At 32.3% G+C, this 144,179-nt stretch overlaps 6 protein-coding genes and 1 long non-coding RNA gene across 9 annotated transcripts in view; 5 read left to right on the forward strand and 2 right to left on the reverse strand.

Moving 5' to 3' along the window:
- The first annotated feature begins 11,537 nt into the window (after window positions 1–11,537).
- Window positions 11,538–14,683, forward strand: LOC134701797 (uncharacterized). Its single transcript, XR_010104212.1, has 5 exons — window positions 11,538–11,611; window positions 12,037–12,108; window positions 13,524–13,586; window positions 13,946–14,017; window positions 14,614–14,683. It is a non-coding gene; the product is annotated as an uncharacterized LOC134701797 (long non-coding RNA).
- A 482-nt stretch (window positions 14,684–15,165) lies between these two features.
- Window positions 15,166–26,879, forward strand: LOC134701791 (leucine-rich repeat-containing protein 15-like). Its single transcript, XM_063562913.1, has 11 exons — window positions 15,166–15,173; window positions 15,648–15,725; window positions 18,591–18,662; window positions 19,613–19,684; window positions 20,091–20,243; window positions 20,861–20,938; window positions 21,065–21,199; window positions 21,803–21,952; window positions 22,674–22,826; window positions 24,441–24,506; window positions 26,810–26,879. The coding sequence occupies exons 1-11, from the start codon at window positions 15,166–15,168 to the stop codon at window positions 26,877–26,879; spliced, it is 1,035 nt and encodes a 344-aa protein (XP_063418983.1).
- Window positions 26,880–28,896: 2,017 nt separating this feature from the next.
- Window positions 28,897–104,680, forward strand: LOC134701793 (uncharacterized). Its single transcript, XM_063562914.1, has 42 exons — window positions 28,897–29,036; window positions 29,965–30,108; window positions 31,972–32,121; window positions 33,536–33,904; window positions 34,118–34,324; window positions 34,863–34,930; window positions 35,622–35,673; window positions 36,190–36,377; window positions 36,855–36,999; window positions 37,456–37,811; window positions 38,051–38,339; window positions 38,595–38,684; window positions 39,834–40,006; window positions 40,508–40,605; window positions 42,546–42,771; window positions 45,262–45,384; window positions 45,825–46,009; window positions 46,810–46,979; window positions 47,324–47,577; window positions 48,313–48,435; window positions 49,064–49,275; window positions 49,808–49,964; window positions 51,161–51,324; window positions 52,065–52,230; window positions 52,801–53,126; window positions 53,667–53,918; window positions 55,264–55,413; window positions 56,246–56,350; window positions 56,918–57,025; window positions 57,438–57,597; window positions 58,304–58,481; window positions 59,848–59,933; window positions 60,538–60,633; window positions 60,974–61,198; window positions 61,792–61,982; window positions 96,587–96,759; window positions 97,674–97,898; window positions 98,640–98,839; window positions 100,566–100,636; window positions 102,652–102,732; window positions 103,264–103,464; window positions 104,423–104,680. The coding sequence occupies exons 1-42, from the start codon at window positions 28,897–28,899 to the stop codon at window positions 104,468–104,470; spliced, it is 7,125 nt and encodes a 2,374-aa protein (XP_063418984.1). The 3' UTR covers window positions 104,471–104,680.
- On the forward strand, window positions 72,059–79,316 carry LOC134701804 (uncharacterized). 2 transcript variants are annotated; one of them, XM_063562924.1, is made up of 2 exons: window positions 72,059–73,274; window positions 75,593–79,316. In XM_063562924.1, exons 1-2 carry the CDS (start codon window positions 72,449–72,451, stop codon window positions 76,654–76,656), a joined length of 1,890 nt encoding a protein of 629 aa, XP_063418994.1. In that variant the 5' UTR covers window positions 72,059–72,448; the 3' UTR covers window positions 76,657–79,316. The 2 variants fall into 2 exon arrangements, with proteins under 2 accessions (XP_063418994.1, XP_063418995.1); XM_063562925.1 differs by having other exon boundaries at window positions 75,535–75,724.
- LOC134701808 (uncharacterized) lies at window positions 83,576–89,052 on the reverse strand. Of its 2 annotated transcripts, none has more exons than XM_063562928.1 (2): window positions 87,708–89,052; window positions 83,576–85,389 (listed from the first exon to the last, which is right to left on the reverse strand). In XM_063562928.1, the coding sequence occupies exons 1-2, from the start codon at window positions 88,531–88,533 to the stop codon at window positions 84,326–84,328; spliced, it is 1,890 nt and encodes a 629-aa protein (XP_063418998.1). In that variant the 5' UTR covers window positions 88,534–89,052; the 3' UTR covers window positions 83,576–84,325. The 2 variants fall into 2 exon arrangements, with proteins under 2 accessions (XP_063418998.1, XP_063418999.1); XM_063562929.1 differs by having other exon boundaries at window positions 85,255–85,447.
- A 3,422-nt stretch (window positions 104,681–108,102) lies between the features above and the next one.
- Window positions 108,103–109,233, reverse strand: LOC134701794 (uncharacterized). Its single transcript, XM_063562915.1, has one exon. The coding sequence runs from the start codon at window positions 109,231–109,233 to the stop codon at window positions 108,103–108,105; it is 1,131 nt and encodes a 376-aa protein (XP_063418985.1).
- Window positions 109,234–114,113: 4,880 nt separating this feature from the next.
- Window positions 114,114–144,179, forward strand: part of LOC134701795 (protein artichoke-like) — a 45,050-nt gene continuing 14,984 nt past the window's right edge. The window contains exons 1-10 of the mRNA XM_063562916.1: window positions 114,114–114,195; window positions 114,813–114,945; window positions 122,317–122,382; window positions 123,041–123,112; window positions 125,819–125,890; window positions 126,296–126,364; window positions 134,790–134,867; window positions 135,562–135,696; window positions 137,081–137,230; window positions 142,134–142,199. Of these exons, the coding sequence (XP_063418986.1) occupies window positions 114,114–114,195; window positions 114,813–114,945; window positions 122,317–122,382; window positions 123,041–123,112; window positions 125,819–125,890; window positions 126,296–126,364; window positions 134,790–134,867; window positions 135,562–135,696; window positions 137,081–137,230; window positions 142,134–142,199 (923 nt within the window). The remainder of the gene's footprint in view (window positions 114,196–114,812; window positions 114,946–122,316; window positions 122,383–123,040; window positions 123,113–125,818; window positions 125,891–126,295; window positions 126,365–134,789; window positions 134,868–135,561; window positions 135,697–137,080; window positions 137,231–142,133; window positions 142,200–144,179) is intronic.

Raw genomic sequence — 144,179 nt, forward strand, 5'->3', positions numbered from 1 at the left:
GCAATTTATATAGTCAAAAACCTATTCTATATTTCTTAAAAGAAACCTCTATATACATGGTAATTTTTTCAAACAGTTTTGATTTTTGTTTTTTGAAATATTTTTAACAAGGACATTGATTAAGATATAACTGTTCTGGACTAATATGCTTGGCATCTAAATTTTTGTATTAAAATATCATCAAAGATAACAGGCTTAAGAATAGGTGTACCAAATTCGTTGTTTCTACTTAAATAGATCTAGGCTTCAGTGCAAGTATGTTCCCGTTTAGCATAAAGAGAAACCGGACTAAAAAGTAGTGCCAAAAAAGTAAAAATTGTTAAGCTATTTTACACACTACTAGTATACTGTAAACCAACTTATTTTCGCGAGCGATTTATTTTCGCGACTTTCGCGATTAGAAAAATAACGCGAATGTAAATCGTCGCGAATATGTAAAATTTAAATATTTCGTTATTAAACTATATCCAGAAATTAGAAAATCGCGACATTAAATATCCGCGAAATAGACTTAAAAGGGTAAAACGCGAAATAAAGTATCCGCGAAAATAAGTTGGTTTACAGTATAAAAGTTATGTTCAATGAAAAATATTGATTGTTTGTTTTGGTTATCATTGGCATATGTAGTGATTCTAATATAAATTAAAAACCAATTGTTCAGAGAACAATTGAAGGTCTTTCCATCAAAACAATGTATTTTGATATGAAAAGTTATGAAACTAAGTTTAAAATGTCATTTCAATCGTCAAATGATAGCTCCTAGTAAGCTGATTCCAAAAATATATTGTTTCCATACATTTTTTTTAAATAAGGGAGATAATTTGTTACTTCCGGTTTGAAAAATGTTACTTCCGATTATATTTGAATATTTACGTGATACTGATTCCAAAAATATCTGGTTCTATATACTTTTATATTAATAAAGTACAAAAAATAGCTACTTCCGGTTTACAAAAAGTCACTTCCGGTTGGTTTTGTTCAAGGTTAAATGGTTTGAGACCTTTTTCTAAAAGTTGTATATCTTTATCATGTATACATATAGAATAAAAGCAAAGGTCAAAATCTAGAACGTCAAATTAAGCTATAACCTTGAGATCAATTTCAAGGTCATAAACCAAGGACCTCAAATCAAAAGCCCATAGGTCTTAATTATATTTAGTTAATGAGTTATATCACCAAAGGCGTATTTTTAAATACAAGAGGGGAGAAAACTCCCTTTTACATTCAACGTACGCTTGCAATCAAAATTTACATCTTACGACATGTCGCAACTAACAATTTAGTAAAAATAATTTGTTGATATCTTATACAGTCTTTGGATATAAGTGAAAATAAGCCAAATTCAAATATTAGAATATGACCTTGACCTTTGACCTTGACCCAATTTTCATTTTTTGGGACCAAGGACCTCAAATCAAAAGATCCTAGGTCTCTATCACTTATGATTTATAAGATAGAAATTCATATCACTTATATCAGATGCATAAGGGGAAATAACTCTCATATGGAGCAGTCATATCGCTTCGGTCAAAATAGGACAATTCATGCGAAGGATATAACGAGCAATTTTGTAAAATAAATTTGTCATAATCTTTTACGGTTGCGAAGGAGATGTGATAACAAGGAAAACAGTGTTTGGGGAGATAACTCCTACAAAGAAAAGTATTCCTTTATGCAGGGTTAATTTCAAAAGCGCATAAACTGTTCGATATCATATACAAAATATCTAAGCGACATATTGCGAAACAAATGTTTATCGCAAGAACAAAATTAGGTTGGAAGAAAAAAAAAAAATAATCAAGAAAAACAATAGGTCTTTCCACAGAAAAGTGGAAAGACCTAATAAATGCAAATACTGTCCTTCAAATTGTAAATTGCTGATATTCATCAAAATAACAATATCAACATCAATAAAATATGTTTTTAAAAGAGATGAAAAAAACACATCAAAACTACTGAAAAAGAGAAAATGATATTCCTGTTGATTATGCGATTAAGTATTCCAAATTAATGTATTTGGCTGTAACACATGGTCTTCTCAAAATGAAAAACATGATAAAACATAACTTTTTAACTATATAAAAGTTGAAATAGAAATAACAAGATATCAAACACATTTTAACTTATGTTTAATTGGTTGATGACAGATATTGAAATAGTTAGAAAATTATTATTTAGACCAAAAACCGGATGGGTAACAATTTATTAGTGAAAACTTAAAAAAAAATAATATATAAAGATCATGACTAAGAACACTATTTCTTGTATTCAACTGGTTCAAAAGTGAGTGGATTGAGAAACAAGTTATTGCAACTAATTAATCCCTTTCCAATTTGCGGGTGCCAGTGCTGCCTTGTAGCGGCATAAGCCTGCTCTTTTTCGAAAAATACATTGTTTTCAGGGATTGGCTTTATTGCTTCTTATGCATATGCAACAGTGAAACTTCTATAATATTTCAATGGTGGATTTTTTTTTAACTTTTATAAATTTTAAACCATGGATGATTAATTCAAATGTTCAACTGTTTCTGAATCAACCCCTGGAAAGAAGTTCTTATTACATACACGTCTTCATAAAACAATAAGGTAATTGTTATGTAGCGATTACATTTAAATTGATCAGTCCTTCATGTGTGTTTTTTTAATTTTTTAATTTTATAATCGTTAGTGTAATCGGTACTATTATTTTATTTATGTTTAACTGATGATAACAGGTACTTCCTGCTTTGGGTAGCCAGACATTGCCCGATCACAACTGTCATATAAGTGAGAGGTTTATCTAGCTATAAAACCAGGTTTAATCCACCATTTTATACATCAGAAAGCTAGGAATATGACAGTTATTATTCACGTTGATGTGTTTGAGCTTTTGATTTTGTCGTTTGATTAGGGACTTATCGGTTTGAATTTCTCTCTGAGTTTGGTATTTGTTTTAATGTTACTTGTTTCCACATTCATGACTTGTGTGCATAGTTCACCTGACTATTATACACATGATTGGTGCCTATTTTGGATCTTGAAAAACTCGCCCCATCCAAAATAATTTTGTTCTTTTTCATTTTTTAAACTTTTTTTTTATTTTGTTTATAAATATTTTTCGGTGCGTATTTTTTACGATTATCGCTTTGTCTATCCTTTGTTTGTTTACATTTGAGCATGTATTAGACACTTTAAGTCTTATGAAATTGCGAAACGGATGCAGGAATGTGATTGCATATTTGTTTTATTCCTCTTATTGTTGTAAATACCGAAGAATCTGCATAATTATTTTTCTCTTTTCAATTACTTTTTGAAAACTTTCATTTGTGAATTGAATGTTAAGATACCGTTTACTAGATTATAAACTGTATGTATTGGTCCCCTTGAGCTTGTTTTTTTTGGGGTAAACAAATATTGATTAAAGGTGTAATTTATCAATTCGTGCAGTTACTTTAAATCATAAGAAACCTCAAATTAAAAAAAATAATGCATATGTTTTTTTTATTACTTAATGGATTGTTTTTATTATAAAACTTATGCACATCTTCTGAATCAACCCCTGATAAAAAGTTCTTATTACATATACGAGTTTATAAAGGAAATGATATGTAGCGATATTCCTCATAATATGTCTTTCTTCTGCCTTTTATTTCTTTAACTTAATAAAGCGTAATCGGTAATTGGGGTTTATATTTGTGTAACGGGCAATTCCTTTTTGAGGAAAGCAGAATCTCGATCACATTTTTGCGTTTACGACTTACTCGTATATTTCATGTTGTCGAATGGTGGGTGCCCTTTTTAATCAAGACAAGCCTACCTTATGAAGTACCCGACTTCATTACAAGGTTATAAAATATTATTTTTATCGTATTCGGTGTTTTTTCTCCCAATGTTATTTATTCAATTATTTGTTTACAAATATGGCTTTGCCTTTAGAAATGTGTTCATAGTTGATCATGTTAAACTATAAGTCTTATAAAACTGCAAAATGGATGGTGGAGGAATGTGATTGGATATTTGTTTGTTCCTCTTATTGTTGCATAAATTTTCAATTACTTTTTGAAAGTTTTCATTTGTGAATTGAATGTTAAGATACCGTTTAGAAAATTAAAAACTGTATGAATTGACCCCAGAGTTTCTTCAGGTGAACGATCTCTTGATAAAAGGTGTAATTTATCTATTCTTGCAGGTTACTTCAAATATGCGCAGGAATGTATTTGAAATAAGTAAATAAACGTTTATAACATTTACATAGTTACTACTGTTTTATATATCATATTACATTGTTTTATTTATCTGGTCTAACCTTTGCACAAATTAATTAATTATATGACATGATCGAACTATATAAATTTGAAAAGCAAAAAAGAAGGATAGACAAAGCCACGACGGAGAGAAATAATACTGTCTTAATAGGTTTATGACAATACCAACACAGAAATTAAAGCAAATGATTACTAGAACAAACCTGTCTGTGGTATTAAGTGATGCAGGGAACTTCTTTTCAAATAAGAACGCAACTAAATAAATGTATTAATGAATACTTTTATTCAATTGATGCATTTAAGATTTTGATTTTGACATTTGACTTGGGACTTCCCGTTTTGAGTTTTCCAATGGGTTCGGTGTTCTTTTGAATGTAATTTTGTCTATCCTATTAGACTAGAAATTAAGTCTGCTTCATATTTTGACTTACGTCTAGAAGCTAACAACAAGAGTCGGTACAACTTAATTTACAACAATAATAACGATTTCAGCTTTTAAAATTGCGAACATTTAAATTCAACGTAGCAATATCTAGTATCCCCTGCATATTATGAGGATGACATCATGCAGGAACTTCTTAGGAAGAAAGATAAGAAGTTAGCAATATCCTTTAACTCTACTTTCCGCTATATAGAGGATGTTCTTTCACTAAATAATTCAAAATTTGGTGACTATGTGGAACGCATCTATCACATTGAACTAGAGATAAAGGATACTACAGATACAGTTAAGTCGGCTTCATATCTTGACTTACATCTAGAAATGAGGGTCGGTTGAAAACAAATCTCTACGACAAAAGAGATGATTTCAGCTTTCCAATTGTGAACTTTCCATTTCTAAGTAGCAACATTTCAGCAGCATCTGCATACGGGGTATATATCTCCCAATTGATACGATATGCGTGCTGGCATTTCCTATCATGATTTTCTTGATAGAGGGTTGGTGCTCACAAGGAAGCTATTAAACCAAGAGTTTCAAATGGTGAAGTTGAAATCATCCCTTCGTAAATTTTACGGACGCCATCCGGAGTTAGCTGACCGTTATGGAATAACCATTTCACAAATGATATCGGATATGTTCCTTACGTCGTAACTACAATTCCCTTCCCTTTCATTAATGTGACCTACCGAATTATACTATTTACCGGATTTTATATCACATAAGCAACACGACGGGTGCCCCTTGTGGAGCAGGATCTGCTTACCCTTCCGGAGCACCTTGGATCACCCCTAGTTTTTGGTGGGGTTCGTGTTGTTTATTCTTTAGTTTTCTAAGTTGCAAAATTGTGTCATGTGTACTATTGTTTTTCTGTATGTTTTTTTTTTCTTTTTTTTCTTTTTTTTTTTAACCATGGCGTTGTCAGTTTGTTTTAGATTTATGAGTTTGACTGTCCCTTTGGTATCTTTCATCCCTCTTTTACACATAAATCTCCAAATTGATACCATATTACAGAGCTTGCGTTTGACGGAATATGTGATGTTTGGTTTTATCGTCCGGCTATCTTTGTAGATATTACGGATTAGAATGACCTATGCTTGCAGTGTTGTTATATCTGCTGTTATTTTGCCTTTCATCTTGCTCTGACCTGGTGGTTGACGTTCTAGTAAGGCAAAGGCATGTTGACTGATGGCCTCTGGATCTGGCAGGTATATCGGCTAGGTATGAGATGGTTTGCTTAGTCATAGTAGGTCAAGACCATCGATGTCAAATCCCTCTGTGAAGTATATCCTAAACGCTTACTTCAATGCTTAGATGGTGTATAGAGGTAACGGCAGTGGCATGCATTCTGATAGTTGTATGGACTAGTGTCAGTGTCCGTCTTGATATTGACCCCCTCTGGTTCTCCACAATAATTTCTCAGCTTGCATTTTCATCCTCATGTCCTTGATAAAGTTTGGTAAAAAGAAATATAAAACCTAGGGTTCCAAATGAAGAAGGTAACGTCAGGCCTTCGAACGATTTTGCGGACGTATCATACTTCGATAATGGAATATCCAACTACATGCACCAGGATATATTCGTATTTTCGTAGCCACAGATCCTTCCTCTTTTCTTCGACTTTGACATTTCCGGTTACGATCTTCCATCGATTATTTACGTGTCATGAGCAACATGAAGGTTTCAGAAGCAGGAGCATGATCTATGGCTGATCCTACCTGAACACCTGAGATCATCTAGCACCCCCTATCTTTTCCCCCCGATTTTCAATATTGTTTTCTGAAACCGTTTGGTGATATTTTCATTGTCTTTTCGATTCTTTATTTCTCCTTTGATATCGTCTTCCTCTTTTCTACTTGACTTACATCGGTTCACTATCTGACTTTGAAAACATTACAAAATATGAACCTGGTTCAACGTACAAAACGTTTCTATATTGAACAGCATATTTTGACCATTGCAAACGCTAAGTTAAGACTAAATAGATTATGATTGATAACATCATTACAATCTATATTTTTTTTTAATTCAGATGATTCAGAAAATGGAATGTGGTCAGACGATGGTGGAGACCCTTACTTGCCAAACACTTGGAGCAGTTCCTGTTCTGGATGTACATGTCGATATGAACAAGGTTCATTTAAAGAACTCGGAAAATGTACAGATAGCATGTAAGCATATAAAGGAAAGACAAACTGACTTATTTTGAATACATGCACATTTGCATGTCATGAAATCTTGAATTATTAGTTTAAGAAAATATACACGACCACTGTGCACAGTCTGAATGTACACATTATAACTATATCTCCAATTTCAATTTACTCACAATTAGAAATGGCTATTGTTCTTTGGTCGGGTTGTTATCTCTTTGACACATTCCTGATTTCCATTCTCAATTTTATTAACTGTACTATCACTCAAGGAGGTTTTTATTGCTGGACTTCTGTTTTATCGACATTCATTCTCTGAAAACATGATTATAAATCTGCTGCAATCAACTAGCATTTGGTAAATCTGAGAATACTTTCAAGGGCCGGAATAGTTTCAACTTCTGTGTTTATTTTTTTCTTGTTCAAATAAAACCGAAAGCTTCATTCAAAGTTTGTCTACATCTACATCTACATTTACGACATAGCTTACAAAGCCAAGCTTTGTCGTCACTCGAAAAGGGTACTTCGACCATTCACTCAAGTATATAATTTTACTTTGACGCCTTCCAACATGACAAAATCTTTGTAAATAACATTTAATAAAATCAGTTTCAATTTGTGCTCATAATTTATGTACAGGTGCTGGTTAAAAACATCATCTATCTTTTGATTGTGTTGGTTAGCCACTACAGAGGAGCTTATTGAGTTTGATCTTGAATTCCTCACTGCTCTCAATCTCTAATAGCTAGTTATGTAGTTTATTCCAGTCTCTGATGGTCCGAGGAAAAAAGTTGTAAATATTTTTGTTTGACCCGATTTGTACATATATCTTAGTATTCGGTTGATGGAGTCTCGAAATTCTTCTTTGTTTAAAATTGCGATGGAATTGGATTAGCAACCTTTTCATGGATGACTTTATGAAAAAGTGTTATACGTGCTATGTTTCTTCTGGTTTCTAACTTGCTGAAGTGTCAGGTTCAATTTTTCTAGAAGAGCTCTCTTGAGTACTTGCTTTTGATAAAGCGTGCTGCACGGCGCTGGACCATTTAAATCTGGTAGATATGTTTTTGTAGATGAGGGTCCAATGCGCTGCAAGCGTATTCAATGTGAGGTCGAACAAGGGCAAGACAGGCTTGTTTCTTTGTTTCCTCTGGACAGGATTCAACATTTCTTCGTATATAAAGCCTAGTGCTCTGTTTCCTTTAGTGACAACTTTATTAACTAGTTTGTCCCATGACATTGTGTTTGTAAGTTCAGCTCCTAGGTATGGGTTTGATGATACTGATTCTAGGATATGGCCATTGATGTTATAGTTGTGGTTGATGGCTTGTTTCTTTTAAGTTATTGTAAGGACATAACATTTTGACGGATTGAAAATCATTTGCCAAGTTTTGGTCCATTTAACCCTTTTGTCAAGATCTTCTTGCAGATGTTTGCAATCGTCTTGTGTTGATATTTAAAATAGTTAAAGTAAGATATCATCTGCGAACAGGCGAATCTTTGATGTTATGTCGTTTTCTATGTCATTTATGTATAGGAGGAACAGCAATGGTCCTTAAACTGTTCCATGTGGTACGCCGGGTGTTACTTTAGCAGTACTTGAACTTTCTCCTTCCACTGACTTGTTGTTCTCCTTGTGTCAACCATGCTTCTAACCAGGCAGGTATGTTTCCGTCGATACCGTATGCTGCAAGTTTTTTAACAACCGCTGGTGTGGTACCGTGTCGAATGCTTTACTAAAGTATGATATAAGCATGTCGACCTGTTGGTTATTATCCCGATTTCTGGTAATGTCCTCTGCTGTTATGACAAGTTGTGACTCACACGATCTTTTGATTCTGAAGCCACGTTGGAAGTCCACGAGTATATAATGCTTGTCAAGATGGTTCATGATGTGTTTGAATATGATATGTTCCATTATTTTACATGGAACTGATGTCAAGGATACTGGGCGATAGTTGACTGGTTCACTCTTTTCCCCTTTCTTGAATAGTGCGATGACATTTGCAACTAGCCAGTCCTGTGGTACACTTTGATCTCAGTCTACATGTAATGATTTGGTGAAGATTGGCTGTAAATATGGGGATTATGGTTTCGAGGAAACGATGATAGTCCGTCGGAAGGGGACGATAAATGGCTGACCCGTGTAAAGAGAGAGCCATATCTCTTGCACGTTAAAGACACATTGTAGATTTCGAAAAAAGAACAGGCTAATGTTGCTACAAGTCAACACCCGCAGCCACAAAGTGGAAAGGGATTAATATAAGGTGCAAAACTTGTTTCTCAATCCACTGTGAATAAATATGTTTAAACTAATTATGGTGATATTGACTCTGCACACTCTTTCAATATTCTACATGTTGTCTGGACCATTTGCCTTGCTTGGGTTCACTCCCTGTAGTAATTTGATTAAACCCTTTGTTTTGATGAGTAGTTTTGGTATTTCCGGTGTTTCATTTTTATTTATATTGGGGAAGCTAAATGTATCAAACTCTTCAATTTTGAATACTGATTTAAATTGCACATTAAGTGCTTCTGCCTTTCCTTTGCTGCTGTCTATTGTCTCCCCATTAACTTTGAGTGTTGATACTCCCACTGTTGGGGTAGCACCACCATGGGTTTCATTTTAGATTATATATATTTCCAGTACTTTTTTTCCTATCCTGTATTGATCTTGTGTGTTTCAGTGTTGAAGCTTTGGTGTTGATGGGCTAACTTCTAACATATCAAATATATACCTCTGATGCGATAACTCAAGTTCTGTGTTAACTGCTTTTCTATATTGCTTGAATTTATCCGAGCGCTCTTTAGTTTGTTATTTTTTTTGCAACTTTATAGACGTTCTTTTTCCGTATTATTTTCTGTATGTGTTGATTCGCCCAAGGTAAGTTACAAAAACATACCTCTATGAGATTTGATTACCAGTGTTGGTTTGCTTAGCGCTTTGACAATGGTCCACGCTTACTATTTATTTTTAAGAAATTGATATCTGTTACATATTTTAGAATCATTTTACTGAATTGCTGAAGTTTTTAAAAGATGACTTCAGTATGCATATCGCATGGCGACGTTTCCATAGATTTTACCTTTACTAGTGGATACTTCATCTTTGCTATGTACTGTGAATGATTTGTGTAGATTGGAATATATTTCAAAGCTATGTTGAAACTTACTATAAATATAGTAGTGAGCATGTAATTTGTAAAGGTTGAAGGAAATGAAATTTCTTTATTTGCCACATGTATGTATATATGTTCTGTATCTTCCTCCTTTAGTAGGAGCACCACCATGGGTTATGGTGTAAAAAGGAAGACATTTAACACACTGTATCGGTACAGATTTAATTTGAGCATTTGCCTATCCAGTTTCCCAGCCTGGCCGTGACGGGTCTTACTACCAGAAAGTTAACCTTCCCCAAAACAATAAGTACAATGTAATAAAGCATACGAACACACCCACTCACCTGACTCGCTCATCCTAAAAAAAAAATAAAAAATAATAATATAAAAAATCATTATATACAAAATAAAGGATAAGGTCACCCCGGATGCCGCAAAAATGCCTAGAGAACAAACGGGAAACCGGAGAGGAATACTTGGAATCCAAACCGATACCGCTAAATGCCCAGCTGTATTCCTGGTAGAGGAAAGCCGAAAATCCTACGATAAAGGATCTCGGAAAGAAACTACCTATCCATTAGGGGAACAGCTTAAACCCTCAGACATCAAATAGATTGGTCTGATAGTTTCCCATATGGAAACTACTAATGGATCCCATCTGACAACATGTCTCAAACAAACCTGAAAATATCTGCAGAAACCTTTCTCAACAAATAAATATAATCCAAATCATAAAATATACGATGTAAGGATAATAATATTTATCCATGAAATCAATTCAACAAAACAATTTCAATGATGTTGAAGGATTGTCTCTGCAAAAAAATTCACGTCCGCTCTCATCGACATGCTCGACTTGTGTTGCACAATACGATTCGTTTCTTTCCCCTTTCTCGTACATCTCATTTAAATAAACAACATCGGCAGCACTAGTGCACATGGTACAACTCAGAATGAATTCTCAACTGAGCAAAATAGTCTGTCAAATATACTTTGTAGCATGAAAATTTTCTGAGATTTTCGTTGTATTCCAATTTGCTTTATAGAATGGGTCTTTAAGGACCCCCCCCCCCAAAAAAAAAAAAAATAATAGCAAAAAAAAAAAACTTCATTCATGGCAACTTTCGAGTTCGATGCATTTCATAAAAAACTCTGATTTTTTGTAGTGAACATCATTTCGAGTGTTTAGGAGTGTTGTCACTTCCGGAAATGTCAACTTGAAAGTTTAGCTATTTTTGTTTTGTTTCAATGACACCTTAATTACTGCAGGAAGGGATTAATATTAAAAACATCCCATCTTAATTTATTTGAACTTGATGATTATCTTTTTTGGGTTATATCTGCTCAAATAAGACCAAACTAAACAAGACACATGATAGTCCGAGATAACTCTGACGTCCCACGGCTGTTTTGCCACGGACACAGCTTGTCTGGCAAAACAGCCGTCGGACGTCAGAGTAATCTTGAGTAATCTCAGACTAGACACATGATTTAGGATCATTGAAGCCTCTGGGTAGATTTTAAGGACCAGCTTCATAGGATTGTTCATTATATACTTATTCATTCTAAAGTTCAATCTGTATTTCAGGTCTGTGATAGGACTCACTATACCAGATAACATTACAGCTGAAACATTTCCAGTCACAGCTACTTCTATGTGAGTACTCTCTCATAATTGTCAACTTATTTTTTGTTTTTTTCATGGCTTAATGCCACTTTGATTTGCTGGTTATATATTCAATTGAGGTTTAACTCATATAAAATTTAAAATTAAAAAAAAAAAGGGGATGGAACTCAAGAATGTTATGAATGTGATGTTTAAGTTGAATAGTAATATAGATTCTTAAAGAACAAATTTTAAACAAAAATTTATTTAAAAACTGTTATAAATACAATATATTTATGTATAATAAATTTTAAAAACCTGTGTACCATACTTGGTTCAGTATAAATGTATGCATTGGTTCAATAATTCCAATAAACATTAAATATTTCAAGAAACTCAAATCACATAACATTGCACATAAAAAGTTTGAGTAGTAACTTTCCTTTGTTAATTTATGATTCTTTCCTATTTTTCAGAAACTTTTTAGGATGCACTTTTACACATATTTCAGAAGATTCATTTTCCAATATAACTGGTTTAACCACATTGTAAGTACTATATCTCTTTGAGTTTTTTGGTCTGAGAGGCTGTGTGAGCTATTACCTTCACTTAGAATCCGTCTTAAATTGAATTTTGCTGTATTTTTAGATAACAGACTGTTTAATACTTAAGCATAGAAGATAGGGCAAAAATCATCAAAGGAAAGCTAAATATAACAAAGAGAAATTCAAACTCATTAGTTGAAAATAAACTTACAATGCTGTGGTAAAAAACAAAATAATGTAAAGACAATCAACAGAATACGAAACACAACATAGAACTGAAGACTGAGCAACACAAACCCAACCAAAATCTTAGGTGTTCCAGAATTAGGAAGCAGATCCTGCTCCAGATGTGACACCCATGTAAGAACAAATCTGGTAGTTAGTTTAATTTGGTTTCTCTAATTTTTGTACTATTTATACATTTCCTGAGCGGTGTGAGAAAAATATTTCTCCTCACTAGTGAAAAATCTGTTCTCGGCAAATGATTAGTCGAAATTTGATTATGACGTCTAATTGTTTTGTTTTCTTCTGAATTTTCCTATTGTGACGTCATGAAAAAAGGTGACAATGCCTGATGACGTTGCATATAAAGAACTCAAGTTTCTGAAAATGTTTGAAAAAAAAACGATAAAGAGCATTAGAGAAACAGATTCCAACACTATAACTTGTGTATTATGATATTTCTCCACTGGAGACAGTTAAATTTTATTATTTAAAGAGCTCGGCAAGCCTCACGCTTTAAATAATAAAATTTAACTGTCTCGAGTGCAGAAATATCGTAATACACTTGTTGCAGTGTAAGAATCTATATATGTCACATTGGAAAGAAAGGGGACTGGATTGTGGTTATGACACTTGGAACATATCCATCATCATCTATGAAATTAGATATTTCATAATCGTCAAACAACTATCAAATGTGTCTGTAAGGTTTTGAAGGGACAATTATAACATTTCAAACTCTTTGTTCGATAAAGCTTCCTGTAAGCAGCAACTCTTCATGCTGTGGAAATCATGCTAGAAAATGCAAACCCTGGAATATTGTATCAACTGGAAAATATATACTCTATATGAAAGCAGTGCAATAAGGGCGTATCATTGCCCTCTTGGCACAGCTCTTATTGCATGTAATACACACTTACTCAACTGTTTTACGACATGGTTTCCAAATAGGTTCTGTCTTTTTATATGCTATCTTGCACAATTTTGTATATTTAGGTGAACTCTTATAATCAACTTTTTTTTAGTTTTTGACTATTGCATCATGTAACATTAGTCCTTATTTCTTATATAGCCTGGAATTGGTTTGAAAAACTATTATATTTATGAGTTTAAAAATTCCACATATTTTGAAATTATCTAAACACATATTTATTATTATAGTGTCAACATTATATTTTGTATTTTTATATTTACAGAACAATTCGCAAGAGTGGTCTAACTTTTATGCCAGATGTCAGCAAATCACAGATTACCACACTGTGAGTAAAAATGAATTTGTATTGAGTTCCAATCTTATTTTTACCAGACTGATAAATATATATTTTATGCAAACAAGACCGGAAAAGGAAGTAGATATCTGCGCAAATGCGGGGAAAACCGGAACAGGAAGTAGATCTGAAAAAAAAGTTAACAATTTTGAGTTCATTAGTAGACCTGAATTTAAAAATAAAGAAAGTTTTTAATGGTTTTTCTACCATGATTGGGGACTTCGTCCCCATATAAAAGTTCAGAATTTAGCACATATAAGTACCATTTTCATGAAAGACCTTTACTTTCAAAGTACAAATGACTTATTGAAAAACCTTGTTGTTTTAATCATGTCTCATTCAATTTGTAGGAATTTGATAGATAATAGTATAACACTGGATTCTAAATACAAAGGAACCCTTCCTGATACTATAGAATATCTGTAAGTATTTCAAGAGAACACAACCAGTCACAATAAAATATCTGTAAGTTTTACAAGGGAACACTATCAAGAATTCTAGAATGTAGAACATCTGTAAGTTTTACAAGGAAACACTATCAAGCACTCTAGAATGTAGAATGTGTAAGTTTTACAAGGGAACACAACCAGGCACTATAGAATATCAGCAAATTTTACAAGGGAACACTATCAAGCACTCTAAAATGTAGAATATCTGTAAGTTTTACAAGGGAACACTATCAAGCACTCTAGTATGTAGAATATCTGTAAGTTTTACAAGGGAACACTATCAAGCACTCTAAAATGTAGAATATCTGTAAGTTTTACAAGGGAACACTATCAAGCACTCTAAAATGTAGAATATCTGTAAGTTTTACAAGGGAACACTATCAAGCACTCTAGAATGTAGAATGTGTAAGTTTTACAAGGGAACACAACCAGGCACTATAGAATATCAGCAAATTTTACAAGGGAACACTACCAAACTGTATGTGTATAAGTCTTCAGGTTGATCTTATGTTTTTGATTAAGATGTTCAGAACAACCTGGTTGAATTTAAAAATTCTTTTTACTTTCAGAGCTTTGACTAACAATAAGATATATTGGTTACCCCAAGGATTTATCAATGGTTCAAATCTCCGACTGGTGTAAGTTTTATGTAGAATGAGTGAGATACAAAAAAATATGATGACCATATATAAAAAAAATAAAAAAAGTTCGTTTTTATAATACATACTTTGCTGAAAAAGGACATGCTACAGTTACTATGAGATATTTCGGTTAGATTGAACATAACAATGCAAAGTGACAAAAAGAATTACATCACAATATATATACATGGTCTTACACAAAAGATCCGTATTGATATTAATACTGGAATTAGATTCTATATAATTTGTTTCTTTTATAAATGCAGTTTATATTATTTTGAAAGGGGAACAATTTGCATTGACAATTCAAGGATCCTTTATTGTAAGGGTTGTCTCCCTTTGCTAAAATTTATAAAATTGACAAGCAAATTTAAAAATATATACAGTAACCATTAGAATTTGATTTACATTTGTAGGAGCCTGGGAGGCAATGAGTTTGTTAATTTTCCAGCAGCATCTATTGGTGAAATTCCAAATATCATGTATTTGTAAGTATAAAATCAAGTCAGATTTTACTATTGTTTCATATTTCAAGAGGAAGATCAGGGTATCATGCACATTTTTGTATTGAAAAAAGACATCTTATAAATTTAATTTTTACTTCATAATCAGAGTTTAACATTCAATAGATATAAGAAGATGTGGTATGAGCTAATGAGACAATGCTTCATTAGTCACAATTTGTAAAGCTAAACCATTATAGGTCAAAGTACAGTTTTCAACATGTAACCTTGGCTCACATCGAACAGCAAGCTATAAACAACCCCACAAATGACTTGTGTAAAACCATTCAAACAGGAAAACCAACAGTGTAATCTTTATAAAAATAAGAAACAAGAAACACTTATTAACCACATGATCACCAACTGCCAACACTAAACATCAAGTAAGCATAAGTAAATTTGCAATCACTTTAGGTTACACCTCTTTGTTTTAAAGTATTAATCAATTTTGTATTTCAGTGGAATAGAGAATAATCAGCTGATACAGATCTCGTCAAACCATTTATTACCATTAAATACATCAACATTTGTCCATCTGTAAGTTGTCAGTTTGAAATATTATAAGTATTGCTGTTTCAGAATCTAATGCATTCTGGGTAATATTTTCAAAAGTGTACCCCAAAGCGTTGGGATTGATTAATTAAATCTTTTAACAATTCAAATTCAACCAATGGGGTGATGTTATTTTATTTTTTTGGAATGAACAATAAAATTACCAATAGTCCTTCAGATTCTGAAATTCATAATAGTATTGCTGTTTCTTTACTTCTCAGAAATGCATTGATAAAACAAAAATTCAAATCTATCATTTAATAAAATATCAATTCAACTATACTGTGGATTCAATATTATTCGTGGGGTACCAATTTTCGTTGATTTCGTGGGTACAGATGAACCACGAAATTAAATGTTCAACGAATTATTAATTTTCTATAGGCTTATATTCAGACTTCAGCAAAACCACGAAATTAAATATCCACGAATATGCAAGTTTTCCTCAATCCACGAAAATTGGTACCCACGAAAATAAATGATTCCACAGTAGTTGAATTTTTAAAAATCTTTTAACATTTGTATAACTAGATATAAGAAGATTTGGTATGAGTGCCAATGAGACAACACTCCATCCAAGACACCATTTGTAAAGGTAAACCATTATAGGTCAAAGTCTGGTCTTCAAACCAGAGGACTTTTATTTGAGAAATATAAATTTCCAGTTCTTTTCTTTAGTCACAATGTAAAAGATAAAGAAAACTATACAGATATTTGCTGTTATGCACATGAAAGACTTTGAAAATGGAATGCAATATTTGTTCTTGGTGAATGGGGACCTCTATCTAAGGCGTTAAATATTTTCTACAGTATTTTCTTAATTGAGATTATGCTTGTCAACTTGCTTCGTTCTTCTGCAAAACATTAAACTTGCTTAAAAGAATAATCAGAATAAAAAATCGTGTTCAGTCATAGAAAGTAAGATTTAAATTAAATTTTATGAATTTACAAAAGCTTACAAAGTATTCATCCATGGTGATCTTCTATATTTGTATTGATGGAATGCTTTTCAGAAAAACAATAAAAAAAATCCAACATTATTGGCATATACAAAAAAACTTTAATAAAAACATGTCAATTTAAATTGTTAAGATATCCCACATGCATAATTTCAATGGAGATATTGTTTAATAATTTACTTTTAGTACAAGTCATATTCTGTGGTATCTCTTGCAAATCATGTAACATACGTTGCTTCAATATGCTTGAGTTGGAAAGATAATAAAAGTGTAATAAATATATCTCTAGTGAATAAATTTAGGAGTACAAAAGTAAAGGATTGATAATTGAGAACATAAGATAAAATCGGCGTTTTACGTTTCCGCAAATTGGCATTACTTTTCCGCGAAAAAAATATGACGTTTCCGGAAAAAAAAGTTTACGTTTCCGCAAATAAATATCTTACTTTTCCGGAAAAAATAAATTATTACTTTTCCACAAATAATTAAGGAATACCTATTGTTTGAAAGCAAAGCTATAATAAAAAAAGTGAATATGTATTAAGTTAAAGGTCATCGTAACATATAAGTAAAATACATCATTAAAATATATGAAAACGTATGTTAAAAAATATCTTGATATGAGTTCATAAGTCAGTTCTGGCAGAATATTTGTAGCCAACACGTCATACAAAGTCCATAGTAGCACATTCACCGTTTACAAGTTTTGTATTTTGTTCAGTAAGGAAGTCGAATCTTCTCCTTTTCATATTTCCGAACGGGTGCTTTTACAGTAAGAGTTCAGCCAAACCAAAGATTTCTCAATGAAGTTTAACTCAACCCTTACCCGAGTCAACTAGTTATATCTAGTAAATTTTAGCTCTACTGAGATCAGAACATTTTCTTAATTGAAAAAAAAAAAATCATATATGTACATTCAAATCTTTATAATTTACCAGGTAAATTTGCGGAAAAGTGATAAATACAAATTGCGGAAACGTATACTTTAAATTTGCGGAAACGTAGTATTGGGAATTTGAAAAATTAGCGGAAATGCAATACGCCCTTACTATGCAATTGTTAAGTTATGAGCCAAATAAATTTTAACTTTAATTCTATTTTTGTTTTCCACAGTACATGTTCTCTCGTTTTAAAAAGGATTAGTCAATTATCATTTCATAGAAAATACTTTGACAAGTGTAAGCTATTTTTCAATGTCATTCATTGTAATCTTAAAGACTGAACAAATGAAATCTTAGACCTAGAAATGTTTGACCGCCAAAAAAGAAAATTTGATGCCTAGGAGCTGTGTGGAATTTGATTGTGCTTACATTTGTAGGTAATAGAAGTGGGAAGTCTACAAATGTTCCAAACATTATCTTTAAAGTTTTTTTTTACAGAAAATGAGAGTTATGAAATTTAGAAGAAAGTGTTAAAATACTTTATACTTGAAAAATACTTTATACTTGAGAAGCATCATGAAAACTATTGCAGTACTGATAAACAATTTTATAATATTGTTTTACAGCTGATTTCAATGAGTGTGCAGCTAAAAGTGATCAAATGTAATATCTTTGGTTATCTTGCTCACCAGCTGAACCATGAAATCATTGATTGGTAAGGTATACTACCCTCCTTTTGAAATAGGTTAGCCCTACAGACATATATAGATTGGTTATCTGTCAGACTAGTCTACTCTTAAAAGCGGGTAGTAATGAATTCATGATTCAGTTAGTAAGCAACCTAACCAATGATTTACCTTTGCCTACACACTCATTGAATTCGGCTGTAATAATTAACCGCACAAGAATAGGTGGATCTAACTCTTTTTTTTTAAATCTACTAAAAGAATCTGGTAAAACATATTTATGACAAATTATCAATGACTAATCAGGGTAGTTGATTATTTTAGGAATCTCAGTAACAATGCTATCCAGTATGTTCAGAGAGGAGCTTTAAACAAGATGCAAAACCTGAAAATTTTGTAAGTATGACATTATATAAAATTTACAGAGTATATACCAGATTTTCAATTATTGATTTATCAATAATAAATATGAAATCACATCAAAATGCTCTATTGATTTCTACAACTATGTGATATGAGAAGATTTCGATACTTTTAAATTACCAGATTATTACTGCCATTATGTTTCCTGTGCAGTGGAAGATACTTCAATTTTCCATTTGAGAAATATCAGATACATCTTCAAAAAGCTACAGATCTTGTCTTGTTTTATTCATATTTGGTGCCAAAGCCTTTCCAAAAACATTTTACCAAAATTTTGAATTCAATTGTGTAAATAGATTTTTGCGTAAGAACTTGGACAAAGCCAAGATTTACACATAACTATTTGTAAAATGTTCTTTTATAAGTCAATTTCAACATATTTATGATGTCGCAGTGATTTAAAAACTGATATTTGTACTGTAAAGAGTACTGTCCTGTAGAGTCTTCATCAATATATTTAAAATAAGTAATACTTGCTCCAAAGGAGAAATATACTGGATTACCTTTGTCCGTCTTTAGCATTTTCTGTCAGTATCTATTTTTTTTCCACATTTTCTCATCAACTACTAGTCATAGTTTCTTAATTTATTGCCCCAAGCTTCATCTTGTTATCCGATAATGTGTAACATATTTTCATATTTTTTCAATTCAATACTTGATTTAAGGGGAAATTTGCAACTTTAAGATGTAATAAATTATATTTATAATTACATATAATAACAACATCTAGATTTTGCTAGCACATATGACAAGCTGCTGAAAGTGATAATCCTTCAAACAGGCTTATTATATAAATGTGAACAGTTTTAATAATAATGCTTTAATTTTTGAAAAATTATCTATAAAAAAATTTTTCGTTGTTATAAGGTAATGATGGAAATTGTGACCAGCCTATTCTTGTTTTTCATATAATTGTTTTTTAGAGAACTGCATGGTAACAGTATATCACAGATACCCAAAGGTGTATTTGAAGATCTGAAAGAACTGATACATTTGTAAGTTATTGTCTTTATCAGGCACATCTGAATCAAATATTTATGTAAATTTTGTTAAATATTTTGTTAGATATTTTGTCAAATACTATAATTTTTATCTTAAAATATCTCAAATGTTCAGAAGACTATGCAACTTAAGCTGTGTTACTCACAGTGGCATTCAGAAGAAAATTAGGAGAGATATGCCTTAAATTTCAGAAGAATTAAGTTATGTCTCTTAATGACAGTTGTACTAATGTGACTTTTATTGTTTTATGTCGTCAGAAATTTTTCTTTGAATTATTTGTGCATTAAAACACAATAAACTTCATGATTATATTGTAGAACATTTCTGAAAAGGTATGGAAAGTTTCTATAAGATATTTTGAGAGGAAATTTTATGACATTAAAAAAAATATGCTTTTAGGGACCTTCATCACAACAAATTGGAGAAGTTGACCTCTGAATCTTTTATTGACCTTGAAAAATTGATTGAGTTCAGACTCCACAGCCAGAGTCCAGCAATGACCACCATTTTATTTGATTCTATGATCAACATTGGCAAAGCTTTAAAATATCTGTAAGTATTTATAAAGCTGAGTCATGGCAATTAACTTCAGAATTTTTCATTGAAAATATTGACTAGAATTATTTACTAAAAAGGTATGATGTGTTAAGATTGCAAATGAGAGACACCTATAGACAAGAGGAAATATACAGTCATTAGTTTTTCAAAGTGAACATACAAAGAACCATGACACATTGCATGATATAAAAAAATATGTTAGTAGTTTAGATGTGTCTTTTAGTCATCATTGTGATCCAGGTGGCCAAGTTGACTTAGTAAGTCATTACCTGTATCAACAGTCTGTTAATACTAAGGTGGTGAGTTCAAACCATCAATCTCCAACAATCAATCGATCTACATGTTATGAAAACAATATAGTTTAGAGTACTCTGTGAATTTTGAAATCTTCAAAAGTATATTTATCCTTATATGTATAAATACTTTTCTAGGTTGTTGGGTTGCTGTCTTATTGACATATTAAAAAAAGCAACTTTTAGACTTCAAATTTTTTTCTCAGTTTCTTGATAATTTGAAGTAAAAGGATATTGCTTTATTTCAAAATATTTATTTGTTAAAAATGTAATCACATGTATGACTTATTCATATGTAATTAATGAAATATATTGCAGATTTATAAGTCAAAATGGACTAACACATTTACCACACCAAGTTTTTATGGAAGCCAACTTTACAGAACTCATAGAACTGTAAGTTTTTGTTTATACTTTGTAAATTGTTTAGAACATTTTGGAAGTTTTTAACTTAAAACACATTTTTCATGATTTTTTGTACATGTACAATAGAATATCTTTTTTTTTTTCATTATTTTACAGATATGCAGACAATAATTTGATTAAAAATGTAACAGAGCTTGGGGAAAGTGGTTATGGTATCAAACTAAGACCAACTTATCTTAGGAAGAAAAAACAACTGGTAGCCTTTTCCACCACTCCTAATATTGTGAAATTGTAAGTTTTTAGATAATGAGAGATTGTGTAAACTCTTTCAAACTTTCAATATACTATATACCCTAACTTTGAGAATTTTCATTTATTTAGGGTAGATACTTTTAAACTATAGTCGCTGTCAGCTGAAATTCGTAGTGGTTATTGGTATAAATAATCTAAATTATCATTTGTGTTAACTCGGGATATAATTTTTCACGTTCAGTTCATAAATTGCCATAAGAAAAACCGCTACTGACCTACCTTTTACGTGATTGCACTGTAATAATCCTGACCTTCACATTTTCAAAAATGTTTTTCATTGTACTTCCACCATCTTTGTTTCTATGAGGATCCTTTATTTACATATGACATTTGTCACTTTCAGAGTTTCTTGTCATTGATGTGATAAAGTTTCATGCGCTTAATGTAAATTTTCTGAACTTGAATTCCACGGCAACAGTTCGGGTAAATACAATGGCTGATTCCACCATTCTAAATCGTCTCGGAAAATGTGAAGATCAGGATTAAATAGAGATTTTTTTTAAATTAAACTAAATTAGATTTTTTCTTCCTATTTCTTATGTTATCCTATGAAAAATAATTTAAACTATATTTTCCATACAGGTATTTACACAACAATTTGATAGAGATGGTAAACAATACAGATTTCTGTGAACTTCAGGTCTTACAATTGTTAAATCTGAGAGGCAACCGACTGAATGAGACACATATTCAGGAGGATGGATTCAAATGTTTACCTGTATTAAATTATCTGTGAGTTCAAGTTCAAAGTTCAAAAGCTTTTTTTATAGACTAAGTCAGTATATAATAACAGAAACCATATTTTTTTTAAAGCTCTATTGAGCCTTTATATTTTCTTATTACCAAAAAAACGTTTAAAACTTGCACATTTTAAAACAAAGCAAGCATGCTACAAATACAAGAGCTTACACAAAGCATATCATAAAATTAAAACATACATATAAAATATAATTGACAAAAAGTTAAATATGTTATACTTTGCAGAAATATGAAAACTACATTGAGCAAATAATATAGAGAATATAAAGCACTTTAAAAAGTTGTTTACATATTTGAGATGCACATTGGAAAGATATAGATATTCTTTTATCTCATTCATAATTACAAAAGTATGGATTTTAGTACAGAAGGAAGAAGGTTTTAATTGTGGAGAAAAGAAAATAAAACAAAATACATTGGACAATACACAACAGAAACAAATCAGAAGCATTCATAAGGAAAATTTTCAGGTTTTCAGACCATTTTATTGCGCAACCAAATGATTGATTGATTGATTGTTGGTTGCTTTATGTCGCATTAGCACAAGGCAACCAAATGATATCTGTTGGCTAAAATATATTAATGTTTTCATTGAAATCAGTTAGTTTCTATACAAAAACCAGCAGATATAACTGAAACTCCTCTATTAATGCATTTACCTGAGACCTTAAAGAATTATTTCTATATTTTCCAGAAACCTTGGTAGTAACCATAACATGCAGTATGTACCAGTTGCCCTTACAACACATGAGAGATTGCCTTCAATTCAGACTTTGTACTTAGATAGTAACATGATATCTGTCCTACCATCAGAGACTTTTACTAATGTTTCTACACTTGTCAGTTTGTAAGTTTTTAGGTTCAGTGTGTGATATTTTTATGAACAGGAAAAGAAGATTATTAATACACAGCATGTTAACATGCATCATTACACATGCATGACCTTGTATCAACAGCTTTATACTAAGAATTGTCGCTCCTTTATTGTTGATCGATAATACAACTGCATGAAGCAGGCACAAATTAACAAATTTAAAGTATTATCTTAACATTGATAATTTTTATGAGTTTAAATCTTTGGATATGGATATTTATGACAATGTTGTTAAACCTGTGAAAAAATAGATAACTTTTTTTTAATAGCTGAATTCCCTAGGATGATATTTACCCGTGATACACTGCAGAACTTGTGAACATCCCAGTGATAAAATATATAGGGATCAGCTGTAGATGTGTTTAATACTTGCAAACCATGTTTTGGTGATGGTATTTATTGTGATTCCCTGTAGACTTTTGTAGGATTTGTCCAGCACACTCCGTGAAGGAATCATTTGTTTCAGAAATGCGTTGCTTTAAACTTTGTACTTGTTTGTATATTTGTGACTATTGGCAATATGGAAAATGACAGTGAAGGCAAAGAGGATTTTCCACGTAATGTCAAGCTGGTACATCTGATGTGGTTATCCACAATGAATCTAAATCTAAATTCATCTTCAGAATTTATAAGATTTGTTTTGGCCCAAGATTACATTAAGAATGTTTATATCATTGAAAAAGCTCAAAATTATCTCCCTTTGGTTCAAAAATGACATTTTTTGGCATAAAAATTGAAATATCTTTTCTAACACATTGGTGACCTATTTGTTTTATTATTTTTTTCAAATAAGCTGTACATAAAATTAAATAATTGTAAAATTTATGTGATTATTGTAATTAGGTTATTTTTTTATTTCGATCTTGCCTATACTTCTGCTATTAGTTCAACAGAAAAAAAGGACATTAACAAAAATGTATGCTTTTTTCGGAGGCAAATTGTGAGCTTAAATGAATGGTGACCCAATATTTTTATTTTGTTTTTCTATTAGATATAGGATAAAGTTAATTAATAGAAAAAAATTGGCAAAATCCTATATTAGAAAAAAAAGTTGATTTATACCCGCGAACCCCCTTAAGGACGATTGCGCTGAAGCAAGAACTATGGCTGACACACACTCATGTAAAAATAAAAATGAGACGACACAGAGAACTTCAGCTCTGATCCAAAGTACTAGTGGCGCTGGTAACCAAAATGGCAATGTAGATAACCAGGATATTCATTTATGCCTTATAGAGGTTATTAAGATCCAGCAATAATTTCAGCTTGCTACCATTGTAATCCTCTCTTGTGGTACTTTGTGATCTTAAACATGTGCTAGTATGAATTTAATTAAGGTTCATAATAAAAACTGTTCATTTCTAAAAGGAAATGAAATGCTTAGATTATAACTGTCCGCTTGAAAAGCACTTTACATGGGTGCATTATTTTATGATAAACATCTTTATTTTCTTTGCCAAGAGTTTTTTCTTATTGTTAAATTAAAAAAATTAACAACTCCCAAAAATAAAGCTTTGGGATAAAGATATTAAAACCATGTGAACATTTTTAATATGAAAAACAATGACTTCTTTTTTTCTTCATTAGATATCTTCAGAGTAATAGGATCATAGCTGTTGAAAACAACACGTTTCCTGAACAACTGAGAACATTGTAAGATTTATAGCATTCTGCTTTATATATGTATAATAACCATGATAATTACGGTACTTTAGAGCTAGAAAACAGTTTGTTTCTGCCTTCCTTTATTGCTAAGTATCTCCTTTTATCCATGTGCTACGATGTATTTCCTTTGTAAATAGTTGACTTTTGTGCAACAATTGTCATACTTGTTAACTTTCCCTCATTAAGAGGGAACTTGAATTTATTATAACTGACCCAACACATACTTCCATGAGGTCAAAATATTCTTCATCAAACAAAATTTCAATCTAATTTCTTATTTACAAAATGTTTTTTTTTATTGTCAAATCTATGTCCAGTCTCAAATCTGTGTCAATTTTTCATCTCTATTTCCAAATCACTGTTAAGTTTCTCCACTATTCAAACAATATATTTTTTCACTTTTGAAAAATCATTTCATTTCTTGAGTTTTTCAAATTTCTTTTAAGGCAGGAATGGTAAAAATTGTGCAATTTATAAACATTGGTTGATAATGAGAATTGCAGGATATGTATAGGTGGTTAAAAAAGTCATATCATTTGACCATTTTGTGTTTCATTCCCAACACTGGATAGCTATAGAAGTCTGATGGTATGTGACTTTTGTGTGGCAAAACTGATTGTCTTGTATCTGAAGTATTGGGTAAATTTCCTGACTTTAGAAAAGAACATAGATTTGAGACTGTAAATAGATTTGACTTTTACATATATTATATTGCTGTTTATAATGAAAAAGGTCCCTTTTATTTCACACATTTGTTTGTTTTTTCTCAATTATAATAAAAATATGAAAAGTGATAATGAAGAATTTCAAAATAAGATTGTCAGCAAAATTACCCTCTAAAAATGTTTTTTTTGGTAGAGACGAGTAGTTAACAGGTATGAATAATGTGTATTTGATTGTTAGAATATTTCCTGTAGGCTAGAACAGTGTCAAATGAGAGTAAAGCATAATGTTGAGGTGTCTTAGTTTTTAGAATTTAAATTTTCTTGGTTAATGTTTTGCATTGGATGTGTAGTTGCTATCAGATATTTATCAAGTTTTATGATTAGGAGAACCTCATTATTGATAATGAAAAATGTGAAAATAAGGAGTTTCTTCTTTTTATTTTACAAAAAAGAGGTTCTGAATGTGAAACCTGTGATCATGTAGTGTTTTTTAAGGAATTTGTTGTAGTCCATCCTATAACTATACTTAACTTGCAAATACATTATCAGAGAAAATTGTTTTTTCAGGAAAATTCCTCAGTCAAACAAAGAACATGTTTCATATATAAAGAAAAGATGAATATGTGATGGATCACTTGAAAGTTGACCTACTTGATTACCTGAATTACATGCAAGAGACAATGTTGACCCCAGTAATTTTTATAACAAAAACTATAAAGCCTATCTAGATGATAAAATTTTCTTTTTGATCTGTGTACCATGGTTTTAGGCTCTTGACCATTTAGACAATCTTTCTTCTCCCATTCAATAATTGATTTTCTTTGCAGGGGACCTGAGTTTGCTCTTGGCATTTGGTGTTTTTATTTAGTTGCTTAATGTTTAGGATTGTACATTATGTTTTGTTTTATATCCCTTGTCATGCTTGTCTTGTAGAGACTAGTGCATTATGTCAAGTGTTGTCAAACTTTCAATCTCATCGGCAACTATTACAAGTGTGAGCATGTAACCATTTGTATATGTGTTCTTGTGGTTAGTGTGCTTCCTTGAGTGTAGGAGGTCATTAGTTCCTTACCTGGCATGGTCAAATCAAGGACTTGAAAATTGTTTTTTGCTGACTTTCAAAAAGCATGCAATTTATAGAGTTTATAGTTGGCTAGACTAGTTGGATGGTTGCCAGAATAATGTGTCTGGGTATTGTGACATCTTCTGGGGGACGTTGGGAACTGTTAAGTTAAAAATCACCCAATTAATATATAAAAGAAATGATTTGCATCTTTCCAGGTTGTCAAAAGGATTCCTTGTAAACACATAAAAAATAGATTACCCTTTAGTTTAGTTGAAAAGCTGCTAGAGACCTTACTATTTACAATATATCTCATTTCCAAAGCATGTGTTTCAATACTGCATATGTATGTAGAATGGCTAGTGTATGTAAATGTATATTCAAAAGGTGTTATTTTTGTTCAAATATTCAAATATGGCACAAAATTTTATATTTTCATCTAGACTTTTGCGAAAGCAACAAAAATGACACCAACATTGGAATATTCTTGGTTACAGCATACCATGGTGGTAGTAAATGTGCTTCTATTATTTGTATAATATTTGATGATGTTATTTTTTTAGGTACCTTTATAATAATAGAATAGTAGCTGTAGAAGATGGTGCTTTTCCTTATGAAGTAAATACAATGTAAGAGGATAAGAGATAGATCATATATCTCTGTTGAGCTACAACCCTGAAAATCATTTGATGGTAGCAAATGAGAAATATTACATTACTTTGTAATTTGTTTGAACCCTTTGACTTAGCTTACACTGGTCTATTAGTATCTGCTTGCCAATGAACAGCATGTAAAGGAACAGATTGTGAACCATTCTGCACATAGTGTTACAAGCACACCCCACTTGTTTGCTTTTAAAATGAATTGAACTTTTACACTAGCATAGTTCAAGACCAAAGGATTGTGTTGATGATGCTGAATTGACTGTGGTGCTCCAACCCTAATTTGTTCTCTTTAAATGAAGGGAGAGAGCAAAATATTTATGAAAATATACTGTAACCTGCCTTAATCTTACATAACTAATGCTAGCTTTATTTAAATTAATTAATAAAGTAACATGGCATTAATTTTTAATTTACAACCCGTTAGTGTACAAAGGGAAGCAACTTTAGTTGTTCTACGTAGGGGTAAAATTGGCAGGTTGATGGTGCAAAATCAGCAGGTGCCATATCAGCAGATGAGTGATCTAGACCCATCTCGCCTCTTCAGACACCTGAGTATTCCAACATCCTGTTTTAATTGACACATTTTTCTGGTCCCAAAATATACCTATCCTTGCAGAAAAAACCTGAGCATTCCAACACCCTGCCTTATCTGACATTGTTTTCCAGTCCCCCAGTGTGTCAGATAACACAGGTTTACACTAATTCTTATTCATTTAAGGAGGCTCGAGGGTATAAAAATTTCAGAAAAAAATTAAACATTTGTTTTTCAAAACAAATTTTATTTGTTACCTTTTGTAGTTGTTACTTTATCATATGGTACAAAAATCATTCAAAACAATCAATTCGTGTTGGCCCCAGATGACTTTTAAAATGTATACATCATTGAAAAAGTTCCAAATTATCTCCCTTTGGTGAAAAAATGCCATTTTTTGGCTTTAAAATTGAAATATCTTTTTCAACTCATCAGTGACCTATATTTTTTAATACAATTTCCATATCAGCAGTACTTTAACTAAATTATTGTAAAATTTGAGCGATTACTGTAATAAATTTCTTTATTTTATTTCGATATTAACTTTATTTCTCCTATTACTTCATCAGAAAAAACCATTTTTACAAAAATGTATGCTTCTTTTGAAGGCAGATTGTGAGTGCAAATGAACGGTGACCCCACTTTTTTATTTTATTTTTCTATTAACTTTAAGATAAAGTTCATTTATAGAAAAATATAGAGAAATCCCATATAAATGATTTAGACCCGCAAACCCCCTTAATTGATAAATTCCTCAGCAATTTAACCTTCATTAGCAGCTGTTTAGATGAATGATAATCTGTCCTTTCACAGGGTCTAAGAGGGAAAAAAGGGGAAAATTTTTAAAACCAGAAACTATAAATTAACTTTGACATATCATAATTGTTTCAATATTATGATTTTAAAAACAACTTGCTTACACCAACCACACAGCTTTCCCCCTTGGAACTTCACTCTTATGAATAAGTGTGATTTTTAATGTAAAAGGCATATATATCAAATTTTCACACGAACATCATTAAAACGATCTGAATACATAAGGACGTTATGAGCTAAATGGTTTTTTTTATTACAATAATTTGTTTATGACAGAGCTTAATTTTTGGAAAAGTGTATCAATGCAATTTTTGTTTCATGCAGTAATCTATCATACAAGATATTTTGATATATATTGAATAAGTGATATTTCTCAAAACAATTTGGTATTTCAGCATATCTATTTGAATGTGTAATAAATCTTAAGTTTGTAGCAAAGGATTGCCTCAAAATCTAGTTGACCAATTAGTTTCCCTTTATATGTGCAATAGCTAATAATAACTTTATGGTTCACTTAAAAATCTTTGAATATTTAATGCATTAAATACTTATTCAAAAATTAAAGATGCAAAAATTGAAAAAAAATATGACATTACGATAAAACTCATGAAGATTATTTGTTTACCTTTACAGATATATGTCGAATAATGATTTTAGATTCATACATGAGCATCAGTTCTCATACTTGTCTCAACTGAGGTGGTTAGATTTAAGCAACAATGCCATAGACTATATTCCAGATGATGCCTTTATCAATGCTACCAGCTTAGCATATATGTAAGTATAATTATCATACAAAAGTATCTTTCTTGTAGCCACAGTACATTTGATTTAACATGGTTGTCAAATATTCTATGATGTTTTTGAGTACACATGGTAGACTTTATTGATAGAAGAAGACTGTTCTTTCACCTCAATTCATGTTTCAATTTCAGTACCTAAACTAATGTAATTTTTTAAACTCATCTGTTACCTTAGATTAGCCTGGTCTTTTACTATAGATGTTGGGATGCATATCACTAAACATTGAACTTTGACATTATATCTTAACTCCATGTCATATTTAAAAAAAAAATAAAAAAATAAAGTTTTAAAATCTTTCAAATCTATCGATATTTGGCTTGTTGGTATAAGACCTGAAGATGGTGTACGGTATTCTGCAGTTCTCTTAGTCAATTACACCGAAGTACAGATCTAACGATATGGTCTATCATACAGTGTTCAAGTCAATTTGATAGGGCAAACCTCACCATGACTCATTTCTTGCAAAATGTTTTTTTGTTTTTTGGTCCTTCTGCTCTTTAGCTTTCTACTTTATTTGGCCTTTTTAATATCTGTTGGTTCGAGCATCACTGATGAGTCTTTTGTAGATGAAACCTGCTTCTGGCGCAAATATAAAATTTCAATCCTGGTGTTTTTGATGAGTTAATTTCTCAGTTCACTGATCGACATACAGTGTAATCTAAAGAAAGATCATTTTCTAAATTGCTTTAAAATATACATGTATATTTGGTTATTTATATTGTATTATTATCTGCGATGACTCTTTGTATTAAAGTCTGACGTGAAACGTTTTGACTTTCTGCATCAATATTGTATCCAAACCATTTATCCACCTGCATAAGTCATTCTGATGTAAAATACATACATATTTTAAAATATGTGTATTAGATTATTCACATTTTTCTCAAATATTTAATTGCAGACAACTTTCAAGCAACAAAATAACACATATAAAGAAAATACACTTTGAGAGTTGCCCCTTGACATCTGGTTTGTATCTATCTAACAATGAGATCGGATGGATAGAAGATGGATCGTTGAATCATGTCACATCTTCTGGAACATTGTAAGTAGAATTTTAAGTCAAATTTCATTGATCATCATGTCTTTAATTTATGATTCATTGAATGTTAATAAAATTTTGATATACTTCATAGTAGAAATTAAGCATTTGCCATAATGATTTATATCATAGTCGGTTTATATTTTGTGGATAGGATTCCTTGTATTGAATTCAGCTAGACAGAAGGAAGCCATGTACATGTAAAACCTGTATTTTTAGCTCACCTGGCCCGAAGGGCCAAGTGAGCTTATGCCATCACTTGGCGTCCGTCGTCGTCTGTCGTCCGTCGTCTGTCGTCGTCTGTCGTCCGTCGTCCGTCGTCTGTCGTCGTCTGTCGTCCGTCGTCTGTCGTCGTCTGTCGTCGTCGTCTGTCGTCGTAAACTATTTCAAGAATCTTCTCCTCTGAAACTACTGGGCCAAATACTTCCAAACTTTAACTGAATGTTCCTTAGGGTATCTTGTTTATAAATTGTATCCGAAGTTTTGATCTATCAACAAACATGGCCGCCATTGCTAAAAATAGAACATAGGGGTCAAATGCAGTTTTTGGCTTATAACTCAAAAATCAAAGCATTTAGAGCAAATCTGACATGGGGTAATATTGTTTATCAGGTCAAGATCTATCTGCCCTGAAATTTTCAGATGAATCAGACAACCCGTTGTTGGGTTGCTGCCCCTGAATTGGTAATTTTAAGGAAATTTTCCTGTTTTTGGTTATTATCTTGAATATTATTATAGATAGAGATAAACTGTAAACAGCAATAATGTTCAGCAAAGTAGGATTTACAAATAAGTCAATGTGACCGAAATGGTCAGTTGACCCCTTTAGGAGTTATTGCCCTTTATAGTCAATTTTTAACCATTTTTCGTAAATCTTAGTAATCTTTTACAAAAATCTTCTCCTCTGAAACTACTGGGCCAAATACTTCCAAACTTTAACTGAATGTTCCTTAGGGTATCTAGTTTATAAATTGTTTCCGAAGATTTGATCTATCAACAAACATGGTCGCCATTGCTAAAAATAGAACATAGTGGTCAAATGCAGTTTTTTGCTTATAACTCAAAAACCAAAGCATTTAGAGCAAATCTGACAGGGGGTAATATTGTTTATCAGGTCAAGATCCATCTGCCCTGAAATTTTCAGATGAATCAGACATTCTGTTGTTGGGTTGCTGCCCCTGAATTGATAATTTTAAGGAAATTTTGCTGTTTTTGGTTATTATCTTGAATATTATTATAGATAGAGATAAACTGTAAACAGCAATAATGTTCAGCAAAGTAAGATCTACAAATAAGTCAAGTTGACCAAAATTGACAATTGACCCCTTAAGAAGTTATTGCCCTTTAAAAACTTTTTTCACAATTTGTTCATCATGTTGACTTACTTTAAAAAATCTTCTCCTTTGAAACTGCTGTATCAATTTCTGCTTAACTTAGGCTAAATGAGTTTCAGAGTATCTAGTATAAATTTTATTTCCTTGTATGTAAAGAAACATAGCTCCTATTGCTAAAATAGAACATAGGAGAAAATGATTTTTTTTTGCTTTTGAAGAAAATAGGACGATCCAAAGAACATTTAAATAAATTGAAAAGCCAAAATAATCATTGATGAGAGATTTAACCAAAAGAATTAAGGTGAGCGATTCAGGCTCTTGAGAGCCTCTTGTTAAGAAGGTATACACTTTCTTTTGGACTTACCTTTTGTTGGAGTGTTTCAGAAATTGACATTGGATTTTGTTGTTATCTTCAGAAAAATTGATATGGTTAAGTTTGCTATAACCTTAAAGCTTGAGTTTTTGGTCTGAATTAAATCAATTGATTGTAGTTGACTTTTAAGAGGAATTGCTTGTGTTGTTTTTATTTCAGCGATTTCTCCAGCAACAGATTGTACAAGTTGCCAATGAACGGAACCTTCCATGACTTGTCACTGTCAAGTACCAATGGTTTAAGGCTTGAAAACAACAGAATATCTGTCATACGACCAGACACATTTAAGGATGTTAGCTGCTATACACTGTAAGTAGTTTTATGTAATTAAACAGATGTAAAATTGAGAATGGAAATGGGTAATGTATCAAAGAGACAACAACCCGACCATAGAAAAAAATAACAGCAGAAGGTCACCAACAGGTCTTCAATGTAAAGAGAAATTCTCGCACCCGGAGGCGTCCTTCAGCTGGCCCCTAAACAAATAGTTCAGTGATCATGAACGCCATACTAATTTCCAAATTGTACACAAGAAACTAAAATTAAATAATACAAGACTAACAAAGACCAGGCTCCTGACTTATTAAATGAGATAGAGGTTAACAACTATAGGTCACCATATGGTCTTCAACAATGAGCAAAACCAATACCACATAGTCATCTATTAAATGCCTGAAAGTGACAAATGTAAATCAATTCAAACAACTAAAAAAACTGTAGGTGTGCCTGATTTATGTACAGAACAATGAACAAAAAAACAAATATGATATAAAGCAAAAAAACACAATTACTGAATTTCAGGCTCCTGACTTAAGATTGGCTCATACTGAATGAGGCAGGTTCAACATGTTTGCTGGCACCCATCCCCTAACTTGGGAGAATTGTGTAACAGCACAACATAAAAATAACTATAAAAAGCAGTTGAAAAGGGATTAAATTATCATATCATTACAAATCAGAAAAAAACAATTACTAGTAACAAAAATACTTACCAGATATTTATACATCCCACAACAAATAGATATCAAGTACAGATCTGAGAGTACCTACAGTTACTGACAGCTAGATCAAAGCCATTAACAACTAAAACACAATTTAACTTATCTTAGACTTGATAATCAATTAATGCACATCCAACATCTAATGGATTTAATGTAAATACATCATAAACAAAAACATGACCTGGTGCAATGCAAAAGTACAGGTATTGAGGAATTGTAGAACTGTTGCATATTTTTGAAATATATTGATTATAGAAACCAATATGGTTATATTAATTCCTCACTTACAAATTGTCTGTTCCTAACTTTTTAATAAGGTTTCATCCTTTGTCAAGTTATAAAAAAAACATTTTCATAGTAGTTCTGATCTGAAATTGAAACTATATGATGCGAACTGCAATTTTCTACTGCTGCTTGTTCAAAAAGTTCTTTAATTTTTAATCTGAAATGTTGACAACTATTCCAACTAGCTAAGATTCTAAAACTTTGAGTCAAAGTTATCCAATGACAAAGTCAGACCTTCTTATTGGTATTAAATATAAATGATCACCAAGAATTTTAACCTCCTGCATACATTTTTGCTTAGGTATTCCTGAAAAATTAAACTGAAGGCACTCTTAAAATAAAGCTTATCTAACTCCCCTTAATCATTCTACATTTTAAAGTATCAATAAATATACAAAAATATAGCTGTCCCCAAAACTATCTTTTATTTATTTCAGAAATTTGCAAAATAACAGAATCTCCCGTATTGAATCTGGAGCATTCCAAGATGTCACAGCAACTCATTACTTCAATCTTGACAACAACAAAATTAGGGTCATAGAATCAAATGCCTTTAATACTGTGTCAGCTGGAGCTTCTTATTATTATGGTACCTTTTCATTTAATGGAAACCTGTTAGGAGAAATTCAGTCTTATGCCTTTAATGGGACAACCAGTAACGATTTCCAAATGCAGAATTTAAACCTAGGAGTCATACCATCTTATGCCTTCACAGACTTCACTTGCAGAAGAGCTTACTTGCAGTCCAGCTCAATTACTGATATAAAAAAACATGCGTTTTACAACTTCCGAGCCAATGACTACTTGTAAGTAGCCAATTATATTAATCAAATATACAAATTAAATTTGAATAAAAGACTTTGTTTTTGATGAATCAAGGAAATTGCAGATTACTTTTCTAATTACTGGAGACAATAATAAAATATAAGTTTTACATGACAAAATTCAACTGAAAAATAATGAATTATAATAGTATAAGTGCATAAAGAGTATTCCAATTTTTTAAATTTCCATTTCAGCTATCTCAATAATAACCAACTGACAACCATATCATCTTCTATCTTTGGGGGAACATCTTACGTAGAATACCTGCAAATGTACAACAACAGATTAACCAGTATAACGTCTGATGGATTTCGTAATGTTGATGTTGATTACATTTACCTACAGAACAATGAACTAACTGTCTATCCCATAGCATTGAATGAAATTACTCCAATTCAAATGTAAGCACAACCAGAAAAAAGTTTCACAGGAGTGGTTGTTAGAATGTAAAATTGTTAACATCCCAATATTTTATAAAGGTATACATAAACCTTTCTCAATATTATTTGCTCCTATTTTGTCAAGCTGGCTCTCTCTATTTCCTCTGAATTTCAAGAAGGGACATACAATATGAATTGAAGGTAGAGATTGAACAATAGATGTGTTAAGATTTGAATAGTTTAAACTAAACATCATTTTAATCATCTGCCTTAAACTATCTATTATTAGCCCCTAAATAGAAAATAAAGAAACTTGAATTTTTATAGATATTAAAATTCATGGTTTTGACAATGACTTCATACATTTCTTTAGGAAATTTTTAATTTAATGAATTGTGGTTCAATAGCAACCCACAAAATATAGTAAAAATGGTTTTAAACAAACAATGAAAAATCCGCAGTAGACAAAATTTCCTGGATTGTTAAGAAATGTTATTTAAATGTATTTAAAAAAAATCAACATATATTGAAAGTAAAATTGATTTGTTAAATATTGCAGACATTTGTACAGTAATGAGATCAGTATAATACCTAAAGGATCGTTTAACAGTCAGACTAGATTACAGCGTTTGTACATGTACAACAACAATATAACACAAATATCAGCAGGTCTACTCACTCCAGCTACCAGTCTACAAATTATGTAAGTACCAATAGATGGGAATTTTTAAACATGAGGGTGTTTTTAAGTTTTTATTACGACCAAAGGTTTCACTTTTATCTCTGTTACCTTAAAAAGCTCTTGAACAAGGGTAACAAAATTTACTATTAAGATTATTCATCACTAATAGAAGGGAGGTTCTCAAAAGAAGAGAAAGCTGAACATTGATATGCATGAAAAGCAACTTCTGAGGATTGGTAAAAAAAAATGTTACCAATCTGACTTTTTTAACAGTAAAAGGATATTTACGACCATCAAATTAAAAAAAAAAAAGTGTCTGTTAATTTTCAAGCATAGTTCTGTTATATCCATTTGATGCAACTGAAAGGAAACACTGGAAACATAAATTTTTAAATAATTTTCATGACAACTGTCGTGCTGAGCATGCATTCCTTGCACAATTTGAGAACATCAATCCTGTATTTTATACTTTGAAATGCATGAAATTATCTAACCAAATCAAATGACTATGTCACAGAATTGTAATAAGTGTTCTTTTGAAATTATTTATTTGTCAACTAAATTTGCAGTGATTTCCGAGACAACCAGATCCAATATATAGAAGAAGGGTCATTTAATGGACTGTCCTCGCTACAGACATTAGATTTAGGACAAAAGCATTGGGAGGCCTTAATCTAGGAGGAAGTGTGTAAGTATTTTTGTGCGAGTTTTTATGACAAGTGTGTAAGTATAAGTGTGCACACTTGACAAATGTATAAGTATATGTGTGCACACTTGACAAATGTATAAGTATAAGTGTGTACACTTGACAAATGTAAAAGTATGAGTGTGCACACTTCAAGTCACTTGACAAATGTATAAGTATAAGTGATTAAGTGTACACATGGTTTAGTATGTCCCCAAGACTAAAGTATAAATCAGTACACATCTAACAGATTTAGTGTAAAGACATCATAAACAGTTTCAGAAGCATGTGATCTTGTGTATTTTGTCCTCGTTAGGACATGTTTTTATTTTATCTGTGGAAATACCATTATACACTAAGTGTTATAGGTAGACCATAAACTTAAGTCTGTTTGACCAATCTAGTTCTATATTTATAATAACTATTAATGAATTCAGAGGACACTAAAAGAAGCACCTAAACTAAACTTATATTCACTTGTCAAATACCAGTAGTTTATATTAAAAATGTTTCTTACAGGAATTTAGACAATAATTTTCTTGGTTGTGAGTGTTCAACAGTGGAAAGTTTGTACAATGTAAAGGATGGCCTATCTGCCAATACCATGTGTTACAGTCCTACAGCACTACAAGGTGTTCTGTTTGCCTCATCACAATCCAGCAGTCCTGACCACTTCACTAAGAAAGATGTGGCATTGTTCCAGTGTAGTAAGTCAATTCCTTTCATATCAGGTATTTCAGGGAACAAAACGTTTGTGCTTTGTTGTCTCTTTGACATATTCCCCATTTCCATTCTCAATTCAATTTGTGCAGAAAATATTTTGTCATAGAGATAATTTCAAGACAGAATATGAAATCCAAACATTTCTTGTATTCTGGATATCTTTTATTTTCTTATTATACAAATAAACCAAAAATATGTAACACTCACAGCAGAAATGCCTCATGTGCATGTAATGATTTATTTGATATAATTCTGTGAATAAGACAAAGATATGTATTTTTTTCTAGTTTTTCTCAGCTCAAATTGTATTGAAAAAATAATTTAAGATACAGATTATTTTATGCATAAAATTTTGCAAATTACAATTTTCATTTGACAGTTGTGTAAGATTTTCTGAAGTCACATATCTGCTTATGGATAAAATGGTTACACATTAACATAGATATTTTATTAAATTTTAGGTGGTGAGAATATTGTAGGCACAGCTGTATCAAGTACAAACATAACTATAACATGGGATAGACCATCATACATTTATTCTCTTGTTAATGCTAGTAATGATGAAACTGAAACAGCAGAAAAAGTCACAAACACTATTGAAACATGGTAAGTATATTACAGTAGAACATGCATTTGTTTACTTGGTGGAATGTTATGATAGTTTTTAAATTACACATTTTATCAGAAAAGAATAGGATTTGAAACATGAATGAAGATAGATCCAACAAGTCTCAACTTTTATTCAAAGTACAAAATTTTGATTTCGTTTAGATGAATTGTCCAATAAATGCATAAGATACATCCCATTGCATGTTTTAAAAGAAACCACTAGTCAATTATCAAAGAACTTATAAGGAAAGTCATCTTTATCAAAATGTATAAGCTTGCATTCTATTTGCCTATTTTTTTCCCTTTAGACAGTTTCGTTGTAAAAGGATATGAACATTTTTTTTTTGATTCAATATGTTGATTTCTATGCTCATATTTTTTTTCAAATTATGAAGAGTTATTTTGAACGACTTGATTCACTTGTGTATGTTTATTATAACATTTGTATATTAGGGAATATTTAGTGACATGCACAAGTAATACGGCTACAACCCTGACAACAATACAGACAGTTGTATTAGATTTCCCAGAATGCATTATTAATACACCTTGCAACACTACTGCAGACAACACAACAGCCACATCAAGTAACTCAACGGCTGTCAATACCACTGCCACTGACTGTAACACTATTGACTCAAATTGTACCAAATCAACTGATCATACTACATCTGTGTCGTTTAGTGATGTGGATGGGTTACTTCCCCTGACTTTATATGAATGTGTTATTGAGTTGACAGTAGACAACTATACCAGTGCTAAGAGTTTACCTACATTTATATTTACTCCAGCTGTAATCACAGGTACTGGTAAGTAACTCACTCAATTATTGGAAATTTTCGAAAACATTATTTGTGAATTTATCATTGTAATTTTTTCTTAAATGGACAAAAAATTCAAGATCAATTATAACGTTCTCTTGAAAATCTAGGTACAGATACATGTACTATTTTAAATAATGCAAGTTCTTATTGTTTAAAAAGATATATGTATCATTTTCTAGAATGCAAGTTATTATAAAGACTCAGTCACATTACTCTTTTGATAGGAAATGAAACAACAGAAAACAACGTTACAACAAACACCAAGGACATCAACATGGACATGACCTTTTACGATTTTAGTGCAGGTCATGATGATTTCAGCTCTACCAGTGGGATATTGTCCATTAGTCCATTCCATGTGACCAGTCCACTTGGTTCCTGGCTGGCTATTTCCAATGATCCAACTGTCGATACATTCTCTGATTGGTTTAGATCGGCATCATCTAATATTGTAGTTCTAGGGGGAATAACTCTATCTTATGACAACAGTACTACTACTTCTGTTGTTAGAAGGTAAAAAAATATATAGGTCTATAGAATTTTTATCTAGTAGAAAAACAAATGAATGCTATAAAGGCTTAATGGCTTTGAAGATTTTAATAGCTTTAATTATAGGAATATAGATTTTGCAAAGTATGACAAGAGATACTGTAAAATTGGGAATTTTTAAAGGAGCATTGGCTGTCAAATTCTTGTTCACCAAGTTGACTCAAATCTTATATAAACAATTAAAAAGGCATGGGTCTTAATATATTTTTTATTATTTAGATTTTACTCTGGTTCCTTCTTTCCTGTGGATAATTCTGGTTATGGAGCAGAAGGTCAGACAGATTGTGGTGGAACACTTCATAACTTTGCGTAAGTTGTCATGTAACAAAATTTTTTTTTGTATTAAATATGTTATTTCATGGACTTGATTTTAGTGTTTAATTACAGTTCATAATCTTTTTTGCCAAAATTCAAGTTATGTATCAGTCTGCATCTTTTAAAACTTGGTCAATGCAAGTAATTTCAAATGATTTCTGATAAAAAGTAAATGTGTTATATGCTTCCCTGGATCTTTCGAAATTTGAACACATTGCTTGGCTCCATGAGGACATTGTAATTATTTTTTTTATTTATTTTTCTTATGTATGTTCTATGTGCAGGCTGTTTATATCTTTTACTTATAGATTATCCTTGGTTTTCTCAACCAGATTGGTTTTCTTGCTTGAGCCAGTATGGAGAAAGTGAGAAAAGCAATCAAGTTGAGATGACCACTGATAATAAAATTGAGAAAGGAAATGGTGAATGTGTCAAAGTGACAACCACCCGACCATAGAGCAGACAACAGCCGAAGGCAACCAATGGGTCTTCAATATAGCGAGAATTCACTGTTTTAACTATGAAGAAGTTGTTAATTTCTTTGACATCAGTACATGTTTCATTAGTTGCTACCAATAATTTTCATATCACACAACTCTGTTTACATATCACCTGACTCTGTTTTCATATCACCTGACTCCGTTTTCATATCACCGACTCCTTTTCATATCACCGACTCCTTTTCATATCACTCAATCCGTTGTCATATCACTCCACTCAATTTTCATATCACTAGACTCCATTTTCATGTGTCACTCGACTCCGTTTTCATTTCACTCAACTCCATTTTCATATGTCACTGGAATTCATTTTCATGTGTCACTTGACTCCTTTTTCATATGTCACTCGACTCGGTTTTCTATGTCACTAGACTCCATTTTCTATGTCACTCGACTCCATTTTCTATATCACTCAACTCCGTTTTCTATATCACTCGACTCCATTTTCATATCACTTGACTCCATTTTCATATCACTCGACTCCATTTTCTATACCACTCGACTCCATTTTCTATGACACTCGACTCCGCTGAGAATAGAAATAATCAGTCAGCAAGATCAAAGGAAACATTTGTAAAATAGCAATAATGTAACTTACTGTTTTGTCTTATGATTATTTTAAATGATTGATGTTGTGTTGTAGCTTCACATCAGCCATAAGAAGTGGTATAACCTTCAGTGGGTCAGAGGTCATAACCCTGGGTGGTGGAGAAGAATTGTGGTTGTTTATAAACAAAAAACTGGTCATTGAAATTGTAAAAAATAGAACAACATCTGATGTACCTTGTCAGAAAATAGATTTATCAACAGCAAATGGTAAATGCATATTATTGCAATATTTATGATTAGCTTTCATCACCGCCACTTACAGATCATGATATATAAAAATACTTTAAGATAAGTGATGTTTAAAATCAGTTCTTTATTTTTTCTGTTCCAAAAGTTAGTTCTTCAATGAACAAAATGATGCTATTTAATCCTTTGTGATCTTAAGCAAAAGCTTTGAAAATTGATTTAAGAGACAGAGACTAGATAAAAATGCTATCTACAGAAATGATCTCATGTCGAAGTTAACCTTATTATGGACTATTTATTTGTAAGTTGAATACCAAATGAAGATGTTTGTCTTAATTTCTTGATAATACAAAAAAGTTATACTTGAATTTCTTCCTAAGCTACCACTTTATTGTGTTTTTTTCTTATATATTCATACATATAATGTTATACTTATTTTGTAGTCAATATGCATAGCACTTAAATTAAGACCAATAAAACTTTACCATGGTTTAGACTAAAATTAGTTATTGTTTAATTTAGGAGGAGGCTATGTTATTCCAGAAGCAGGTGTTTTAGTAAATGGAGATTGTGTTGGGTTATCTCCCCTCACAAGTGCATCTGTATATGTAGAACTAGAGGTGAGTGATGTATGCAAATATATATTTGAATATTACTCCATCTAGTGAGCTAACACTGTTGTGTTTATTTAAGTTGAAAAATTCTAAAGTGGATACTTTGGTGGTCAATATAAAATCAAAAAAATTACCAATATTCATACACTTCATAAGTCTGCAATTTTATAAGAATGCTTGTCAACATGTCTCACATCCTAGACATGAGTCATCAGGACAATTTACTCATGGAATAAAGTTACCGAAGTTCAAAGCCTGGTCCATTGAGCTGCACATAACAAGATGTGTTGCTCTGTGTGAGACAAATAGGGCAAAGTAAAATATATCTTAATTGCTTTAAGATTTACAAGATTTATGTCACATTTTCCATAATTATGTTATACAGTGAAACTTCTCTAAACCGGTCCCTCTTAATACCGGTTCTCCCTTCATACCGGCCAAACCAACAAGTCCCGGCCGTCGTGTATGTAAATAAACGGTCAGGTAACCTTATAAAACCGGCCACCCCTTTAAACCGGATACCGGCCGTTATTTGTGTATTTGTGTAATCAAAATCAATAAAATATCACCTCATAAAACCGGCCTTCTCATTTGTAATCATTAGTCCATACATAATACTGTTATATAAACAAACAAGTTAATCCGGTCAATTAGACACCTGCATGGTCACTGAGTAGTGTTTACCTGTCAATGTCAAATCAATACCCGAATAAATTATCGGTTGAGAGATTATGATCTTCATCATCAGAGCTTTTAAAGCACGATACCGCAAATTGATGATTTCATCCTTACTTACGAAGATAGACCAGACACAGTCAGCTTCTGAACTCTGAAGAGAGATCAATGTTCTGGACGCCATCTACTGGGTAACAAGAGCATGGAACAACACAAAAGAATCTACAATTCAGAAGTGCTTTCGAGTAGCAGGCTTTCCATCGTCTGACCGTGACACAGTTGATAGCACCGCCGATGATGACGACGACGACGATGATGTACCACTGAGTGAACTTGCTAGACAACTTAATTTGTCACCCAACATAGATCCATGCTTCGACGATTCGCTACCAACAGAAGATGATTCAGACGACTGGGAAAGAGAACTCATCAGCAGCTACCAACAAGAGTCAACACACGAGAGCGACGACGATGACGTATCAAGTCAAAGTGAACAAGAACCAGAACAGAAAATGACACTTGAGCAAACCTTAGCTGAAATCAGAAGAATTCATGCCAGTACATCAGCAACTTCCATCCTATCAACAACACAGGCAATGATCACAGATTTAGAAGCCCTTATAGTGAAAAAGAAGTGCCAAAAGAAGCAATGTGCTATTGACAGTTTTCTTGTGTAATGTTTGTGACTGTAATTGTAATATTTCTTAGTGCTCACACTTATTTGAAAATGTATGGTCTTTGTTTAATTTATTATTCGTAGTGCTTCATATTTAAATCAGTTTTATGTTGTAATGAACATGTGTAGTGCTTTAATGTTTGTAAGATGCTTTTGGACAGAATGAATTATCATCGTATGGTACCGATGATCAGTGCATGATAAATTTTTCAATAACATAATATATTGATATTAAAACTGTTTTGTTATATAGTTGCATTTTATTTGTTATTCCTGCAAAATAAAAAATAATAAAGATATAAATGATGTTTTAATATTTATTTCATAATCAATTTAGAATACAAAGCTAAATTTACACAACAAAACACACTTAAAGATTGAGGTACAATACATGGTAAAAAAACACAAATTCATACATATTAAAGGGAAGTAATTCTTATATTGAAGGGAAGTAACTCTTGCTTATTTCAAATTCAACAAACCGGCCACCCCTGAAAACCGGCCGAATCCCGTGGTCCGACGGGCGGCTGGTTTTGAGAAGTTTCACTGTATTTTTGCTTTAGCCATGTTATAATAACTTGTTATCATATTGTAGGTAGGAGAAACATACCCATTTGAGATTTTCCATGCAGAGAGACATCCTTGTACATCAGAGTTATTTATACAGTTTGAGAATGTAGATCTACCAGAGAATGGATCATTGCCATTTAATTATCATCTTACTCCCAGGGAAGATCTTCATGTCAATGGAATTGTGGGAATTTTTAATATCTGGGATATTTTTGCTACAGGTCCATCATTTCAAGTGGAATTATTATCAGGTAATTTTAGAAGTTTTCCCTGTTACACAATTGCAATTAAATATTCTACATGCAGAAATGTTGATAAATTAATGGATGGTTAATTTTCAACAGTTAAACTTTTAACCATACTACGGAAAATAGAATTTTTATAGATTATCGTTGGCCATCTTAACAAGATTGATTTTCTCGCTTGAGCAGGTGTCATATGGTATTTTGAACCCCCTAAAAAGTGAACCCGGGGTCAAAATACCATTCAGTATAATAACCCCTTGTGGCCTCATGTGCAAGTACGCACAAAGAAGATTAAGTAAGTAAGTAAAATGACCCCAGGGTCATTATACCGCATGGTATTTTGACCCAGGTAATTTTTCCCATATGGTATTTTGAATCCCCTGTTTTTGATAAATAGTATTGCAGATAATCTAATTTACAATTTGTTGGCTATCATTTTTTTTAATTTGAGGTTTTTAGTAGGGGATTCAATACACTGCAGGGGGGTCAAAATACCATGGCTAAGTAAAATTTTCAAAACATCTTTTCCTTCATGTTAAATACATACAAACTACTTTTTTTTCGAGTATTATTACTATACTAAGGAGTTAGAATAGCTAGAATTCTGAAATGAGAGGTCTAAAGTAGGGGGTCCAATTTACCCCAGGGGTGTCAAAATACCATGGTTAAGTAAAATTTTCAAAATATCTTTTCCATCATGTTAAATACATACAAACTACTTATTGGAGTATTATTACTATGTTAAGGAGTTAGAATAGCTAGAATTTTTGAAATTCTAGACCTTTAATTTCCAAAATTCTGGCAATTCTAATTCTTTGATGTAGTTACAATACATCAATAAATAGTTTGTATGTATTAAACTTGCTGGAAAAGATATTTAGAAAATTTTACTTTGCCCTGGTAAGTTTTTGTGTTTTGGTCTGTTTTTCTCATACTTTATGCAATAGATCTACTATATTTGTTGTATGGAATGATTGTAAGGTGTGCATGTCTAGCGGGCAGATGTTATCTGACCTTGACCTCATTTTCATGGTTGAGTGGTCAAAGTTAAGTTTTTGAGTTTTGGTCTTTTTATCTTATTCTATAAGCCATAGGTCAACTATATTTGGTGTATGGAAATATTTTATGATCTATATGTCAGTCGCACAGGTTTTATTTGACCTAGACCTCATTTTCACGTTTCATTGCTCAGAGTTAAGTTTTTGTGTTTTGGTCTATTTTTCTTAAACTATAAGTAATAGGTCAACTATATTTGATGTATGGAATCATTGTTAGCTGTACATGTCTGCCTGGCATGGTTCATCTGACCTTGACCTCATTTTCATGGTTCATTGGTCTTTGTTTAGTTATCTTGGTTAATGTTAAGTTTATGTGACAGTTTTTAATAAAGCTTTATACTTAGGACTATCAACATAATATCAATGATTAGTAAAGAAGGCGAGACATTTCAGCATGTGCACACTTGTTTAATCTATGATAAGCTTTAGAATAATGTATAATGTTCTAATATTCATCTAGGATGAAAAAAAACCAGGGGGGGTTCAATTCACCATAGTGGTATTTTGACTCTGGGGTCAATTTACCATGGGGTTCAAAATACCATATGACAGCAGGACAGGGAAAGCGAGAAAAGCAATCGAGTTGAGATGACCAATGATAATCAATTTATCGCTATTTTACCTATGCTGACGTTGTCAATAGTACATTTGCCAATTACCGATTTGATTCTGTTATTACACACTTTTTAAGCAAATTACTAACATTATGCACAGGTAAATTTGCTCTTTCTGCTGGCTCTCCATGGTAAATAAAAATTAATTTCCCTCATAAGGGAAGGGATCTCTAATTATAGGGTCAATTACGGGAATTGGCAAGTAGCCTATTTCATGTCTTTTTCATTTGCAACGCCACGTGCCTCCTTAGTTTCTAGCGATTATTTTTCATCTCAAGTGAGAAGCATAATATGAAAAATTATCACAAAAAAAGATCAAAGGATAAATGCACAAAATAGCGATAATGTCTATTATCTGTACAACTGGTTTATCTTAATATTTTGTACGTCCTATGTGTGTTTTACATGTTTCAACACTGTATGTGTTGTTATTGTTATTTATGTCTGCAAAAAGCTCTACAGAGCCTATGTTTGTAATGTTTGTGTTAACAGGACTTGAGATGAAATTTTGTATTATGTTCTCTATTCCATCTCATTGTGTTACTGTATGCCATTATTCAAGCGAAGAAAACAGTTTTAAGGGAGCTGTTATTGTGGAGTTATAATTTCAACATATGCATTGACAAGAAACTGCAAATATTAATTTCATAAAGTTTATTACACAATCATCAATGAGAATATATTCTTTATTTTGTAAGCTTCACCAAACATTTACTAAAAAGTAAAAAGATGTATTTAACAAAAATAATCTACAGTTAAAAAAATCTTTACACTAAAAAGAAATCCAAGTGTCATTTCACGATTTAATGATATTTATGTTCTAGGAAATGAAGCAAGACATTTTACTCTAAAGGAAGACACAATAGCCAATAGAAATGCTGCTACTACAGTAACTCCACCTACTTATGAATATGTATTTGTCAAAGGCACAAATGTGTCATACGTTGGTAAGCATTTTACCATCTTAAAAATTAGTTATTCTTTATTTTTAATAGTTTCCTTAGTGAAAGCTGTTAGGAAACATTTCATAATTTTCTCAGTATCCCCTCAAACAAAGCTTTTTTTAGGGTGTCTGTCTGTCTGTCTGTCTTTCTGCCTCTGTCATAAAGTAACAAAAATTATTTAAACACCGTTTTTAAACACTAGATGAGGGTGTGCATACATGAATATACTCCCTGTTTGGCATGTTAAAAGGAAGATAACTGAAATTAATTATTTTAATAGACTAGTAGATTTTGGCCAGCATGGTATTCTTTTTGCGCTAAAAATCTCACAGAACTTTTATAAGCTTTTGTTAGACTATGAATTTGCATTACTTATCCTTGGACCAAGTATATGAAAGTCATTGAATTTTTACTTAAATGATAAGAAAAATAATTTATTTCAGAATGTGCCCCCGAAGTATTGATTCCTGAACCGAATACACCTGGATCAGAAATGTTTACAATAAGTACCAGTCAAGTATTGTTGACCTTGGTAACAGAATTAGACTATGAAGTGGAACAAACTTACACTCTTACTTTGAGAGTAGCAGATACAGGCTCAAGGCTGACTGGTTCCCTTGTCATAAGGGTTAGTTTAATTGAGATTTTAATGCAACAACACTTGTAAAGTTCATTTTGATTGGATAAAGTCACTAATTTTCATGGCATCAATTGACAATTGATGCTAGAGAAAGTACGTGCAAGTGCAGACGAAATATGACAGATTTTAAATACATGTTTTAACGTTGTTTTCTGTCAGTTTCATTAGAATGGAGATAACAATATTGTATTTTAAGCTCCAACGTCATCAATTAGTGATTTGGTGGTCGCAAATACCCGTTTACTGTCTCCCCTTATGCTTCGCCAGTAAATTTAATTTGCGACCATCAAATCACCAATTGATGCTGGCAGCTTAAAATACAATACGATTATCTCCTAGGTCGCAGATACAGGCTCAGCCTTGACAGGTGTCCTTATCATATAGGTGAGTACTTCAGAATTATAAACTAAAATAGACTGCAAAATTGACAACAACACTTAATTTACAACTTTTAGTGGTCAACATGTTTGGCCCATTATGTTTGCATCTTTGGGTCCAGAGACAGTATTTCACAGTCACGTTTAAAAAATGAAACAAGACAAAAGCAATAGATTTATTTACAATATGGATGAGTTTCATTTGTTGACCTATTGATATGAAGCAAATGACATGAGCTTTCTAGTATTTTAAGAGATATATTACCACAAGGGACCCAATTGATAAGTTATTTCTTCTAGGTTCATATACATGTGTATAAGCGGATTATAAAGAAAATATTGTGATAACTTGTAGTCTATTTACTTTGTATTGTCATTATAACTAACATTGAAAGAACCTTATTTATACAGGTCATTGTACAAGATGTGAATGACAACTGTCCAAGTTTAACCAGTATATCGTACATCACACCACGACCTATACTACAGTTAGATCCTTTGTTTAATGTACAGTCACAGGATTCCGACAGTGGGATCAACGCTGAGATACAGATCTACATATCACCTGTAATATATGAAAGGTTAGATCAATTACATGTACTTGAAAAAGACCAACAATATAAGTTGTAGATAGTTGTTTAAAAAGTGTATACCATGATCTCACTAATTTATTACTCTACCAATCTCCATTTAAATAGATTATGGAAGCTAGAGTCCATGTTTTTATGAGACTCCAAATATTAGTTTGAAAAAAAATGAATGATATGACAATGTCATTAGGTACATATTAAGCTTGAAGTTTATTAGAAAACATGCATTACTTGTTAAGTAGGGTGTAGGATACAAGATGACTACAACCTCAATTTATCATTTGCTATTTGATATCCCAATATTATGAGTAACTTTATACAAATTCTGTTTTAAGTCCACCAGTAGATTTTAGCTACATTTCTGATATCAGACGTCAGGTGTACAATGGTAGCACAGAACTTACGTTAGAGATAATTGGGATAGATCAGGGGACACCACCCAGGGGTAGTGCTGTCAACGTTACAGTCAATATCAGTAACACTTGTCTGATAGATGAGTTATTGGACAGAACCAATATGTTATTTACAGTGAACCAATCATCTGGTGATGTCTACCTCAGAATACCAGGGTATTGGGTCATTAATTATAGTAAGTTTTACTCCACAATTTGTATCAATGTTTGTTAAGTACAGCACTGCAAATACATTTTCCTTTTTCCTTTTTAATAAGAATTTGGTTTGAAAAGAGTGTCAGTTACTCATGTTTATCCTTTGGTACACTTATAAAGATGTTTTATTTACTGTAAAGTGAAAAAAGGGAAAAATAGGTTTGAAATCTATTTTCAAAATTTATTACAATGATACTATCAATAGATTTTTCCAAAATGGATATCATTTGCATGTAAGTATTATCTCAATATACATTTTATGGCCTCAGGTTTGTCAGTGGCTTATCAATAATAATAATATAGAAACTTTGAATCTTATAGCTATATAGTCTACCTTTAAACCTTATGAATATATTGTATTTTTATACCCCATTTATGTGCATTATGTTTTCTGGTCTGTGCTTCCTTTCGTCTGTTCGTCTGTCCATCCATTCATTTGTTAGTCCGTCTGTCCTGCTTCAGGTTAAAGTTTTTGGTAGAGGTAGTTTTTGATAAAGTTGAAGTCCAATCAACTTGAAAGTTAATACACATGTTCCCTATGATATTTCTAATTTTAATGCCAAATTAGAGGGTGTTTACCTGATTTTTACGCTCCATTAAACATAGTAAATGATAGTGCGGATGGGGCATCTGTGTACAAGGGACACATTCTTCTTGATTGTGTTCACATGTGTAACAGCGCTCAGTTCAGTTATTTACCATTCATCTATTTTTAGCCTGCATAGATTATATTGGTATATATAATGGTTTAATAAGAGATGACCAGATGACTGCATCGTCATCCAGGAGTAAACTGACGCTACCAGACAGAGCCAGATTGGAAAATAATGCATCTGATCGTAAGTCACATAGAAAACTTTAAAGCCATAATTAGATGTTTAAAATTCTGCTTGGAAAATTGTAGTAAAAGTCTGAATGGAAATCAGTGAAAAAAACATAAATTAAAATAACAAACCAAAACAAAAAAAATTGCAAAAACTACTTGGTATTACTGCACACAACATTAACCGCCAACAAAAAACCCCAGACAAAAAAAGAAAACACCAAACACCAAAAGAATCAAAAGTTTGTATTTTGACATCAAGCTGGTCAGCAAGAGTCAGATTAATATGTCAGTACATGGTGTAAACAGCTGCTACCTTGGTAACTAGCTTCTTAAAAATCTGACTCAGCAGCATGACTTTAATTCATATCCCATTCAACATATCTTTGTCCTAATATACATGTAATATTACCACTGGACATCAATTTATCAATTCATATAATACATATGTTCTTTTACCATCGCCAAATTTCATATTGTCATGAACATGGCAGTTGTTTTGCCTTCGTTTGATGTGTTTGAGCTTTTGACTATGCTATGTGATTAGGGCCTTTTCTGTTTTGAATTTTCCTTGGAGTTCCTTATTTTGTTATTTTACTTTTTTCTTTACAATATCCTCTATTATCAATTGTTCTATATTACAGCTGTGTTTGGTCCTCTTGCTGGAGGATGGGTGGCAGGAACCAACGACCTTGACCAACATATAGAGGTCAACATGGAAGAATTCTATCAGATTAAACAGATACATTTACAAGGTCAGCAAGATGAAGCTAATTGGGTGACAGCTTTCAGAGTTTATTATGTTGATAATACAACAGGAAACTGGACACTTTACAAAAATGATGTAGGGGAATTTGTAAGTAAAATAGGTTTACAATGAAGTTATATATAAATATTGCGACTCTTAATTTAGGTATTGTCAGCTAAACAATGTATATATTTCATGTTTTAATCAGTATACTGTGGATTTATTTTCGTTGGTGTCAATTTTCCTAGATAAACATATGTTCGTGGATATTTGATTTTGTGGTTTTGCCAAAGTTGCATACATTTATCCTTAAGAAAATTTTTCATTCGTTGAACATCCAATTTTGTGGTTAAACTGTACCCATGAAAGCCACGAAAATTGGTACCCAACAAATAATAATGAATTCACAGTAATAACAATTAAAGCCTTCATCAACTGTTTATGAAATATTTTCTGTGTGCTTTGAAAGCTGTGAAGCATTGATAAGCTGTCTTCTCATGTAAAGTGTGCATATTTAAAAACTAATCTCGTACAAAAACAATGTAGTATTTTCATGACAGACATGAAAATAAATTGTAACTCTGCTAGGATCTTATCGCAGTTACATGCATCAGAACAAATAATTTATTTCCAATTTAAGATATTTCTTGGTAACAATGACCAGGACACTATAAGGACTACAGATCTTAACCCACCAATAGTGTCTCAGTATATCAGAATTAACCCCAGGAATTGGACAAACAACATTGGATTAAGGATGGAGTTGTCTGGATGTCCTCTAGCACTACAGTATTATTGTAAGCTGGAATTGTTCACTTTAGAAGTTTCTTACTATGAAATGTGATTATTATTTTTTTTTATTCTAAAGACCAGTTTAAAACTGTATTGCAGCATATTTCTTTCAGGATGAGTAAAAAGTATAAAGATGTGATATACTTGCAAATGAGACAACTATACATAATCAAAGTACTGAAGTACTTAACATCGGATGACCACAAGTTCTTCTGGATGGTCAAAAGCACTTGTCTCAGAAAAAAAAGAACATATCTCTTTACCTGAAACTGAGGTTAATGTACAGAGATATATTTTTTTCTGAGACAAGTTCGTGTGTGGATGATGAATAAATGACAGGAAATTCAACTTCACTTTAATAACTATTATATTGTAGTGATACAAATCAGTATACACTGATTTGTTGTTATAAATTATATTAAAATAGCAGTTACATATATATGATTTCCATCCATTTGTATATCATTCTATTCTACTATTCTAATAATATTGTAATGCAAGTGCATGGTGGACACTTTTCTGTTAAAAATAGATTTTTCTAAAAGATTGGATACGAGTAGACATTCATATTTTCCTGCAAAAACAATTACAGAGTTGCTGGTATTGTCGCAAAACGTTCTTTAGTATTCTTCTGCATGCTTTAACACAATTTTTCGGTACGTGTGCACTGATATTATCAATGATTTTTTGCTTATATATATATATCTAACACAAAACATTTTTATATTATAATTTATGTTGTAAACAAAAATATTTTTATCAGTATTTATTGAAGAGATGTATTTATATCAAACCATAAGGAATGTTATTTTGCACTCGTTTATGTGCGCATATTTATCATGTTTATAGATCCGTTGCAAACTAAAAACTAATTTACATAATGGAAATTTAGGTGATAGCAATACATCGGAATTACCTCAAGGTCATCGCAATGTAAAAATGACTCGACAAAAAATGCGAATGAGAGTTTTTTTTCTTTAAAAATCAAATAGAATTAAAAACCAATAATTTTGAATTTACATGTATCAAGTTTCAGTATGAATTCAGCCAACAATTCATTAAAGAAATGACAAAATCCAACATCAGCCATCTGGTATTTTAGGTTTTAATTTCTTTTAAGAAGCAAAATAATTGTATATTTGATTTTAAAAAACATTTACCAACTTTAATCCTCTCTGATTCCCCCCCCTAATATTTACAGATGATACCAGCTGTGAGAGGTGTTATACCTCCTCTTATTGCCTTGGTGATGGAGAAACACATATGTGTGGACGATGTGAGAATGGCACTGCCCCATGTGATAGAAGTCCTACAGAACATTCATTTGGTGCACAGTCAGAGTGTTCATCTTGTCTGGATGGTTGGGTAGGTGTTGATAATTAAATGAATAAAATGAGGCATGGTGTACCTGTATATAAATATGTCAATGAGACAGCAACAAATGGACACCAAAAACCAAAATACATCTAATTTAGATTGTTGGAAATGTTCAGTCCTATGAAGTGGGTCTCATTGGAGTCTAAGCGTGACATGAGAGTGCCGATTTTTTGTAAGCGTGACACGTGAAAGTCAAATTATTGTGTCGTGAAAACGGGAATTGAGGTCTAGCGGGACCTGGAAAATGACAAAAAAATTAGAATTGCATACATACATAGTGTCAGTGGGATATTGGAATCTGACTAAACAGTAAGTGGGATCTGGGATCAGAACCCCCCAACGAGGCCCCCTATGAACAGGAATCATTTGGTTATATAAGGTTCCAAGCTCATTTGAGAAATTATTAATAATGATAAAGAAAATGTGCTGTCTTTTATTATGACAAAAAATAAACCACTAGATATCAGCATGTGATGTTCAAGGATTGGGATAGGAACTGTGCATACTTTGTATGGAAGGTTATACCTTAACATATGATAATTATACATATGTTCTAGGATTATGTATGTGTTATATTTTGTAGATATATGAGGATAATTAAATTTAACAATGTGATTGTTTTTTATATCCTAGGATTAACAAGTATGTTATATTTTGTTTGATATGGACAAGTATATCTAAGGGATCATTATAATATGTCCTTGTATGTAATGTGTAATATTTTGTAGATATGTAAGGATGGTTATGCCACACCATGTGCTAATTATACATATGTATTGGGATGTAATGATACATACTGCCCTGACACATGTACACTGTGTGAGCCTGGATATGCCTGTAGAGGTGGACAGAGATACATCTGTCTTCCAGGAACTTATTCTAAGGGCTCTGATGGTAAAGGTTTACAATACATGAGATTCAAATTTCGAATTTATGAATGAGCTACCCAATAGTCTGACTAGGCTTATTTTGGGGAAACTTGTCTTAGGACAGTTAACATCAAGTTAAGAAAAATGCTTTTCAGGTCAAATTTTTCAGGGAAAAAACACCATTTAGATTATCATTTATTTAAATCATTTAAAGTAAAATTATAATATATAAATTCACTTTCAGTTGTTCAGTTATACCTCTACTCAATTAGTGAGCAGAGGATGATGTTGTTTCTACCCTAGTACTGTGTTGTTCAGTTTTTTTTGTGTAAAATTTAATCATTGGAAAGATCAATATAATGTTAAAACTACCAATTTGTATGACATCATAAAGAATTTGCTACCTATCTTTGGCCTTGAAATAATCTGTTAATCACACAAGACAACTTAACACTTACCAAATGTCTTCATTTATTAAGTTCACTATGTATCTATATTGTTAGTTTAAAATCCAATCAATGCTGCAAAAAAAATAATCTAAAGGCAATACTCATAAGTTTGATAAAAATAATCTTTTGTTTTATATTTTCATTAGAATTTTGCACCATATGTACAGAAGGATTATATCAGGATGAGGCGGGCCAATCAGCGTGTAAAAAATGTCCGTCTGGTTACTATAGCAGCAAGTCAAAAGACCGCTGTAATGTATGTGATGTTGGATCCTATAGTCTAGGTGACGGGAAAGTAGGATGTATTGCCTGTACTAGTACTACAGAATGTCCTTGTATGGGAAATACAGCCTGTTTTGAAGCTGGGGGTAATAGAGCAGGGTGTATCAACAAAGGAGCAGGGAGTTATGAATGTCTAGACTGTCCAGCAGGATTTATTGGTGATGGAGTGACCTGTGCTGATATAGATGAGGTATCACAAGTTTAAAAAAAATGATTTTAGTTTGTGTGATATGATATCTGGTTTCTTTGATATTTTGAAGTTAACTATTTGTGACTTCATTCAGAGGGATAAGATTCAATAGTAATATTTTGAATGAAAGGATACAGAACTGTTACTAGATTGTTAATTGCTCAACCACTAAGGCTTCGATAGCATTTACATTATAACTCATGGAAAAGCAATCACACAAAAACCTAGCTACCGGTAGAACACAAAATTTCATTTTACAATTCAAACTGCCGTCATGCCAAGGCATATGATAAATCTTATATATCCTAAAAATGGATACATAAGCAATGGCTGGAATAAAATCTCAGTCTTTAACCCAGATTCCTATAACACAATATTTCACAGTTATTCTTTGTGCTATTGATATGTTTTCAATCAGTTTTCAATTGTAAATTTACAAGCCATATTTCAGAAATACACTTTATTATTATTATTACTATTTCATGCAAAATAACGATGTTTGTTTTAATATTTGCTGACAGTAGTTGTTATCTTTTGTAGTGTGTATTACATCTTCCTTGTTGGAACAAATCAGCCTGTATTAACACAGTACCTGGTTACCAATGTTTAGCATGCCCATATGGATATACTGGTACCTATGAAGATGGACTGGCATGGAATAATACAGTCAGAGTGTTTGAGCTAATGAACCAAGAGTTAGCTCCCTTACAGAAACAGATTTGTGTTGACATAAATGAGTGTCTGACAGATAACGGGAGATGTGATCCATTGTCTCCATGTGTTAATACTATAGTAAGAAAAATATATAATTTTCAGTTATTCACATTCACCAAACAATTTCCTATATCTGTAAAGAAACCAATTATTATAGTCATCATGATTCTGACAAGGATTACATATATAAGAGTAGTTTAGATAACAGGTAGAAAATGGCTGGACTGAATTTCACTACAATATCCATATCGACTAGTAAACTGTATTGTTCTGTTGTTTAGATTCAATCATATTATTATAAATGAACATATAACATATAACAAATTAAATGAATAAAAGGTAATATGAGATTAATGTATTTTTAGCTCACCTGGCCCGAATATGCCATCACTTGGCATCCGGCGTCGTCCGTCGTCTGTCGTCTGTCGTTGTCGTTGTCGTCATAAACTATTTAAAAAATCTTCTCCTCTGAAACTACTAGGCCAAATACTTCCAAACTTTAACTGAATGTTCCTTAGGGTATCTAGTTTATAAATTGTATTTGAAGTGTTGATCTATCAACAAACATGGTCGCCATTGCTAAAAATAGAACAAAGGGGTCAAATGCAGTTTTTGGCTTAAATCTCAAAAACGAAAGCATTTAGAGCAAATCTGACAAGGTAAAAATGTTCATTAGGTAAAGATCTATCAGCCCTGAAATTTTCAGATGAATCAAACAACCCATTGTTGGGTTGCTGCCACTTTATTGGTAATTTTAAGGAAATTTTGCAGTTTTTGGTTATTATCTTGAATATTATTATAGATACAGATAAACTGTTGATAGCAAAAATGTTAAGCAAAGTAAGATCTACAAATAAGTCAATTTGACCAAAATTGTCAATTGACCCTTAAGGAGTTATTGCCCTTTAAAGACTTTTTTCACAATTTGTTCATCATGTTGACTTACTTTAAAAAATCTTCTCCTTTGAAACTGCTGTATCAATTTTAGCCAAACTTAGGCTAAATGAGTTTCAGAGTATCTAGTATAATTTTTATATTTTATTTCCTTGTATGTCAAGAAACATAGCTCCTATGGAACATAGGAGAAAATGATTATTTTTTTTTGCTTTTGAAGAAAATAGGACGATTCAAAGAACATTTAAATAAATTGAAAAGCCAAATTATTCATTGATTAGAGATTTAACCAAAAAAATTAAGGTGAGCGATTCAGGCTCTTGAGAGCCTCTTGTTTTAAATAGAGATTATCAAAAATATGCTACAAACACGAATACTTAAATATAGAAAAGAAATTTGATATACCAAATAGGAGGCAATAAAAAACTGTGTTACGTTTGACAAAGTATGTTTCCATATTGATGTTTTGTTTGTGTTAGATTGTCATACCCTTGGACAGATGATAAACAGTGATAATTTATTTAAACAGGGTAGTTACTATTGTGGGTTTTGTGCAGAAGGGTATGCTGGTATACCAAGTATCAACTGTTACTCTTCAAACTACTGTCAGACTGGACAACACACCTGTTCACAGTATGCTACCTGTATTTACCTAGGACCAGGAGAGTATTCTTGTGAGGTTTGTATTGTGTTGAGTTGGCACTCATTTTACCAATTGATGTTGTTTAAGAATTATCTGAGCATGCTACTTTTTTATGGCCCCGCAACGAAGTTGTTGATGCCATATAGTTTTACGCTTGTCTGAAATTCCGAAATTCCAAAATTCAGTAATTCCGTCATTCTGTCTTTCCGCAACAAACCATTAGACAGAGTTTTTTCTAAACGCCTTCAGATATTGGGCAGATTTTTGGTATGTGAGTTGACCATGATGAGTTACAGATCAAGTTTAAGTTTCGTTCTGCTCCGCTTTTTTTTTGCCGAAATTACAGCCTTTGGACTTTGATAAATTGTTGAAAATCACAGTTATACAGACTTTTTATCTATAAGCCTTTCAGAATTTGAGCTGATTTTTGATATTGGAGTCTACCATCATGTTTGTGTCCACATGTGTCCACACTTTTTGGGAGGGGCGATTCGTGTCAGTTTGACACATCTAGTTTTTACTCAGACTAAGAACATACCGTAAACCTTTTAAAATTAAAACTGTCACAAAAACGTATATATAAAATTTGAAAGGAAAATACATTTGTGTAAAATAACAATTACCAATGCAGAAAGAAAAAAAAGTTCACAAAGCACCCAAAAATTTAAATGATTCTTAAATTGTGGCAGCTGTTTGTTTTAATTAGTTCAAATTGAGGTGCACTCATATTCCATTGCTTTGTATTTAAACTTAAGCATTTTTCATAAGAAAAATTAAAGAATTAAGGATAAGAATAAAAACATATACACAGTTGACTGCTAGTTTGCTATGATAAGCTTTTGACTATAAAATATATGTTTTGTTACAGTGTAACATTGGATACACAGGTACTGGTAAATACTGTGGTTTAGATTCCGATTTAGATGGACACCCAGACATAACATTACCATGTACAGACTGGGGTTGTTATCGGGTATGTATGAATGTTTTCTGAGGTTGTTCTTAAGATTCTGATTTAGATGGCAACCCAAACATAACATTACCATACATGTACAGACTGGGGATGTTATCGGGTATGTATGAATGGTTTCTGAGGTCATGTTATTCTTAAGATTCTTCATTTAATGTCATCCAGGAACAAAAGAGTTAATCAATCTTTTATATTTTTTCATGCTTATATGCTATTATTTTTTTCACAGAATTACCTAAAATGGAAAAAAGAATCAGGCAAAAAGCACAGGTGAAAATGTCTGTCTATTTGATATATGAAAGAAAATTTATAAAAAGAAATAAAGTGAGGAGCTGTGATTGTCGATTTCAACATAATAGCAGGATTTTTTTGTCTTCTTACTTCTTCTGTGATAGTCCTTTCTGATTCATATTAATTGTATGGAATATCATTTGGAAGGACATATAGTAACAGCCCTGTTTTTATACTTCTTTTAATGATATAAATATGAAATAAAGTTAAATTGTATTTCTACTCAAAACATTAGTGAAATCAAAATAAAGTGAAGCTATATGTTTATCTTAATTACAGGATAATTGTCGAATGAAACCAAATTGTGGACAAGAAGATGCTGATGGAGACAGAATAGGTGATGATTGTGATAGTGACTCTGATAATGATGGTACTATCGATCCTTTAGTAAGTCTTGTTAAAGATGGTGTAGAATAACTGATGGCTACAATAATGATTCAGATATCAATTGTATCTTTGAAACTTTTGTAGGTATTATTAGTAACTGCGGTTAGTAAAAATGGAATTTTGTAAGCGTTCAACAATTATGGATCGACAGGCATATCAAATTTAAAATTATACTAAATTTTGGTGAACCATCCCCCTTTTTATATCTTGGTCAAATACATTGATGATTTATTGCTCAAAACAAAACAAAAAAGGTGTTTAGAAAAGTGCTAAAGGCATTAACAATTCTCTCCCATCCGTATTTGTACAAATTGATAAGGAAATTTCATGGTAAATCATAATTTTTTGTTTGTTATAAGCATTTAAAAATCAGAGTGAAATTTTGTACCTGTCAACTGTTGTTTGATTACAGGATAACTGTCCGTATGTACATAGTTGGGATAGAACAGATACTGACAGCGATTCAGTGGGTGATATATGTGATAACTGTCCGTCCGTCACTAACACAGATCAGATTGATACAGATAAAGATGGAGTTGGTGATGCTTGTGATACAGATGATGACAATGATGGTATGTAAACACTGGATATAACTGTAGAAACATAACACTTTGAGGGTTTAAATTTGGGATAAATCATTATCATAGTTTCCAGTATATCAAAGTGATTTTCTTTTAGTTTAATTGTGGGGTTTTAATAACATGAATGACATCTGTGTCCATGAAATAAAACAAAAGAAGTCCCAACAAAAGATTTTTTCACCATAGATATATCCAAGTCACAATTTGTAAAAGTAAACCATTATAGATCAAAGTGTGGCCTTCAACATGGAGCCTTGGCTGTGACACACCAAGCAGCAAGCTATTAAGGGCCCCAAAAATGATTACTGTAAAACCATTCAAACAGGAAGACCAAAGGTCTAAATTATATAAAAAAAGAGAAACAAGAAAATGTTTTGAACCACATCAACAAACATCAACTACTTATACTGAATATATGTATATGATACCAATGTTTTATACATGTACAATTAAGATTCATGTAAAAATTCATACAAGACAGAAGATTGGAAAATACCATTTATAAATGACAAAATTACATATTTGTAATTATTTTAATGAAAACCCCAAGTGAGGGATGGCAAACCTAATTTTCCTTTGAATTCAGTTTTTTTTATTATTTTACTTTTTATTATTTCTGATAGTTGTTTTACTTTTCAGCAAACTCTATGTTTTTATAGTTCTTATGTTTTCATTTTTAATACGTTCCTTAATAAAGGTATTATAGATGGTACAGATAATTGTCCATTGACAACCAATCCAACACAAGTGGACTCCGATGGTGATAACATTGGTGATGTTTGTGATAATTGTATAAGTATAGGAAACCCTGCCCAGACAGATACAGATCAGAATGGATATGGTGATAGCTGTGATCCCACTATCAATAAGGACAGGTATAACAACACACGTTAAATCATTACATATTCTTTGTCAATTACAACTGGTTAATGTTTAACCATTTTACTTACCTTAAAGAAATAAAAATTTCTGAAAAAAAAATTAGCAGCCCATATATCTAATTAGCTTAAATTAAATAAAGCTTTTTATGCCTCACCTACAATAGTAGAGGGGCATAATGTTTTCTGGTCTTTGTATCCGTCTTTCGTACCGTTCATCTGTCCGACCATTCGTCCTGCTTCAGGTTAAAGTTTTTGGTCAAGGTAGTTTTTAAGGAAGATGAAGTCCAATCAACTTAGTACACATGTTACTTATGATATGATCTTTTTAGTTTTAAAGCCAAATTAGACTTTTGACCTCAATTTCATGGTTCACTGAGTATAGAAAATGAAAGTGTGAGTTTTAGGTTAAAGCTTTTGGTCAAGGTAGTTTTTGATGAAGTTGGAGTCCAATTAACCTCAAATTTAGTACAGATGTGTCCTATGGTATAATCATTCTAATGTTAATGCCAAATTAGATTTTTTACCCAATTTCACGGTCCATTGAAAATGGAATATGATAGTGCAAGTGGGTCATCCGTGTACTTAGGACACATTCTTGTTTATTTCATATTTGAGGAGGGACAAATAATTCATATGTAATTAAAAACCAATTGTTCAGAGAACAATTGAAGGTCTTTCCACTAGTAAAGATCTATTTTGATATTGAGATATGAAAAATCAGTTTAAAATGTTAGTTCCTATGGTTTATGGTGTATTTATATGAATTTAAAGCAAAGGTCAAAATCTAGAACGTCATATTAACCTATGACCTTGACCTCAATTTCAAGTTCACAAACCAAGGACCTTAAATCAAAAGACCTTAGGTCTTTAATATATTTGGTTTATTAGTAATATCACTTTACGCGTAATTCTAAATGTAAGATTGGCAAAAACTCCCATTTATTGTCTGCGCACCCTTTCAACCAAAATATACAAGTAAGGACATGTCGCAACTAACAATTTATGAAAAATTATTTGTCGATATGTCATAAGGTATTTGAAAATAAATGAAAATTAGCCAAAATCTAAATTTAGAATATGACCTTGACCTTTGACCTTGACCTCATTTTATCATTTTGGACCAAGGACCTCAAATCTAAAGACCCTATGTCTTTATCACTTATGGTTTACCATATAGAAATGATACTATTGAAAATTTTAACACATTTTGATAATAAAGTGATTTATAAAAGTCTACAACTATTTTGAATGAAGAGTTTGTTGTAAGTAGAAAATAAAAAGTCAAGATATTCGAACATTTGTGTTGTTAGTATGTATAAGGAAGTGTAAAGAATTTTATGTTTAATAATCATCATTCCAGAGATGGAGACAGTGTACTTGACATCAGTGACAATTGTCAGGAGGCAGCTAATGGTGAACAGACAGATACAGATGGGGATGGTATAGGTAAGGTCATATGTACTTTTACATTTTTAATTATTTATTGTGTATATTTAACAGTTGACCCAGTCAATAAATGCAGTAAAAATTGCACATTGAAAAAAAAAAACAAGTAAAAAAGATATTCATAAACCATTGATCCTTATAAATTTCCACAACATATTCAAGGAAACAAATTTAGAAAAAAAAAATATTATGGTTTTCAGTCATATTTACTAGCTTACAAATATCATAAGAAGATGTGATATGACTGCTAACAAGTTTCCTTTTCATCAGAAACCAAATTATATAGAAGTTAGCACTTATAGGTCACAGTATGGTCTTTGAAATTTAGCAAATCCCATACAGCATAGTAAGCAATAAGGGGCCTTGAAATGAAAAATTTAAAACAATTCAAATGCATATGAGAAAACTAACAACCTGATTTATAAAAAAAATCATTTAATAACAGGCTCTTGACTTGGAACAGGAGAATACAGAATATGGTAGAATCACATATGTGATAAATTATGTGTTTCTGCTTAGCAGCTTGATGAAAATTGATGGGTATTTCATGTTTATGATACTGATTTTTTTCTTTGAATGTCTGTATTGATGTTTATATTTGTAGGTGATGTTTGTGATCCTGATTTAGATGGTGATGGTATAAACAACTCTGATGATAATTGTCCGCACCTACACAACCCTCTACAGGCAGATGTCAACGGTATGTAGCAGTAGGGACATCATATGAGGTTGCTTTTGCATGCAATAAAGAAGTTCAGCAATTATCAATCAATCAATCAATTAATGAAAAAAAGAGAGTTCATATTGTTTGATGGTACCGGGTATTTAAAATAGAAATTTCAAATTTTTAATTGAATTGTTAAAAGTTTCCTTTGCAAACTGGAAGTATAAGTATATTGTATTATTCAGGAGACCAGGTTGGTGATGATTGTGTAGTTGACGCTGATGGGGACGGTATAGATGACAGTAATGATACCTGTCCATATAACAAATATATATCTACAACTTCCCCCATCATTTATGTATATTGTATTATTCAGGAGACCAGGTTGGTGATGATTGTGTAGTAGACTCTGATGGGGACGGTATAGACGACAGTAATGATACCTGTCCATATAACAAATATATATCTACAACTTCCTTCTCTGATCATTTCTCTGTTGATCTGTATCCTGGTTACAGTATAGAACCTCAATGGAGAGTAAAGGCAGTAGGCAGGGAGATATACCAGTTAGCTGATACTATGAAACCAGTCATGTTAATAGGTCAGTTTGTCGGTTACACTGTACCTGTAGATTAGAATTGTGAAATAAGTGAAATTTTACACAAATACAACAGATATTTATTCAAAATGTCTTCTAAGTAAGTCTGTATAGATGAATTTTGAATTAAGTTATATTTGATTAAAACCCACGTGTAACCTAACACTACAGGGAGATAACTCTGTAAAATCAGCTAAACATTTTAATAACGTTGTGTTGTTAAGGGAATATTTAACTTCTCAATGATCAAAATTAGTGTTTGTCAAACTGCTATATAACCAGTGTAATTTTTCTGATAAATTGGTTGGTTCAATTTTTTTGAGATTTTTACGTTTTTGTCAAAGGGTCAAAGTAAATACTTTGTCCAAATTTTATGAAAATTAAACAAGCCAAATTAATTTTAATGAAAGTGTTGGGTACCACCTTAATATCATACATTGAGAATAAAATTGAGAATGGAAATGGGGAATGTGTCAAAGAGACAACAACCCAACCATAGGACAGACAACAGCAGAAGCTAGGTCACCAATGTTTCCTTTCTTTTTTTGCAAAAAAACTTATAGTATATATACAGTTATATATCATTTTATAAATAGGTGAGCAGACATATGGTTCTATGAAATACAGTGGAACTGTTTATGTACCATCAGATAAGGGAGATAACTTCATTGGAATAGTGTTTGGTTATGTAAACAATAGGAAGTTTTATCTATTGTCATGGAAACCAACTAATTACAACTTTGAAACTACAACTTTTCAGACTGGTGTTAAAGGACTCAATTTAAAGGTAATTCTGTATAATCTATTTAGCTAATCTGTGTATTTGCATTATTTATAAGTTCAGGATAATTTTAAGAAGTTTGAATGTTTTGAATTGGATTAAAAATATTTTCTCCTGTCTTTCAATGCACTGCAGGGTTCCATATGTCAATGCATGGTAGTTTTCATTCCTAAACAAGGGTATTTCTGTATTCTATGAATTGTACATTGGTTTTTAGCTCACCTGGCCCTTCGTGAGCTTATGCCATTACTTGGCGTCCGTCGGCGTCCTTCGTCCGTCGTCTGTCGTCGTAAACTATTTCAAGAATCTTCTCCTCTGAAACTACTAGGCAAAATACTTCCAAACTTTAACTGAATGTTCCTTAGGGTATCTAGTTTATAAATTGTATAGGAAGTTTTGATCTATCAACAAACATGGTTGCCATTGCTAAAAATAGAACATAGGGGTCAAATGCAGTTTTTGGCTTATATCTCAAAAACGAAAGCATTTAGAGCAAATCTGACATGGGGTAAAATTGTTAATCAGGTCGAGATCTATCTGCTCTGAAATTTTCAGATGAATCCGACAACCCGTTGTTGGGTTGCTGTCCCTGAGTTAGTATTTTTAAGGAAATTTTGCTGTTTTTGGTTATTATCTTGAATATTATTATAGATAGAAATAAACTGTAAACAGCAATAATGTCATCAAAGTAAGATCTACAAATAAGTCAACATGACCGAAATGGTCAGTTGACCCCTTTTAGTCTGGCCGATTGATGAAAAAATTGCTCAAATAATGAGGAAAGTACCAATTTTTGTATAATGGTACATTTTTGTGTACTGAGCAATATTAGCTATGGACCCACCGTCAAAATTCAATATGGCGGCTTATTTCAAGATGGGTGCCGTACGATCTAAAACATTTTGCAGTATTGTACAAACCACAGTGGATTTGATTCTGAAAGCCCAAAAATCAACATATTTTAATGACTTAGTGTTCTTAGCAAGATTTTGTTTTGATCTATCTTTTTCAAAATGGCCGCTTTTTTGTATTTCAAAGATAGATCAAAACAAAATCTTGCTAAGAACACCAAGTCATTAAAATATGTTGATTTTTGGGCTTTGAAAAATATGCAAGTATTCATTTTTGAGAATTGACCTGAATATAAGCATTTTATTGATGTAAAGTGTCATTTAGCATCTGTCAGAGTTCTGTCCTTTTTTAGTTTTCTTGGCTTGTCATTTCATACACAAAGTATTAGCTTTCATAAAAATATGCAGTAGTAGCTATCATTAAAAGCTGCACTATTTCTTGTCTTGGGTCCTGCATAAAAGCTGTGATTTGGGATTTATCTGCCTTAAGATATTTTTCAGTGCCTATCTTATTTCTTGGGTCGCAATATTATACTGTGAATTGGGAATCATTTAAACACATATCAGTGAAATGGCAGGAATGGAGACAACAAGGACAAGAACTTTGAAATGGTAGAAACTGAATCACTTTGGGAAATGGAGAAACCCACAGCTGAAGACGCTTTAAAAAAGAACAGCTCAGAAATGACTATTAAACGATTGTACCAAGAATTTTTAGCAGATTGAAAATCTAATGCTCAAAGAACAGCTGAGATTTACCGCAAAATAAAACAGGGTGAAGCGCGAATCGATAAAATATGTGTTGGTCTCATTACGATTCAAGCTGAACAGAAAGGGCAAAGAATATTAATAACAATCAGATGGGAGCAATATCTCAACAACTTAAGCAGTCTGAAGACAGGATAGACCACAAGGCTAGTGGTAATTGCTTGGCGGAATTGATGGTCAGACCAAGAAGATATTCAATGTTGTGGTGAGACGAATTGACGGCTGATAACAACTGAGGAAGGAGAAACAGTTCAATTTGCAAGTGTATTTGAACAGCAGGGCACCTTCCAACAACTGGCATCTGTTGTAAATGAATTAGTGGGCAATCGAAATAAAGAAGTTAAAATTCCTGCAATTGACAAATCATCTAAACCTTAGCCAGTTCAACGCAATTTTGACAAAAGTACACAACAAAATCCATGTCTTTGGTCTTTCCCCAATTGTAGTTCGCATGAACCATCAACCGCGACAACTGTGTTGAAGGTGTTTTCACCTAAGTAAAAATTCCTATGTCAGGGCCCTGGCCCTGCATGAAACAGTTCAAACTATTCAACGACAATCTCCATTTAAGAACATACTGTAAACCTCTAGTACTAATCAAGGATACCAGCAAAAGGCTTATGTGTCTTCTTACGCACATTTACCATCTACTATGAGCCAATAATATTTGGTTCAGAGCAGAACACCATTTCAGAAACAATTGACTGCAGGTAGATCCTATCAAGTTTCTCCAATGCTGACTGCAGTGCCTACTTACGGTATCATCCCCGTTGAGTCAATGGCAAATCCTACATTTATCACTCCAATTATGATAACCTCGTCAGCTCCTTGAGTTCTAACAGGCTTCCCATGACAACAAGCTGACTCCACTGACCGATCAAGGAAAGGGCAGAGGAAACCAAAAGAGTGTGACAACAGCTCTTCTTCAGACTCCTCATTGTAGAGAGAATATACCCAATGGCAAGAAAATATTGGTGCAAGGGATCGGAGCCAAAGCCCACAGCTCCAAAAAATGCAAAAACTCAATTGAAGAGGATCTTTGAATTGGGAGGCGTTCATTTAACAATTTGAACGAACTGCTGGATGATGACAATGGGAAACAGGAAAAATGTGTGTAGGCCCCAGATTGCATGGCCGATGTTGGCTTTGAGTATGCTCGCAAGGTAAACACAGATGATGATTCCAAGGCCATTAAAAACCCATTGGGGCAGCGCTTCAGCAAGAAAGACGATCAAACCAGATTGGAACCGAAGCATTCCACCGAGGATGGAAAGACAAAGATTCTTCATGGCATGTAAAAAGTAAGATCACAAAAATGTTGTACTCGGAGGAAAATCAAAACGAAAAGTCCCTAATCTGGGCAAAATCAAATGACAAAACACATCAAAAAAGAATGGACAACAACTGTCATATACCTGACTTGGTACAGGCATTTTCAAATGTAGAAAATGATGGATTCATCCTGGTTTCATAGCCTTAAACCTCTCACTTTGTATGACAGTCTACTCAAATTTCGTTATATTTACAATGATGCATGAACTAAACAGACATGATAAATAAAATAGTCAACATATGGGTACAGCAGTAATCATAATAGTGAGGAACCCAGAAACATTCAAAAAGGTGTTAAAACAATTGAAACCCTCAATAGCAAACCAGATGGCGATATATGAATCAAAAAGTGCCAATTATGACCATCGACAAGTCTACTTTGCTGATGGCGCAGTATCATGGACCGATAAAGATAATATGAACAGTCCTTTGGATAATGAGATGCATAACCTCACACAAATTGTCACAAAACTAGCTAATGTTAAGCTTTCAACTAATCAGCATAACCGTGGATTGGCCGATTAATATAACCTCAGTTCTTCTGATCTGATAATCATGAAAGATCACCAGTTCAATGGAAGATCACCTGATCAATATGCACGTGGAAGATTTACTGAGCAATACAATCGCGTTAGATCGCCTGATAGAAATTCACCAAAGCTGAATGCCTATCGATCAGCAACACAACACCTCACTAAGCTAGAGATCATATAGTCCCTAAAGACAACGGTTAGCATTTCCATTGACAAACTCCAGAAATCTTGGTTATTACAGACAACGATCACCTTCACCAGGATACGGAGCAAATCAAAGTGCAACCCAACAATGGAATCTTTACACAGCAAAGGGTCGGGCCAGCAGGCCAACGCACGATTCCAAAGTCTATTGGCCATGAAACATCACCTCATCACAAAATCGAACAGAGGCACACGACCTCGTCCGATATTGTCATTAGACGAACCATTTGAAATAGCTTAGCAGTACGAGGTACTATACATGACCAGAATATGAGCATGATAATGTGGACACTGCTGCAATGATAACTGAGAAATTAATTTCGGTAGAAATGGAGATTTGGAGACCCTAACGCTACGTGGTTTGGGTTAACAGCTTGTTATTGGGAAGATTATAAAGAACGACTCTCGACATTAATAGAGTAAACATACAATGGGATGTGTGCAAAGAGCCATTAACAGACAATGTTATACTTAGGCTAGATATTTTGGACACACTTAGCGCAGTGATAAACCTGAGTACTCCCGCAATTACCATCTATAATAAAGTGATAAATGCGCATTTGTTAACAGTGGAAACAAGATTTCATCTCAGCGAGTTTGCATAAAACAAACCATCACAGTTCTGCTAAACTCAGAAATAACTGTTACCATTAAAACTAATAAAAATGCTGACCAGGAGTGCATTTTAGGACCATGCTCGCTGAATAGTTGCGAATTGGTTTCGCACGTAGTTGGACAAGGAAATAGTTACCTCTTAACCATTTTGAATGATGGCAATCGTCTAATCCGCCTGAAGAAAGGTACACCTATTGATTACATAGAATAATTGGACGTTGTAGTGGGTACGGCAGCTAAAAACACGATAAGAGACGTAAGACGTGGCATTGAAGAGACCCGAGACAAGGTGCCCTCTGCACTGCCTCAAAGTTCAGATGAGTTACCTACTATTCCACCACAATTAACCGACCTATATTAACGTTCAATGGACTCGTTTCAATCTATTTCATTCCAATCATTTAAACTGAAAACTTTTAAAGAACAATTACAATAAAATGTAACATTTTGATCAACATTTTGAATTTCACTATTTGTTTTTGTATATATATGCAGCCATATTTGCAAATGTATTTGTTATAGAAATAACCAAATTATCTTTTTTATATTTCAAAATTAATTGATAACAAATTCAAAAACATGAAGTCCATTTTTAAAGAATCACTACTTTAATTTCCGAAATTATATGGAATACCTTAGGGACACTCTTGATATGTATACCTTTTTTCCGCCATCTTGAAAATGGCAGCCATATTGGATTTTTCAGAGTGAGTCCATAGCTGAAATCAAAGGGTATATAGCCAAGAACTACTATAACATGTTCTTGGATTAATTTGCACTTCTCATAAGTGCAAATTGGAACCACACTTTTTTTTGTCGTAGAGTCATCAAATTTGGCAATAATGTACCTCTGGGGATAAATAACACAATACAAAAAAAAAAATTGGTGTGGCTCGCCCGGTTCGTCAACTGGAGTGAAAATAGTGACAAAATCCTGTAGGATATTTTTTTCTCCCATAGGATTTTTAAAAATCCTACCGGATTTTGAGAAATCCTATAGGATAAAGTCATAATCCCATAGGATATTTTTTTATATCCTACAGGATATTTAAATCCTAAGGGATTTGTTATCCCTTAGGAGAATAAAAATATCCTATGGGATATATTTTCTCCCTTAGGATTAAAAAAGTCCCTTAGGAAAAATAAAAGCATTTCCTATAGGATATTTTTTATCCTACAGGATATTAGTCTAATAAAATAATCCCATGGGATTAAAAATATCCGATAGGACTAAGTAATATCCTAAGGGATTTCATTACAGAAAAAATATCCTGTGGGATAAAAAAGAATCCTAAGGGAGATTAAAAATCCTAAGGGAGATTAAAAATCCTAAGGGAGATTAAAAATCCTATGGGAGATCAAAGCAACTCATAAGAGAGAAAAAAATCCTATGGGAGAAAGAAATATCCTATAGGAGAAATAAGTATCCTATAGGAGAATTAAATATCTTATTAGGGAAAAATCTATTTACGAACAAAACCAAAGAACAGAGAATAGTTCTATATGTTTTTGTAGTAGGTAAGGATATTATTTTATTGGAGCAGACCAAATATTCCCAGATATTACTGTTTAAGAATTATTAATTTTTCTACCAATGATACAAATAACGGATAAGTGTACTTCAAACATGGAGCTTGTATTGAGTTACTGCTACTGGTCCGTTTGTTATTTTGTGTTTATTATTGCCATTTGCGTAGTTTCTTCTGTTACCTATTTCTACATCTGACTCTGGCTTCTTTTAAATCGAGTTTTCTCTTGTTTAATGCATTGTGGTTGTTTATTCCTCATTTGCTAAAGGAATAGGGGCCGGTTGAAATATCAAAAGTCATGAGTATACATTCATCGGCTGACTCAAAGCAGAAACCTTTATCCTTTGGTAATCTCATGTGCTTTTTTTTCAATTTAAGTTCAAAAGTGCATTTTAGTGTTTAGTGTAGCAACCATTTCACTGAACTATTATACATTATTGTTTAATGACCAAAAGAGGCCCGCCTCTATGTGCGGAATTTTCTTTCTGCATAGAGGACTCATCATTTTGAACTCATCAGGGCTCCTGTACTCAACCGACTTGTTAGGTACCGAGACATGACTGTGACACCATCTGAAAAAAAACTGTGAATAAAATCAGAAGCAATTTTAAAACAACACATGGTGTTGGGGCTAAGAATACCACCAGCTTTTCATTGAAAGTAATGACAAGACAGAAACATGTGTCCAACGGGTATATCCAATACACTACAATTACTTAAACAACTTTGAGAAATCGTACATACCGGTAAGTGTTTTTGATTTTTTTTGAGTATAGCTTCCTTTCCGTGAAGATATTTTTATTGTGGAGATGCCTGAATAGATTTGCCAGTAACCATACTTCTTCGATTGTGTCCTCAATATGCATGTAGTATTTGCAACTGAACATTAACATTAACTTTCAACAATAAATTCTTCAACAAAATTTGACAATAACTGAAATTTTATGGAACTAAAAACTAGATGTAACTAAAGACAGTATTGTTCACCTAGGTCATCATGTGCATCCCTGACAACAGACACATCAACATGCAAGGCAAGAATATCATTCGTAACTAAAACTTTAAAAAAAAAATATTATTGCTGATAATTTCAGAGATTTAAAGGACAAATCATTGTGCTTTAATTTGTTTTATTATACTTCATGTCAAAATGCCAGATTTTGATTGGCTAAAACGAGGGTGTCAATTTACTCTATTACCCTTCATGGAGACGCTTGGTCAAGTGTGCGCTTTATTAAATACGACTCTATCCTATGCCAAATACTCTATCAACCTTCACAGAGACGCATGATCAAGTGCGCGCTTTATTCAATACGACACTATCCTATGACAAATACTCTACCCTTCACGGAGACGTTTGATCAAATGTGCGCTTTATAAATACGGATTGTTATGTACAAGATGTCACAGTTTATTACTTAATATTTTAAAAAATCGACAGTAATAACAGAAAATTCAGTATAATAAATTAAATAACACATAGCTGAGAGGGTGATATAGCAGATTGGAACCCCTTGAAAAAGCATTGTCAACCTTGGCTTCGCCGCGGTTGACAATGTTTTCTCGGGGTACCAATCTGCTCTATCACCCTCTCAGCTATATGTTATTTATATATTATTTCTCTTCCTATAAATATTTTCGTGTGCATGGCTTTGATGGGCGCCAACTCTTAAATTAGAATATGGTCAGCTTGTTAAAATGTTTATTCATGTATTAAAAAGTTTTATCAAGAAAATGTAATAGAAATGTCGACAATAACAAACTGAGATATTCTATGCTGAAAATAGATATAAATATAATTAGTGGTATGAGTGTTAATACTACAGTTGATTTGGCAATGGAGAAAAAATGTTCCTATCCATCAAAAATTTTAAAACTTTACACACTCTGTGTTCTCTTTTGATTTTTTTTTTATAAAAACCTATCTCAATTTCCAAGTTGTGGTCCCTTACGCGGAATTTTGTTGAAATTTGAAGACTATTAAAAATTTAATAGGTCAAAGAATAGCCTTCAACATTTGAGGCTTTTTATAGCCAAGGCTCTGTTAAGTTTAAACATATTTTATTTAAAAATTTAATAGGTCAAAGAACAGCCTTCAACACGGATCCTTGGAAATTAGAAAATTTGCAATTAGAGGCCGCAAGAATAGTAACAGGTCTACTAATATTTACAAAACCTGAAACTTTATATTCTGAGGTTGCCTGGGAATCTCTTTTTGAAAGAATACGATGTAGTCGTAATTGCGTGTCGATATCTTGTCAATCGTACTGTTGTTTTATCCGACTAACTAACTTTATACGGATTTTTTTTGCATTTTTTTAAATTACCATGGTCTGTTGTTTTTAAACTGTTAATATTGGAATTAAGTAAAAAGTCAAAGTTAAAATCATGAATAAGTGTTCCGTGAAAATTGTTTTCGAAAATCTAATTTGTTCATAATTCTTTAAAGTAATAAACTTATTTCAAAAAAATTCTGATCTTCCCTCATCTGATCACCAGCATGCCTAAAGGTATTACTTCCAAAGGTATTGTAAGGGGTGTGAGGTGACACGTCCAGGTATTCAAGCGATTTCCTGTCGGACTTGCAAGTTCATGCATCGTTTCACTTCTGCAGGTAATATTCAGTGTACACGGCCGATAACTTATAACTTTCCATTTTGAACTATCAGATGTATAATATACAACTCTGTCTTACTTGTCATAACTAAACTCATACGCTTGTTTATAAATAACATTTCTGGTGTAAAGAATATAATTCATAAAAATATAAATAATACCGAAAAAATAAGATTTGATGAAATTACAATCTATTTAAATATTTTTTCCAAGGTTGAATTTTGGAAAATGTAATATATACTCGATGTCAATAGTGAAGGACAGATTGGAACATACCAGAAATATTGATTTAAAAAAATGTACGCACTTGTCGACGATTCGTTTATACGACTGGGTAGAAAGTTACGGAACTATAGCGCAATTTAAAATATATACATGTATACATTAAACATAAGAAAAAAACATATATTTTGAATAAATTGGGGTAAAAGTTTTGTAAATAGACTAGTCCACGTATGCCAACAGTATGTAATCATCGAATGTCGATCGACTATTGTATACCAAAAGAAGAAGACGAAGAAGAAGAAGAGAACCAATTTGATTTAGATACAGCAGGAACATGTTCCCAGGATACAGGACAATGTTTAACTTGCTTTGGTTCATTGAAATTGTGGACATAGTAAAATCACAGATTTATATTGACGTTATGCACGGTATTGGTGCCACTTAGCGTTACACGACGTTCCTTATAAAACAACGATTTTGATGTTGTTCCACGGAAAGTTTCAAATGTTGACCTTATATTTTACTCATGTGAAAATGCCGCTTAAAGAACAGAGAATTTCGATGTTGCTTCTTTATATGGTTTTATTTTTTTCAAGCGGGTGCAAATGCAAAATTCCATAGAATTAAAATAGTTTTTAATATTTGAAAAGAATTGTCTGCAACAGTAACACACAATAAAATAACAGTTTTATGACTTGTAAAATGATTTAAATATATAATAAAGATGTGGTATGATTGCCAATGAGACCACTGAACACAAGAGACCAAATTGACACAACAATAAACAACTATAGGTCACTGTACGGCCTTCAACAATGAGCAAAGTCCATACCGCATAGTCTGTTATACAAGGCCCCGAAATGACAATGTAAAACAATTCAGTCGAGAAAACTAACTGCCTTATTCCTGTTACAATATGAACGAAAAAGTCTGTTTTGTATATATATTTTTTTTATCTTCGAAATGTTTTAAAACTTTCAAATGTGAGGCTCTTATTTTATCAACACTTTAATTCTGGGACTATTATACATTTGTACTAACGTTAATATAATAGTCCAAGAATTTTATCTTTTATTTTTCTTAAACAGTGACTTATATATTGTAGGCAAATAATTAAGAAAATTCAGGTTATCAAGAAATTTTCACATTTTGTACATAAATCAGGCCGTTAGTTTTCTCGTTTGAATTGTTTTTACATTTGTTATTTCGGGGTTTTATAGATGACTACATGTATAAGGTTAGGGTTCTGCTCATTGTTGATTGCATATAGAAATAAGTATGGTACTTATATATAATAATATAAGTACTGTTTATACAAACTGACATTCCAGCTTACACTTAATAATTAATGTGATAATAAAGATGCTGACATTATTGATACTTTTAATTACATACACAGACCACTTGGTACATCTTGAGGTTAAATCCCTGGCATTTGACACTTTGAAGTTACAACTGGAATCTCACTAGGAGGCACACTCTAATCTTTTCTTAATCAGATACATGTCATAAACAATCACAGTTGGTGAAGAAATGCAGATTATGATACCAGATCTTATAGAAAATAATTACACAACAATTAGTACATTATCTAAAGGTCAGTGAGGCCAGACTCCTCCCATTGTTGATTGATGTACCCTATCTGTGTGTGAAGCCATATGCATGGTCTTTGTATAATCACTTTCTTGGTTCATAGCAGGCTTGACTAGTTGATATAGTTTTACAGTGCTATTATTTAATTTATTATTCAATTTAAACAACTACTTATAACTTGGATTACTTTATTCACTCGTGACATAATGTCTGGCAGAGGAAAAGGTGTTCGCACAAGAAGGAATAGAGTTACTCCATATGCAAATTCAGCTATTTCTGATAGACAATGGGATTTAAACAATCCATCCAACTGGACTTCACAAAAATTTCGAGAAGAATTGGACAAAAAAGGCATAAAAACTCCAAGTTCTTTACCCAAATCGGTATTAAAACAACTATATATCGAAAATTCTAACACAAGTGGGATTACTACACCACAAATTCAACAAAACAGGACTATTTCTGACAATGATACATCCAATCTGTTGAGTACAGAACCTGAAGTAGCTGTAACAGACAGTGGGACCAATGTACAACCCTTAGCCTCTTTGGACATAAACAATATTCCTGTTCCCAATACTTCCTTGGCAGAACAGGACACAATGAGTGTAAACCATCAAGTAACAAGCAACAATACAGGTGGAATTACCAATGACATTCCAATGCAGAACTCTAATTTCAACAGTATGGCTACAATGTCTACCATGCTGGCACATTGTTTCAGTGGCTTTCAACAAAGTTTGAATCATTTTAACCAGAATTTAAACAAAGGGACCAATACTGACAGCAGTGGATTCAACCTTCAGCAATGGTATAAAGCTCAAAGTTCTACAACTAATCACATGGATCAAGTTCCGAATATTCCCATATTTCAAACAGGATTACAACAGGATTTGATTTATCCGTCTCCAACCGTACAGCAGTTAGATGCCCGAGACTCATCTTCTCAACATGGATTTCAAGGAGTGCGCTCAGATTCTTTTTCAAATGTGGATATCATTTCTCCTATTCTTCAAAAACAGATCATTGAGGGTAAGGATATTAACTTGGCATCTCTGTTAATACCAAAATATGAATGCCCCCAAACAAATAATATTTTGGCTAATGGTATAGAATTAAATGTTTCAGGAAAGCCTGATCCACGTTTGAACAGAAAGTTGTCTTTGCAGGAATTTATTAGGGCTTTTGGAAAATTTAAAAGGGTTATGACAACTGTTTTCCCAGATAGGCGTGCCGAATTGGACGCATATCAAGACGACATCATTGATATATGCAACTTTTTTGGAGATAAATTTTATGATTACCATAAAATGTTCTCTGCAAAAGCTGCAACTTTGTTAAGAGAAAAGTTTGTAAAAATTGATTGGAGTAAAAGGGATCGTGATATTTTAAATTTGGTTACAGCTGGGGCTAGCATAAACATTTGTAAAATCTGTAATATGGCAGATCATACCACAGCTTTCTGTTCACTACAAACTTCTGGGAATTACCAGTCACATTTTAACAAAAATTCAAGGCAGTTTGAAGCTTCCATTGATTCAGGTCCTTCATCGGATAAGTTAGACAAAAATGGCAGGACACGTGTATATTTCAAGGGGGAAGAGGTTTGCAACAATTTCAACACTGCCAGGGGGTGCACAAGGATAAACTGTTCCTATAGGCATGTCTGTTCTAAGTGTAACCTATCTAACCACTCCCTACCAAATTGCAGAGTCTCAAACAAAGGTGGAGAACAGAATTCACTTGCGAAACCCCTTTTACCTATTTCATCTCAGAATAGTGGGAAACATTTTAAAAAATGACTAGTATTAGAGGACTTTCCAAAGGAAGCTACTTCCCCTATTAATGTGGATAAGCTCGAAATTGAACTATTAAGTTATCCTGAAAAATCGTTTGTAAAATATTTATGCAATGGTCTACGAAAGGGTTTTGATACTATGATATCAGAAGTAAATTTACCTACTAAAGAATGCAGAAATAGTTTTTCAGCAAGGTCACAACCAGAAATTACAAGTGCCTTAATATCAGTTGAGGTAGAGAGAGGATACATGTATGGGCCTTTTAACAACCTCCCCTTTCAGAATTATAGGGTTAGTCCCATAGGGATAGCAGAGGGGAAATACTCAAACAAAAAACGCTTAATATTAGATTTATCCTCCCCTCACAATGAAGATGAACATTCAAGCATAAATGATTTGATTGATAAAAATAATTGTTCAATGTCCTATGTCAAGATAGATGATGCCATTGATATAATTTTGCGTCTAGGAAGGAACTCCTGGCTTTGTAAATTCGATATATCAGACGCATTCAAAATTTGTCCTATCTTTCCAAGCCAGTGGCCATTTTTCTGTATAAAATGGTGTGAGATGTATTATTTTTTTGTTAGATTAACCTTTGGTTGTCGTTCCAGCCCAAAAATTTTTGATCATGTGTCCCAAGCTATTTGCCACATAGCAAAACAAAATTACAAAATTCTAAACATATTACATTTGCTTGATGACTTTTTGACCATTGATTCACCATCAGCAGATGGAGAAAGAACAATGGCAATTATGATGATGATTTTTAAAAAGCTTAACATACCAGTAGCTAGCCACAAAACTATAGGTCCTGTCAAATGTTTAGAGTATCTGGGTATTATACTGGACACTGAAAAAATGGAAGCTCGACTACCAACTAATAAAGTTGAACGTATTTGTGAGTTCATCTCAAAAATTTATAGGAAGAGAAAATGCACTAAAAGGGAACTTTTACAGCTTTTAGGTCATCTAAATTTTGCTTCAAGGGTGATTCTTCCTGGTCGAACCTTTGTTTCATATCTTATTAATCTGTCCTGTACCGTCAATGATCTGCACCATTATGTTCACCTAACTAAGGAGTGCCGAACAGATTTATACTTTTGGTTGCGTTTTCTTAGCAATTGGAATGGAGTAAATATGTTTTACAATAAAGATTACATTTCAAGCTTCGACATGGAACTCTTTACAGATGCATCATCAACTAAAGGCTTCGGTGGTTATCATCAAGGAGAATGGTTTTCTTCTTCATGGTCAGGAAATTTGGAATTACCAGATGAGAAAAAATATTCAATGGCTTTCCTGGAACTGTATCCTATTGTAGTGGCAGCTATTCTATGGGGTTCCAAGTGGTCTAAAAAACGTATTCTTTTCTGGTGTGATAATGAGGCAACAGTTGCAATAGTGAAAAAAGGTCGCTCTAAATGCTTACAGATCATGAGTTTAATGCGACAATTAACATGGTGTGCCTGTAAATATAACTTTCATTTCAGTGCAAAACATGTACCAGGATATGAAAATGAAATAAGTGACGCTTTGTCTCGATTTCAGATGGACCGTTTCCGCAGGCTGGCTCCAAATGCAGCACTTCAACCTCATCAGTGCCCACCCAGTTCAGAAGTAATGTGGTCCTGAACAAAATAGTTCATCAACTTTGGGATATTGCTATTGCAAGCAAAACAAGAAGTGCATATGAAACTGGATTTAAACATTTTGAGAGATTTATGTTGCTGAACAATTTTAAATTTAATTATCTACCACCTATTTCAGAAGACATTTTGATTTATTTTACTGCATATTGTTTTCATTTTTTGAAACTACAGTATTCTACCATAAAATTGTATTTATGTGGAATAAGATACAAATATTTAAAAAATAATTGTAAGGATCCCTTAGAATCTGACAACAACACACCCTTAGATAGACTCTCCTACATTTTGAACTCTGTCAAAAAACTTCAAAAACCAAATAACAAGAAAAGATTACCTATCACTTTCGAAATTTTAGAGAAAATTATATTTCGTCTAAGGCAAGGTGTGTTTACCCCTTTTATTGATTTAATGCTAGAAGCAGTATGTACTGTAGGTTTTTATGGCTTTATGAGATGTGGAGAATTTACTGTCTTGAAAGCCAACCAATTTGACCCATCTGTTAATTTATGTATTGGAGATATTATTTTGCATAAAGATATGATAATTTTGAAATTGAAACAGTCTAAAACAGACCCTTTCAGGAAAGGTGTAGATATTCAACTCCATAAAGTAAAAAATCAAATTTGTCCTTTTAAAATCTTAGTCAAATATTTACAAGTTAGAGAGAGTCTTAAACAAGGTCTCCCATCTGATCCACTTTTTATCTCACAAAATGCTTTGGCATTAGAAAGGAATTATTTCATTAATTGTATAAAACAAGTACTTAGTATATGTGGCTTCAATCCTGATCACTATAATGGTCATAGCCTACGCATAGGAGCTGCCACTACTGCAGGTAAAGCACATATTGAAGACCATTTGGTCAAAACACTAGGACGCTGGTCCTCTGATAGTTACTGCAGGTATATAAGAGTGTCATCTACTTCAATTAAATATGCACAAGAATTGTTAGGAAAATATTAACATGAACATAATAATGTCTTTAGAATGCAGATCTACACATTCATGTACATAGATTTTTCCATTGTTATTTTTTATATATATATTTTTTTTCTTTTTTTTTTCTTTCTCATGACTTTATTGAAGGTGAAAAAATCTTAATCCTAAATCCTTGGGGGCACTCAGCTGTTTCCATCTGAGTTTTTGGACCTTGATGGAATTTTATCACTGGTTATTTCTAAAATTTCATTCATCCCCAAGCATTTCGGGGAAAAATTTTATCAAATTTATTCCAGCGCCAGTTTGATAGACCCCTGCTACTTCACAAGTACATGGGCTATCCCCATGCAGACCTTGCACACACCGGCTGCAGATGAGACGCCTAGTCTCATCACCTAAGTGGAGAACCCTCGCTTCACATTCCCCGGCTGGCGTATTGTCGGGCAGGCAGGTTCTTCCTCACACTGGAGGTTGCAAGCTGACTTGCTCAGGCAGGAACTCAAAATTGTTCTATATGCTGAGTGTTTCCCTAAGGCCAAAACCAGATTGATTAATTGTTTTTTATAATAAAATTATTATTCATTCTAATATATCTTTCTGCTTTAAGCCAGTATGATTTGCTAAGACCATGTTTTGGTTTACACACAGATATCCCTTATGTTACATTTGGTATTGTTTTTCGGAGCTGGTATTTGCTCAATTACAAGGATGAGATCTGGACTTTAATTGAGATTTGTTCTATTATGAGAGTTTTACTTTGAGTAAGTGTAGAGTCAAGACTTGCTCATTAATACAAACAGAAGAAAAATTTTTACCTCAAAAGTTACACCTGTTAAAATATAAGTTGATGTGATCATTAAACATTTCATCTTATCAATGGAAGGCTTGCTTATTGATGCCTTGATCTTGGGAAAGGTAAATAAATTTGTGTCTCTAAAAATTTGGTAAGCCTGCCACTGGTGACCTGAAATGTTTTGATCACTGACACTGGAGCAAAGACGAGAAGTATTGGCAACCACTCACTCCAACAACTATACAAATTATACAACATCATACTAAAAGTACAGAAACAATATTTCACTTTATGAGACTCAATGAATATAAAACATTACACTTAGAAAAACAAATAGGAGACTACAGAATAGAATAACAATAGGAGACAACAGATTACAAACTTGGCTTGTTTGTATAAATATGGTACTTATATATAATAATATAAGTACTGTTTATACAAACTGACATTCCAGCTTACACTTAATAATTAATGTGATAATAAAGATGCTGACATTATTGATACTTTTAATTAACATACACAGACCACTTGGTACATCTTGAGGTTAAATCCCTGGCATTTGACACTTTGAAGTTACAACTGGAATCTCACTAGGAGGCACACTCTAATCTTTTCTTAATCAGATACATGTCATAAACAATCACAGTTGGTGAAGAAATGCAGATTATGATACCAGATCTTATAGAAAATAATTACACAACAATTAGTACATTATCTAAAGGTCAGTGAGGCCAGACTCCTCCCATTGTTGATTGATGTACCCTATCTGTGTGTGAAGCCATATGCATGGTCTTTGTATAATCACTTTCTTGGTTCATAGCAGGCTTGACTAGTTGATATAGTTTTACAGTGCTATTATTTAATTTACCACCCGCCATCCACCTACCTAACACCTTCAATAATGTTTCATGACAAGGGAAACATCTCAGTTTTTACTAGTGATATATATTTTATTTTTAATTTCAATTCCTTGATGGAATTTTATCACTGGTTATTTCTAAAATTTCATTCATCCCCAAGCATTTCGGGGAAAAATTTTATCAAATTTATTCCAGCGCCAGTTTGATAGACCCCTGCTACTTCACAAGTACATGGGCTATCCCCATGCAGACCTTGCACACACCGGCTGCAGATGAGACGCCTAGTCTCATCACCTAAGTGGAGAACCCTCGCTTCACATTCCCCGGCTGGCGTATTGTCGGGCAGGCAGGTTCTTCCTCACACTGGAGGTTGCAAGCTGACTTGCTCAGGCAGGAACTCAAAATTGTTCTATATGCTGAGTGTTTCCCTAAGGCCAAAACCAGATTGATTAATTGTTTTTTATAATAAAATTATTATTCATTCTAATATATCTTTCTGCTTTAAGCCAGTATGATTTGCTAAGACCATGTTTTGGTTTACACACAGATATCCCTTATGTTACATTTGGTATTGTTTTTCGGAGCTGGTATTTGCTCAATTACAAGGATGAGATCTGGACTTTAATTGAGATTTGTTCTATTATGAGAGTTTTACTTTGAGTAAGTGTAGAGTCAAGACTTGCTCATTAATACAAACAGAAGAAAAATTTTTACCTCAAAAGTTACACCTGTTAAAATATAAGTTGATGTGATCATTAAACATTTCATCTTATCAATGGAAGGCTTGCTTATTGATGCCTTGATCTTGGGAAAGGTAAATAAATTTGTGTCTCTAAAAATTTGGTAAGCCTGCCACTGGTGACCTGAAATGTTTTGATCACTGACACTGGAGCAAAGACGAGAAGTATTGGCAACCACTCACTCCAACAACTATACAAATTATACAACATCATACTAAAAGTACAGAAACAATATTTCACTTTATGAGACTCAATGAATATAAAACATTACACTTAGAAAAACAAATAGGAGACTACAGAATAGAATAACAATAGGAGACAACAGATTACAAACTTGGCTTGTTTGTATAAACGTCTCCATATAAGAAAATAAATTTTGAAAAGTGCACCACAAGAAACAAAATAATGTGTTTCGGCTCTATACCTGTTCGAACGCATGTTCGTCGTCGCCTGTATTCTGTCATTTATTAATATATGAACATCAAATTAAAAAACCTTCAATACACTTGAGAAAAAATACTTCTTCATTCTGAAAAAAACACATTAATAGTATTTCAACAACAATTCTTTTTTTACCAATGTTGTCCATTAAACACAACAAATACTATGATTCCCGTGTAATCAATTATGTAATATGACACGTGTCAAACGGTTCATTGACTTTCGGCACATCAAAGAAATACGGGCACGTGTCTAAATAATGTTGAATATCTTATTCATCTATGATTATTTTTCTACAAAAATTGAAATTTATGCATTAAATATCATTCTCTACCATAATATGAAAAGAAATTGCATGTAACAGCACCCCATCTAGTCCTTAGTGGCATGTTATAAGTCCTTAGTGCACTAAGGACTCCTTAGCAGTGTTAGATCGACGCACCCTTAAAATGACATATAATTATAAAATTTGATTTATGATTTTTTACAAAGTCTTTTTCTAGATGCCATATCCGTTGTGATAGTATCATTCCATCAGGTCCTTAGTGCACATTTTTGTTCTTAGTGAACTAAGGAGGTCCTTTGCAGTATTTCTACGAATCACATGATTTACATGTATGCTGATGGAAAAGTCGCACATGTTTTTATTAGTAGGACGAAAGTCACAAAAATGTAATCCAATTGTACACGTTGGGAAAAAGTCTGTGAGAAAGGTTTAAATATTTTTATTTAACATCTTCATATTTTTATCTGCGAAATCATAATTTCGCTAGCCGTTAAGACGGAACGATATTCCATACCGCAGATACCATTTAATGATAGACTTTGTAATTTTTTTAGTTCGAACTGTGTGGAAAACAAAATACATGTTTTAATGGTCTGTCCCGTTTATATACAGACTTCCGATATGAACTTTTTCAAACATCACGTGAACATATTAACTTTGACAGAATGAAAACTGTTTGTACACACGTGCGTGATAAACGGTCCATGATTGAATGATCATGAATTTCAATCGATTACACAGATTGTAATCAATATTGAACGTGGCACGTGTCGATAAAATATTAATTTTGTAATTCTTATTAATTATTAATATAAAATATTGAATTATTTATTTTGAAATAGTTTACTTCTATAATTCATTCCTAATAGTGCCAATTATATCATATTGTCTGGTCCCTTGTACTTGCATCACTTTTTATTAAAATTTTCATCAGAATCTTTCGACAATTTCGATCACACAGATGAAGCTTTAAAAAGTTGAAAAATATTTTCACGAGTCAAACAGTTGACGCGCTTTCTTTATCGTGTTTAAGCATGCGAGAATGTATTCTTAAAAAAATCTAAGAGACACAGAAAACGTAATACTACTAGTTTACGAAATCATTCAATTTTGCATAAAGATGATAACTCTAACTTAAAAAAAAACGTTCAGAAATATGAAAAGGAAAAGATGGAATTCCTTCTTGAACAAAATACAAAACTAGTAAACGGTGAATGTATATGTACTACTGTAGACTTTGTTATGATGACCTTTAACTTAATAAATATATATTTTTTATTATTTCAATCAACAGGTAAACCTTAATTAATTTTTTTTCCGGAAAAGTAAGATATTTATTTGCGGAAATGTAATTTTTTTTTTTCCCGGAATCGTCATTTTTTTTTCTCTGGAAAAGTAATACCAGAGACATATAATATTATATGTCTCTGGTAATACCAATTTGCGGAAACGTAAAAACGCCGCTACTAATTTCGGAAAAGTAATGCACGAAAATGCAAACGTGAAGTTGGATTTTTGGGAGAAAAAAATAACTACTAAAGGACATGTTAGCGCCGACATGAGTTGTATGAAAAGATTTCCAAAACAACCATATCATTAAGAAGGAATGTTTACATGCTATACTCTCGTACTAGTATTACACATTTCTTGTGGCGTTCACCTTAGACACACATCGTTTTAACGATGTTTAACAAGAATACCCATATTTAGTGGACAGGCAATTTATTCTTTTTTTCTGTTATTGAATACCGAGAAAGAAAATAAATCCCGAAATTAATTTGGAACTTTGATACTCACTAGTTTCCCATCAAAATATTCACAATTAATGTTCGTCCAGTGGCATATATAACAATTTTATACAAACAAGCCAAGTTTGTAATCTGTTGTCACCTATTGTTATTCTTTTCTGTAGTCTCCTATTTGTTTTTCTAAGTGTAATGTTTTATATTCATTGAGTCTCATAAAGTGAAATATTGTTTCTGTACTTTTAGTATGATGTTGTATAATTTGTATAGTTGTTGGAGTGAGTGGTTGCCAATACTTCTCGTCTTTGCTCCAGTGTCAGTGATCAAAACATTTCAGGTCACCAGTGGCAGGCTTACCAAATTTTTAGAGACACAAATTTATTTACCTTTCCCAAGATCAAGGCATCAATAAGCAAGCCTTCCATTGATAAGATGAAATGTTTAATGATCACATCAACTTATATTTTAACAGGTGTAACTTTTGAGGTAAAATGTTTTCTTCTGTTTGTATTAATGAGCAAGTCTTGACTCTACACTTACTCAAAGTAAAACTCTCATAATAGAACAAATCTCAATTAAAGTCCAGATCTCATCCTTGTAATTGAGCAAATACCAGCTCCGAAAAACAATACCAAATGTAACATAAGGGATATCTGTGTGTAAACCAAAACATGGTCTTAGCAAATCATACTGGCTTAAAGCAGAAAGATATATTAGAATGAATAATAATTTTATTATAAAAAACAATTAATCAATCTGGTTTTGGCCTTAGGGAAACACTCAGCATATAGAACAATTTTGAGTTCCTGCCTGAGCAAGTCAGCTTGCAACCTCCAGTGTGAGGAAGAACCTGCCTGCCCGACAATACGCCAGCCGGGGAATGTGAAGCGAGGGTTCTCCACTTAGGTGATGAGACTAGGCGTCTCATCTGCAGCCGGTGTGTGCAAGGTCTGCATGGGGATAGCCCATGTACTTGTGAAGTAGCAGGGGTCTATCAAACTGGCGCTGGAATAAATTTGATAAAATTTTTCCCCGAAATGCTTGGGGATGAATGAAATTTTAGAAATAACCAGTGATAAAATTCCATCAAGGAATTGAAATTAAAAATAAAATATATATCACTAGTAAAAACTGAGATGTTTCCCTTGTCATGAAACATTATTGAAGGTGTTAGGTAGGTGGATGGCGGGTGGTAAATTAAATAATAGCACTGTAAAACTATATCAACTAGTCAAGCCTGCTATGAACCAAGAAAGTGATTATACAAAGACCATGCATATGGCTTCACACACAGATAGGGTACATCAATCAACAATGGGAGGAGTCTGGCCTCACTGACCTTTAGATAATGTACTAATTGTTGTGTAATTATTTTCTATAAGATCTGGTATCATAATCTGCATTTCTTCACCAACTGTGATTGTTTATGACATGTATCTGATTAAGAAAAGATTAGAGTGTGCCTCCTAGTGAGATTCCAGTTGTAACTTCAAAGTGTCAAATGCCAGGGATTTAACCTCAAGATGTACCAAGTGGTCTGTGTATGTAATTAAAAGTATCAATAATGTCAGCATCTTTATTATCACATTAATTATTAAGTGTAAGCTGGAATGTCAGTTTGTATAAACAGTACTTATATTATTATATATAAGTACCATATTTATACAAACAAGCCAAGTTTGTAATCTGTTGTCACCTATTGTTATTCTTTTCTGTAGTCTCCTATTTGTTTTTCTAAGTGTAATGTTTTATATTCATTGAGTCTCATAAAGTGAAATATTGTTTCTGTACTTTTAGTATGATGTTGTATAATTTGTATAGTTGTTGGAGTGAGTGGTTGCCAATACTTCTCGTCTTTGCTCCAGTGTCAGTGATCAAAACATTTCAGGTCACCAGTGGCAGGCTTACCAAATTTTTAGAGACACAAATTTATTTACCTTTCCCAAGATCAAGGCATCAATAAGCAAGCCTTCCATTGATAAGATGAAATGTTTAATGATCACATCAACTTATATTTTAACAGGTGTAACTTTTGAGGTAAAATGTTTTCTTCTGTTTGTATTAATGAGCAAGTCTTGACTCTACACTTACTCAAAGTAAAACTCTCATAATAGAACAAATCTCAATTAAAGTCCAGATCTCATCCTTGTAATTGAGCAAATACCAGCTCCGAAAAACAATACCAAATGTAACATAAGGGATATCTGTGTGTAAACCAAAACATGGTCTTAGCAAATCATACTGGCTTAAAGCAGAAAGATATATTAGAATGAATAATAATTTTATTATAAAAAACAATTAATCAATCTGGTTTTGGCCTTAGGGAAACACTCAGCATATAGAACAATTTTGAGTTCCTGCCTGAGCAAGTCAGCTTGCAACCTCCAGTGTGAGGAAGAACCTGCCTGCCCGACAATACGCCAGCCGGGGAATGTGAAGCGAGGGTTCTCCACTTAGGTGATGAGACTAGGCGTCTCATCTGCAGCCGGTGTGTGCAAGGTCTGCATGGGGATAGCCCATGTACTTGTGAAGTAGCAGGGGTCTATCAAACTGGCGCTGGAATAAATTTGATAAAATTTTTCCCCGAAATGCTTGGGGATGAATGAAATTTTAGAAATAACCAGTGATAAAATTCCATCAAGGTCCAAAAACTCAGATGGAAACAGCTGAGTGCCCCCAAGGATTTAGGATTAAGATTTTTTCACCTTCAATAAAGTCATGAGAAAGAAAAAAAAAAGAAAAAAAATATATATATAAAAAATAACAATGGAAAAATCTATGTACATGAATGTGTAGATCTGCATTCTAAAGACATTATTATGTTCATGTTAATATTTTCCTAACAATTCTTGTGCATATTTAATTGAAGTAGATGACACTCTTATATACCTGCAGTAACTATCAGAGGACCAGCGTCCTAGTGTTTTGACCAAATGGTCTTCAATATGTGCTTTACCTGCAGTAGTGGCAGCTCCTATGCGTAGGCTATGACCATTATAGTGATCAGGATTGAAGCCACATATACTAAGTACTTGTTTTATACAATTAATGAAATAATTCCTTTCTAATGCCAAAGCATTTTGTGAGATAAAAAGTGGATCAGATGGGAGACCTTGTTTAAGACTCTCTCTAACTTGTAAATATTTGACTAAGATTTTAAAAGGACAAATTTGATTTTTTACTTTATGGAGTTGAATATCTACACCTTTCCTGAAAGGGTCTGTTTTAGACTGTTTCAATTTCAAAATTATCATATCTTTATGCAAAATAATATCTCCAATACATAAATTAACAGATGGGTCAAATTGGTTGGCTTTCAAGACAGTAAATTCTCCACATCTCATAAAGCCATAAAAACCTACAGTACATACTGCTTCTAGCATTAAATCAATAAAAGGGGTAAACACACCTTGCCTTAGACGAAATATAATTTTCTCTAAAATTTCGAAAGTGATAGGTAATCTTTTCTTGTTATTTGGTTTTTGAAGTTTTTTGACAGAGTTCAAAATGTAGGAGAGTCTATCTAAGGGTGTGTTGTTGTCAGATTCTAAGGGATCCTTACAATTATTTTTTAAATATTTGTATCTTATTCCACATAAATACAATTTTATGGTAGAATACTGTAGTTTCAAAAAATGAAAACAATATGCAGTAAAATAAATCAAAATGTCTTCTGAAATAGGTGGTAGATAATTAAATTTAAAATTGTTCAGCAACATAAATCTCTCAAAATGTTTAAATCCAGTTTCATATGCACTTCTTGTTTTGCTTGCAATAGCAATATCCCAAAGTTGATGAACTATTTTGTTCAGGACCACATTACTTCTGAACTGGGTGGGCACTGATGAGGTTGAAGTGCTGCATTTGGAGCCAGCCTGCGGAAACGGTCCATCTGAAATCGAGACAAAGCGTCACTTATTTCATTTTCATATCCTGGTACATGTTTTGCACTGAAATGAAAGTTATATTTACAGGCACACCATGTTAATTGTCGCATTAAACTCATGATCTGTAAGCATTTAGAGCGACCTTTTTTCACTATTGCAACTGTTGCCTCATTATCACACCAGAAAAGAATACGTTTTTTAGACCACTTGGAACCCCATAGAATAGCTGCCACTACAATAGGATACAGTTCCAGGAAAGCCATTGAATATTTTTTCTCATCTGGTAATTCCAAATTTCCTGACCATGAAGAAGAAAACCATTCTCCTTGATGATAACCGCCGAAGCCTTTAGTTGATGATGCATCTGTAAAGAGTTCCATGTCGAAGCTTGAAATGTAATCTTTATTGTAAAACATATTTACTCCATTCCAATTGCTAAGAAAACGCAACCAAAAGTATAAATCTGTTCGGCACTCCTTAGTTAGGTGAACATAATGGTGCAGATCATTGACGGTACAGGACAGATTAATAAGATATGAAACAAAGGTTCGACCAGGAAGAATCACCCTTGAAGCAAAATTTAGATGACCTAAAAGCTGTAAAAGTTCCCTTTTAGTGCATTTTCTTTTCCTATAAATTTTTGAGATGAACTCACAAATACGTTCAACTTTATTAGTTGGTAGTCGAGCTTCCATTTTTTCAGTGTCCAGTATAATACCCAGATACTCTAAACATTTGACAGGACCTATAGTTTTGTGGCTAGCTACTGGTATGTTAAGCTTTTTAAAAATCATCATCATAATTGCCATTGTTCTTTCTCCATCTGCTGATGGTGAATCAATGGTCAAAAAGTCATCAAGCAAATGTAATATGTTTAGAATTTTGTAATTTTGTTTTGCTATGTGGCAAATAGCTTGGGACACATGATCAAAAATTTTTGGGCTGGAACGACAACCAAAGGTTAATCTAACAAAAAAATAATACATCTCACACCATTTTATACAGAAAAATGGCCACTGGCTTGGAAAGATAGGACAAATTTTGAATGCGTCTGATATATCGAATTTACAAAGCCAGGAGTTCCTTCCTAGACGCAAAATTATATCAATGGCATCATCTATCTTGACATAGGACATTGAACAATTATTTTTATCAATCAAATCATTTATGCTTGAATGTTCATCATCATTGTGAGGGGAGGATAAATCTAATATTAAGCGTTTTTTGTTTGAGTATTTCCCCTCTGCTATCCCTATGGGACTAACCCTATAATTCTGAAAGGGGAGGTTGTTAAAAGGCCCATACATGTATCCTCTCTCTACCTCAACTGATATTAAGGCACTTGTAATTTCTGGTTGTGACCTTGCTGAAAAACTATTTCTGCATTCTTTAGTAGGTAAATTTACTTCTGATATCATAGTATCAAAACCCTTTCGTAGACCATTGCATAAATATTTTACAAACGATTTTTCAGGATAACTTAATAGTTCAATTTCGAGCTTATCCACATTAATAGGGGAAGTAGCTTCCTTTGGAAAGTCCTCTAATACTAGTCATTTTTTAAAATGTTTCCCACTATTCTGAGATGAAATAGGTAAAAGGGGTTTCGCAAGTGAATTCTGTTCTCCACCTTTGTTTGAGACTCTGCAATTTGGTAGGGAGTGGTTAGATAGGTTACACTTAGAACAGACATGCCTATAGGAACAGTTTATCCTTGTGCACCCCCTGGCAGTATTGAAATTGTTGCAAACCTCTTCCCCCTTGAAATATACACGTGTTCTGCCATTTTTGTCTAACTTATCCGATGAAGGACCTGAATCAATGGAAGCTTCAAACTGCCTTGAATTTTTGTTAAAATGTGACTGGTAATTCCCAGAAGTTTGTAGTGAACAGAAAGCTGTGGTATGATCTGCCATATTACAGATTTTACAAATGTTTATGCTAGCCCCAGCTGTAACCAAATTTAAAATATCACGATCCCTTTTACTCCAATCAATTTTAACAAACTTTTCTCTTAACAAAGTTGCAGCTTTTGCAGAGAACATTTTATGGTAATCATAAAATTTATCTCCAAAAAAGTTGCATATATCAATGATGTCGTCTTGATATGCGTCCAATTCGGCACGCCTATCTGGGAAAACAGTTGTCATAACCCTTTTAAATTTTCCAAAAGCCCTAATAAATTCCTGCAAAGACAACTTTCTGTTCAAACGTGGATCAGGCTTTCCTGAAACATTTAATTCTATACCATTAGCCAAAATATTATTTGTTTGGGGGCATTCATATTTTGGTATTAACAGAGATGCCAAGTTAATATCCTTACCCTCAATGATCTGTTTTTGAAGAATAGGAGAAATGATATCCACATTTGAAAAAGAATCTGAGCGCACTCCTTGAAATCCATGTTGAGAAGATGAGTCTCGGGCATCTAACTGCTGTACGGTTGGAGACGGATAAATCAAATCCTGTTGTAATCCTGTTTGAAATATGGGAATATTCGGAACTTGATCCATGTGATTAGTTGTAGAACTTTGAGCTTTATACCATTGCTGAAGGTTGAATCCACTGCTGTCAGTATTGGTCCCTTTGTTTAAATTCTGGTTAAAATGATTCAAACTTTGTTGAAAGCCACTGAAACAATGTGCCAGCATGGTAGACATTGTAGCCATACTGTTGAAATTAGAGTTCTGCATTGGAATGTCATTGGTAATTCCACCTGTATTGTTGCTTGTTACTTGATGGTTTACACTCATTGTGTCCTGTTCTGCCAAGGAAGTATTGGGAACAGGAATATTGTTTATGTCCAAAGAGGCTAAGGGTTGTACATTGGTCCCACTGTCTGTTACAGCTACTTCAGGTTCTGTACTCAACAGATTGGATGTATCATTGTCAGAAATAGTCCTGTTTTGTTGAATTTGTGGTGTAGTAATCCCACTTGTGTTAGAATTTTCGATATATAGTTGTTTTAATACCGATTTGGGTAAAGAACTTGGAGTTTTTATGCCTTTTTTGTCCAATTCTTCTCGAAATTTTTGTGAAGTCCAGTTGGATGGATTGTTTAAATCCCATTGTCTATCAGAAATAGCTGAATTTGCATATGGAGTAACTCTATTCCTTCTTGTGCGAACACCTTTTCCTCTGCCAGACATTATGTCACGAGTGAATAAAGTAATCCAAGTTATAAGTAGTTGTTTAAATTGAATAATAAATTAAATAATAGCACTGTAAAACTATATCAACTAGTCAAGCCTGCTATGAACCAAGAAAGTGATTATACAAAGACCATGCATATGGCTTCACACACAGATAGGGTACATCAATCAACAATGGGAGGAGTCTGGCCTCACTGACCTTTAGATAATGTACTAATTGTTGTGTAATTATTTTCTATAAGATCTGGTATCATAATCTGCATTTCTTCACCAACTGTGATTGTTTATGACATGTATCTGATTAAGAAAAGATTAGAGTGTGCCTCCTAGTGAGATTCCAGTTGTAACTTCAAAGTGTCAAATGCCAGGGATTTAACCTCAAGATGTACCAAGTGGTCTGTGTATGTTAATTAAAAGTATCAATAATGTCAGCATCTTTATTATCACATTAATTATTAAGTGTAAGCTGGAATGTCAGTTTGTATAAACAGTACTTATATTATTATATATAAGTACCATATTAAGCAATGTATTACTGGACAACACGTAATCAATAAGATAATAAACTTTTTACTACATGCAACCACCCTTGTGCGTTTGCTATGGTACTTTTTCAAAATTTTATCCTTTTTTTAATTTACATATGAAGACGTTTGAACAATGTATTTGGGGACAAAAAAAATCCATCTGATAAAAAAATATTTACTACATGTAACCAAACTTATTTAATGCAAGCTACAAGAAAACAGACGGATTTAGACAGAAATCATGTTTTTGTGCGTATGCTATGGTTCATTTTTAAATTTTATTATCATATGAAGAACACGTTTGAGCAATATATTTCTGGACAAAAACGAGTTCAATACGATAATAAATTTTTGCAACCAATTATAAAAAATGATGTGGTAGGGTTGGTGATGAGACAACTATTCACAAGAGACAAAATGACACAGAAATTAATAACTTTAAGTTACCCATACGGCCTTCAACAGTGAGTAATTTTTACAAAGCACTCTCAACATTATATCTTTAACTTTAAATTAACAAATGCAGGAAATTATTCGTAAATAATATACTAAACATTGTGGAACATTTTGAAAAACATTTCTCTTTCATATATTAAAAATAAAACCTAATCTGACTAAAATTCGTTAGATGATTATTTTAAACTTCTTTTACTTTTAGAAGAAGAAAAAAGACTATTGTCAAACAATTTCAAATTAATAAGTACCGCCTTTGTAAACTGATATCAAACTGGTTGAAAACTAGTGTTTTTGATAAATCACAAGGACGCCACATGATTTTTTATCAATTCAATCGTTTTTCGTACTAGTACATAAAAAGCAGTAATAGAAAGTGGACAAATAAAAATCATGATTTATAGTTTTTTTTCGGAATTTACTCATGTTTTAGTGAAGCCACTCGTAACGCATCTTTGTCGGAATTAAAATAAAAACAAAAAAATTATAAATATATATATTCATTTTGTCTTCATGTCTCTTACATAAACATTTTACCAAGCTGACCACACTCTTACTTATTAGTTGGCGCGCATCAACATTAAAACCTATGGCAAATAACTATGTCGGGAAATAAATGAAACAAATGCAAAATAATTTGTCCTTTTAATCATTTTAACTTTTAGATAAGAACAACACATTTTATTTTGATAATCAAGTATTAATCTTTTCGATACAATTGTCAATTTCTTAAATTAAAGAATATATGATTGTTTAATCAGTTGTTATATTATTTGGCACGTGTCAATCGGTTCATTGATTTTCGGTATATCAAAGAAAAATGGGCACGTGCCTAGAAAATGTTGAATATCTTTTTTATTTATGATTATTTTTCTATAAAATTTGAAATTTATGCATTAAATATCAATCTTTAACAGAATATGCAAAAATAACACGTATAACAGTAGTCCTTCTAGTCCTTAGTGGCATTGTATAGTCCTTAGTGCACTAAGGAGTCCTTAGCAGTGTTTAGACGTACCGCATTTTTAGTTAGAAAGTTATCAAATATTTTCTCGACACGTGCTTCAATCAGTTGATTGACACCTTTAGTGTAATTAGTAGAAATTCATGTTCGCTCAACCCTGCCCCGTTTATAATCCGCTTGTATATATCGATTTTAACATGTATATGGTATTTCAAATTTTTCTCTAGTTTTTTTTTCGTTTGTTTGTTTCTGCCGTGTTTATTCTGTCTGGTAATTTTTTTTACTTCTAAGGTAATAGTGTCTTCTCAAATATTTTCAGTTTTTGGAAATGTTTATCCTTTCTTTTTAATTTAAGTGTACACACTTCACGGAAAGTTGAGGTTTAATACTTGGTTGCCTAACGTCCAGTGGCTCTATACTTCATTTATTTTTCTGATGTCAGAAACCATGCCTCGCCGCAAGGTTTTTAAACGGATAGAACACAGGCAAATGCAAAATGAGTGGAATAAACCTGATACAAAACATTGCAGTGTCAACTCTATATCTAAATTTGAGTAAGAATTGAAAACAAAAACCAATATCTTTTGGTAGGAAATTAGATATTAACGCAATTGCGATGCTCTGCTTAATTCTAAAACTATGAAATTTTTCCAGCTTTATTACAAATGACCTGTTTTGTAAATGTGTGTCAGATATTGTGGATCGGTACGTCTAAATAACAACACAGGACTTCCTGTACGAATAGGGACATAAAAAGTATACCCAAGGCAAGTTAAAGATATGCATCCGGCACTTTATTTATTTCAAAAAATATTCGTGTATTGAAAAATGTGTGTAAATTAATTAGAATTATCAAAATGGATGTATGTTCTCCAAGTTGATCCCCAATCTCTAATTCTTGTTGCTCGTTTTGTGCAAACTTGTCATGCGCAAAATCTGTATGTTATTATATGTAAAAATATCTGTCCTTGTACCATTAACTTGGTTTTATAAGAAATAAAGAATCTTGATAGAAAATTTAATTTTTGATCTTATACTTTTGGTTTTGATAAAATCAATTCAATATTTGAGAAGCGTTAAATACACTTTTCGTTTTGTTTCAACTTTATAATGAAACTCGTCCTCAATTTCACCTAATTTTACATATTAAAGTATATATATAATAAATAAAACGTTCTCTTTAACTATTTTGCCATCTACCAATTTCAATAGACATTTTTTTAATTGTGTTCCAAGTTCTAAATCTACAAAAGAATAACTATTTTTGTAACATTGAATACCAAAGAAAGCTTCGCAAGTTAAACTGTTTTTTGGCATAATTGTTTCTATTCCCCCTTTTCTGAAACTCCTGATAGAATAGAACATCACAAAACAGCTTTATAATACACATGCACATTTGTTTAAAAAAAAAAATTTCGCCGTTAAAACTCATCCTTGTCCCGTATGACATTTCCTGAAAGAGTGGAAATCTGAAATAATTATTTTATTAAGCTTATATCTTTATTGCGGTAGCCTATTATTGAAAAAGGGTATAATTTTAAATTTTATGAAGTAAGATTCATACCACCAGAGACATTCAATATACTAGTAAACAAAAGAAACGACACAAGGCAATACATTAATCATATTACATAAAATTAGATACAAAAGCTTTGCTCATTGTGGAAAGCCGTAAGGTGAACTACATGTATAGTTGTTAATTTATGTCATTCGTCTCTTTGGCAATCATACCACATCTTCTTTTTTTATATAAATTTGCGTTCATCAGCTTCATGTGAACCTTGGTGGAAAGCATTTGTTTGAAGTTGTCTCTTTCACAATCGAACCACATCTACTTTTTATTCTGTCCAAAACCGGGAATTATATCTGCATTAGGCAGTGATTAAAAAGCAACAGCATAAAGCATCGTAGTGGCCATTTTAGCCTGTTAACTAATTTTCACGTTGGTAGGAATAGGGGGGGAGGGGGGCTTTACTTTTTCAGCAAGGTTAAGTCGAAAGCCGAGCTGATGAAGTCAAGAGTGGACAATATTTCTGTGCTCAAGTCTGTCCTTTGGGTTCGAAAAAAGGGAATAAGAGTAAATATTGATGAGACAACAACCCAACAACACAGACAATCAAGATATTGAAAGTTTTTTTTACAGTCATTTTTTTTTATAGAGAGATCTCTATACACCTTATCAAGCCAAAAAAAAAAAAAGTTCCATGTATAAATGAAGTAAGGAGCTAATTTCATATTACCTGCCATTAAAAATATCACAAAAGGCACATACATATTTTGTGAAAAGTTTAACCATACCATTTTTATAATATCAATTCGTGGAAATCAAACCAAGTACATGAAATAAAAATCAGTACAAGGAAAATACTTCTCTATTTATTAACGATTTAGTAGATACATAATGAACGTTGAATATGCCTTATATCCATACCTGCCCAGAGACAAATTCAAGTTCCAAATGTTATACTAAATATGAACCCTGTTCTAGACTGATAGTGTCGAGAAAGATTTGTAATGCGCTAGTTCACAAGGTAACACTCCGCATTAAGACATCATTTAGCCACTCGAGCATACCAGTCTTTTTTACAGATATATCATGTAATGGAGGAGAGGTGTAATTAAATTATTAATTCCACTTGCTTAGCGGAGGAACAGCAATTTTAAATGTTTTTAAGCATAGATTTCATGCACAGAAGACTTCTGCGCATTTGGTACTCTTGCACAATTAATTGAGGCAGTTCCATTCCAAGTTCCATGTCCATTCTCTCAGTCGACCTTTTATATTTGCTATGAAAAGCCTACCTATTGTATGTATAATTAATGTGTTCTCGTTATGAACATACATGAAATATTTGCCACAGGACGTAAAACAAACAACATTTATTAATCAGACCCATTAAAAATTAATATCATGAAAACCATATACGAAGGCAAGATTTGCAGAATCCTATAAAGTAATATTTCCATGTATCCGTTTCAATAATTATGGAAACTATAACGACCCTTTTCAGGGTTGCGTTCAATATCGTAGCAGCTACTTAGTGCGACGTATTTATGACTATTGAACGAGTATCTAGCTTAGCTGCTATTAATATCTATGTAGCAGGTAGGCTAGCCACCCGTTTAATAGTCATAAATCTACATAGCCCTATATAGCCGATAAGATATTGAACACAACCCAAGGTCGTGTTCAATATCGTAGCGGCTACGTAGATGGGTCGAGTTCAATATCATAGCAGCTACGAAGTGCTACGTAGATTTTGACTATTGAATGTGTAGCTATAGACTAGTTGTAACCTAAATATTGATAGCAGCTACGTAGCCGCTACGATATTGAACCCAACCCTGGTATCAATATCTATTTAGCAGCTAGGCTAAATACAAAGGTTGAGTTCAATATCGTAGCAGCTACGTAGTTATCAATATCTATGTAGCAACAATTGTTAACGTTTGTAAAATACCAACAAAACTGACGAATCCATCTTAGATGACAAAACATATCAAAATTTAATCCTATGGGAGAAAAAATAATCCTATAGGACAAAGTTAATCCTAAGGGAAAACAAAATATCCTACAGGACAAAATTTATCCTAAGGGAGAGAAAAAAATCCAGTAGGAGAAAAAAATATCCTATGGGAGAAAAAACATCCCACAGGACAAAATAAATCCCTTAGGAGAAAAAAATATCCTAAGGGACATTAGTTTCTGACAAAAAGTATTTCATGATAATCCTATAGGATAAAAAAAATCCTATCGGATTTAACACTTTTTTGTGAAATCCTACAGGATTTTAAATCCCATAGGATATTAATTTTATCCCATAGGAGATAAATTTTCCTATAGGATAAATAAATCCGATAGGATTTATATATTCCATAGGATATTTAAAATATCCTACGGGATTATGACTTTATCCTATAGGATTTCTCAAAATCCTGTAGGATTTTTAAAAATCCTATGGGAGAAAAAAATATCCTACAGGATTTTGTCACTGTTTTCGCTCCAGTTGCCGAACCGGGCGAGCCATACCAAATTTATTTTTGTATTGTGTTATTTATCCCCAGATGTACATTATTGCCAAATTTGATGATTCTACGACAAAAAAAAAGTGTGGTTCCAATTTGCACTTATGAGAAGTGCAAATTAATCCAAGAACATGTTCTATGCAAAGTTTCATGCTTTCCCCATCAAGTGAGCAATTCTGCTATTAATCTGCACCAATCGGCCGAACTATTTAGGTGTTTTTGCCCTTTATTGTCAATTTTTAACCATTTTTGTAAATCGTAGTTATCTTTTACAAAAATCTTCTCTAGACTGAAACTACTGGGCCAAATTAAACCAAACTCGGCCACAAACATCATTGGGGTATATTGTATAAAAAATGTGTCCGGTAAAATGGCCAACCAACCAAGATGGCCCCAATGGCTAAAAATAGAAGAAAGGGCTGAAATGCAGTTTTTGGCTTATAACTCCAAAACCAAAGCATTTAGAGCAAATCTGACATGGGGTAAAATTGTTAACCAGGTCAAGTTCTATCTGCCCAGAAATTTTCAGATGAATCGGACAACCCGTTGTTGGGTTGCTGTCCCTGAAGTGGTAATTTTAATGAAATTTTGCAGTTTTTGGTTATTATCTTGAATATTATAATAGATAGAGATAAACTGTAAACAGCAATAATGTTCAGCAAAGTAAAATCTACAAATAAGTCAACATTTGGAAATGGTCAATTGACCCCCTAAGGAGTTACCCGGTATTGTCCTTTATAGTCAATTTTTTAACAGTTTTCATAAAATTTGTAAATTTTAATTTAACATTTTCCACTGAAACTACTGGGTCAAGTTCATTATAGATAGAAATAGTTGTAAGCAGCTAGAATGTTCAGTAAAGTAAGATGTGCAAACATATCACCATCACCAAAACACAATTTTATCATGAATCCATTTGTGTCCTTTGTTTAATATTCACATAGACAGGGTATCCCCTGGGTCAATTATTTTTTTCGCCACCTCTTTCGCCAAAACAATATATTTTTCGCCACTTTATTATTTTTTTCACCAAGTAACACAAATATATTTTTCTTTTAAATTTTCCTTCCCCCTCCACCTAAATAAGAAGTGGTGTTTACAACAAAACGAAGCATCTTATCACTTGGAATTAATCCCCCATGTAAGGTGTAGTCATTACATTGAAGGGTTACTCTCATGCCAACAGTTTTCTTTTCTAGACCATCGTAAATAAGTAAACGTTTTACTTATTTACAATGTTACTGTAAAACTATATGCTTGAAACACGTGTGTAACTGAAACGACTTGGAAGTACCCACTCAAATCAACGATCTATATGAAAGTTAAATGATAAAGTTTTAAATCAGAGACCTTTCTTGCTTTTGAACATTTTTCGTCATAACAACAATTTTCTTTTCTGGACTATCATTAAAAGAAAGAGAGGAAGCGTAAAAATTTGCTTCAAACACGTGCGTCGCAAAGTGGTTAATAAATCCCTTTTGTGACTTGTGACAGAAGCCATTTTGTCATATCATACAATTAACATCTTTATTAATTAGTCCTTTGATGTCGATAGCTATGAATGCAATCAGCCGATTATTGATTTTCTGTCAAAATCTTAACGAGTTCAAGGTGAATTCCGAGTATCGTCTGATCGGTAAAGTCAAGGAAACCCGAAAAAAGTAAATAAACAAGATGGCTGAAAATAAATCGTTACATATATTTCTTTCGCCAAATTCTTTCGCCAAAGACGAATTTTAATCGCCACAATTATTATTTTTTCGCAAATTGCGAAAATGGCGACCGCCAGCGGAAACCCTGCATAGACCAAGGTGAGCGACACAGGCTCTTAAGAGCCTCTAGTTTAAGTACACATTTGTTATTATTAAGTTCAAAAGACAGTTTAATATACAGGGGTCAAATTGTTGTGTATTTTTCATCTGCATGATTTGCAGTTTATGATGTGTGGTTTCAACTTTTGGATAACATATGTTTTCAATTATTATTTATTAGACTTTTGTAATTTAATAAGTACTTTTTAAAACTATGATAATTGTCCATATCATTTAATTTAAATGTGTCCATATTTCATTACAAATAGGTAGTGAACTCCAATACTGGTCCTGGACAAACATTAGCTTATGCTCTGTGGCACAGTAGTACAACAGTGAATCAGGATACAGTATTATGGCAGGATGGTAACATGACAAGATGGAGTAATTACACATCTTATAAATGGTTCCTATGGCATTATACTGATTTAAATAAGATCAGGTAGATAACTAGAGTATGGATCTAAAACTGAATCTAAGACATCCACAGATAATTTTATACTGATAAGATGTGATTGTTGAAAAGATGTATTCATCCAATTTCAATACTGACTACATTGTATGTCAGCACCTTCAGCAATGTTTGATGGAAATATATAAAGATATTTATATCACAAATCCTACAATGTTTCATACCTCACTTTATGCATGTGACAGTTGTACTATACTTGGAATACAATATTGGCTGCAACTTTTTTTTTTTTTTTTTTTTAAATTAATCAAAGTTTTATTGCACTTTTGCTGTTGACAATTTACTCAATCTACGGCTTCAATTAAGTATCTCTTAAATTAGTTATTGAATATCTAGGGAAAAATGTTCAGTAAAGTATATCTATAAAGTTAGTTACATATATTAAATAGGTTAGAGCAGTTCTACAGAGTATACATTTGTACCGGAAAACAGTATGTTTTTCAACATAAACTGTATATGGATTTATTTATTAAAGCTTCACTGAACCGTGAATTTGATGATGATCTTTGATACGTACTTACAGCATGACTTTTCAGCCAACAAAAAAAGAGGTCATAGATATAGATAACCATATCCATTTGCCTACTTAGTTTGGTTTAAGTTTGGAGACATAGAAGTCAATTTTCCTTTATGGTTTAATTATTGTGGACAAATGAAGTGCAACTTTTGTTGTAATTGAACGTTTTAGTACAAATAAATGAAATGTAAATTAGATTGATTGATTGTTGGTTGCTTTACGCTGCATTAGCACAAAAAGGCTATATCGCACTGAAAATGTAAATTAGAACAAACACAGATACTTGAGTGAAATCTTCCAAATACAGGCTCTAAACCCTGCAGAACCAAACAGAGCAAAACTTTATAATTTTTCATAATCATTTCAGATTCCAATTGTATGATGTAAATTCAATATTAGCTGACAGTGGTGACATCTATGACACCAGTATAACTGGAGGTCGTGTTGGAGTGTACCAGTTTGGCCAGGAATCAGTTCTATGGTCGGATTTGAAGGTCCAGTGTATCCCCAGAGACAATAAAGCTTTGTATCTGGATGGAGTGGATGACTATATCGTGCTAACCAATATCACCCGTTTAGACATTTATCAAAGGTGAGTTTAGAATTAATTGATGTATACAATTTATAGAATTTCATTTTCATGCCCATATACTGTAAATCAAACATATTTTCGCAGGCAGTTTAATTTTCACGACTTCTCAAGGAAAAAGATAACAAGACTATAATTCATTGCAAATAAGTAAATCTTTATTAATCTACATCAAGTAAATAAGAAAATCTGGAATATTAAAAGCAGCAAAATGGAGTAGTATTGGTGTAAAGGGAAATAAAGTATCCGCGAAAAATAAGTTGGTTGATAGTAGTTTTAGTGCCAAAAAAACAAATATTGACTTCTGCACATTGTTATTGACATTTGAAAAATTTAGCTCTTGAGTTTTAACAACTGTTATATTTTTTTCCCAAAAGATGGTACCTACATTTTGTAAATTATGATTATTTTTTGACTTGGAGAAACTTCTTTCACACACAAAAAGTTTTAACGTTGAAATGACAATTCCTATAATTGGCATGTAGAAATAAGAATGAAAGATAAAAGCATAAAAACCTTATTTGAAAAATTGAATTAACATGAAGTGATGATGGCAAAGGTCACATGACAGACATAAGATGCTGACAAGTAGTTTCATTGTCCTTTTAAAATAATTATTTTAACTTAAATTTAATAAGTCAATCAACTCCATGCACTTTTTTGACTGTACACTAATAAAAATGTTAACTGTTCCATACTTTATTTAATAAATAATGTATAAAAAACCTGTATTGCTATCAACAGTTTTTCTATTGGACTGTGGATAAAGATAGACTCCTTGGCAGGGGGTGATATGCCATTATTTTGTACAGACACTAGAACTATATGTCTATGGTTAGATGGAGGTGTTGTACATGGATCTTATGGAAACAATACAGTTACATCAACATCCAATATTAATACAAACCAATGGATCAGTTTATTGTACATATATGATGAATCAGGTGAGATTATACTAGAACTTTCAGGTGAGATTAAGTAAGGACTTTCAGGGAAGGTTGTTTCTGGTAAAAACACCCTGTTCCCCATGCTTTATTATTTCATTTAAGTACTAATTGATTGAGCTAGCTGTGTCTCTTCACCTTGAGACTTGACTAACTACCATGTTTTATGTACTAATGTTTGAAAACCTATAAGATCATTTTTGTTTCCCATTTACTGAGGGTATCATTATTAATGGTGGAGTATAATTTGTTTTTGTACAAAAGGTAAAGGAAACGAAGAATTAAACTTTATGTCATATATAACATATATCTTAAATAAGGTTTTTTTATGCCCCACCTACGATAGTAGAGGGGCATTATGTTTTCTGGTCTGTGCATCCATTTGTCCATTCGTTCGTCCGTCCGTCTGTCTGTTTGTTCATTTGTCTGTTACACTTCAGGTTAAAGTTTTTGGTCAAGGTAGTTTTTGATGAAGTTGAAGTCCAATCAACTTGAAACTTAGTATACATGTTCCCTTTGATAAGATCATTCTAATATTAATGCCAAATTAGAGAATTTATTCCAATTTCACGGTCCAGTAAACATAGAAAATGATATTGCGAGTGGGGCATCTGTGTACTATGGACACATTCTTGTTTTTGGTAAAGATTGCATGAAATGCAATTAAAATCCTTTTGTACTTACTTGATAACTAAATCTTTCAAGGTTTATCACTACCTTTTTAGATACACAAAATATAGTGCATTGATCATAACATTTTATACATCCTATCAATGCACATTTCTAGAAATTTATCAAAGAAATATATGCTCAGATATTTCAGTCACGAAATGATGTTATACTTGTCATTAAATTTAAATAACTTTTGCAAGGTGGAGGAATCTAATATCTGTTTTAAAATTTCAATTATTTCATTGTTAAAGTCATCTTTTAAAAATTGGAGTTATCTTCATTTGTCCAGAATCAAAGTTGAAACAGCTACGTTACTATTGCTTTATACAATGCAATGTTTAATTTTACTTCCCACTGATCAATAAAAGCAATCTTTACCTTTCAGTGCTTAGAAGCACTTTGATTTTTGAATTATTCCATTCCTCACAAATTGTAGAAATGCTTTACATTTGTCTTCTATTGAACTTGGGGAACATGCACTTTATTATATGGAACTTTTCTATGACATGTTTATCTTCAACCTTATAATTGTCACATGTCATACATATTTGTGTCACTATATCTCTCAAGAATTTTATCATTTTTAGTTGTTGGTGTTTATATTTCATCTTTTGTTTTCCTAATATTTATTACAGCTTAGCTTTGTCCTTTTCATTTTAATCCATGGCCTTGTCATTTTATTTTGGATTTATGAGTTTGACTGTCCCTCTGGTATCTTTCGCCCCTCTTTTAGCTAAACTTTAGTAATAATGAAAATTGAGGTGACCTTTACTATTCCTATTCCTATTACTATTTTATTTACTAATATCATTGGATTGCTATCTATGAAAGATTAAATAAAAAATATCCTTTTATTTTAAAGGTAAATAACAAATCTCCTTTTATTTAAAAGGAGAATTATCAATACTGGTTTTTTTTTTAAATGTAACAAAACTTTCAAAAGAATATTAAAAAATAATGTCTTTTTTTCAAATTGTGTAAATCAGGCTTATTTTACTACTAATGATTTGATGATTTAATTTTTATATTGACATATTGTTTTGATTGTTTGTAGAATACTCGATGACTTTGTATGTGAATGGAATCTCAGCTGGTGTAACTAGTGATGTTACCCCTATTGATCTCGTATGTATAATGAATTTAAACACTTACATTTGTTTTCAGTTTATAAGTTTGCAGAATACTAAGTCCAAAATATTTTAAAATTCTTAACCTATTAACACAAATATATAAGAGTCAATAGAACAAAAGAAGACCAACATTAACAACAAAACAGAACAATAAATCAGGGCTAACAAAAAATAAAATTACAAAGATAAGAAACTTCAAGGATTTTTTTAATCTCAAGTACCTTAAAAATGTGTAAATTAATTCTTAAACACATATAACGAAAGGAAAGGTACTAATCAAACGATACTTTCACAAAAGTAATAGATATAGTCCAGTCAATCAAGCATAAATTTGACCCTAACCTGAAAGCAATTGCAACAGAAGATTTTTAAGTTTTAATCTTTAGTATTATACCCCAAATATACACAGAAAAATGTCCCATAAAATCTAACTTGAGAAAAACTTAAAAAATCACCATTTAAAATTCCTATGGAGAATTGCATTGAAAAGGGAAAAAACTCTTCTTCTTCTTCTTCTTCTTCTTCTTTAGGTTTTCAGTAGTCCTTCAATGATCTGAAGATTATTTACTGTTTGCGCGCGCAGCGTGGCCTATATATATATTTACAAAAACAAAAACCAAAATATTTGGAAATAAATTTGAGGTGCATAATTTATTAAAATTGTGATTAAAACTATGTACATAGGCTAATAATGAGTTAGATGAATTTGTGGAGAACAGCTGCAAAAAAAAAAAAAGGCAGAAATATCAATAAGAATTGATACATAATTATAACTTTACTGCTTCTATTTATCAGAATGTATTGATTCTTGATTTTTTAGAGGTCTTTAGAGTATAACAAACAACTCTAAAGGTGTTTTCATATATTTGATCAAGCTATAATCTAGATTTCGTAATTTACTAGTTGACCATTTATTGAATTTTTCTACATGTCAAGGTTAAGAATCTCAAATTTAATAAAAAGAATTAAGCATGTATTCTTCTTTTTGTGGTTTAAAGTTTCTTAAGATAAGTAAGTTGCTGAAAAAATATAAGATACAGATATAAACAATACCAAATTTTCACATTATTTTTTCAAAATGGTTATAAAGCTTCAAATTTGCAATTTCTTTAATGAAAAATGTACGAAAAAAAACTAACTACCCATAACACTTCGGTTTTGTACATTTCATGAGCAGAAGATTATATAATTTAGTCATATACAAACTTATAACCCCATCAAAGTATCATACTATACATAAATTTCAAGAAAAACAACCCAAAACAGACCAAAAAAGACTAATTTTGGCAAAAGTTATCTCCCCTCCCAATGTTGATTTCCATAGGAAATTTAAAATGCGGATTTTGAGTCTTTCTCAAGATCGATTTTATTGGACTTAGGACTGTGTATATAAAGGACATAATACTATAGATTAGAACTTAAACATTTTCTGTTGCAATTAGTTTGAGGTTAAATCTTAGTTTGACTGGAATAATACCAAATATTTGATTATCTCAATTTGATAATATTGAGATATCATCTTAGCAGATTACAAGACACACAACTAAAAAGAACAAAATGATAATAAATTTACAAACATTCAGAACAGTAAATAATAAGTTTTAAAAAATTTTCACATGTAATGCCGTCCATTTCTTCTCTGTGTAACTGCCGCTTATTTCCTAATGAGCATGATATTAGAAAATCTAATGAATAATTAGTACAGATAAGTTTGAATAATGTTAAGAATTTAGTTTAAGAAAACACAAGTGAAACCCTGCTCCTTTAAAGAAGAAAATAATTCCTCTGTGGTGAATACTATTTGATAGATTTATAATACTTATTATTAATTATCATCTTTCAAATTCAAGATAGATCAATAAAGTTGCTGTCATAGTTTTAATTTTCATTTCATGGGCATATCTTGTTTAATACATTTTCTTGATGAGCCTATTACAACTACATTTACCAATGTACCTACAAGTTATGGTAGCCATCTTGAATTTAACATTAAAAATTATTTTATTTTAGACACAATATACCACAGATGAAGATACTTTATTTTACCTCGGGAAAGACACAAATAATTTCTATAAAGGTTATGTTGATGAGGTGAGACAAAGAATAGATAACTGTATTATAATTTCACTGAGCTATTTACATCAACATACCACATCTAAAGAACACCAGGTTCTTGACTTAGGACAGGTGCAAATAAATGCAGTGGGTTTAAACGATATCTACCAACCCTCATCCTTACTTGAAAAAATAGTGTAACAACATAACATAGAAAGACACTATAAAATATGGATTGAAATGGCTTAACTCAATCAAGGACAAATTACCACAAGTGAACATACACTGAACAAATAAATTGGATCTAAGACACAATGCAAATACAAAATCATTAATAGTGTTGAATAAAAAAGGCAATAGTAGTATATCACTGAGAGATGTTAAATAATTGCATAAAGCTCACTATTATCTTGAACAAATAACCTTGCCCCCAAATAAAAAATGTACACTGGTAAAAGAAAATTTTGTTTTAAGGTATACAGTATAAATGGAGAATGGAAATATTTAAAGACTTTTGATAGGGAAAAAAAGATTTGTTATTCTATTAGGTAATTTTGTTTATTTCAGTTTGTTTTTTATAATGTGGCACTGTTGGGAACAGAGATTAATGATCACATCCATTTACCTTCAATCACAAAATATCCAACATACCACAGATATGGGCAGCTATACTATAAAATGGATCTGACTACTGGTACCCTGTATCTGAAAGATGAGGGATTACTTGAGGTACCAGGTCAAATACATGGAAGTCCTATTTTTGAAGATGTAAGTTATAAGTGAAAACAGAAAAATCACAAAAATACCATACTCTGAGGAAAATTAAAAACGAAAAGACCCTAATCAAATGAAAACATCAAAAGGGCAAAAACACCAAACGAATGGATAACAACTGTCATATTCCTGACTTGGTACAGGCATTTTCTTGTGTAAAACATATCTTTAAACATTTTGGTCTCGATTAACCATGTTGAGTTAAAAAAAAATCACTTTTATTTACACAGCATTTTCTACATCAGTTGTCTGGATGATTGACACAAGTTTTCCATTCAATTGTTATAGAAGAACCTACAACTCTGAACCAATGTATAATTGGAAGTTGTGCAATAAAATGTGTATTTGTAGGATTTGATACTATTACTGTACTGGCAAGTATCATTCACTGCTTAATGCTCAGCTGTACAAAAGTCCTGACTTCTGGGTCTGCTATGCTCTCTGGGAGAGAACATATACGCTAGCAGTGGTAGTGAATAAACTCATCATATTGATTGTTGGTGTTTTAATGCCACTTATTAGCCCAACTTTTGGTCTATTTCGTAGCAGCCAGTTTTTGCTAATGGAAGAAACCACTGACCTTCAATAGGAAAACTCACAACCATAGTCATAGAGTCAAGTGCACTTTCAAGAGTGGGATTAAAACTCACAATTTCAGTTGGGACTGGCTTGTGATTATAGTAGTAGAACTACTATGACTCCTCGGCCTGCAAGGTCCATAAACTCATCATATATACAAGGCTAAAAAACGTTTCAACAGACCTAAATTTATCTACAAACGACTGATCTGTGACACTTGAATAAAACATGCTCAAAAGGCAAAACAAAAGTAAGTTTAAGAGAATTGAGGACCCCAAATGTTAGTATGTATGTTGCTTTGAAATGTACAATGGGACAAACCTGATAGATAACTGGTGTAACCCAACTTGTATTTTTTTTTATTTTCATGCAGAGCCTCCAGGATTATAGCAGATTTAATTTGGAATATCCTGATAATTAGCAAGGAAATTGGTTTATATGAATATAAAGGATAGAAGTTCCAGAAGAAAATATCAACAAATTTGAGAGAGATGATACTATGGGCCACAGCAATTAACATTGTTTGATGAACTGTTATTAGATATATATATTGAATAAAATAAAAATGAAACTGTGATATATGTTATATTTTTAAGGTTATTTTTTATAATGTTGATCGTTATACATTTTTATTTAGGACAAACATGTTATAAAAATGCAATTTATTTTATAATAAAAATCGTCTTTATGAAATTATGACTTAATATCTTATTATAACTTGACTTTTGTAATTAATTTCAAAGGGATCTAATATTATTAAATAACTGATTGAAGAGGTGTTGTTTTATGTAGAAGTGGCTGGATTTAGGAAACACACAGACCACCAAAAAGATACCTTGCAAATGTAACTTTTAACTTGCTCTCAGTATCTGTAGATTCTCTCAGGATGCTACCTTCCATACGATACTGAAAATGATTTAAAAGTTAAATTTTTGGATCCTTAAAAAGGAATTGTTGATGAGGATTTAAAGATTTTGTTTTTGAAAAATATTTAAGGGCACAACAGTTTGTGTTTAAAGATAAAGTGAGTTCATTGCTGTTGGCTTCTGAAGCTGACCTACATTATGCTGGTTCAGCAGGATTAATAATTGTGGTGTCAGGTTTTTCAATGACAAATTGCAAATTTCAAAAGTTTACAGTCAAAAAGAGAAAATATTTTTTCTAATTAAAGATAAAAATAATATATTCATATGCAATATGTTAAGAATGAAAGCTTTATTTAAATCCATATGATATTAAATGCTATGAGAAAATCGGCACTGGAGTTTACTAGCACGTAAAATACCCATATGGAACATTGATGTGGATAAAGAAAGGCTATACATACATCTATCTGCGATTATCTTTAATTCTGTTTGTCATTTGAAACAAACATGAATCAACAACAACTGCTGAACTACTGACTAGGGACATAACATTAAGAATTTTTAAGGGTTTAATATTGCTTGTGAGTGCATTACCCTTCATTGGATCAGTTCCTTTCAAATATGAGTTGAATGAAGGTTTTACTTTGTTGGAGTGGTGAATAAACTCATTATAGATACCAGGATTAAAATTTTAGATTTACGTCATACGCACGTTTCGGTTACAAAAGAATCAGCAGTGGCTTTATAAGAAAAGGTTTGAAAGGCCAAATCAAGAATGAAGTTGAGTAGCATGAAAAATTTAAAATTCCTAAAAGTTTTGACAAATACAGTTCGGCAATACATTCCTAATGTAGAAAAGCCTTAGTATTTCAAAAAGTTTTGTTAATAGTTAATTGAGTATTATGAACATATCAATTATAACTCAAGTCAATACAGAAGTGCTAACTACGGGGCCGGTGAAATAAATTTAACCAGCAGTGGTATCGACCTAGTGGTTGTAAATAAACTCATTATAGATACCACGATTAAAATTTTGTATGTTCGCCAGACGCGCGTTTCGTCTACAAAAAACTCATCAGTGACGCTCAAATCAAAAACTGTCCAAACACAGTACGAAGTCGAAGAGCATTGAAGACAAAAAAATCCTAATCATTTTGCCAAATACAGTTAAGGCAATACATTTTTTAGGCAGAACAGCTTGAGTATTTCGAAAATTTAAAGTGAATTGTTTTGTTGATTGCTAAAGTCTTCTATTGTTATTCATACACGACAAAAATAATCAATGAACAAAAGAATTTGTCAACCATTTTGGTTATTTCTACCAAATGTTTGAGATACTGAAATAAAGGTGTAAAGATTCTTTTCTGATATCAGACATAGATATTGGGCAAGTATTATAAGATCCTTGTGTAAAGAAGTGTATGAAATACTTTTAAAATACAGCAAGCACGTTATAAAATATTGAGTAAAAAAAAAACGAAAAACGAACAAAGAAAAAAACCACCAGAACTTGGAAAAAACTCAAAATCAGGATCAGGACTACATGATAAACCTTTTATATCCCGTTTCCAAGGACACCAGTAGTAATAAGAATTCTTTGTGTCATTCAATCTCCCATTCAAATTGGCAAAATTGCAATCTCTAAACAACCAACGAAAATATTCAAATTTTAAAGTAAATTTGGATTTTATAAGATAAATACTTACCATCATAAATTCTGAGTGTAACCCCAATTGCGTCATAGGTCAGATGGAAAATCCCAACTAAAAATAAACGTACTCTCACTGGTCCGGACATATACCCCTGTTTGCCCATATTCTTCCATTCAATTTCCTCAAGACAGAAACATAAGGAAAGGGGATGAAGGGGAGGTGGGTGGGACCTATAATTTATGATGGTAAGTATTTATCTAATAAAATCCAAATTTACTTTAAAATTTGAATATTTTATAGCTATAAATACGTTACCATCATAAATTCTGAGTAACAGAATCTAACGTAAAGCTGAATCCCCTGTAACAGAAGAAACAGGAGGAAAGTTCAATCTTTGTGCTGAAACTATAGGTCCAAGAGAGTATAAACTCTCGGCAAAAGTAGCCATAGATTGGAGGTAGTGAGATATAAAAGAGTTCTCATTTCTCCAGAAACCTGCAGACAGTACCTCTTCTAAAGATGCACTGTTAAACAGAGCCCATGATGTAGAGATACCCCTAACATCATGAGCTTTAACATTAAAACTATTTAAAAGTTCTGCCTTAGAAGAACCATAAGCTAAAGATATGCATTTGCATATCCAAGTAGAAATAGTTTTAACAGAAAGATCTGAGATTCCTTTTTTAATAGGAATAAAGAGTCTTGAGTTAGAAACAGAACGTAAACTACACGTTCTTTCCAGATAAATAGATAGGATTCTTACTGGACATAAAAGTACAGAAATAGAATCGCTAGGGCGTGCAGGAATCACAACTGGTTCTGCACCCTTATCTGCATCAGAAATAGAGAAGGCATGGATTTCACTCCTTCTCCGTCCAGAAGCCAAAGCTAAAAGAAAACAGCATTTATAGGAAAGAAACCTTAAATCTATTGTTTCTGCTGGTTCAAAAGGAGGAAGTTTTAAAAAGGATAAAACTAGTCCAAGGTCCCACTTAGGAACCAAAGTTTTTTGTCTTGGTCTTTCAAGACTAAAACTACGAACCAAAAGAGAAATATGCTCATTGATTCCAAAATCTGGGCCACCAGAAATATGAATAGTTCTTGAGATAGCTGATCTATATCCCTTAATAGTAGAGGGACATAATCCTTTGGATTCAAAAAGAAAAACTAGAAAGTCTGCTAATTGTTGTACAGTGACTTGGAAAGGATCAATTTCCCGCTCACTACACCAATCTGAGAAGATTGACCATTTTGCATCATAGACAATGCTAGTGGAGTCTCTGACAGACTTTGTGAGATGCTTGGTTGCTCCTTCAGAAAAACCTCTCTTTCTGAGGCTAACCCTGAGAGAAGCCAGGCGTGTAGATGAAGTTTTTCTGGATTTTGATAAAGAACCTTGCCCTTGATTTGAGACAGAAGGTCTGGTCTCAGAGGTAGAACTAGAGGACAAGCACATGATAGGCGCAGAAGGTCTGGAAACCAAGACTATTTTGGCCATGCTGGAGCAATAACTATGATCTTGCAATTTTCCCCTGCTATTTTCTGAAGTACTGGGGAGAGAAAGGAGGGAAGGCGTACCCGAACATTCCTTTCCAAGATAGGCTCATTGCGTCTACCGCAAAAGATTTTGGATCTGGAACCGGAGACACAAATGTTAGAAGTTTGTGATTGAGACTGGTCGCAAACAGATCTATCTGAGGTGACCCCCAATGAAGAGTCACAGCTTTGAAAACTACTTGAAGTAGTTCCCACTCCGGGTTTACTGGAGCAAGGGATCTGGATAGAGTGTCGGCAAGAATATTGAGGTGCCCCGCAATATGTCTCACCACTAGATGAACCTGGAGTTGAAAACACAGAAGGAGAATGTCTCTGGCTATCTGATAAAGAGAAGGTGAATGAGTTCCTCCCTGATTCTTGAGATAAGCTACAACTGTTGTGTTGTCCGTGGCCAGAATGACAGACTGATTCTTTAGAGACATTTGGAAATGATTCAGTGCAAACATAACTGCTTTCATTTCCAATACATTGATATGCTCTTCCAAAAGATCTGGACTCCAGACTCCCGAGATTGTAAGCCCCTCCAGATATGCTCCCAAACCGAGGGTGGAGGCATCTGTGAATAATGTTAGACTGGGAACTTGAGGGGACAGACATAGGCCCCTCATTACATTTTCCCGTACTAACCACCATTGAAGGTGTGGAAATAAAGGCTGAGTGATTGGAATCAATGCTTCCCATTCTTGTGAAGCTGCAATCCATAACTTGTGCAGATAAAACTGAAGCGGACGAATGTGAAGTCGTCCCAATGGAATTACATCTGCCAGAGAGTTCAATAGACCCAGAAGTTGCAAGAATTGACGTGCTGTGACTGATTGAACCGTCAGGAATAAATGTATTTTCTGACATAGTTTTGTAAATTTCTCCTCTGGTGGGAGGACTAGGCCTACACTGGTTAGGAAATGTTCTCCCAGGAAAACAAAGTCTTGAGACGGAATTATCTCTGACTTTTTCCAAGAGATAAGGAAGCCTAGGGACAGAAAACAATTGATGACCAAATCTGTCTGAACCCTCAATTTGATTGGGCAAAATTCCTTGAGAAGGGAATCGTCCAGATAGGAATGAATCTGAATAGACAGGGAATGTAGATGAGCTATAGCTGCCTGCATGATTTTGGTAAAAGCCAAAGGGGCTGTAGACAGGCCAAAAGGGAGAGCCTTGAACTGGAAAACTTTGTTGTTCCAAACGAAGCGAAGGTATTTCCTGTAAGTTTTGGAAATGGGAATGTGGAAATACGCGTCTGAAAGATCCAGAGAAGTAGTCCACATTCCTGGAAGGATTGAAGCCCTGATGGATCTGTTTGTTTCCATTTTGAAGTGGGGAACAATAAGAAATTTGTTCAGAATAGATAGGTCTATGACTGGCCTCATTCCTCCAGTCTTCTTTGGAACCAGAAAAAGACGGGAATAAAATCCCGGAGACAGAGTTAAGATCGACACCTCCTCTATTGCAGCTTTTTGTAACATAGTGTCCTACTGATAGAAGTTGACACTTGACTGGGTCTTGTGTATGAGACAAACTTATTGGAACTGCAGATAGAGGAGGTGGGTTCTTGAACTGAAGTGTTAATCCCCCTCGAATTATTGACAGCACATAACAGTCTGAGGTAATTTTCTTCCACTGATTTAGGAAAAAAACTTAACCTCCCCCCTACTGGTATTGATTTTTGAGGAACTTGTTGTAAATTTCCCCCTGGGGAAGCTGTCAATAACGTACGAGGGGGCAAGAACCTAGGTACTAGACCCAGGTTTCTTGGAACCCTTAAAACCACCAGAAGGCTTACCTGAGCTTTTCCCGAGTTATTGGGTTTGTTCTGCGGTTTGCCGTAGTTATTCTTTCTTTTCTTAGCAGAAGAAGGAGGACCACCTGAAGCAGAAGTACTATTAGAACTAGATGTAGCATTAACCGACCTCTTGCCATTAGTAACTTGTACACTAACTTTGACTGGAGGAGGGTTTTTGCTGAGTTCCTCTTGAACCCGCTGTAAGGGTAAACCAAACATCTTGTCAGAGAGTGGAGATTTCAGTAAAGAATCTTTCAAAGGCTCAGCGATAGAAATGTTTTCAAGAAACTCTGCTCTTTTAGATAGGGTGCAATTAGCAATAGAACCCATTAAAAGCAACTAAGATGAACCTAAAGCTTTATCCAGTTGAAGTAAGAAGGATCGTACTTTTGCTGGAACAACAGAATCTTCGCTGTTAAGCAAATGTCCGGTTGCAGCTAGAAAATGTTCGGCTGTGCCAAGAACTTGAGAAGCACTACGAAGGATGGAGATCTCTGAAATTGTACTACAAGGTTCAATACTACAAAGGAAATCATGGGATTGAGTTTAAGGGTTATTGCTCCAAAAGAGGAGGGGGGTATTTCCATTTTTTAAGGGATTCCTTTGTTTGTCAAACTTTTTTTTTTGAATTTTGAAAAGTTTCAAGAAGGTAATTGCACAATATTGTACAATAGATTTGCTAGATCTTTGAACACATTAAATTTGTGACAAAAAACTTATATTATGTAAAAAATCTAATTACAATCCAAATTCAGACAGTATTACGCTTGAATATTGTGACCAAATTCGCCCCAACTGTTAAGGGTTTGACCACTAGGGTCGTATAAAGCTGGGCCTTGCGGAGCACCTGTTTTTTTCTCTTTCTAAACGTGCATTATAATGAACGAAAAAAGAACAGAGTGAAATAAATATATACCCGCTGTAATTTTATGAGATAATAGACAGAAGGGACTAAACTATTTAATATTTGGGGAAAACAGAAGGTGGTCTGAATGATTTAGCGTCAGTTTAAAAAAATAAGTTTTAATGCACCAAAACAAGTTAATCCGTGTGCTTCTTCTGAAAAACAAAAGTCCCAGTAGTGCGATACGTTTTTAAAATGTAAATCACGTCATTAGAAGAATGTATTATATGATATTTGAACAAATAAAAACTCGCAATAAACATTTAGATACCATTACCCATATTAACTACTATAATTGTAAGTTAGAGATTATCTGGGGCGAAATATTGGCCGATTTCTCGGACACGAAAGTTAACGTAGTACGTTTTGACAAATATTTGTAATTATTCAGTCTAGTTAAACGGAATTACTATTGATTAACTTGGTTATCTACTTCTAGTCATTTATGCCGAATTGACAACATCTGACTTAAAAAAAATAAAAAAATTACATTTGCCAATTGGTGATAAATGTAATTTTATATATCTTAGTATTGTACATTTTTGTTATTTATCTATTTACGTGGAAATGGACGGTTATAATGTATGTTATTGTTATAATTCGATTTTACGTATCATATTTATGAAAACTTTTATTATTACTTACCCCTAGTTCATGATCAGCATGATGGTCTGAGAAAAATATCAATAAAACATGTGCAAAATGAGAACAAATAAGATAGAAAAAAATCTCTATTTTGTTACACCTTTATCTAATATTTTATAAATACTAGTAGATGAAAACTACTACGACACAAAATACAAATCTTTTAAGGTGTTTGTTATCAAGAAAAATAAAGGTTTCAATAACTTCATAACAAACGAGTTACCGGTGAAAAATAATGTTCTTACAATTCTTGAACCAATGCATACAAACATCATAAACTTAGTCTGCTGTGCACGAATTTATCATTTTATTCGCATAAATTTCGTATTATCGTCATTTTTTCAATCGGTCAGTGTTGTTGTGAAAATATGGCAGGTAATTAAAGTTCGTGTTTTGAAGCCGAAGTTTAACGATTGTCACCTGTTTGTCAACAATCAACAAAAAAGCATGGAAATTGAGCACGTGTTTACATGTAAATTCAGATAATAGTTTATTTTAAGGACATCCATGCGTATTGCGATCACCGGATTTTTACGAAATGGGTCACACTGAGGTCACTTTGCAAACGGAAAATATGTCGGTGGAATTGCTTCCTGGAAGGAAGCAATTACAATAAAGTAAACTTCTTCTAAATATGAATATATTAAAGAATTTTCTTCAGAAAAAAGTATATGTACATAAGTTTTATAATGAAAACTATCCATTGAGTTATAAAAAAACACATGCATTATTTTGTTTAATTTGAGGTTTCTTATGACTTTAAAAATAATGAGAGTAAGTTTTTTAATTTAAAAAGCATATGTCACTTTATATAATACAAATGTAGAATTTGTTTAGTTATGATATTTAAAACAATAGAATTGCAAGTTGGATTTTATTGTGTGCAATGAGTCGCTTAATGATTTTTTATTATACATGTAGCGAATATTAATCAGACACTATTGATACTTTCCCATTAGCGGTATGTGCAATGTATCGACTGCTCTTAGGATTGTTGATTTGTCCACTTTTGGTGAAAAGCTGGAATGCTCATTCGTATTGGAACAATAAATATTCATCCCAAGGAATAAGTTACAGTTCCGGTAAGCTAGTAGTTCTTCTTATTTGTGCTCAATCAATTCGTATTTTATCCTATTATGCTGTCCACAGCTTATTGTATTGTTTAAAGAAACCTTATTCGAAAGGTATTTTTTTCGAATTTTGTCAAGTTGCGTTATATAAAATCCTGGTATAAAGAATGAGAGGATATACCGTAGTTGTCCTTTGGAGACGGTATTTGTTCCTGTTCAAGGTTAATTGGTATACAAATGTGTTCAAACTCATCAAAGACACCCGACTTATGTTTCAGTATGCCAGACGAGCGTTTTATCTACACTAGACTCATCAATGGCGTATTGTAGGGAAACTGATTGAAAGTAATTGCACATAGTTAAAGAAGATTGAAAACGAAAATCACGAAAAAAGTTGTGTCAAATCTATCTATAGATGCCTGGGGAAGCTACAATTTAACTTTGTTGTTTCAGTTATTTAAACAGTAAATATATCTTTTCTTATCTGATTTTGTAATAAACATAAGTAATGATTTCTTTTTACCCTCTCTCATTTGAAAACTATTATAGCTCCCAGAGCCCGTATTTTACTCTCTTTCAATATTTGAAGCTTTCATTTATGGAATATATGATAACTTTTATCAAATTATAGACTTTGAGTATTTAAACCCTTTATCACATTATGGAGTTCAATTATTGAACCCCTCTTTTGTTTAGATGAGCAAGCTTTTTGATAGCTGGTGTTATTCATCTCTTCTAACAGTAACTTTAAGTATAACTAATAAAATAACTAATCCTCTTCATGCCGGCTTTTGGTATTTAGTGAAATATATCGAAATATATATAAAAAAAATATTGGAATTATTTACCTATTTCTATACAACTTAAAGTTTACATTTTTGATAGATCTCCTGTCCAAACATAAGACATTATACAAACGGAATATGATGTTCTCATATTTTGACTATTTTATTGATTGTGACTGTTTATTTAACGCATCATGTAAATGTAACGGAATTTGATGAGACTGTTATTAAAGTGAGAGGGTTAGCGCTATAGAACCAGGTTTAATCCACCATTTTCTACATTTGAAAATGCCTGTACCAAGTCAGGAATATGACAGTTCTTGTCCATTCGTTTTTGATGCGTTTTGTTTTTTGATTTTGCCATGTGATTATGGACTTTCCAAATTGATTTTCCTCGGAGTTCAGTATTTTTGTGATTTTACTTTTTATGACTCAATACCTAAAACGGTGTAAACTGTATTTATGGTGTTTTCTTCGTCTTCATTTAAAGGGATAAAAGCGAGTAACATCATGTCATCCTATATCGATGTCAGATCATAAATAAGGCAAAACATGTCGTTAAAAAATAACAGGCAGCTTTTTATCATTTTTCTATCGATAAAAGGATAAGACGGAATTAAATACCTAAAACCTAATTCAAACGTTGAAAAAAGCTGATAAAACATAAAATCTAAAGTATAGTAAAAGGTGGACAACGAATTATAACTGCACCAGGAAGATATATTAATTGAAAATAATTTCAACTTTATAAAAGCACATTACATTCAAAGAATATCCACATGTGTAATCCAGTACCGAAGTAATGGCGAACTGTCTAGATAAGTCCAAGTATACCTACAGTCTACAACCATATATATTGACCATAGTCATAGTTGTTGTAGTAGGTATAACAATAATATTACTAATTTCACTTCACCACATACACATGATGATAACGTACGACGTATGTCTCTGCAATGATTTTATTATATGTCCGAAAGTTCGGAAAATCATAAACATAGGTGCCAAAGTTTAGAAAATCTTAAAAAACATAACATAATAATACCGATACCCAAAAAGAACATACAGTATAAAAGTGGATACGAATTTGATAAGCTATTACAATACCGTATCGGAATTGACTTTACATACGTTGTTGGCATAATTCCAATTGATTTATGCAATGTTGATTAATATGAAAAAATGATTTCCATATGGTGTAAAATAAGTTGTGCGTGTAATTACTTTATGACAGTAGATGCACAAATTATGAGCCTGTTACCGCATGCAAGTGTTTCTATATTGAATAATATATATTTAACTAATACTATATTATGTTTCTTTTTGTATTTTAAGAAAGTTGAATAAAGTCTTATTGAATTAAAATAAGATTCTGTTAAATACATATTGTCTGATCATTAATTGCCCTATTTTTTTCCGACAATTCCTATGAAACGAATAAATATTAGTCCTAGAGAAACACAACAAAAAACTTGTATTTTTCCTCATGAATTAACTTCAGATGACTCAGCAAATGGAATGTGGTCAGACGATGGAAGTCCATACCTGCCAAACAGTTGGAGCAGTTCCTGTTCTGGTTGTACTTGTCAGTATAAGCAAGGTTTATATGAACTCGGAACATGTACAAATAGTACGTAAGTATATTAAAGAAAGAGACAAAAAAAAGGGCAATGTAGATCTAGCAAACCTGTACAAGCGCATTGTAAGCTTAAGGAATGAATTACTTGCATCTTTATCAAGATGTGCTACTTCAAAACGATTTCAGCCACAATGTCAAGTGACGGATCCTGGTGCGAGGAGGGCGTACGCCAATTTCTATTGTAAATATCATGTTTTTAACGATAGGTATACATGTTGATTAAGTTATACCTTAGCATCAATATACCAACTTCACCTGCATATGTGATATACATTTCCCAATTTATTCTATATTCAAGAGCTTGCAGCTCCTACTCAGATTTTGTCAAACGTCATCAGTGTCTGATCAGAAAGTTGATAAACCAGGGGTATGTCAAAAGATCAGAAAGTTGATAAACCAGGGGTATGTCAAAAAACGTCTCGTCCTTTTCTAAAATAGTTCATCGGAAGGTATCAAGACCTTGTGAATAAATATTCCGTATCAACTTCACAAATAATTCATGATGGTCTTGATTTAAAGATTCTGAGTACTGACGTTGTTGATCATCTGAAGAACGTGCTATATTGTTCTTTTATTAGTCTTTATTCTATTATTAATATTACTTTTACTGTTGAATGGTTTTATGTGATATTCATTTAGCGTGGCTCTGTACTTATACATCCCCTCAATGTGTTTGTATTATCTTTCATTTTTGCTGTTATGTTTTGTATGTGCGACTTCTTGTGTTTCTTTGATTCTTATAACGTGACTCTGTACTTTAAAAGATCTCCTGTCAGTATGTTATTGTTCTATAAGATTGTAAGAAGTACCAAAGTAGAATGTTATTGTTTTCATTTTAATTTCATGAAATTAGTGCCAGTGTTTATTTTCCTTTTAAAATCGCCCATTTGAGATCAGCTCATGAAATTATCAGGGAAAACATATACTGCTCCTAAGGAACTTTTTACAATCTTATTAAAATAACTGATGGAATAAGGTAAAATCAAATTCCGTTATATTTACAATGATGCGTGAACTAAACAGACACAATAAGTAAAATAGCCATATATGGATAAGCAGTCATCATCGCGTCACATTAAAAAAAAACAATTTGTCTTTGTGTTAATTGTTTGTTTTTAGTTTCTTCCGTGATAAAAGTGTTTTCCTCGGAGCAACTATTTTTTCAAGTTAATATGTTGGACTAAAATTACTAGTCCAAAGTTGTGAAGGTTGTCTCTATTTAAATGTCTTACTGAAGGTAAAACAGAAAAAATGTTGAAAGCTGTAGAAGCAAAAGCAGTAATATAATCTGAAAACAAATGCTTGTATGCAGTATGACTGAATTCATATTCGTCTTTTGTAGACAAAACGCGCGTCTGGCGTATATATAAAATTTTAATCCTGGTACATATGATGAGTTTATTAACAACAACTGGGTCGATGCCACTGCTGGTGGAGATTTATTTCTCCGATGGTATTACCAGCCCCGTAGTCAGCACTTTTTTTTTTATTGTTGACCTGAGTTATAATGTTTATAATAATCAATTAACTGTTTACAAAACTTTGAATTTTTGAAATACTAAGGCTTTTCTACCTCAGGAATAGTTTACCCTTAGCTGTATTTGGCAAAATATTTAGGACTTTTTGGTCTTCAATGCTCTTCAACTTCGTACTTTATTTGGCCTTGTAAATTTTTCTAGTCGAGCTTCACTGATGATTCTTTTGTAAACAAAACGTGCGTCTGGCGTAGGTATATGATTTTAATCCTGGTTAGATTTATATGTTTAAGAAGGTAAAAAAACTTTACCTAATGTTTTGAGTAAAAGGATACCATATCTACTTCACCAATAAATTAATTTGTTAGTTGTCCAATCTCCAGTCCACATGTTCCTGAATGACCTATTTACGACTGATGTTATATGCCTTATAAAATGGGTAGTATATATTCTCGTTACGATATAGTTTTTCTTACTTTCCAGTTTATTCTGTAGATCAAGTTCCCTTTTTAGCTCACCTGGCCCGAAGGGCCAAGTGAGCTTTTCTCATCACTTGGCGTCCGTCGTCCGTCGTCCGTCGTCCGTCGTCCGTCGTCCGTCGTCCGTCGTCCGTCGTCCGTCGTCCGTCGTCCGTCGTCTGTCGTCCGTCGTCCGGCGTTCGGCGTCCGGCGTCCGGCGTCGTTAACTTTTACAAAAATCTTCTCCTCTAAAACTGCTGGGCCAAATTTAACCAAACATTGCCATAATCATTATTAGGGTATCTAGTTTAAAAATTGTGTCCGGTGACCCGCCCAACCAACCAAGATGACAGCTAAAAATAGAACATAGGAGTAAAATGCAGTTTTTGTCTTATAACTCAAAAACTAAAGCATTTAGAGAAAATCTGACAGGTATTAAATTGTTGATCAGGTCAAGATCTATCTGCCCTGAAACTTTCAGATGAATCGGACAACCCGTTGTTGGGTTGCTGCCCCTGAAGTGGTTATTTTAAAGAAATTTTGATGTTTTTGGTTATTATCTTAAATATTATTATAGATAAAGATAAACTGTAAACAGCAATAATGTCCAGCAAAGTAAGATTTACAAATAAGTCAACATGACCGAAATGGTCAGTTGACCCCTTTAGGAGTTTTTGCCCTTTATTGTAAATTTTTAACAATTTTTCGTAAATCTTAGTAATGTTTTGCAAAAATCTTCTCCTCTGATACTACGTGGCCAAATTAAACCAAACTTGGCCACTATCATCATTTGGGTATCTAGTTTAGAAAATTTGTGTCGTGACCCAGTTAATTAACCAAGATGGCCGCTACGCCTAAAAATAGAACATAGGGGAACATTCAATTTTTTTGCTTATAACTCAAAAAACAAAGCATTTAAAGCAAATCAGACATGAAGTAAAATTGTTTATAAGGTCAAAATCTATCTGCCCTGAAATTTTCAGATGAATCGGACAACCTGTTGTTGGGTTGCTGCCCCTGAACTGGTAATTTTAAGGAATTTTGCTGCTTTTGGTTATTACCTTGCATATTATCATAGATAGAGATAAACTTTAAAATACAATAAATGTTTGCAAAGTAAGATCTATAAATAAGTCAACGTGACCGAAATGGTCAGTTGACCTAGGAGTTATTTCCCTTTATAGTCAAGTTTAACCATTTTTTGTAAATCTTAGTAATCTTTTACAAAAATCTTCTCCTCTGAAATTACTGGGCCAAGTTAATTATAGATAGAGATAATTGAAAGCAGCTAGAATGCTCAGTAAATTAAGATGTACAAACACATCACCATTACCAAAACACTATTTTGTCATGTATCCATCTGCCTCCTTTGTTTGATATTCACATAGACCAAGGTGAGCGACACAGGCTCTTTAAAGCCTCTAGTTATTTTAGTTGCGTAATCATTTTTAACAATTTTTAAAATACGAAGCAAATCATGTTCCTTATGGTCTTTCCAACAGGTTATACAGATGAATTTGTCACAGGTTTTTCAATATGCAAAGTAAGGAGACCCGTGATCAATGCATCGTAAATCATGTAGTTCTTTAAACTCCTTTGTTTTGTTTACAAAGGAACGACGGAAATAAATATAGTTAATGTCAATGAAGAGATGGTTGCAGCCAAAAAAATACCCACTCCTAATATATTTTCTTATCTGTTTTTTTACATTTCTTGCACACTTGCAACCAACATGCCCGGCAACTACATTCAATTTTATTTTCATGACAACAGTGACATTCCTGCATAGTTTAGGTTTTATTGTTAGCATACAGAGGATACATGTATTCCCATATTGACATACATCACTCATGTTTCTACTTTTTATACTGTCAGATATGTGATAGTAATGTTATACATTTACTAACATTGAGATATGATACATTCTTAGATTACTAGTATACAGTTTCACTTGTTACAGTAAATATTTGATAAGATAAAAACAGTGATAACGTTGTATCTTAGGATATGTATGTTATTTGTAAATATGTAGAATGCAAACCTTGAATTTTGCCTCCTCTCTAAACATTAAAGTATCCCTGCTAGAAAAAAAACCAATATTTGTTTTTATATTTGTTTTGTCTATAAGGGCTAATTGATATGTTGATAAATTATCGTTCACTTATGTTGTATATGAAAGTATTTACACTTCGTAATATTTGGCTAATTGTTCACAAAAGCTTGTCAAGTATTCATTAAAGATTTCTTGAATGATTTGATTTTTTGGTTTTCGTTAGGGTCACACTGTCACGAGTTTTACTGCCGCTCTTGAAAAGACGATTACCGATTTAAATTTGTAAAAAGACTTTTCAAGATCCTGTGAATTGTGGCTGGAAAATCATTAACAATCCATATTTGTAAAAACAATCTTTTAATCACGACAACAATCATGTATTGATCAGAAAGCATCCCAATTCAGCCGTTCCATTCAAATTTGTTCTCATAATCCAGTTCTCAATCGACTTCATTTAATCCGATTTATATCTTTCGCATTGTTAAAAACAACTGAATCTGTCCCGACATTTTTCTGAATGTGATCGACAGAGACCTGACAGTGGGTGACCCGACGGTGACGGAAGAAATTCATTAGAAAATAGTCGCAATATTCGGAATTATCAGGTACTGTCGGAACGCAATCCTATCACAGTGTGATGTATCCCGTTGTTATTGGCTTTGACTCAGTCTTTTTGTTTTCTTTAACCGACAGGACTCCTGAAAAAAAATGTTTAGATATATACTATGCATGTCTGTTTGAGATTCATTTCATAAGACTAGCGATTTCTATAGATATCATTGATCTGACCTATTATAACTATAGTTTTTTTTTATTATTATTCTCAAAGTAGATGATAATGTTCTTTTAATCTTTGGAAAATTATTCAATTTGTTTTTATGTTAAAATAATCAACTATTTAATTTTTATGAAGAAAATCTATTTTAAATCATTTTTTTTAAATTTAAATAATCATTTTCATCCATCAACAAACTTTTTTAATCGAAGTGGCATGTTCGGTCATCTGCTATTTGTTTGGCTGATAACAGGTATAGTCCTGTCAAACTAAGTTTTAACCTCAAACTAATTGCAACAGAAAATCTAAATTCTAATCTATAGCATTCAGCCATAAATATACAAAGAAAAAAGTCCGATAAAAATATGTAAAGTATGATTATTTAATGTGGTTATAAGTTTGTTTTTGACTACTTTATATAATGTTCTGCTCATAAAATGTGTAAATTGTTCAATAAACATGTATCTTCTTATTTTGAAAATATGGTAGAAAAACATAAAAACAAAGTTTGATCTTTGACCATATGTTTTGCAAAACTGTCACCACATTTATTTTTGACGACATTGATATCAGTTGGAAATATGAGTTGGGAAAAATTATATACAGTTATCTTTATTAGTAAATTTATGGCGACAAGTAAGTTTAATGAACTCAGGTGAAAAAACTTTTTCTAAATTTAGTGCATATGTACATGTAACATATCAGATTTTTTTAAATCAAAATTCCTGGAACTGCTTCTGTAGATATATGTTTCAAATCCTAAACACAACCTTTGTTGGTTTGGCATACAACCTTTGCACCTGCCACATGGCCTTTGAAAATGGTAAAAAAAAATCTTTAATTTTTGTGCTATTTTCACATTTCCTGACGAGTGTGAGAAAATATTTCTCCTCACAAGTGGAAAATCTGTTCTCGACATATGATTGGTTGAAATTTAATTGTGACGTTAAGTGTTCTTGTTTTCTTCTGAATTTCGTATTGTGACGTCATGAAAAAAGTCGACCATGCCTGATGACGTCACATCAAAAGTACACAACGTTCCTCAAATCTTTAAAAAGGAAAAATAAATATAAGAAGGGGAACAGATTCCACCACTGTAACTCGTGTATTACGATATTTCTCCACTCTCAGCAGATAAATTTTAATTATTTTAAAAGCTCGGCAAGTCTTGCGCTTTAAATTTTAAACTTGAACTGTCTCGAGTGGAGAAATATCGTAATTCACTTGTTGCAGTGGTGGAATCTATATATTATCATTAGTGAAAAAAATATATTGAGGAGCATATTTTAATTCCTTCGACTGACGTAAACGGATGAGAAAAATATCAAACACAAACCAAAATACATTCAATTTTGGAAATCACAAACACTAAACTTTTTGCAGATCTTCCTTACGCGAAACAAGTCTCATGCAAGACTAATCTGACGTATACTAATCATCATGTGTGATCTATGGAACTTTTTCTTGATCAATTTATGTTTCGCTCGCATAATCATGTTTTATTTTATATAAAGAAAAAATCCCTCTTTATTCATATAGTTTATGTATGTGCCCTTCTGGTATTATTATAAAAAGAAATGTTTGCTCTGACACTGAATTTTAAAAGATGAGTTTTGAAAAATGCAAGATATGAAAAATCGCGGCTAAATGTAAATGACGTAGTAATTCAGATTCAATGTATTAATCGACACACATTAGACGAATCCGGGTCTGTTCGCGCCCATTCACGTTTGCACCCACTTATGTTCGCCCCCTCCCTTTCGCACCCTACATGTTCGCATCCAAAGTCCGTTCGCACACTACATGTTCATGCCCAATTTTTATTGGTTTTGTGTTTAATAACTTTGTAATCAGTTTTTGGCAGGTGTATTCCTATAAGTATATATTTTGTCATTGTCTCATTATAAAGTGAGACAGCATTATTTTTTGTGTTGAATAAAAGTTTTGGATAGTGTGTTGTTAAAAAAAATAACAATCCTTTCTAAGTAAAGTGGGATTCTGTCAAATTTTATTTTGTGTTGAATAACTCTTAATCATGTTTTGGTTAGTGTATCGCTATAACTTTGTTTCAATCATTGACTTGTTTCAAAATAAAGTGAGTTTCTGACTACTTTTTTTTCTTGTGTGTTGAATAAATGTTATCATGTTTTGTATATATTTTATTGTTTCATTGTTTCAGATCAAAGGGACCAAGATGTTAAAAACAATTATCTTTTGTATTTTTCATTTAAAATCTTCAATATTTACTAATACCAAGGTAAATAAATACATTCAGTAGTTAAACCTAAGCAATTTAAAACAACAGTCATGGAATTTGAACTTAAATTGGGGGCGAACGTGTTAAGTGCGAATAAACCTTGGGTGCGAACGTGCGACGTGCGAACGTGTAGGATGCGAAAGTGTATTGGGCGCGAACAGACCTGATACCGATTAGATAATGATGGATAAGACAAGCAAAAGGCTTCAAACGCTGAGTTACAGTTGTAAATTTTGGTGTCAGTTGACTCCTTGAAAATCGTACTACATCTTTAATTTTAATATATATATTGATTGCTGAGACCAGTATCTAGTGATTTATCAAACCCTTTATATGTTTTAATTTTAGATATGTGAGTGGAATCACAATTGCATATGTCACAGCTGAAACATTTCCCGTAACCGCAACTTCCATGTGAGTATATCAGTTCATTTTTAATTGTCTCATGGCTAAATTAATCTGGACAGATAATCATTTTTATAAATTTATATATCTCCTCATATATAGTTTTTTTCTTATCCTTGTTATTTTTATATAAAATGTAGATTTAACCATGTTTTCTTCAAAACGTAATAAAAAGTATGGCTAACTATGCTATTTTTCAAGCTACAATTTGTAAATATATGCCCGATTATGCAAAGATTATTCACTAAAAAGAAATACTGAATTAGAAATGGATCTTTGAGATAGATTTTTATAATAAAATATGAGAACTTCAAAGATACATTTCTTTATGATTTAAAAACAAAATTAAGATATTACTATGTATTTTTTAAACAGTCCGAATATTGTCATAACTCTCTTAACTTCTTTGTTTACATAACAGTCTTACACCCTAATTGCCTGACCAGCAAGGTAATTAAGAATAATTGTGTACTGTTACTTCACACTCAAATATTACTGTACAAGGTTAATCTACCTTTAAGCTTGAAAAATATCGAGTTATATATCCTCTTTTTGATCTTTAAAATAATAAGTATTCACTCACTTGAAAATATGTGTCTTAATGTCTCTGTTGGATTGTAAATTAAACTTTCATAATTCAGATATTTTTGTTATGGTGTCTTTTCAGAAACTTCTTCGGATGTTCTTTCACAAGTATTTCAGAAGATACATTTACCCACATAACTGGTTTAACTACACTGTAAGTACAATTCATATGATCGCTTGTTTGCCTGAGGAATCTTCGTATGACAACTTTCTTTAGGTTGCTTATATAATCTGTGTATCAATAGATTTTAAAATTTCAGATTAATTTTAGAAAAGACAAACAACTAAATAAATGTTATCACGTGTTAAAAAGTATGCAAAAATGTTTCTTTTCTGGTAAATTGTTCAATTGCAAAATTTTCTTTACTTCACAAAACTTTAGAGACAAGGAGAATAGTGTTAAACAATATTTTATTCAGAAACAGATGAATGAATACGTATGTTAACACAGTACAGAGAATGGAAAACAAGTGACAAGTCACTTATACAATTCCTCTCCTTAAATGAAAAGAATAAAGGGAAGATTATGACAAACTCAATATTCTAGACATTTTATTTATGTTGACTTGCATGGTGGATAATGCCTACCTAGTAGGAGACACCAACCCGGTGAAATTCTTGACTTCAAATCGTTTGAGTAGGTTTATCTTACTCAGACTCAGATATGATATCAATCTATTAAAATGCTGAATTTGTTGTTTATAACATACAAAATATTTGCACGTATTAATTAGATAAACTTTTGAGCCTGTCAGCTTATAAAAAAAGAATGGCAAACGAAGCTACAAGTATCTTGTCTTAGGGAGGGATAAATCCTACTTTGTAAAGAATCACTCTGATTCAAATAAAAATTCTCTGAAACTGATATTATGAAGATGCTTGATTTCTTGATTGACAAGATATTTGTTACGTTCGGAGGACGTGTTTTTCAACAGAATGTCGGCATTCCAATGGGAACAAACTGTGCCCCTCTACTTGCCGACTTGTTTCTTTATTATTATAATGTTGACTTTATACAGAAACTTCTTAGAAAGAAAGATAAGAAGTTAGCAATATCCTTTAACTCTACTTTCCGCTATATAAATGATGTTCTTTCACTAAACAATTCAAAATTTGTTGACCATGTGGAACGCATCTATCACATCGAACTAGAGACAAAGGATACTACAGATACAGTTAAGTCGGCTTCATATCTTGACTTACATCTAGAAATTGACAATGAGGGTCGGTTGAAAACAAAAAATGTCGACAAAAGAAATGATTTCAGCTTTCCAATTGTGAACTTTCCATTTCTAAGTAGCATCATTCCAGCAGCACCTGCATACGGGGTATATATCTCCCAATTGAAACGATATTCCCATGCTTGCATTTCCTATTATGATTTTCTTGATAGAGGCTTGCTGCTTACAAGGAAGCTATTAAACCAAGAGTTTCAAATGGTGAAGTTGAAATCATCCCTCGTAAATTTTACTGACGCCATCACGAGTTGGTTGACCGTTATAAAATAACCGTTTCACAAATGATACCGGATATGTTCCTTACGTCGTAACTACAATCCCCTTCCCTTTCATGAATGTGACCTACCAAATTAGACTATATACCGGATTTGTAATCACATAATCAACACGACGGGTGCCACATGTGGAGCAGGATCTGCTTACCCTTCCGGAGCACCTGAGATCACCCCTAGTTTTTTGTGGGTTTCTTGTTGTTATTCTTTGGTTTTCTATGTTGTGTCATGTTAACTATTGTTTTTCTGTTTGTCTTTTTCATTTTTAGCCATGGCGTTGTCAGTTTGTTTTAGATTTATGAGGTTGACTGTCCCTGTGGTATATCTCGTCTCTCTTTTATAGCTACATATAGTATCATGATCTAGTAGGTCCGAGACAACACATGTCGTCCCTTGGTTTTCGTTGTTGTTCACAAATATAGTCCCTAGTGTTGACTAAGTTTTCTATAATTTGATATAATTTGTCCCAAAAGTAGTACAACATACTGTAAAAATTTCATTGAGAAAGCGCCAGTGGGATTTTTATAAAATTTTCATTTATGTTCTAAAAGAAATGCACTACGAATTAATTGTGGTCTCGGACCAGTACATCGAAGAATATGTACATAGAAAAAATCATTGATATCAACATTAACAAGAATCTAAAAGGGAAAAGTCAAATATATGTCAATACCCGATAAAACATCAATAGTTTTTATTTGATATTACAGAATAATTCGCCGGAGTGGTTTAACTTTTATGCCAGACATCAGTAAATCACGGATTACCACACTGTAAGTAAAGACAAAAAAGTTGCACTGCAGTGTAAGTCACTTCTTGTTGTTGTAAAGATTGCATATGATGCTGGCTTGATTGTTATCAATTTTACAATTTTACAAAATGTATCATTACTTATGAGAAATATTAATCATAGAACATTGAGCACAACATTCTTAAGTCATCAAACCCTTGATTATTTTAAGATATTTGTCAATTAAATATATTCCAAAGAGATTCAATTTACAAAAAATGGATATGTGTTTAGCCAATTGCCCAAAAAATTTATAGCAATTTAAATTTTGAACATTTGTCTCATCGCGAAAGTATGGAATTTTAATTGCTTTCAATATTATTATTTCATACAACTCTGAAATTGCTTCCTAATGGGTCATTACCTGTTGTGAAGTATTAATATTTCAATTTCCAAGAAATGTAAGAAAATAGAACATATTGATAATGATTTAGGATAAGTGACATGATCAGTTCACAATAAACCGATAGACCTATTAAGTACTTTGAAAGATGTTGACCATCAAAGTAAAAGTGGTCCAATTTTAGACTTTATATCTGATTATTTCTTTCTATTTTAAGGAATTTGATAGGAAATGCTATAACAGTGGATTCCAAATACAAGGGTACACTTCCAGATACTATAGAATATCTGTAAGTTTTTCAAAAGAGCTTAGATATATACACAATAAAGTACAAATGTATCTATACATCTTACAAGAGTATAATGACATATGCAATACAATTGCTGTAATATTTATAACGGCTCGGTTCTTAAAATTATTTTTGAATTTTACATGAATGCACTGTTGGGCATTGAATTTAATCTGTAGGTTTGTAAAAACAATTTAAATTGACAATTTAAGTCATATAATAGCTAGACTTTTTCAAAATGCCCTATGAACTATTGAAATTATTCTGGAACAAATGTGAACAATATAGTTCAAGTAATTGGGGGGAAATGGAAAACATTTTTTTCACAAAAACAATCTTATTACTTGATAGAATACTGTATATTTAGAACAAACTGCAGTAGTTGCATTATATAATTAATTTCAGGGCATTGAATAGCAACCAAATTCATTGGTTACCTCCTGGATTTATCAATGGTTCAAATCTCCGATTAGTGTAAGTTGGATGTACAAACTAATATTTGTGTGAAACATCATGTAGATATTTAATATTTAGAAAAGTAATAAATACATAAAAGAAGAAAATGTGTGTGTGTATATTTGTTTTGAATGAATAAAATACTTTCAGATGAACTAATATTGTGAACGATCATGTGTAAAATAGTTTTTTGATTTATAAAAGTTAAAGTGACAGATGTTCATTTCTATCCTTTATATGAAAAAAGGGCCCATGATAAACTTCTAGAGAGAATCATTTCTAGCTAAATTTTCGATTTATTATATCTATCAAGAAGAAAAGGACATAAGCCTGTCATTTTATTCTACTTTTTGAGTGATGATATCTATATAATATCAATGCACACTAGTCTTCATAAAAGAGTTGGATATCTATAAACAGAGGAAACAATATAATCACTGATATACTTTAATGATTGCAAACATGTAAAGCTATCAAACCTTGAGTTTCAAGTTGTTGAAGTTGAAAGCATCCTTTCATTGATTTTAAGAACGCCATTATGAGTTGGTTTACCTTTTAGAAACATTCGTCAAACAGATAAAAGCGGATATGTTCCAAATGTCATAGATAAAATCCCGTTCTGTTTTCTTCAAATTTTACATTTTAAATTTTACTTATTACTTGATTTGTACTGAAATAAACAACGCACTGCTCATCTACAGACCAACATAGATCTCCCCAAGTTTGGGGTGGGGATCATGTTGCGTAGTTATTAGTTTTCTATGTAGTGATTTATGTATGGTTGTTGTTTGTTGTTTGTATTTACTTTCATTTTTAGCCATGGCTTTGTCATTTTGTTTTTCAATTTATGAGTATGAATGGCCCTTTGGTACTGTTCGCCCCTTTAAGCTAAACACTCTAAAATTTAAAGTAATGTTGTTCATTTGATAGTTGATTTTGATTAATTCTTGTAGGAGCCTTGGAGGTAATGCGTTTATTAATTTTCCAGCAACATCACTAGGACTACTACCAAATATTATGTATTTGTAAGTATGAATCAATGCAATGTTATAAGAAGATCATGGAAAAAAATCTGTTTACAACTCTCTATCCCTTAAAATAAAATGTGTCTTATTAATACACCTTACAATTTCTGATAATTAGCTCAATGTTACTGTTTACTGGAATTGTTGATAGAAATAATACATGTTTTAATTCAGAATTGAATGCTTCTTTTTGTAACTTTATTGAGGTGTAAAAACGTTGACCGAAGTACATTTTGTATGAAGCTATGATCATGAAAACACGAATGTTATATTTTTTTATTTAACTCAACTGGGACCACGTGTTATCATGAATGATAAGTTTGATTGACTGATGCAATTGCTTAATGAATAACATGTTATGTGCAGTTAGCCAATCAGAAATACGTATTATAATGAAACATAAATCTAATGTAATTATTTGTTTACTCAAAAATATCTGTAGATGATTTTTTTCGCTGTTTTTTGTTTTATCAAATTCAATGAAATAAAAATGTGCATTTTAAACATCAACGTGACTTTAATAACCATGCAATCACAAGTTTCGAAATTATAGAATCTTCTAATAACAAAAAGGTGTTTTGAAGAAACCAACATAGATATAGGAAGATGTGGTGTGAGTGCCAATGAGACAACTCTCCATCCAAATAACAATTTAATGTAATTTAATACATGTTTATGACAGAGATGTGTTTTACGCTACGAAATGTGGAATTAATTTCCCACAACTGCCAAGACAATAACAATCAACACCAAGGAGTAAACAAAGACTCATAAAACCAAGAGACATTTACATCACCATTTATAAATGAGAAATAAGAAATAACACGAGCTCCACTAAAAACCGGGAGTGAAATCAGGTGCTCCGGAATTTTAAGAGAATGTTTTTTGTAATCCATTTTCATATGCGATCTCATGTGACACACTATGATTTTGTGGTATTACACCTATACACACCTTTTTCTCATTACTGAATTGATATGTTGATTATATAAAAAAAAAAAGAAGATCTGGTATGATTACCGATGACACAACCCTTCAAAAATAACAAAATGACACAGAAATTAACAATAATAGGTAAAAGTACATAAATCAATAAGCAAAGCCTATACCGCATAGTCAGTTATAAAAGGCCGCGAAATGAAAATGGAAAACAATTCAAACGAGAAAACTAACGGCCTTATTTATATTTTTTTGTTTCAGTGGGATAGAGAGTAATCAGCTGACCAAAATCTCGTCAAACCATTTGTTACCATTAAATACATCAACATTTGTCCATTTGTAAGTTTATAACGTCCACAATGTATCAGTTTGTAGTTCGTCAGTTTATTGGAAATCCCAAATGGTACATGTAGGTCAATAGCAGTTGTATGAGCATTGGAAAATATCATGTTCATGAAGTATATTTGGCCACACCGACTCAATTAGGTCAAATCATGGCGAATGTAGGACAATGGTATTTAGTATCGAGTTATACAAGTATTGGCACATATCATGTCTGTACCGGCACTTGGTACACCGTTCTTAATTCTGGTCTGTTGACTTTTTATCATTTGCTTAGTTTACATGTTAGATTATTTTATCACGGTACAGTAGTTTTAGATGAGCCACCAATGATAAGTCAATAATATTTGATATGCAGTTGTTTAATCATTTGACGACATGCCCTAAATTTGCCGAAATTGAAACTTTTGCATTTTTAAAGTTTGTACTTCGGTAAGTTAAGAGCCACTGGTTACAATTATCTTGTATACAATGTTATAAGTAATTGTATGTCTCATTCATGATGTTTATTTGCACTGTCCTCTCAAGCATTATTCATAGATTATGAACGTTTTAATAAGTTTACATGTTTAAAAATGTCATTAAATGTCAATTCTTACATTTCCATATGATGGTTACAAAAAACAAAAAAAAGACATACCTGTGTGTCCTCAGTTATTGATTTTTTCTCAAAATGTGTATTTACCATCACATTGCAAATATCAGAAAATGAGTAAGCAATATTAATTATTTGTTTATTTTAGGAATCTTAGTAACAATGCTATCCAGTATCTTCAAAGAGGCGCTTTTAGCCAACTGCAAAACCTTAAAATTTTGTAAGTTTTATAAAAATATGGAATAACGCTCGCGTTCCAGCAAGACCCTGATTACACTATATTTGTGAGCTGTTATATGAGTAATAAGTTAACTTTGATAAAGAAAAAGATTGGAATTTTATTTTCAATAAGTTTTTTATTATTTTTTTTTTTAAATATTTTCATTATGACTATCCTTTGATAGTTTTGCAGTTATTGCATCAAGTATTAGTTTTTTAAGAAAAAAAAAATGCCTGTAGAACGACTATAATTTTCTTTATAGTTTTCTTTTTTGAATACTTCTGTCATGACTGCAAAGCTAAGATATGCATATTTCTATTAATTTGTATGTGACCTCATAGCGTTTGCAGAGGCACAATGCTATATGACATGTTTGGTTTCAATGCAATACATCAAAAGTAAATGTATGGATCTCTAATACAAGGCTCTTTTTTCCAGCACAATGAAGGTTTAAGGGGTTTTTGTCCTTACTGTTAAGTAATTTTGGGCAAAAAAAGAGCAACTTAACTGGGTGTTTCAGGTTTCCTGACAATAATCTGTCTATAAATGTATGAATTTGTAAATAAATATACAGCAGGTCCGTTGATTTTCTTGTGTGAAAGGTTTTATATTAGCCTTTAATCGGCCTTGTATAGCTTACTGATCTGTGTGAGGCAATGATCCGTACTGAAGATTGTACTTTGATCTATAATAGTTTACTTTTACAAATTGGATCTCTTAGTAATTGTTCCATAAGGTTCCATACCAAATAAAGGAAAGTCCGGATACATTTTTTTAAATTCTTGCTTTTTACCGTTTGCAAAAAGGAGGCTAAAACAATACTGTTATCATAATTTTAAAGTGGTTAAATTCAAAGTCTTGAATTATCAAGTTCTTTGTTATTCTGAGTCTATGCAGTTGTTTAGATTTTGGATATTGGGCCTAGTTTTTAATAGATTTCGAAGAATTGGTCCACATTGAGGTTCAAAGGTTCCAACATTAAACTTTGTTTCAATCTCCAAAAAGTATATTTCAGAGATTCTTTTATATGCCGAATCGAACTTCATATTCCGATTTTTAATTTTGGGACAAATTTTCAAATTTGTTCATAATCAACAATTTGGATGTTGAACAATTTAAATTTGATGTGACTGTCATATAAGTGAGATTTTATGCGCTTTAAAACCATGTACAATTCACCATATTCTACATTTGAAAATGCCTGTACCAAGTCAGGAATATGACAGTTGTTGTCAATTCGTTTGATGTGATTTATTATTTGATTTTGCCATTTTATTAAGGATTTTCCGTTTTGAGTTTTCCGCTGAGGTCAGTATTTCTGTGATTTTACTTTTTAAAGATGAATGACTGATTTTTATATTTGTTAGTTCTAATACAACAGTCATTTTGTGTCAGAAAATGTGTTATTTCAAAAATGTAACACAATCCAAATTCAGAAAACAACGAATAGACATTGTAAATAGAGTCATATCTGAAAACAGCTACAGAATTAAATTTAGTCATGTATGTATGTTTTTTTTGTATAAATTTAGTTTGAAATTAACTGTTCATTATTCGATATTTTGAAAACAAATATTAGTTTATATCTTATAAAATATATAAAAAAAAAAAACTTGTATTATAAAGGAATGATATTCCATAAATTGTATTTTTCGTTCTCGGTTTATTTATCATACAATCAATATTTGTCACATAGATTGACTGTATGACTAAAATTGTTTTAGAGAGCTGCATGGTAACAGTATATCACAAATTTCAAAAGGCGTATTTGAAGATTTGAAAGAACTGGTACATTTGTAAGTTGTTATCTTTTAGATTTCAGCTCCTATAAAGATATTTGTCATTAAACAAAAGAATTGTCAACAAGTTTAGCAAATTCAATGTAACTTTCATCTTAAGTGTAAAAAAATTCCTACAGTAATATTAATAAGACGTATTTCCTAGTGATATTCAGAAATACTAAAAAATGATCTAGTAAGTAGAAAATAAACTGACAATGCTAATGCTAAAAACAGACAAACAGACAAAAACCAGTACAAAATACACAATATAGAAAACCAATCAACACGAACCCATTATAACAGATCTTCTCCACATGGTAATAATTCTAATTCAGAATGTCACGTTTGGGAAAAAGGGACGGATTTGTATTGATTACCAATAGAGCTTATTCTTTGTCATCTGTGAAATGTATATTTCATAACGGCCTACCAACTCATGATTGCTTCCGTAACATTTAAGATTTCACGATTGCAACTCCACAACTAATAGATAATTTTTAGCAGGTTGGGGACAACACGCCAAATGGGTAACTATTCCCCAAATGAGTAACAATCCTATATTTGAGTAATCATTTCATAATGCTAATAACTAAAAGTTTAAAAAATGGATCTTTTTAGGTAAAATGGCACAAATTTATAGAAAATGGAACAACTTCTCCCAAAGAACTATATTTTTATTATGGGTTTAAAAAAAATTAGAAGCGTAGAAAATTGTCAATTTTTTTAATTTTTCATAGGATTGTCTCTTCTCAGTAAATCAAGATAAGGATAATCATCTTTTGAAAAAGTTGCTGCATTTTTTATGAATATGTGCCATTTTAAGAAAAAAGACTCAGTTGAGAAAATTTTGTCTTTTAGCACTACAAAATGATGACTCAAATGAGGGATTGCTACTCATTTAGGGAACAGTTCCCCATTTGATGGGTTGTCCCCAACCTCTTTAAGAAGCTTCCTTGTTAACAACTATATAAAGGAATTTATGATTGGAGTTGAAATTCCCCGATCTCATATCTACTGAAATATTTGTACTCCGTATGATGCTCTGCATGAAAATTGCTACACAGATATATTAACAAATCACAATTAAACAGGCGAAATAATCTTTTTATTGGCTCCATTTGTTACTGAAGTCGTAAGTTTATAATTTGAATGGAATTGTATGTTCATTGTAAATGTAAACAAAATTATGTTTTTATACTAAACAAATTTGATAGGAAAAAATGATTCTGTAATTATTTGTCTTAGATGGTTTTAACAAATATTTAAAAATAAATTCTTTTAGGGACCTTCATCACAACAAATTGGAAAAACTGACCTCTGAATCTTTTATTGACCTTGAAAAGTTGATTGAGTTCAGACTCCACAGCCAGACGCCAGCAATGACCACCATTATGTTTGATTCTATGATCAATATTGGTAAAGCTTTAAAATATCTGTGAGTATTCAAGGAGTTAATGAGAGCATTTCGCGTTCCAAAAATGTATAGACATATTATATACGGAATTATTTAAAAATAATAATCTTATTAATTCGATTGTTTTTATAGAAAGGGTTCTACCAATGAGAAAATGTGAAGTATTGCACCGTAACCAGAGAGCATAATTCTTTTTATAAAACACACGTTTTCTCCTCTTTGATGAAACCTAAGATCCCTGCGCTAAAGAATCACATGTATTTCGATATGTCAACCGCTTACAGTAAGCAATGTATTCGCTAAATGAACTACCTCATCCAAGAACCGGTAGCGATGTTACAAGTCAGCGCTTTCACTGGGTTTCGTGTTGTTTATTCTTTAGTTTTCTATGTTGTGTCATGTGTAATACTGTTTGTCTTTTTCATTTTTGACCATGGCGTTGTCAGTTTGTTTTAGATTTATGAGTTTGACTGTCTCTTTACTCTCTTTACTTTTACTGAATGATATTTTTTTCCTAGCTAAACTGTAGCGGCTTTTTTTAGTATCTTCAACATTATACATGTACCAAGGGAAGCAAATCATCACAGCGCAATAAGAAATTTATAATTTAAAAAAATAATATTTAAGAATTGAATGCTTCTTTTTGTAACTTCATTGGGGTGTAAAAGCGTTGGCCGGTGTACATTTTCTATGAAGAGCGGACGTGCTTCGTTCTAAAAATTTGCGCACGGCCAAAGCTTTAACAATCCTATGCAGTTACAAAGAGAAGCATTCAATACTTATAATAACATTTTTTTAGCTTGGATCATGAAAACACAATTTTTATCAAGTTTTTATTTAATCTAATTGTGCACTTTATTGTGGGACCTCGTGTCAACATGAGTGGTAAATTTTATTTTGTAATGCAAATGCGAGATTGCAGTGTATAAAAAAAGAAGATGTGACATGATTGCCAATGAGACAACTATCCACAAGATACCAAAATGACACAGACATTTTATCACAACTATAGGTCACCGCACGGCCTTCAACAATGAGCAAAACCCATTCCGCATAGTCAGCTATAAAAGGCCCCGATATGACAATGAAAAACAATTCAAACGAGAAAACTAACGACATTATTTGTATAAAGAAATGCACGAAAAACAAATATGTAACACATAAACAAACGACAACCACTGAATTACAGGCTCCTGACTTGGGACCAGCACATACATAGATAATGTGGCGGGGTTAAACATGTTAGCGGGATCCCAACTCTTCCCTTACATGGGACGATGTTATAGCATACATACATCTAATGTAATTATTATTTGTTGAAATAATCATTTACAATCTCATTTGGGGAAATACGATGAGAGTAAGACTGGCGGTTTTAAGGCTACGTTGTCATTGTCAGCAATTTATTTAAAATTTTGACAAAGTAAGGGGACCCACTGTATAAATAAATGACATTTTATATGTATTTCTTTCCCATGAAGATTTTTGCCCTGTGCACTCAATTGATGGTTTATTGACATTGGAATAACATTAACTACCAATTTTCCTGCACCAGATGCGCATTTCGACAATACATGCCTCTAAAGTGATGCTCGTGGCCAAATGTTTGAAATCTAAAGCTTATTTAAAAGATGAAGAGCTGTAATCCAAAAGGTCCAAAAAGTATAGCCAAATCCGTGAAAGGAATCACAGCTTTGCATAAGGGAGATGCATTACTTAATTTAAAATGATTTCTAACATTTTGTAACACCTAATTTTAACAGCACCAAAAAATCAACGAATTTTCATGCCACTACCGAAGTACTGGCTCCTGGGCTGGTGATACCCTCGTGGATCTTTTGTACAGCTTACGTATTAAAATTCGATTTAAATAAATACAAGAGGAACTATGACTTCAGATAAATGACGATTTTTGTATGCTGATTTATTTACATTGACATTTTTGTTTCCGCCGAATCACTGCCCCTGTTTCTTCAGTCTTTGTTGATTGGCTGTATTTCATTGTTTTGCATATTTCATATGTTATAGAATTCCCACTTCATTTATACAGTACTTTCTGAACTGTACTATCAAAATTGTTTACTGGCAAGACAAATCTCTGTCAATAAATAATTATATATATTTCAGATTCATTAGTCAAAATGGATTTACACATTTACCACACCAGATTTTTATGGAAGGAAACTTCACTGAACTTATAGAATTGTGAGTTTTATATCAGGGGTTGATACTATGAAATTCAACCTCAAAATATTGAAGGTAATATGGTATTAATTGTAAAAGACTATCGGCTTTTTTTATGCAAAGAAGTATAACAAGATTACGCTCTGGCACCAAATCTATAATTAAAGAGAAAATAAAATTTTAATTCACCATCATCTCAATTCCAAGATATATAATGGTTCTTTAATTGTCAATTGAAAGACCTTAACACGTGCTGTTAGGTTTAACAGTCTTCAAATCACCTTTTTGCTTTGTGAAATATATTTTTTTCTTACCAATCGAACAATCTGTTACGGTATTTTTTTTACCAACATTAATACTTTCAAATATAAAGTTTAGACATAATCATTTTAGTGAGGATGGTGTTCACGAGCAATGAAAAATAACAATTAGTTTTTGATAATTTCTTTAATATAATTAAAAACTTGAGGATGTTTCTCAGCCCCCCACCCCCCAAATAAAGACCAGTTGGATTGTAGCTAAGAATTACCGTCAGTACTGTATAAACACATGAATTTGTGTTCGTGTCGTATTATCAGATTACTCTAAATTTCCTATTATTAATAATTGATAAATTACCAAATTTTCTCAGATAAATGTTTTGATAACATGATTATTTTAAATACTTATATCTTGAATGAAAAAAATATTCTCATTTTTTTCCATTTTTTTGCAGATATGCTGAGAACAATCTTATTAGAAATGTAGCAGAGCTGGAAGAGAGAGCGTATGGAGTCAAAAGAAGACCAATTTATCTCCAGAAAAAACAAAATTTTTCAGCTTTTACCACAACTCCTAATATTGTCAAGTTGTAAGTTTAAGTAATAATAGATACCTCCTAAGTCTTTCCCCACGTCTTCGAAATACTTGAAATGTGACACATATGTATCAAATATTGTTCTTAAGTGTATGTGCAAGGACGACGATACAATGTAAAACAAAATTTAAATGTATTTATTGAATTTTGGTTGTTTTTAAATTACCCTTCTTCCTTCTACGATTTTAGAAAGATATAGTCAGATGTCAAAAGTGTTTCACCAATTGCAAACATCGATTATATATTTAATATACAGAAGTGTGCTCCTAACAAAAATAACTGCTCCAACAAAGTTATGAGGAGGACAGAATAAAAATTGACACTCCGTAAATTTTACCGACACCATCACGAATTGTTTTATATAGACGATTTCTCGTTGCCCAAAATACTAAGGACATTTTTACCACGTTTTAGATTGTGGTTTGTCATTACGTCGTCTGATCTTATCATGACCGATCGTGACTTATTCCCGATTGTGACTGTTTTGCTGAGTGTGAATTCGCATTGCTATAAAACGTGTCACGATACTTTTCACTCCATGTATTCATGTATTTAGTTTTGATGTTATATTTGATATTCTCGTCGGATGTTTTCAAATGTTTTAACTTTCGAAGATGTAAATCTTATTTTTTTGATGTATCCGTGTGTTATATGGTAGAGATAATTAATCATCCAGTTCATGTATTAGATGTTATTTTGGATCAACGAAATTTACACGATATATTTGGTCTACAGTTTGATTCAGAGGAAAAATAAAGGCAACAGTAGTATACCGCTGTTCAAAACTCGCAAATCTATGGACAAAAAACAAAATTGGGGTAACAAACTAAAACTGAGGAAAACGCATCAAATATAAGAGGAGAACAACAACACAACATTAAAATGTAACAGCCACAGAAACGGACTCAGCATTATACAAAATTATGAGAATAATATATAACACTGACAAAGCTAGATAATACAATTATGTATCTAATTTCTACCAAAATTTTTATATTAATTAGTATTGTATTTTCATTGTTATAAAAAATATGTTATATAAGTCTTAAAAATCCAACAACATGCCACTAACCTTATAGATATTTCACTCTGAGGACAGAAAAGAAAAAATAACATTCCTTTAAAAGATTTCATTTGATTACTTTCCTTCCCCTTTTCTATAAATGTAAAATATAAGTATTAATGTCTTAATTTTGTCAGGGAAAACAGACCCAATCTTACACCTAAGTTAAAAAGCAAAAGGATAACTCTTTTCATTTAACATATTAACAATGAACTTACATTAATAGATTGATAAGGTTTGATAAATGTATTCAATTTTTATACCTCTCTGTTATATAACTATGTTTTTTTTAAATAAACATAATTTTCCTTACAGGTATTTACAAAACAATTTGATAGAGATGATAAACAATACAGATTTCTGTGGACTACAGGGTTTAGAGTTGTTGAATCTACAAAGCAATGTATTGAATGAGACGCATATTCAGGAGGAAGGGTTTAAATGTTTACCTGTAATGAATGATTTGTGAGTTATTTCGTTAAGATTGCATGATATGCAACAAAACCTAATTGTTACTGACTTGATATCTGATATCCCAATGCTTATAACTAGCTTTGCGATATACAAATGACACGGGTTATGTTCTTCTCATATATGTTATGATGGTGTGATACTAAACCCCTCTCGCGAAGGATTGTGCCTGATATTTGTATGATGAAAACATAATCTTTCAATCAGTTTAATTGAAGTCTGGAGCTGGCATGTCAGTTAACTGCTAATAGTCTGATGTTATTAATGTATTAATGTCATTTTGTTTATTTTCTTTGGTTACATCTTCTGACATCAGAATCAGACTTCTCTTGAACTGAATTTTAATGTGCGTATTGGTATACGTTAACTTTTCTGCATTAACTAAGGGTATAGGGGAGGGTTGATACCTCCTCAACAACCCGGCCGCAGTTTTTGGCCTTCGTTAGTCTTGTATTATTTTAACTTTTAGTTTCTCGTGTACAATTTGGAGTATAGTATGGCGATCATTATCACTGAACTAGTATATATATTTGTTTAGGGGCCAGCTGAAGGACGCCTCTGGGTGTGGAAATTTATCGCTGCATTGAAGACTTGTTGGTGACATTCTGCTGTTGTCTGCTCTATGGTGGAGTTGTTATCTCTTTGACACATTCCTCATTTCTATTCTCAATTTTAAATTAGAGTACATTGATACATTCTATACATCATATCTAAGGACATTTTATAAAACTTATCAATGAAATATATGCTCAGACATTCAAGTCACAAAATGATATTATACAATTACAAATCCCTAAATTTTGCCAAATACAGCTGATATCATCGGGATATTAAAACTCCACCGGCAGTGACATCGACGAAGTTGTTGTAAAAAACTCATCATAAATACCAGAAATTAAATTTTTATTTACGCCAGACTCGCGTTTTGTCTACCAATGACCAATTAGTTTCGCTCGAATCTTAAAAAGTTACAAAAGGCCAATAAAATACGAAGGTGAGGAGCATTCAGGATCAAAATTCCCTAAAGTTTGCCAAATACAGCTAAGGTAATCTGATCCTGAAGTAGAAAAGCCTGAGTATTTCAAAAATCATAAAAGTTTTGAAAACAGTTACTTTATAAATATGACCATATCAATGATAATGAATGTCATCACAGAAGTTTTGACTACTGTTGTGGTGATAAACTCGGGGAATTAATTTCAACCAGCAGTGGCATCGACGCATTGGTGGTAAAAAACTCATCATATATACCAGGATACAAAAATTCATTTACTCAAGACGCACGTTTCGTCTACAAAAGACTCATTAGTGACGCTCGATTCAAAAAAGTTGAAAAGGCCAAAATGAAGTACGAAGTTGAGGAGCATTTAGGATCAAATTTCCTAAAAGTTTTGCCAAATACAACTAAGGTAATCTATTTTCTTAGATAGAAAAGCCTTAGTATTTCAAAAAATCAAATGTTTTGGTAACAGCTTATTTATAATATATTTTCCCAGACCAAAAAACTTTCGCTACAGTTTTCAATTCCTGATTCCAGATAAAATATATATGATAATTGCTCATTTGTTGACGTTATGTATTGGCTTGTATGGGAATTTTGTAGAACATTCACATTTCTTTTTGTAAATATGCCATGTACATTATTATTGCACCACGTTTTTTCTTTCAATATGTTTGTGTTATTCTTTTTCTCCATATTAGTTGGGTTAAAAAATTAGAGACACATTTTCTTTGAAATAGTCCGTTTTTATGTATGTTTGTGTTTGTTTTTGTAGCAATTCAGCGTTTCTGTGATTCTGTTCTTTAATTAATGATGTGTTTCCCTCGGTTTAAATTTGTGACCTGGATTTGTTTTCGTCTAACCGATTAATGACTACAGTTGCCTTAACTTGATTTTTATATTACAGAATCTATTTACATTACTAAATTCTGGTTCACACTTGTATGCCCATACTATGATAAAGATTTTACACATATTAAAGTGCATATTATAATACAATGGTTGCACACATTTATGCATATGTATTGCATTTTCTTACCATGCCTTAAAAACATATTGTTTTTATATTTTCAAGAGACCTTCGAAACAATCACAATATGCAGCATGTACCAGTTGCTCTGACAACACACGAGAGATTACCTTCCATTCATACACTACGCTTAGAAAATAACATTATATCCATCCTACCATCAGAGACTTTTACTAATGTTTCTACCCTTATAAATTTGTAAGTTTATAGAGGTTTTAGAATAATTCATAACTTAACACATTTTATATACAGCTGTTAAATTACTGTGGGCTTTATGTTGCCATGGAAAGGACTTTGGCTTTTTTTGTCCATGACAGGTTGTAACAATTATATATATTTCACAATGGTTTATTTGAAAATATACTGCGTGATTCAAATCTGTCTGTCTACCTTCTACTTCAATCGCAGTATAGTATATCGTAAACAGACATAAACAGACTAGTTAACTGTTGTTTACAAACATCCAAACAAACATAGCAGGCAAGTTTATTAAAGGTTGCTCTGCATGCCTTTTTTTTTTAGATAAACTGTAATACAACCATTAATGAGTTATTATTAATAATCATCCTTTATTTTTGAAAGTTCTGTCATTTTCTATATTAATTCTGATCTTACATTATCGCTTTAAATTAGTACATCTGAATAAACAAAAACAAATAAAGTTATTTTCAGTCTTTCAGTCAATTTTCAGACTCTCCTACTTCCTTATAATCAGTTCAGACACCTTGCTTACAATAACTAGAGGCTCTAAAGAGCCTGTGTCGCTCACCTTGGTCTATGTGCATATTAAACAAAGGACACAAATGGATTCATGACAAAATTGTATTTTGGTGATGGTGATGTGTTTGAAGTTCTTACTTTACTGAACGATTTTGCTTCTTACAATTATATCTATCATGAACTTTGCCCATTAGTAACAGAGAACTATATTTGGTAAAAATTAACATAAATTTACCAAATTAAATGAAAATTGTTAAAAATTGACTATAAAGGGCAATAACTCCTTAAGGGGTCAATTGACCATTTTGGTCATGTTGACTTATTTGTAGATCTTACTTTGCTGAACATTATTGCTGTTTACAATTTATCTCTATCTATAATAATATTCAAGATAATAACCAAAAACAGCAAAATTTCCTCAAAATTACCAATTCAGGGGCAGCAACCCAATAACCGATTGACCGATTCATCTGAAAATTTCAGGGCAGATAGTTCTTGACCTGATAAACATTTTTATCCCATGTCAGATTTCCTCAAAATGCTTTGGTTTTTGAGTTATAAGCCAAAAACTGCATTTTACCCCTATGTTCTATTTTTAGCGGTGGCGGCCATCTTGGTTGGTTGACCAGGTCACGCCACACATTTTTTAAACTAGATACCCCAAAGATGATTGTGGCCAAGTTTGGATTAATTTGGCCAAGTAGTTTCAGAGGAGAAGATTTTTGTAAAAGATTACTTTAATTTACGAAAAATGGTTAAAAATTGACTATAAAGGGCAATAACTCCTAAACGGGTCAACTGACCATTTTGGTCATGTTGACGTATTTGTAGATCTTACTTTGCTGAACATTATTGCTGTTTACAGTTTATCTCTATCTATAATAATATTCAAGATAATAACCAAAAACAGCAAAATTTCCTCAAAATTACCAATTCAGGGGCAGCAACCCAACAACCGATTGACCGATTCATCTGAAAATTTTAGGGCAGATAGATCTTGACCTGATAAACATTTTTATCCCATGTCAGATTTCCTCAAAATGCTTTGGTTTTTGAGTTATAAGCCAAAAACTGCATTTTACCCCTTTGTTCTATTTTTAGCCGTGGCAGCCATCTTGGTTGGTTGACCAGGTCACGCCACACATTTTTTAAACTAAATACCCCAAAGATGATTGTGGCCAAGTTTGGATTAATTTGGCCAAGTAGTTTCAGAGGAGAAGATTTTTGTAAAAGATTACTTTAATTAACGAAAAATGGTTAAAAATTGACTATAAAGGGCAATAACTCCTAAACCGGTCAACTGACCATTTTGGTCATGTTGACTTATTTGTAGATCTTACTTTGCTGAACATTATTGCTGTTTACAGTTTATCTCTAACTATAATAATATTCAAGATAATAACCAAAAACAGCAAAATTTCTTCAAAATTACCAATTCAGGGGCAGCAACCCAACAACCGATTGACCGATTCATCTGAAAATTTCAGGGCAGATAGATCTTGACCTGATAAACATTTATACCCCTGTCAGATTTGCTCTAAATGCTTTGGTTTTTGAGTTATAAGCCAAAAACTGCATTTTACCCCTATGTTCTATTTTTAGCCGTGGCGGCCATCTTGGTTGGTTGACCGGGTCACGCCACACATTTTTTAAACTAGATACCCCAATGATGATTGTGGCCAAGTTTGGTTTGATTTGGCCAAGTAGTTTCAGAGGAGAAGATTTTTGTAAAAGTTAACGACGACGGACGACGACGACGACGACGGACGACGACGGACGACGACGGACGACGACGGACGACGCCGGACGCCGGACGCCAAGTGATGAGAAAAGCTCACTTGGCCCTTCGGGCCAGGTGAGCTAAAAAACGATCGATTTAAACTGTTCAGTAGATTTTATATACCTCTGTACAAAAACAGCATGCTGGATTGTCTGAAAACAGTACAGACTTAATCACCAATACTACTTATACTGCAATCCATAAGTCTTAGAATTGACCGAAAGACTAAACTTAACTAAAACACTCACTGCTTAGACTTTTAAGATATGCATAAGATAAAAGATGAAATTAATTTACTAGTTTTAAGATTTGAAAACAATGTGCCTAATTTTAAAATGGAAATAATGAACTGATTTTTATTTTGTAGATATCTTCAGAATAATCAGATTATAGCTGTTGAAAACAACACCTTTCCTGCACAACTCAAAATACTGTAAGAACTTGAAACAGTATGCTTCTCTAAATACTTGAGTTTGAAAGAAAAAAAAACCCATCTTTTACTACATCTCTTTTTGTTTGTGCTACTGTCTCAGTGATATTTGATAGGTATCTCCTTTTATGCATATTCTATTGTATATTTATAATACAAGAAATGTACATTTATTTAAAGATTGTCATTTAACTTTCATTTAAAAGTGGCTTACTATTTACACTGTATGTCCTTTTGAAGGCATGTCTTCATGACTACAACAAAGGAGTACATTACCTCCTTCATTAAATTACACTTTCGCATCTATCCAAAAAAATATATTTCTCGCATTATCAATTGGAAAATCACATGTTCAAACAAACACATGAAACGAATGGTCAACAAATGTCATTTCGGACTTGGTACAGGCAATTTCTAAAGCAGAAAACGAGGGATTAAACTGATTTCTTGATAGCTCAACCTTTCAATTGTATGAATAAAGGTAACAGTTGTATACCGCTGATCGAAACTCATAAATCGATAGAAAAAAAATCAGGTTACAAACTAAACCTGAGGAAAACGCATTAGATAAAAGAGAACAACGACAAAACATTAAAATTTGTAACACACACAGAAACGAACTAAGCATTAGACAAATCCTATGGGAATAACAAATACAGCATCAAAACTAAATACAAGAATTTAGGATAGAAAAGTTCCGTGACACGTCTTATAGAAATGCGAAGAAACATTGCCATATTATTCCATTATATTGACAACGATGTATGCACAAAACTAACAGACACAATAGTTTAAAAATCTCTATTGACACTTTATGTCCTGTTGAAGGCATGCATTTATGACTTTATCAAATGATGTCATTACCTCCATTTTAGAAATACACTTTCTCATCTATCAAAAATATACATTTCTTCATTTATTCAAATATTGAAATGTTTGTTTGCATGTAAAAAGGCTATTTATACATCAAAACCACTTATTCCTCATAACAAAAGCATATCTGAGCTTTTGGTTTTTTGATTTGATTACAGACTGTTCGTTTCTTCGGAGTTCAATTTTACTTTTTGAATGTTCCTTATTACGCCTCCCTTATAATATATCCTTAAATTCTTTTATCAGCTTCTTATTTACTAAAATAAAGAGATGTGTATTTTTCATAATTACTAGTACCATCCGATAATTTATATTGAGTTTTGTTCGTTTGTTTTTCTCTTGAATATGCATGCTATGATTGCCGTTGAATGTTAACCAAGCAACAATCCGCCATTGTTATTATTATTCTCTAGATTTTGATTCGTCGCAAAGTTTCTTTGTTTTTTTCTTATCGAGCCATCTAGCTGTTATCGTTTGAATTTTTTTTTTTAATTTGTCCTATTGATTCTGTGAAGAAGAAAAAAACCATAAGAAGTAGATCAGTCATAAATATGTTTAATCTAGAAAATTGCACTTGAAGGTAGTAGGCAGAACCTTGTATTGCTTCAGTTTACTATTATCTGATTTCTGCATTTATGTAATCCAAACTGTAAATCATACATAAAAAGGAGTAATTTGTGTTTTTCCTTGCACAAAATATGTACATATTAATTTTTCTGAATAAAAATCTTTGATTTGTCCACATTTAGAAGAATGTTACTGATTTTTAATTGCTTGCTTCCTGGAATCAATTCGCCGACATATTTTCTGTATGCAAGTGACCTTAGCGTGACCCTCTCGTAAAAAAGATTGCAATACGCATTGATCTGTCATTGAAAAACTATTATCTAATTGTACATGTTATACACGAGCTCAATATTCATGCTTCTTTGTTTATTGTTTACTATAGGTTGATAATCGGTAAATGACGGCTTCAAAACGACAAATAATAAGCTGCCATATTTTCAAATCATAACAAACAGAGAGAAACAAAATTTACTTTAATGCGATATATTGGCGTAGAAATGATAAAATCGTGCACAGAATATTAAGTTTATGATATATACATCT

The sequence above is a fragment of the Mytilus trossulus genome, unplaced genomic scaffold (assembly GCF_036588685.1).
Source record: "Mytilus trossulus isolate FHL-02 unplaced genomic scaffold, PNRI_Mtr1.1.1.hap1 h1tg000343l___fragment_1__unscaffolded, whole genome shotgun sequence".
In the NCBI taxonomy this organism is placed as follows: Eukaryota; Metazoa; Mollusca; class Bivalvia; order Mytilida; family Mytilidae; genus Mytilus; species Mytilus trossulus.

Excerpts from the sequence above, each read along its gene's own strand:
- LOC134701791 (XM_063562913.1), top strand. Across the intron at positions 20,939-21,064 it reads TTTACAGAACTCATAGAACT|ATATGCAGACAATAATTTGA; the intron begins GTAAGTTTTTGT and ends ATTATTTTACAG. Across the intron at positions 22,827-24,440 it reads GTTTCTACACTTGTCAGTTT|ATATCTTCAGAGTAATAGGA; the intron begins GTAAGTTTTTAG and ends TTTCTTCATTAG.
- LOC134701808 (XM_063562928.1), bottom strand. The coding sequence starts at position 88,533 with ATGTCTGGCAGAGGAAAAGGTGTTCGCACAAGAAGGAATAGAGTTACT. Across the intron at positions 85,390-87,707 it reads TCAAAAACAGATCATTGAGG|ATGGACCGTTTCCGCAGGCT; the intron begins GTAAGGATATTA and ends TCTCGATTTCAG.
- LOC134701793 (XM_063562914.1), top strand. The coding sequence starts at position 28,897 with ATGTCGAATAATGATTTTAGATTCATACATGAGCATCAGTTCTCATAC. Across the intron at positions 60,634-60,973 it reads TCTACAGGCAGATGTCAACG|GAGACCAGGTTGGTGATGAT; the intron begins GTATGTAGCAGT and ends TGTATTATTCAG. Across the intron at positions 61,983-96,586 it reads TTAAAGGACTCAATTTAAAG|GTAGTGAACTCCAATACTGG; the intron begins GTAATTCTGTAT and ends CATTACAAATAG.
- LOC134701804 (XM_063562924.1), top strand. The coding sequence starts at position 72,449 with ATGTCTGGCAGAGGAAAAGGTGTTCGCACAAGAAGGAATAGAGTTACT. Across the intron at positions 73,275-75,592 it reads TCAAAAACAGATCATTGAGG|ATGGACCGTTTCCGCAGGCT; the intron begins GTAAGGATATTA and ends TCTCGATTTCAG.
- LOC134701794 (XM_063562915.1), bottom strand. The coding sequence starts at position 109,233 with ATGCAGGCAGCTATAGCTCATCTACATTCCCTGTCTATTCAGATTCAT.